This window comes from Uloborus diversus, chromosome 1 (assembly GCF_026930045.1).
Source record: "Uloborus diversus isolate 005 chromosome 1, Udiv.v.3.1, whole genome shotgun sequence".
NCBI lineage: Eukaryota > Metazoa > Arthropoda > Arachnida > Araneae > Uloboridae > Uloborus > Uloborus diversus.
This window is the reverse complement of record NC_072731.1, coordinates 24,903,916-25,008,784: the sequence shown is the minus strand read 5'-3', so window position 1 is coordinate 25,008,784 and position 104,869 is coordinate 24,903,916. Positions and strand designations below refer to the sequence as shown.

The window sequence follows — 104,869 nt, the reverse complement described above, 5'->3', positions numbered from 1 at the left end:
ATATTCATTTTGTGTGTCCAGTGTAAGGATCTGGCCTGGATCTAAATTTAGAGCTCCCTGCAAAGAAATCCATAGGACCCTTCCCCAGAGGCCAGCAATGTGTATTTGCAACGTTAATAAGCCTGAGTGCTAGCTTCCCCCCCCCTTTTTTTTAATTTCTTGGGCCGTTAGGCCCTTTAAGGACAAGCCCCCCCCCCCCCCCCCCCCCCCGCACTGAGGGATCTATAAGAACTCGGATCTGGGTCTGAAACTGGAACGATGGTATCTACAATATGAGAGGCCCGTGCAAGGGTGCAAGCAAGTGGTATGCATGATTTTCAAAAGAAAATTGTTTGGTACTTTACATTGATTGTTACACTCATATGGTCTTCAATAGTTAAAACCATAAAGCATTTCTCAATAATTTCAAAGCAGTGATTTGACGACTGGCAGAATTATTGCAAAACAATTCTTTTAATGGTGAGAAATTTCTAATGTTGAGTCCTTTAGCATGAATGGCTCCGTTTAAATTTTTTTGAATTTGTTTACATTGTGGAAAGTTTTTGAACTGTGTTTTACTCTCAAAACATCTTAAATCCGTTACCTTTATTTTTAGACTATTCAAGTTTCAGTTCAGTTTATAGTTGAAATTGTTAATGGTTTTAACTTGAATGTCTATTTCAACCAAGCATGCAACTTTCCACAAAAAAAAAAAAAAAAAAAAAAAAAAAAAAAAAAAAAAAATCAATTTAGAATATGTGACAGAAATTCACATGATGATGAAAAGTCAAACATTCATTTCATATTTTGTATAAAATAATAGATTTAGTTTCCAATGAAATTAACCCAAGATTTGATGATGAATATTTTTCTGTATTGCTGGCTTTATATTATTTGGATTGGATGTTGAAAACGAAAAATAAAATATTTAAATGAGATAGGAAGCATTGTTTTTTAGATAGACTAGATAATTCAATGATGAAAAATGAAGCTACTCACAATTTTTAAAGTTGCCTGGGTGATTTTCAAGAGCAAGATCTGAAAAGTGTGTTTTTGTGCATAACTTCGTTACCTCAATTATTTTTTTGACTATTTCAATCAGTTCAGATAGTCAAGAAAGATCATTTTTACGTCTCAGGAGGTTAGGGAATTATTTTCGAGGCAAATGGGTCAAGCAATTTTTGTTTAATCTTTAACTGTACTTGCAAAAGAGCAAGGCCCTGGGCATTGATAGATCAGTGCATAATTTCCTGTTGTTCTGAATTCCGAAAAGCATGCATAAAAAATTCACTAAAAGGTAAAAACTATCATCAAGGTGTTTTATATAAAATGAATTAAAATTTTGTCATAAATTTTAATTCATTTTACAATAAGTTATCATGTTTTTAAACATTTTTTGTTAATATTAGACCCGTTTTATGACCACCTCTTGTTAGCCAGTGTGTGTTCTGTACCATACTGAGATAACTCATATTTAAGAAACTCCACCCCCCCCCCCCCCAAATGAAATGATGAGATGCCGCCCCGGCTCCAACTATAGCATAAACATACTCATTGGTGCATAAACTGAGTGAAAAAAGCTATGAAAATATATATTCTTAACATTTAAATGTTTAATATGAAAGTGTTGAATTTTCTAAACTTCAGAAGAACACAACACACAAAGATATCAGAAACACACAAAGCTATTTGCACTTCAATCTTTACTAATAATAAAGCTGAAAGTCTAAGTGTCTGGATCTCTGGATAGCTGTTACACGCATAGCACCTTGAACGTTCAGCAGATTTTCATGAAATTTAGCTCAAAATTAGTATGTAGCATAGCAGTGATCACCTCAAAGTAATTTTGTTCTTTTCCTATTCCAATTTTAAGAATATTTTACCCAGCGAATTATCATAACATAGACGAGTAAATTAACATAACATGGGTGGGCAAATTAACATAGCAAATTGGCGAGAAGTTCATCATCCACTAATATACAGGCGAACCAAATGACCTTTTAATTTTCTACTACGGGCGAAGCCGTGTGGGTACTGCTAATTTCAAATAAAAATGATGTTGACAGTTGCTTTTAACACACTATTATAGCTGTCTACAAAATGATTCAAGTGTAATGAAACTTTGTACCACATTTGCAAAAGGTAATACAGTATAGTCTCGAAAATCTGAGGTAACTGGGGCTCGCACCACCTCAAATTACTGAAAACTCAGTTATCCAAAAAAATATTTGGATTACATAAGGACATGCAACATTTGCATCCTTATGCTATGAAAAGAAAATACTGTTTCCTTGAAAAGTTTATCATTCAAATTTCAACATAAATATGTGTTTTAATTAACCCTAAATGAGTTTGAATTAGTTTTTTTTTCTTGATGTCTACACATACTTGTGTGTAGATTTGCAGGCAACCAAAAAAAATGCCCTTTGATAGTCATAGAATAAATTTTGATGACATTTGTCTCTATGTGTGATCTGACATATGTACCTCACGTAATACAATAACGTTATTCATATGGAAAAAAAATTTGTACAGTTTTGCAGTCCCCTTTTAAATTGCAGTCGGGTATTCCAAAAGAGCTGTTTGTTCGTTCTTTGAGGTAAAACAATATGTTTTAGTTTCAAGTTATTGTTTGTATCAACCTGTTTCCTACTCTCTCCAAGGCACCTCTTAATCAATCTCTAACAGACAATGAACCTTTCAATGTCTTTTTAGTACCTTATTGTATGTTGTCAGGGAAGTTCTAAGCATGCCAAAATATTTCGATTTTTAGGTTAAAACATTTTTCGTCTGAAAAAAATATCTTTAAAATATCGATAAAGAACCTCGAATTAAGCGGAACCTCGGACTTTTGAGACTTGGATTTTAGAAACTCTACTATAAATAATAAATTGTGCAGAAACTTAAAATAAATAGTTTATTTACAAAACTGGCTTAAAATCCAGCTAACAATAAAAACAAGTTACAAAAAGGTCATAACAAAATTTTGAGTATACAATATGCACAATACAAAAATTAACATTGTAAGTATCAAAATCAAAGCCATTTATAAAAATCGCATTTTTATATTTAAAACCCTACCTGGTTGGAATTGATAAGATGAATATGGCCGTGTATTTGCAACTATTCAAACATCCAGCTTAATTAATGTGCATTAAACTAGGAAGGCCATTAAAAGCAATTTTTTTTTTTTAAATCAGAGTGGGAAAAAATAAAATATGAATAATATGTCAAATTTAAAAGTTTAATTACTCACAAATTATGAATAATAATGAAATAAATCAAAATATATGAAAATTGCAGATGTCAAAGAGTAAGATTTCTATAAGTTTTGCAAAAGATTGTCAAGTTGAGATTTTTTTTTTTGGTTGATTTTTTTCTCTTTTTTTTGACACAGACAGAGCTGGCCTTCCTTAGCATATGCAGAGCCCAATTGGAGAACTCTGGTGGGCCCATAACAAAATGTTTTCATTTAATTTGAGAATCAAAAGCAGAATTAGAGTTAACTCAAAAACTTTAAGACAAAGTTAACACAGAAATTCCTCATGAACAATTCAGGGCTTTGATGGAAACGTTCTAAAAAAGAATGCTACTAGATCTAAAGACGAAATTTTTGACTCTATGGTGACGTCCACCAGTTGTAGTACAGAAGTGGGAGGTTGGGTCAACGTAAAGCCCTGAAACGGGACTTTACGGCAACGTACCCCTCACCCCCTGGAAAATGTTAGAAATAGAAGTATTATAAACCTAGTTTTAGTTAGAAGAAGTTTTGGAAGGAGGGGGGACGGTCGAAGGCTTCTTCCGGAAGAATTTTCAAAACTGACGCCAAAATTGGAAGTTGAAGCTATTTTTCGTAAAATTAAGGGAAAGGAGAAAGGGACTCTCATTTTGATTATTTTCAAATTTGAAGTCAAATTTTAGCCAATATTGAAGTGTTGAAGACGCTTTTCGATTATGAGAAAGGAAAGAGTGGGTGATCCCCCCTAGAAATGTTTCCTAAACTGACATCAATTTTTATCTATCTTTAGGGAAGAAAAGGGTACTGTACCGCGGAATGTTCTGAAATCTTAACTTTTAGCTATCTGTTGATTTTAGAGAAAGGAGAGAAAGGTTTGGGGACCCTCCCCAGGAAAGTTATCAAAATAAGAATTTATTTAGCGCAATTTTATGCCATTTTTGGAAGAAAAAGGAGAGAAAGAAATTTTCCTATTTAGGAATCTCAGTCAGAATTTTTTTTTTAATTTTAAATTTTAAGACTAAATTTCAGGTAATCTTCGAAGAGCTCCCAACGATCGCGTTAAATGAAAGATCCAAGTTTTGAAGGCTGCCCCTAGCACTTTTTTGACACTGTGAAGCATTAGAAATCAAATTTTAGGCTAGATGTTTTAGTTCAAAATTAAAAAATTTACACCAGTAACTGTAGATAAGACAAGGTGAAAATGATCCTTAATACGACCCCCTTTTTCTTTTTCTAAAAAGAGTAAAAAAGAAAGTAGAGCTTCGAAATTGAATCAAAGGTTTAAACCTGCATGTGTCCATTTTAAGGTTCTGACTACATGCTGAATAGAACACAGAATTGTTGACTCGATTTTCACATGTAGCTCTTGGCAATTCGTTTTTTATGGAATTATTTTCAGGATGTTTTAAGCATCAATCACGCTGTAATGGAGGGGGGGGGGGAGTTTTACACATTTGCAGAATAAAGAGTACTGGCGATACTTAGGGCAAGTGGCATTCAGGATTAAATTCTGTGAATTGTGTGTTGCAGAAAATTTCACCGCTGTTGAGTTTTAGCATTCTTTATACCAAAATAAATAAAATAATTATGTAAGTAATTAGTAATAAATAACTGAAATAGATTTAGGGCCCCTAAAATTTACCTTGGTCAATTCCCATTTTTCCCATGCGATACTAAGGATGGGGCCCTTACATTATTTCTCACCGTACTAATTGATAAAAATGTCTTCTTTGAGGACCATTACCTACAGTTGGGGCAAACGAATAGTGGCCCCATTGTAAAGGCTACGCAGATCCCAAACACAGCATTGCAACACTGTCAGGTTAGGTAGTAGTTTTGGAAATATATTTCGCTAGCTTTAACTCCTGAAGCTTTTAGCAAATTTAAATTTAGCTTAAAGAAATTTAAAAACCTCCCGAACCTTATTATAATTGTACAAAAAATAACTCCACATTCCCAAATTGAACAACTGTTAAAGATTATTCTCTTACTGTTAATGTTTATTCTCTTACATTTTTCTTTCAAAATTTTTTTTTCTTCTGGAGCGGGGTCCCTGCAAGCGCGGGGCCCAATTGGACACTTTTGCTCTTATCGGCTGAAGGCCGGCTCTGGACGTGGAAAATTTTTGCTAATTTTATCATGAATTTTTAGTATTATTTGATCTTCTGAGGCTTTGTAGTAGTTTTTTAAAATAACTTTAGCTGTTATTTTTAAAAAGTGGAAAAAAATCATACTTAAGTGGAAAATCGGCAAAAATAGAAGTTTTGGCAGGTATGATAATGTATTCCAAATAATGTGTAAGCTGAAAATCTGCATAAGCTGAATGCTTGAAAAAGAAACATTTAAAATTCAAAGAAATTATTTTTGTATACATTTTACAGAATATTCTAAGTTTTGGTTTTGTTAAGTTCTGGCTCAGTATACAAAATCATTAATTAAAATCCTTGAGTTGTTCTAAAGATTTTAGGCACTTGGGGAAAAAAACATTCCATATCTATGTATGTTTGTTTCTTAGGATTAAGGCGCAAAAGTAGACAAAAAATAAGATACGTATAAGCTGTGTATGTTCATGAATTGTTTCCCAAATATGTGTAACATACTTTTTACAACGATTGGGCTATGGATATAAAATGATTAGGGTCTCCAACTTCAGAGTTGAAATTCCAAGTGCAAAAGTTTGATTTCTCTTGCAGATTTTGGAAGATTATTAGCTATACCATCTAAATTCCTTTATGTTTGCAAATATAATTTAAAGTATATGATTTACAGTAAAAACCCTCTAACGTGACAAATTTTTTTGTCTGCAATGGAGGGGTGTTCGCAGGACAGGGGTTTAATAATGTTATTCTCCTTGGAATCAGGGGAATTAAACGGTCTTCATAAGAGGGGTGTCCGTTAGGAGGGGTTTTACCGTATTTTATAACAATCTGATTTTAAAAGCCTCCCCTCACCCCCTCTGTTTCTGACAAAAATATATCGTACCTCATATATTGATCTGGGGAGAAGGGACAGGAATAAATTAAATGAAGATTAATAAAAGATATTTTTATAACTGAATGTACTCTTTCATGAGAACTGAAGGTAGTCTTACCAATGGCACAACACTGGAAAATTAATTCTTTTTGTTTTCATTGTTTTTACTGCTTACTTGTGTTTCAGCCTTCATGCATTGCACCAAAAAACTGCAAAGAAGTCAAACAATTACATCCTATACTCATTGAATAAATGCTTGATGTACATTTTAATTCTTACTCTCCTCACCATTTTAAAGTCAAAAACATTGTCCCTAAATTTTTGTAAAGCAAATAATCTACTTAATTGAAATTCCAAGTTTTCAATTTACAGAAACAATTACTTGTGACATTTTAAATACGAAGTCTTGCTCCTCAGTTTACAAACATTTTTATAAATGCTAATGAATAGCCAATATCATAACAAATGTAAAAGATTCGTTATAAATGGGTTTGATTGAAATATAAACTCCTTTAACAAGTGTAAAAGTGAATCGAAAAATCTATTCACATTTATAAAATCACACAACAAGAAAATAACAAAATGTACAAAATTCATTAACATGTGGATGGATTAGAACTGAGAGTTTCAGGAACTTTACAGCGGGGAGATAACACATGTTTGGGATTCCTTTTCACAGTTGATACATTCTTGGATGAATTGTCTATGTCACTACCTTCAGTATCCGAAGTAGTTGAACTGTTGAAGAAATTCTGATTTGTGTCCATAGTCCAACCATCTTTCTGTAAATCTGAAGGATTATTGATAGAAATAGTTGCATCATCACGTTCTAATCCTGCTTTGTGCATGAAGTTTTCATTATTTTCAGCTTTATTGATATTTTCTTCGATTGTCGGAGAAGATTCGAGTGAGCTAATGTTAGCAGTAAATGCTGACAAGTTCTCCGTGAGCACATTGTCCGACTTTGACTTTTTTGAATTTGATTTTGAAGTGTGGTTTTCTTCCATGCTATTGAGAAATGATGAGAAAACCTTCAACGATGGCGGGAAGATGTCTTGATTTTGACTGGGGCAACTCAGGTCAGTGAAAGAGCCACCATCCCCTTGGTCTCGAACCCCGTGATTAAGCAGAGCATCAAGATTGTTGTTGCCCAAACCATCTTTAGCTGAAGTCCTGTGACTGTGGGTGTAAGGAAGAGGTGGATGTTTCGGGGGAAGTGGTGGCTTTTGACGATGTTTCTGATTGATATTTGTTATTCTACTGGTAAGTTGAATGATATTTTCAGGTACATCTTCAGTCAATGCTTGGATGTTATCAGTGGCTAATATCTTAGAAAGGGATGGAGCCAAACCCAACCCCACATTACGATCATGATACACATCGGTTATGGGCAGTTCTTGGCTTAAATGTCTTAATTGGGTATTCATAATGTATTTCCCACCATGATCTTTCTTACTCAGCAAGCTATTGTGAAATGCTTGTGGTACATATAGAGATTTTCCCCTGCCAACATTAGATGGCACACGAATTTCAAGGATATCAACATTTTCTTGAGTTTTCCCTTCAAGACAAGGTGCATAAATTCCAGTTTCGCCACCAGGATATGTTTTGTTGTGGAAAGTGTCAGTTTGATGTATCTGAGCTTTAGTTTCTACCATGTGGCTCAAAGTATTTGCTTTTCTATAATAATGTCTATCAGGTATACCTTTTCTGCAGAAATCCCTATTCATGGTTTTATTTACAACAGTGGAAAACATGCATGATTTTCTTTTCAAATCACTCTTGCTACTCGAGCTGGATAAGTTGAAATTAGGCACCTGAGATGACAGATTTCCAACATCAGAACTACTGCTGGGAAAATCAAATTCTGAATTGCTGTTTGAAAGAATAATGTCATTATCATCGTTCAAAGAATTTATAGATGGATGCTTGCTGTGAGGCCCGCTCAGAGAATTGCATATATTTTGCTTACAAGTGTGCCCAATGGAAAGATCTTTCATAGAGGCAGAATCTATATCTCTGGATGTAAACTGTCTCCTAACAGTAGACTGCCCCGAATCCCATTCTGCAGCAGAGCTCGCCGAAGAAGAGCTGTCGGGTCGAACATTGTTATCACTTGGTGGGCTGTTGTTATACATGCACCGAATTTTACTTTGATGTGAAAGATTAATGGCAAGATGTGGACTTGGTTGTGGTGAAGGCTTTTGAGCATTTGCTCCACCATATGGCTTCATGGTATCAACAGGACTTGGAGTGAAAGTATCACTTTCTCTTCCTTTTTGGTCACTTCCCATGGTTGCTGTTCGACCATCAGGTTCACCCCTTGTCCTTGCATAAGTACTAAAAGCACCAGTACTGCTCCTGCCCAATATTTGGTTTCCCACTACTGGACGCCAAGTAGGATATGCAAGAGTAGGCGTAACTGCAGGGGGTGGTGATACTGTTCTTGCATCACTGGGTACACTTTCTAGGCTCTCTAATGAACTAGAATCTTCTAATGTAAGACTCTTCGCAGCTTCTTGAGTATCTAGTTCAGGAAGATATTCATAGTGAATATTAGGAATGCATACTTGTCAATAACAAAACAGAAACTACTTAAGACTTTATCTTATAAACTTCATAATATCAAGTCCAGGAAGAATAATAAAAGTAAACCCAGAAAGTTGTTTTTAATTTTTAATTGTTAGAAATTCTGCTCTCAACTTATTTCCATTCCTATAAAAAATATACCTCACTTATTTTTTCCAAGAATCTTTTTAAATTCCTAGAAAGTTAATCTCCTGACCTGTCCAAATCTTCTGAAATGAATGGAAATTATTTAAAGGTGTTACATGTAAGGTAGCTTATTTGGTGCTAAATGAATTTCATACTTTTGAGATTTTTGAAAATATGAAGTTTATGATTTTAATGACAAAATTCATCATTGAACAAAATTCTTTTGATTTGAGCTTGTCCTATGTGAGCTAAACATTTTATTTAAGTTAATTTACTCTTTTTATCTGAAAGGTAATCTGAGGTATCAAAAACATGTATTCATCAGACAAAGGTGTGTTTTAAGTTAAGATATCAATAGTCAAATCAATGTGACAAGTTGACAGTATCAATGTGTCAAATTAAAACAATAAAAAAAAGATAAAAGATTGTCAGCAAAGAAATTAAGTTTTATACTGATTGTTTATCACATTGAAGTTGTCACTATTATTTATAAATAAGGATTTCCTCATTAATTATAGCTTTAGGTATAAAATACTTGTTGCAGTTACTAATTACTTCCTTTTATAGAAAAGGAAGTATTGTATTCGTGAAAAAATTTTCACTCAAAAATTGACCTTAATTTCCATTTTGCTCACCCCCGAATGAATGTTGAGTATTTTTTCCAACTCGACCACACGTGGATCAGTGCCCAAGAACGTATAGACACGCGAAATATCCATTTTGACGAGTCCCGAGTTAGTTATGAGTTTTCTCTTTGAAGTCTGTATGTACGTATGTATGTGCGAATGTGCGTATGTATGTCTCATAACTCAAGAACGGTATGTCCTAGAAAGTTGAAATTTGGTACGTAGACTCCTAGTGAGGGGGGGGGGAATCATTGTTAATTTCGATGTAAACTCAAGTGGTGTTACAATTTGGCAATATATCGCTAGTCTTTTGGACGCCAAGTTTTGTCGCCAACTTGGCAATTTTTTTTAAAAATCTGGTTTTAATCTGACCACTATTGGTGATATTTAGAGAGTAAACAATTGAAAAACATTAAAATTACCAATAATGCGAAAATGACATTAAATTGGAATAAAAGGAAGTCATGTGATGTACACATCAGTTCGTTTCACTAATGTTTCTTACTAATGATTTCCTCATTAGTTATAGCTTTAGGCCTAAAATACTTGTGGAAATAATGACTTGCCTTAATCTAAATAGATAAAATGGATGTATGTGTGTATGCTCCTCATGAAAATCCAGTTTACGCGGGATCTTTGCTAAATTTGGCACAGAGGTCCTTTGATTTCCAGGAATTCACACGGGGTTTTTTGGCAGAAAATCCATGAAACAGAATGTTTATGCCAATCAATAGCAATAACTGAATATTTGGAATTTAAAAAAAAAATCCAAAGAGTTCTAAATTTAAAAGTTGACTCGTAAAATAGCACTTTTCTACACTTTGACAGGAAATTTTACTTTTTTCTTTCTCTGTGTAGAGAATTAAAGCAGTCTGTAGTGAATACTTTATGTACAAAATAGCCGGTATTATTGGTAGAGTTATATATAAATAGGAATTACTGAATTATAGTAGGTACCGCTTAATGTGGTCACAGTTAACGTTATCATTCCTTTAATTGTATCAGAATCATGAAGTCCCGAAACACTTGTATATTAACGTTCAATAAAAACAGACGGATATTGTAATCAGTGTCTTCGTTTTTTGTTATCACTTTTTCATAAACTTTCAATTTCCCCCCTTTTTTATTCCTCAATCAACAGAAATACAAAGGCAAACCCTGACAAGTAGCTTCTGGGATAACAAGTTCCCTTTTTATCAGTAAATCAGAAGAATTTTTCTTTCTGCTCTGTAATACTAAAAACTCTGTTACTCTAAACAGTCAAACCTTTTAGCCATTGAGAAAAGCGCAATGATTAAACTGTCAAGGAAAAAATTGACATTTTGAAATTTAACGGTGATGAGTCAAAGAAATACTGCGGAACAACTAAAAATTTTTTAGTCATTACTTTGTAAGTTACTAAAACATCGTGACGAGATTGAAAACAAGTGAAGCAAAATGAAAATATAAACAAGCAAAACCCTGCTGGAAAAGATGATAAAGTTGAATTTGCTTTGAAACTATGGTTTGTGAATGTTAGGAAAATGATGCGAGAGTAAACATCCGTTAATGCAACAAAAAGCAGAACATCTTGCTTTTCAAATGGGCAAAGAGGACTGTGGCATCAGACGGATGGTTTATTAGATGGAAAAAAAGAGCTATTCCATTCTGCTTATTTAGTAATTTAAAATTCAAAACTGCCTTTAATTGAGTCATTGTAATTTAATTTGCAGTTGTATAAATAAATGCTTCTTAATTGAAAAACTAATCATTTTGTGTGGCCTGGAATCTTTTTGATAATTGTTATCAAATGTATTTGTCCCAGAGTGATCACATTAAACGGCGCCTATTGTATTTATTACAATTTATACTTACTGGCATGATTTAAAAGAACAAGACCATAAATTGTTTTATACATATATAACTGCCTAACTGAAAATTATCCAATCATGACATACCAATTTCAGTATGTGTGACGAATCTAATAATATTTTCCCTTTGGCAAAACTATATTCTCAATGATTGGTCCAAAAAGTTGTTTTTGCTTGTTCTAATACAAATATAGTAAAACCTGAAGTTGACCACCTGTCTAAGTTGAGTGCTATTGTCAGGTACAGAATTGTATAGTTCTGGATCATATATATCAAATTCCATAAGATTGACCACTTGTCGAAGTTGACCGCAAATTTATGACACCGCAGGTGGTCAACTTATACAGGTTTCACTGAATTTAGCAATTTTTTTAGTTTTGATTAGTTACTAAGATAATATCAATGAAAATGAAATAAATATTTTAAGTAAGACATTGAAAGGAAATGATGAGATGTGCCATTTCTTAGAACTATTGTAAATATTTTGTAAATAAATGTTATGATGAGAATGGTGTAGGGTTCTGTCATTTAGGGACTTGGTGAACCAGGTGGTCAGCTTACATAGGTTTCAATGTATCATGAAAAAAAAAAAAAAAAAAAATCTTAAACAGTCACCAAGTTTTCTCTATCAAGTTTTATTCTGATTCATCATTTTTTTTTTTTTTTTTTTGTAGTTTTGATGCTCATATTAAAAAAAAAAAAAAAAATCCAAGAAAAGGGATAAAAAGTACAAGAAATTATGGAGATATTTAAAACATATAGCAGCAACATACCAAATACAGCCAGTAAGGCCTGCAAGGCGAATTGAATGGTCCTTCTGTTAGCTTGCTTGCCCATACGAAGCATGACTTCATCACGGCCTACTTCCATCAGATCAAAGCCTAAATGGAGAGGGAGGAACAAACATTGAAACATTCTTTATAGTTTATGTTGAAAATTCAATTATTTTGTTATTTGGGCATACAACTATTTTTTAAGCATTCAATTTTACTGTTAACTGTTTTCTACTTCTTTTAAGACTTCAAATTAAAATTTTCCAAACAATTAATAATATTATTTAGAAATTGCATGAATAAAATACAGTTTCTAATAATTTTGAGATACAAAAATATGTTTTACCTAGTGAAGCAAGTAATTCATGGCATCCAGGTATGCTCCAAAGACGGACACTGACTGAGCATTCAATGTTTTCATCTTCTTGATCTTTGTGCAGAAACTGCGACATTACTTGACGGATCTGGATTTCAAAAAATCCATTTAACAAAAATATAATATTAATATGTTTCAACACAGTTTACAATACAAAAGGAAATCTGAAAACTAAGATCTCTTAAAAATATTTTTCCTAACAAATTCACATCATTAACAAAAAGCTGAAAACTTTTGCCAATCTACACAAGAAAACATTTACTAAGAAACCTTTTTTAAATTCAAACATTTCATCATGTTCATGGATAAATGAACTGAATAAAAAACAACTCAAGTGAAATAAAATTGATCAGATCTTTTACTTTATATAGTGAAGTTTATTTAAACTTATGGCTAAGTTTTAATGAAGGTAATTCTTAGGATTGAAATACAATATTTTTAATTTTGAGACACACTGTGTACATTCAAAATAATCTTAACTGCAAAACCTTTTGGCAGCATTATTTAGAGTGCATTAGTTTGAAGTTACTTTTAAGAGGAGTAAATTATGAAATAATTTAATAAAAACATAAGCTGATAAATTTTATGTCAACTACAGTATCTTGCAATTAATTTACAAACAAATTTGAAAGTTTAATACTTTATAAAATTAACTAGTTGATGGTCTGTTTCAATAATGAAGACCAAAGAAAAAATAGATTTACATTTACTTTACAATTTACTAAAGAAAAAACTGTTAAGTCATCCTAAAAATATTATTACTTTTCTTTGTATATTAATTTTACACTGCAGATAAGTTTTAAATTCTATGGATGAACTATTTGCAAATGCAATAATCATAATTTTTATTTTTATGTGTTTTTCAAGAGAAGGGTTGTTATCAGTCATAATAGGACAATTAATAGTTTAAAAACATACCAGTTGAATAATATCATCAGCATATTCAGGACTAGAGAGCAACTTGGTAATTGCACTTAGAGATACAGATGATAGACCTATAAAATAATCTTCAATCAGATGAAATATATATAGACATATGCATGAAAAGCTATAAACACAATAAAAAGCAAAACTTAAGCAAAAAAGAAGAAGAAGAATGAAAAGAAAAAGAAAAGGTGCAGTATGATTGCATGTGATAAATGCTTGCAGCAGTTAAACAAATAAGAAAACTGTTATCATTGTTGAACTTTAAAAACTTCTTATCTCAGTTCGTTTTTTCGTTGGATGAAAAATTGTTTTACTTTGCAACACAGCTAAGTTTATTTAAATACCAAAGACTTTGAGGGAAAAAAAATCAGTTCATCTCTCCTGTAAAATACAGCCATTTGTAGTTACGAGATTTTATAATTCAAGCAACAATACAGATTATACATAAACTTTTTTTTTTATACCCAACAAAGTTAGCAGATATTCAAAAAAAGATAATTTAATCAGTTCCATTGGTTTGGCTTTGATCATAATCTGCCGATGTAGAACAGTTAATTGGGATGGAGATCATTTGCACAGTAGCACCAATCTTAAAGATATGCCTGTTAACATTACTGCATGCCGCTGGGATTCTCAGTATCCACTGGCTGAACAGCCACCAAGCGAAGAATAAAATAAATGGTTTAGTCAAGCATTTGAAACTTTTGTTATGATCAACATTTTGTTCAACCATGAGAAATACGTAGGAGAATTTTCATGAGGCTCTAATTACAAACATTTAGGTTCATAGTTAAAGTATTTCAGAAAAAAAAATCATAAGAAGTTATTCAGTACCCAAGAGAGCTTGCAAGCTGGCACTGCACTGAGTCAATCTTTCTCCAGGATCTGACTGGGGAAAAAATACAGATGCGGGCAGACCATTTGAAGCTGGTTCGAACCGGAACCCAACAGATATCAGAAGTTCTTTCCAGCCATTGACAGGGCCCACTTTGTTTTCAATACTTTTTTGAGTAGTATACATAGCATTTTTATGCCCTCTGTGAATTCTCTGTAGCGATTTTTCAACCTATTAAAAAATTATTCACATTAAAGTATAGTTATAATCATGAAATAAATATTTTCAAATCAAGGTTTTAGATAATGATCAGAAAATGGAAATGTTTTTTGTTAACATTTTTATATACTCAACTGAATGTATCAATCCAAATAGTTAGCCATTTAAAAATCTGAACTGATATTCTTGTATTTATTTTTGCAGTTTTGATTTTTAAAAGCAAGTAAGAACAAATAGCATGAAGTGAACAATGAAATCAGAAAACAATTACGTATTTGCACTAAAACAACGTCTCATAGCCAAAAAAAAAATAATTACATTTTTATTGTATTGTTATTCAGTGATTTCAAGTTAATAATTTACTACTGATTTTAGACACTGCAAAGAGCATACCTGCCAACCTTCTAAGGAAAAAAATCCAGTAGACTTTTTACTATTCCTTTAAATATAATCACATGGAAGTTCTTTACTTTATGTACGCATAAAATAACTAACTGGAACATGAAACGAAAAAATTAAATTTAAATTGATGCTTACTTTAGAGTTAAAACTTATTTTAGATCTAACTTAATAAGCATAGATAATGTTGTTAGATTTTGATGCACTAAAGTTTGAATTTTAGGAGGAAGCTTTCAAACCATAGAGTTCATATGGCTAGATAATCTTTACAAATGTAATTTTACAGGGTTTTTTTCAAAACAAAGGGATTTTCCCAAACTTTATAAATATTCAGTAGATGTTTAGTAAAAATCGGGCGACAAGGAGAAATACGAGAAATACACCGCCAGCTCAGTCATTTTCAGCCGAGGACTGCAGTTTCGTGCTTATTAACACTCATCAGCCCGGCACAGGAAAGTGACTGAGCTGGAGATGGAAAACCTCTTAAGGAAGCCAAGAGTGCGAAACAAACTGGTAGCTAATATAGAATTAGCAGACCAGACGAGTGACAAAATTCAGTAAACTACTGGAAAAACCAGTATAGTTGGCATACATGTAAGAGTCGACTGTATAACTATTATTCATGTAGGAAAAATAAAGCATATTATCTACTTTAGAATGGAAAAATCTGTTCAAGTAAAGATCAATTACCAAATGCAGAACTACACGCAGAGCAGCAGTGCACTTGTCTGGGGTCTTCAAGAGATCTGAGAGGGCTTGTCCCATGAGGGCTACTTGATTGCTCAAATGTACATCACTTCCAACTAAGACAAAACTGGCCCAGTTGGCTGGATGGGCAAAATGTTTGGTAGTCTGAATGGTCCTCATTGCTTCTGCAAGAGCTAAACTTACCTTGCTTCCCTGTAAATAAAGTTAAAACTTGTTTTAAATACAAAGCTGAATGTCAGTTAGTTTGTTTCAACACCAAGCCAATGACAAGAATCTCACCTTTTCTTAGTCAACTATAGATATGCAAGTGTTCCATAAATAAATGTTTAGATTCACAAGTCTATCTAAAGTTTACTTTTAGTGATATTGAAATAAATTGCTGGTTTTCCCTGCCTTCTATAGATTTTTATTGACTAATGTAAAAAATAATTATTTCAGTTTGGGTAAAAATAATTTTAAAAAAAAGTATGGAGGACAAGCCAAAGAGAAGATGATGACACAAGGGGAAAGGCACGACGTGCCTTGGGACAACTGTCCACCTCACAACAAATTCATCATGTAATAGGGTAGATTTATTTCTGTATATTATTGTGAATAAAGTTTCTTATTGTAATTAAAAACAAAAATGCTTAACTTCATAGTCATCAAATAGGAAGTACAGCTTCATTTGTGTCCATAAATTAGGTGTAAGAATCTACAATATAAATATAACTAAATAGATTATTTGAGGCAGTGAGAAGCAAAGGGATGTAAGTAGCAAAATTAAAAATTTGGAGATAACCAGTACAAATAGTAGGGGAACCTCTCCTCTGTCTTAGGGCAAGATATAGTACAAGTAGTCTTGGTAGGTGGTGCTGTACAGCATGACTTAGAAAAATAAAAATCAATGAAAGCCTACCTAGGATGTTATCTTTCAATGAATTTTACTCAAAACTTGAAAATGTCTTCTTACATCTTTTTGCTTCTCACTGTCTCATTTGCTGACTGAAAAATTGTTTAAGTGAGCATTTTCCACATCATAACTTGCTAATTTTTGCATGTGTGACTCCTTTCTAATAAAAGTTCTACTTTAGCAAACACTATATTTTTAAAAAATAATTGTAGATTATTAAATGCCTATTTTTCTGTTTTGAGATAAAGGATTTAATTTGTTTTCCAAACTATTTTATGTTTAAGTTACGGGAATGATTTGGGGGCTGCCTTTAAGGGGCAGCTGCCCTGTTTGCACTGGCATTAATCTGGCACTGCTGAAGCTCTGAGCTATAAATTAAGCACAGATCTTTGTTATTGATTTAATACATATTACTATGTAACTGTAGCAAATATTTGAGCTTGCCTAAGGAACGAGAAATGGAAAAATAATCATACCTGTAAAAGAGAAGAATAAAATGTTCTCAACAAGATCTTCACAGCAGAATCAGGAACAGGCCATAAGGAAACCAGAACACATTGAGCTCCAGCAGCCAAAAGCGCTCGTGTCAGTCCAACAACACCATCAGAATGAGCACGGCCATGGTGGTTTCTTGTGTGGCATGAGCTGATGACAACCAGACGGGCAGACAAGCGAAGGTTCAAAATATCGGCAGCCGTGAGCAGGAATTCCGACAGAGGAGGGAGATCTGTCGAAGACAATTCCGAAGTGGGTTCCTCAGAATAATCATTGTTCTCATGGCTGGTTTCTGACTGTGATCCATGAGAGAAATGTCTAGATGATTCCATAAACTCTCCTGGTGAAAGAACAACAGCAGACAATTTCCAAGAAATGTGTGTTGCAAAATGAATGCACTCTGCTTGTGATAATTGATTCAAAATATTTTCTTTAGTAGCATTTGCACCTATTACTGATTTGGTGGACAATATTTCAGCAACGAGGTTAGCTTCTTGTTCAGTTTGTGGGATATCGTTCCATCCCCAATGCTCAGACACAATGGCTGGAATTTTTGGGTTCCCAACAACCAAGGCAGTTGCTATGTCTTTGCTATTATTTTGCCGAACTATTTTAGATCGCTGGCTGGCTTTCAAGGCACTTATAGAAGGCAACACGGTTAAACTGAACCTTTCACATAGATATTCATCACAGCTGCTGTTTTTCAAAATGGAAAAAGGAACTAAGTAAAGATCACCATCAAGCACTAACAAGAGTTCTTGAAGTTCAGGGTCTCTAGGTAGATGCTCTTCAACGGGTGCAATCAATAGATCATACAAGGCATGCAGAGGTGCTGGACCTTGCCACTGAGACCTACGAGATCGAATACTGCCAGGTCTACTTGTGAGTCCACTTGCAATGCTGCCTCCTAGGCTACCGACACTGAAGAGACTGCTCAAACTGTAATTGCTACTGTTGAAAAGGTGATTTCTATTCACCATTCTTAAGAATCCTGTACGGTCATTTTCCTGCAAACAGATCTTTTTTTTTATTTAAAGAACAACAATAAAATAAATACATAACTGTATAAATTTTAAAAGAAGAAGGTAAGATACAAATAAAAAAAAGCATGCAGTCACAGAAGCAAAATATTCTGCGACAATTCAAGTGAAGTATCTAGATAAAATTTTTCGGCTCAAAATCCTTTTACAAAAGAAATGAAATAGATGCAGATTTAATAAAAAAACAATCTAACGGGTCAATCCATACAGGTTCAACGGATGGGTGTGCTCAACCATTTCTAATTTTTTTGAAACTCATATCCCTAAAGGTTGCATATGAAAGATGTTTAAAACCACTTTTGTTTTTTCTCTAAACTGCACCTTTGATTTTTTAGAGTTCATCAAAAGTGGTTTTCGTTGTCAAAAATCGGACTTTTAGACCTTTGCATTTTGGACAAAATCTATTTGAAATACATTTATCGCAGTTAATTTTATGCTTTTATGTTAAAGTGCATAAGATGATAGTCTTACATGCTGAATTAAGTGGCTGTAACTTAATAATTAAAGCAATGGCAACAAGTTAAAGTTCAAGTTCAAATGCAAAAATTTTACTCATTTCAAAGGGGGTTAATTCGCATAGGGGACGGACACACAAAATGAAATATGGCAAAAACTAACTACTGGAACAGAGCTAATAAGAATATTTAACTGTTGCTGTGTGTTTGTTTGCCCTTTATTGATTACAGCCCCTCAAAAATTGGAAAAATGACAAAAATGACATTTTTAGACCCTTGTAAACTGAAAGGGGATGGAATTAAAAATAAAATTTCTTGACCAATTGAATGTTCCTATATTATGAAATAGTATGGGATGAATAGTTCATACTTAAATTGAATGTTCCATTCAAACACTATATATGTTACATATATTGTTTTGAGTATTTAGTTTGTAAAAAAGGTACAAGTCTTTTAAATTGAGCAATTTTGCTGGTTAATTCACACACTAAAACAGAGATAAAAAATGTGAAAACTTCATTGCACCTTCTTAAATTACATATATTGTGCTCTATATAATATATTATACTGAAAAAACATGTTGTAAGTATAAAAATAATTGTTTTAATTTGATAACTCATAAATATTTGGACATGGATGAATAGTTCATACTTGATTGGCAATTTAAGCAGTTAACTTATAGAACATACTGATAATCTACACACATAAATTTTCAATACATACAAACATGCGCTATGTATATTAACTTATCTAAATTGCCTTAAACATATGCAAAAACATTTTACATACAAAATTTTAAAAAGTGTGTTTTTTATTTCTTGTTTGAGTGTAGTTTTAAAAAAATGAACTCACACAGAAGTACTATAGTTCTGGTGGTGATACCATATGTGTCGTACAGAAATACTTTACTCAAATACACTATAAAAATAGAAAGAACTTTGCTAATTTATGCAGGGGTCTGTCCAGGATTTTTCACAAAGTTCGTTTTTTGTAAAAAATTAATTTTGTAAAAAATCAAATAATTTTGCAAAAAAAAAAAAAAAACTTTTTTTTTGCAAAAACAAAAAATAAAAATTTTGTAAAAACGAAATTTTAGAATTTTGAGATGGCGCAAACTGCATTATTGACACTTAAAGTTGAGTGTTTTCCCACTTTTCTGTTGAGAATATCATTCTTGAGTGTTTTTCGACTATTCAGGAAGGGGCAGCATCACTTTCTGGGAGATGGGCACCCCTCAAGTATCAATATTTATTCACCATTCTACATTATGTTAAATTATACTAGAAATGTTATATGCATAGTATTTAAAATAATTGTAATAAAGAAATTCAGGCAGGGGTTCAGCATTCAACTTTTTGAACCAAGACACTGTTAACGAGTGCAGAATTTTATTGGAAACTTATAAACTCTGTGATTTTTACAAAAATATAAAAATATTTTATTTGTTTACCTCTTAAAAAAGCGTACTAAACATCGAAAATTCGAAAAATCACATTCCCATAGCGGATGCAAAGAGATCGCAATCCTCAAAGTGAAGGCATCAAAAACGGCTTGTAAAATAAATATTTTTAGATAAAATTATTTTATAATTGCATTTTAGAGTCCTATGATAAACATATCATTAATATGTGAACACAGCTGAAGAAAAAAATAAAAAAAATAAAAATGAATAAATAAATAAAATAAAAAATAAACCATCAATAACTTTTTTGACTCATAAAAAAATGGAATTTCGATTTAAAAACTTGAAATAAGCGGTCTTACAAAAATAAAAAGACTTTCAGTTATTTTCATCCTAATAAAGCAAAGTTAGCTTGAAAAAATAATAAAATATGATTCTCATATCTCATATCGGATGTAAAAAGATTGCGTTTTTCAAAATGTAGGAAAATCATCTAAAGAAAAAAAAACGGTAAATAAAAGACTTTATTTAAAGTTAATTATCCTTTTTAGCATCGAAAAATCAAACCCATATAATTTTCTCACAAAATAACAGTTAAACATCCCACCACCAGACCCTAAGTGGCGATAATTTTAAAGTTTGTAACCCTATCCCTATTTGGAGCTATCACATTTTCTCCCCACCTCTACTATTCTTTGCAAGTTCTAAGTTCATTTTCTGTATATTATTGTTTATTAAATCATGAGCGGGGAGAAAAGTGCTTACAGCTGCCGCAACACTTTTTCAGAGAAGTTTACAACAATACTGCTGCATAAAACAAACTTTGAGATTTGCTCTTTCAATAAACGATTTGTGAAACATCTGTTTTTTGTTTATCAGAATTTTGTGAAGGGCCTGTTTTGGTTTATCGGGATTTTGTGAAAGGTCCGTTTTGGTTCATCGGATTTTTGTGAAGGGTCCGTTAACAGACCCAAATTTTCTCTGGCAAGATCCCTGTTATGTAATCGTGGAATGGATGTCAACTTGAAAGCTGAATGGCACTTCTATGCAATATTACATGATAATGGACAATGTAACGGAATCAGAGGAACCGTAAAAAGAATTGATACTAAGACTAGCTCGCAAAGAACAACTAGAAGTCACATTTCAATTCCTAGAGAAATGTATACCTTCTGCATTTTTGCTCCTAAGCACTGCAAGTATAATTGTGAGCACTCAGTATATTAAACTAGCTGAAGAAATTCTACAAGAAAGGTTTGACTCTGCAAATAAAATTCCCAATACAACATCTAATTACTGCTTAATGCCACCATATTTAAATATTATCACAGTAAAATTATTGTTCACTAGCAATAGGTATGAAGAATAGTGTGTTACTAAAATGCCCATCAAAAGAAAATGCCCATTATTGTCAAAAAGGTTATTACATAGCTTGTGTTGATAACTAAATATAGAACCCCTGTCATTGTCTTGGTCCTGGTACAGTTTCAAAGTATCAAATTATGAGTGTGCATTAGTAGAGCATTCCAAAACGTCATATACTTGAGTCACTTTTAGAACTATAAGACTAGTAAGCCAGTTCATTTTCTCAAAACTACACTCAAACAAGAAATAAAAAACGCACTTTTTAAAATTTTGTATGTATAATGTTTTTGCACATGTTTAAAGCAAATTTAGATAAATTAATGTACAGAGCATATGTGAAATTGAAAATTTATGTGTGCAGATTATCAGTGTAGTCTATAAACTACTCAAGCTGCCAATCAAGTATGAACTACTCATCCATGTCCAAACATTTCTAAGTTATCAAATTAAAATAATTATTTTTATACTTACAATATGCTTTTTCAGTATATTATATTATTTAGAGCATAATATATGTAAGTTAAGTTACAGCCATGTAACTCAGCATGTAAGACTATCATCTTATGCATTTTAACATCAAAATGTAAAATTAACTGCCATAAATGTAATTCAAATAGATTTTGTCCAAAATGCAAAGGTCTAAAAAAGTCCCATTTTTGACTACGAAAACCACTTTTGATGACTTCTAAAAAATCAAAGGTCCAGTTTAGCGAAAAAAATAAAAGTGGTTTAAAACATCTTTCATGTGTAGCTTTTACGGATATGAGTTTTTAAAAAATCAAAAATGATCAAGCTCACTCGTCCATTGAACCTGTATGGATTGACCCTAACGTCAAATAAAAACAACAGAAACAAATTTTTAATAAAACTAAAACCCGTCCAGCCGAAACCCCTCTTTTATGGACAAAAATATTTCTCTAGGAATTCTGCCTGGAGCTCCAGAGGGTTTTACTGCATTTTATTGAAATAGAAAAACAATTTATATTTGATAAACTTTCTTACTTTTGTTCATTTTATAATTACATAACTCATATGAACCAGTTCAATACAGCAGAACTCTTAATTTATCCAAACCAGATCCTATTCAAATAATTAAAAATTTGGATAATTGGAATTTTTTTCAGAAAATAGGGTGTTTTAATTAATTACTGTATGTGTGCTGAAAATAGGAAAGAAAAATCTATTTTCTAAGAAAAAAGCTTTTGATTCATCAAGTGAAAAGGCAATAATACTTTTACATGCTAAACACACAAGCAAGAGCTGTACATTAGTACAGTATACATGTACTGTACTTTAAATGAGAGTTACTGTTTGCTCAATATCTCAATCTAAGTAAACAGTTTAAATAGCTTCACAGAGGGAATAGTGTGTAGACAGAGTCACTATTTTGCGAATCTCAGTACATTTCCGTCTTAATTTTTCTTCTTGAAATTCTGAAAGTGATTCGAAAAGGCAGCGATTCGGATAGTAGGAGTTTGGATAATTGAAGTTCTACTGTGCTCACTTCTTTCTTATTTACTACAATAAATTATCAGAATCGTTTTTGTAATTTCTACAACTTGCCTGCTTTCGTCTGTCATTTTTTGTACTGCAATGTTTAAAACAGTACTTTTTATTAAAAATTTAACCAGAGGTTTCTCTCCCAAAAATTTTGTCTTTTTTAATTTTACTTTTTCTGATTCAAAACAATCAAAATAGGAAAAGCAATTTAAAAAATCAAAAAAATAAAATATATTAATAAACAACATAAAATAAAACTCAAGCAGAGAAAGACTGTTGGGGGACATCCATTAATCATGTGAGGCTTGAAAGGGGGGGAGGGGTCCAGAAAAAATCACGAAACATCACATGGGGGAGGGAGGGTTGTAGTAATATATCATGAGTATTTATTTTTTCGATAAACGCGCAACACTCAACCGAAAATCGGCGTGTAGTGTGTGATTTTGATTCGCCGCTGCACTGTTGCCAAACGAGCAAAGTAAAGTTCTCGATCGCAAGCCGTGACAACCGCCTGCCTGACTTTATTATTTCTTTTGTTTTGGCACTGAATACACGCGCAAATTGTTTAACCTCGTACGTTTGCATTAGAACAATGTCTAAACTAGGTGATGTGTATAAAGACCTATTTGCAGAATATAAGATAGGAAAAAAACCTGGTGTAGCTCAAAAAGAATTTAATGAATTGTTGGCTAATGCAAAAAAAAAAAAAATTCTACAAAAGAAGAATTTATGAAGTGGGCGAATGATCTTTTACTAGATTACCGCCGAAAGCACCAAGCAAAGAAGTCTTCTAATATTCTCTTTTATTGTTCTAATACTAAAAAGGTACGTTAAAATGTGTATGTATTAACTATATCTTTTTATGAACATTGTTCTAATAATAAGAATTCACTTATAGTTTTATTTGCAGTAGATGTTATTGTTAAATGGAACAGTTTTTCATAACATTGAGAAAATGAATATACTAATTCCATAAATAAAATATGCATAGCGTACCTACCTACCTTCAGTATTTAAATCCAAACATATTCTATTTATTTTTAGGTATAAAAAGGTTGTTAAAATAATCTCCTAGGTTTTTAGGTCTTTAGGAATAACATTTTAAATTCCGTTAAAAAGTGCTAAAAAGCAGAATGTGATTAAGTGAACGTACCCATTGGCTACTTATACCTGTATTTTAACAATATTTAAAAAGAAAAATAAGATTTTTCGTAGGTACTAAAAAAACACGTGATATAGTAGGGGGGGGAGCTTAGTCTTCAACCTCACCATGTATCACCAAGGCGGAGGGGGTTAAAAAATGCCCCCCCCCCCCCCAAAAAAAAGTCACATGATTAATGGATGGCCCCTTACCTGCATTAATGATAAAAACTAAGCTACTCTGATACATCATGAGAAAGAAAAGAAAAAGGTGATGAATTTCAATGATGAACTTAATTTTTTTCTCATTAACCATAAAAATTGATTTCTCATTTTAAGTTACATAATTTTTATTAAAAAATAACAAATCAAAGTATGACTCCTTTTCACTGTGAGTTTTATCATTCTTAGTAGCAATGTACATTTATTATCATTACAGAGATAGATCATGTTGAAAACGGATTACATTTTAAATTTTGTTATTATTTATTTATTTTTATCGATTTGTAAATAACGCTCCAAACATACCTGATTCAATCGATCCCCGATTTCTTCCAGTTGCTGGTTCCACAAATCTCCAGCTTCACTTTCTGTTTCAGACAGGGTTCCGTTGTTTTGAGATGGGATGTCAACTCCCAGAGCTTCACGTACATGAGCAATATATTGCTCCAACAAAGAACTAGCAGATGGAAGTGCTGCATTGGTGTCATCATTAGTCTCATTCTCTACATCACTGATGTTATTTTCATGGAACTTTACTATACCTGAGAGGAGGAAAAATTAATTTTAGTTACACGTAGTTTGTATTCATAGTCTAATTCACTTCTGATTAGCAAAAATAGGGTGGAATAAACGATGAAGCCCCAGGTTGAATTGAAGATACAAGATAATAAATTCATAAATTGTACATGAAATGCCTAGTCTTTTTTAAGATAGTAGTCACTCAAGTGATATTGATCAAAAAATGTAAAAAAAGAAATACAACTAAAATGTTACAATATTTTAACTGACATGCCTGCTAACTGGCAATCTATCATTATGGGACCTTCTCTTGTTCATAGAAAAGTGCAATAATTACCACCATTTAAAAACTCAGAGAACCAAATTGTAAGCAGGCTAGCTATTGTCGATTCTAACTCCTTTTCCATTTTTATATCTGCAGAAGCTTGATTCCATAACTCGATTTTTCACTAGTGCCGACTCCGTGGGGGGAATTCATTTTATATGTCTTTTTTTAGGGGTAGTGACAAGTGTTTTATTTGAGCAGTGTCAATGACAATTGTGGAGTTTTTGTGGAATTTATACGCCTATTTTAATCTCCAGATGTCAAGGTAAAGACTCTATTTAATATACTGAAAGATACTAACATACACCTATACTTGCCTTTTCAGAATTTAAGAGGACTGTTATGACGGTACAATGAATGGTCGCACAGTTTCCAACAAGATGGAGCACCCCTCTCTTACCTGACAGAAGTTTGAATTTCCTCAATAATGAGCTTTCTGGCTTAATGACATTGTGCATGAGAAAAGCTGTTATTGTAAGAAAAGAGAAAATTTTTTCTAGATTGTGATACTTAACAGTAATGGTTAATAAGGTATAGCTTGATTATGAGCTAGTGTAATAATTTTGTGCCATAATGAAAAAAAAAAAAAAAAAAAAAAAAAAACAGGGCACCCAACAGATTTTTAGTATGTCCCTAGGGAGAAAAGGAACCTAGGGGGGGGGCCTTTATCTAAACTTTTAAAGATTAAAATAATGGATGCACTGGTTACTGATAAATTGCTTGGAATTGTTTGGACTTAGGGGGAGGGGGGGAGGCTCATTTTGCAAAAGAATCGGCAAAAATGATATCAGAAGTGTTTTGAGAGGTTTTTATAGAGCAGTGTTATTGTGGTAGGGATGTAGGGGGTGGGGAGTAAATGGATGTAAGAGGTTACAAGGAAAATGTAAAAGGAAACTGAAATTTTAAAAGAACAAGGGGAAGCAGAGACATGATTTTGAAAAATCGGACCATTAAGGACTTGAACCTAAAAAAGATATTTTGAAGGAGAAAAAGTAAGCAGTTGAAAACTTTGTAGTTTGTTCAAAATATGAACGTTTGAAGGTTAAATATGGTGTCGAGATAACTGATTTTTTGGTCAAAAGCAGATATACTTCAGCCAATAATTGGTTTATTTTCTGGTGATGAAAAACTTAACATTCATCTTTAGTTCAAAAACTAAAGAATTTTCCTATTTCAAGCATAAGGAATATGCAATAGCGATAATTGTTATATCAAGCAAATGTAGAAAACATAAGGACAAGACAATTTATTAAAAAGTTACAGGAAAAACATTCTTAAAGTGCCAATAAGAAAAAAATCAATTAAAAGCAATACATTAAATATTTTAAAATAAAAAATTCTGTTTATAGGTCTAGAATATTTTGTACCTTTATTAGGCACAACCAGCCATGTATAAAGATAACCAGCTGCAATACTATAGTAGAGAACCGTTGCTTTCTGACGACTGACGATATCATAGATCTGTTCTACATTTGCAGGATTGAAATTGAGGATGCTTTGAGCTGAACTTGTCTGTCGTTCTAACAGCAGATCCACAAAAGCTCGTGTACGACCTCTTTCTGCCACAACTAATGCTTCTTGGTATCTTCCAAGACCAACCAAAACACGCTGTAAAATATTTAAATAAAAGTAAATTACTCATGATTTTTTTTTCTTTCCAATTTACCAAAGAAAATGAAGAGCCCTGAAACATAGAGAAATTAAATTCAACAAAAACATAATACAGCGCTGTCACTCAACTTGGGGGTGGAAGGGGGGGGGATCCCTGTGTGGTGGAGAACTAGAACAACGTTAACTATTTTGGTAAAATTTTACGAACTATAAGGATTTGTTGCTTTCAAGACAAGTATTAACTTTCTTATGTTTTAAAGTTTCTGGGGTGAGGGTCAACCTAAAACATATACATTAACAAATAAAATTAAAAAAAAAAAATCTTGTATTTTGATACAAACAAGCTTTGTAATTTAGCTTGTGTAACAATCAAGGAAAAGACAAGCAACAAAGTTGATAATAAAAGTTGCACATATGCATAAATAACATAATCAAACTAATTGAGTTACCATATGGGAACAAAAAACAGATAAATACAATGAAGTGTTCTAACTTACAAAACTATTGTGTTCATTAGTTCAACAAACTGGATTTTTTCTTTAGGCAGAGTAATAATTTTCCAATTTAATATCATAAAATTTTGGGAAAATAAAGATTTTTTAAAATTATTTTCCTGCATGTATTAAATTTTAAAAAAATATATAATGGTTATTTTTGTGAAGGTGATGATTTTATTAGTAAGATTTTTGTGAAGGTACCTATAAATGGCAGTGAAAAAAACCTACATAAAAACAAAAACTTTAAATATTCAACTACATATATAACCCGTTTCCTTTGATTGTAAACTAATCTAGGGCAAAAGTAACTAATTAACTAAAGAATAATAATGGTACACATATATATCTATTGCTAATTATGGCTATAGAGATTCGCTCTTTGGGAAAATAACTGTAATTTAAATGAATATATATATATATATATATATATATATATATATATATATACACATGTATAAGTGCATCTGTAAGCCAAATTAAATATAAAAATTAACACTTACTCATGTCTTGAGAGCAAAAAAGAAAAAAATGAAAATTAATAGAGTAAAAAGAAATCAAAATGTTAAAGAGAAAAAAAAGTGTTACACACACACACCTGTAAAGCTTGGTAGGAAGCAGTCTGCAGGTCAAAGAGAGATAACTTGTAGTCACTAGTACCCCTGGCCTCTCTTCTGATACTCTCAAACAAATCAGTAGCACGATATAGTTGCTGCTGGGCTCCTTCCAAATCATCATTACCCCAGAGTGCCAGCCCCAGTCGGTGACGAATCCTTGCTTCATCTTCTCGTCTTCCAAGTTGCTCGGCAATGAGAAGACCTTGTTGTAAATAGGCAACAGCCTGAGGAGTGTTGCCAATGGCATGGTGAACTCTTCCTGCAAAATAAATTTATAATTAGCCATAAAATTGTAACACTAAAAGCAGCAAACAAAGGTAACATACCAATAAAGATTTTACTTTTACAACACACAAAGTCAGTAAAAGGATTTGAAAATATCATTTCACATGCAATTAAGTAAACAAGGATTTGAGCTGTAAATACAAAGGTCATTATGAAAGTAAGTTTCTTATTGTCCACAAAAACATAATTACCTTCAAAAATTTACAAGCAAAAGACACAAAGACAAAAAAGAAAAAAAACACACACACACACTTAGATATTTACAGAGAGATAGACAATAAATGTAACAAGAATTTTGTGGAAAAAAGGCAAAAGGTTTAAAAAAAAAAAAAAAAAAACAGAATTGTATCATTTATATATACTTTTAAAAAAACTCAAACTTAACACATTTTTATATGACTAAGTTAGGCATATGATTCAGTAAATCATATGCCTGATCCACAACAATCTTGTTCAAAGATATCACATTTCCTTAGTAAGATCTTTAGAAAAAGAGATCAAGCATAAAATGTAGAATACAGTTGCAAAGAATTCCCAATAATTAAAAATATTATTGTGCACTTCAAGCGAGATATCTTCATTCCCTTTTCCAGCACCCAAGAGTTGATTAAGGAGGAAGGGATTCATGTCCCTCTCAAATTAATTGAAACTTAATTATATTAGTGAATAAGTATTGCATAATATTAGGCTTCGGCCACTCCTAAAATAAAACTCCTATATACTCTCCTGTTAGCACCCAACAAAACCTTTATCCTAATCTTGTCTACTCTTGATAAACATAAGTAAAAAAAATATATAAAAAAAAAAAAAAATTGAGAGGAAAAATAAGTTTAAAATAAAGGAAGATTATACAAAAAAGGATGCAACATTTTACGAACCTCAAAAACAAATTTACAATAAAAAATTTCCTGACCCCATAAGAATAATACAAAAATGTATTTTAAGGCAATTTTTAAAGCCTGCCCTCCAATTGAAAGTAGTCTTATTCCCAATGTAGTAAGCATTAACTAATTCTTATTACTATTATATGTAATAGTTAGTCTGAAAATGTTTTAAATCACTTTAAGAAGGAAGAAAAATCATCCCTAGGATATAAACCAGTATAACTTATTAAGTAAATAAAAACATAACTATAATAAAGCAAGTAATTTCAGAAAAAAAGAAAAAATTCTAACCTAAACTGCTATATGCAAGTGTCTTGGCAACTTTATCATTTATTTGAGCAGCTATGCTCAAGTGCTGTTCTTGAAATACAATGGCTTGTTCGAAATTACCAAGAGATTCATGTGCCACACCCAGATTTCCATAGGCACGCCCTTGGGCAGCCATGTTGTTCATTTCCACAGCAATATCCAAATCCATCTGGTGGTACTTCAAAGCTCGCTGGTGATCTGCCATTTGCTGGTACACAGTACCAAGACCACATGCAGCATCAGCTTCTGCATTTCTGTCCATCATTTCTCTTGCTAAATTCAGTTGATGTTCAAGACAGGCTATGGCTTGCTCAAAGTTGCCTAACTGACTGTGAATGCCTCCCAGCTCTCCATAGGCTGCAGCTTTGGCACTTGTGTTGCCTAACTCATGGGATACTACAAGCCGCTTCTCAAAACAAACCTGAAGCAAAAATTGAAATTGAATACACTGAAGATAACGTAACAAATAATCTACCATGCAGTTGGTTCTCTGTTTAACAACGCTTTATTTGACAACTTTCTCTATTTAAAAACGACTTTTCACAGTCCCAAATGCTCCAATGTAGTTTTAGGAGCATTCTATATGAGGACGCATTCTACTTAAGGACATTTTTTGTGATCCCTTGAAAGTCATAAAAAAGAGAACCAACTGTATTTGAAACACAAAATCAATAATGGTTTTAAATCAGTGGAAAACTGTCCCTGAAATAAGTCTCGGTACAGCCTTAGTATATTTCAAATTCTCAGTTTTATAATGAGTTTAAAGAAGAACATGAATAAAAATAACAATGCTCAAATTCTGCATGAAAAAGTATGACTTCAAGATAAAATAAGGTACGGTTTGAAAGAATTAGATGAAAAATATATCATGTACAAGCGAAAGAAATAATAACTAACTATTTGAAAAAGGAAAAAAACCTTTAAATTTTGACTTTGAACTCTGCACTTAAAACAATAAATTTTTGACATTATTTTAAAAGCTTTAACGCATTTATACCCAATGAGAGGCTATGTCAGACTAGAAAGAAACTAGGGGCCCAGTTCAGACTCGTAATAGCACTCGTTTAATAAGTTTTATGGGAGGAAGCAGCTTAGCAGTCAAACTGACAAGGAGCTCATTTTGACTCTTCGCAGCTTTGTACACATTACTGTATCAAAACCCAACCTTTATGGTCAGAATGTCTGGATACCATTCCCAGTAGCAGAATTTTAAAACTAAGATGCTACAAAAAGTGAAATATAAATAGGGAGTAAATAAGGGTAAAATAATGTTGGTTATTAAAAAAAGAAAAAGAAAAGTTGTCATGTAATTTGAACAACAATTTATTACAGCAATTTATATTTTTATTTTTCAAAGGTCATCTTTAGCAACGAGTCTATCACTTCAGAGGGAGGGCTAAAGAGGCATTTTCAACAATTTTACTGATAATTTTTAATAAAAGAATATTAGTCAGCATTACCAAAGCTTGTTGAAGGTTTCCAATGCAGCGATGGGAATTCCCAAGTCCTCTGTAAGCTCTCTCTTGGTCTCGAGGTGACTGGCTTTTTAAAGCAATAGCTAGATACTGTTCATGGCACTTGACAGCTTCTTCAAAGTCACCAAGAGCATCATAACAATCTCCTAGATTTTCATACGCTCGGCCTTTGTCGATAAGTGCACTGGCATTTCCCAACTGCATACAAATTTTTATCAGTCACAAGATACACAATTATTGATCACAAAGTAATGCAAAATATGAGGCAAATATGCAGAGAAATTTTTTATTAAATAATTTGCACCTTCAGTGCATCTTATGCCCTTGCTGTGAATTAATTTTAAAAGTTTTGGTATAAACAAGTTGTTCATACTTGTAGCCCAAATCAAACCTATATTCTCTTATTGTATTTAAATTATTTTTTTTAAATTTTGCAGCTTTCGACAGATTTTGTAGAAAACTTATGTTAAGAGAATTTAAGTCAGGTTTCATGCACATCAGAGTCTCGAAAATCTGAGGCAATTGGGGATCACACCACCTTGGACTACTGAAAACTTCGATTATCAAGAAAATTCTTTTAAATTAAATTTTTACACTATTCAGAGGACATAAAGACGTGCACCTTTACTTCTTTGTACAATAAAATAACTCAATATTCACTTTTGGTTCAAGTCAGTCTTTGCATCAAGTTATTGGCACCAAGGCTATTGCCACCAAGGCTAAATTTATCTCTTGTAGTCAATGAATATTTCATTCCACCTGGCGAGCATTGTTTGATACCAATATTTTAATACCAATTTTTACTTTATTGTATGTTGCTAAGAAATTTTTATAATAACAAAAAATTTCAATTTCAAGGCTTTAACCAAATTTTTTTAGCTATTAAAAAGTACTTTAAGTATAAATAAAGCACCTCAAATGTATAAATGGAACCTTGGACTTTCGAGACTCTACTCTATTCATTTCTCATTCAAGAATTTTAAATAGTATTCTAATAAACTTTAAATTTCAATACGGTTTGAAGCCCTAAACTTTCTATCTAACAAAGCTTTCAATTTATAATACAATTATTTATGTCTGTCCTATTTGAAATAAAATGAAGAGTTTTTGCTCAAGACATGAAACATTGTGAATGGCAAATATACAATCTTACATAATATATATATTTTATGCTCTTTTAACTTCTTTATCGCCAATAAATAAATAAAGAAAGAAAGAAAGAAATAAATTAAATAAAACTGCATTTAATAGCTAAGTTCATTTCTGCTTACCTGTTCTAAAAGGGCAAGCTGTTGTTCAAAGTAGCCAATTGCATCCTCAAAATGACCCATGTTTAATCTGGAAATACCCAAATTTCCCAAAGCTTGCGTCTCTAAGGCACAGTCACGTAATTCTTTGGCACGTTCTAACTGTTCTTCATAACACTTCATTGCGTTGGTATAATTTCCCAGCGATATGTGTACAGCACCCAAATGTCCGTGGGCTTTACATTCTCCACGAACATCGCCAAGCTCTTGTCGCAGGGTTAACTCCTATAAAAATAAGATGCAATATTAAATTAAATCAGTTAATCATCTTGCTAAATACTATTTTAACATGCAGAGGAGCATACCACTTTATCCTTCTATTTATGAAAATATATAATGAAAATATTACCTTCAAGTCTCTAGGAACTAAAGGCCGTAGCCGGTTTCTATGTTAAATCTGCCCTTGTGGCTTTTTTGGCTTGCACTTGGGGGATCATTTTGGTGTCAAATGAAAATAATTTAGCCAAATTTCCAGCTCTTTATCTCATTCATCCTTCAAGTTTTTCAAAAAAAGAAAACCTGTTTTTTCGATTTTAATATTTTTCATGGTAAAATTCAAAATGAATGAATGGTAATTTTGTCCCTTATTCTTAGGAATAAAATGCATGAAAAATTATTATAGTCATAATTTTTTAATGAAAAGCCGATTTTTGGCAACAGAAATAAAATTTAAATATTTTTTAAAAATGTCTTTCTGAAAAGTGTCACTCACCAAATTTTGTCATAAAATGTCTTATATACTCCTCTACACTCAGGAATTTTTTCGAATTTTTTGAAGTGGTGGAACAATACAAAAAAGAAAATAATAATAATAAAAATAGATTTTTTTTTTTCATCATTTTGTGTTTAAACAAATTTAAATATTTTTGATTGTCGAAAAAATTCATTAGAGCTAAGTCAGTAAAAAATCATCTGCTAGGTGAAAAAGAAAATAAAAAAAAAAAAAAAAAGAAACACTTTGAAAATACTATCTTACCAGAGAAAATACACCATAAAAAACTAAGACATATCCTTCATGAAGTGAAGTTAAAATTTTGTCATATTTTAATTCATTTTATAAGTTATCATGTTTTTAAACATTATTTTTTTGTTAATATTAGACCCGTTTTAAGACCATCTGTTGTTAGTCACTGTGTATTTTATACCATACTGAGGTAACTCATATTTAAGAAACTTGACTCCTCAAATAAAATGCTGAAATGTCGCCCCTGACAATTATTGTACAAAAGCTACCGATTTAAATTTCCGCCTTAGCATATTCATAATCTATGCAAAAAAACTGAAGAAAATGACACCTCACCCAGCTTTATCTGAGAAATGATGCTATTTGTTGAAAATTTTGGGTGCTAGCTAATAGACTAAATGCGGCAAAGGCATCCCATATTTCATCCTTGCTAGAAGAAATTAAAATTAACTAACTCATTCTTTCTTTCATGCATTTTTTTGTGTATAAAACATGCATTTAAATGTATGAGTATGTTTGTCAAAATGGCTAAAAACAAAATTCTTACTCCCACACACTTAAGTAAATACTAATGCAAATAATTAAAAATGAATAAAACACAAAGTTTATACTTTTCATTCTTAAATATCGCAATTAAACTTGCAAGTTTTAATTTTTTTAATGCTTAAGATCATGATCATTTGGCTTTTAGGAACAAAACATGTAATAATTAAGTTCATATCGGGCACTATTTTAGTACTTTGCATTACTAAACCTTTGTAACTACTACAGTTAAAACATGGGGGGGGGGGGGGGAGACATTCAGTTAACTACTAATCATGCAGTACAACTACCAAGAGTCAATTTCTTCAGTTAAAAGTTTAACCAATTTATTTTAGCTTTGATTATGTCATTAAACAATATGAGTGTAAAATTCTAAAAGTTTTGAGTCCTTTATTTATTTTAAATTGTGGAGCAAATAGATCGACTTTGATCATTTATTTCAGGGTTAGCGTAGTTTGAGGCTTAATTGAAATTTTGAGGAAATGTATTGCATTCCTTCATGAGGCTTTTCTCCAATGATCCTGTCCCTATCTTTTAACAAGAATATTTAGATCACTGTATAAAATGGGAGAAGTGAAAGATACATTCCTTGATGATGATCGAGTCTAGGGCATTGTAATTAAAGACAGTGGCCCTAACCACTAGATCATATGGAACTGATACAATATGCTTTGTTGAACATTTATTTCATAACCTCTATTTTAACAAAAAAAAAAAAAAAAAAATCAAGGGACTTTTATAACATTTTTTCTCTCTCACTGAAATCTTGATCTCATTTGTTTGAGAATGTAAGAGAAAAGTTTGTTTTCCATTTGAGTTGAACCCCTGATAAATATTAAAACCAAAAAAGGTATGAAACAAGATTTGCATTTCTTTATAATTTTATAAATTCAATACCTGAGTATGATAACCCAATGCTTTGTCAAAACATTGCATTTGTCTATGGCAAAGGCCAAGGGCACCATAGGCAACAGCTTCCAGTGCTCTGTCACCACTTTGCTTTGCAAGTATCAACTGCTTCTGGTACACTTTAACAGCTTGGTTTGGATCTTTCATTTTCATCAGCACATCACCCAGATTTCCTAGAGCTCGAAACTTTCCCTAAAACAAATAGTAAAAGAAATATTTTTCAAAACAAACATTCAAAATACAATCACCTTTAATAAGGTAGTTCAAACCATCAAATGAACACACCCTAGTGCATGGACACTTCCTATACATATCTTTTCATAAGGTTTAAAAGATTTTTCTTAGATGAATTGGTAACTTCCTTCTATGCATTTCCATAATGAAAAGAAGGGAAGGAAAGAAAAAGAATAAATGAAATAATAAGTAATTTTGAAATAGTGAAGAGAGAGTGGGAGAAACTAAGAAATCAGTGTGAAAGCAAGTACAGTGCAATATGAAGCATCAAATTTCCTTAAAAAAGAAAAAAAAGTTCAGTATTTGTTGTGGGTGGGAGGGACAGTACAATCATACTTGCAACAGGTAAAAAAAAAATTAAGCATACATAAATTTGTTCAGAAAGTTGATACTTTATTTAAAATACATAATGGTTCCTTATATTTAAATATATGAAAATTAAGGGCCTAAGTTTAAAATTACAGGAGCAAAGGGGGGAGAGGGGAAGATATGTACGTAACAGGAGCAAATATGTACGTAAAAATCTCATACTTGTGCAAATGGATTGAACAATATATTTATATATACATATATAAAGATAGAGAGAGAGAGAGATTAAGAATCAAAAACCATCTCACACGAAAAAAAATATTTCCAATCAATGCAAACAACTAATTAACCTGAATAAATAAATAATTTCATATTAAGTCATTACGAATTTGCACAAGCTCGGTATCAGAATTATTTTCAGTAGTCTACGACCGAAATTAAAAAAACTCAAAAGTAATCTGCAAGGCAGATCAGCATTACGTAAATTGTAACAGTTACAATGACTCAGCAAAAAAAAAAAAAAAAAGCTTGAAAATAAAAATCTAAACTAAAAAAGTATAGCAAAACAAAAGCTAAAAAGCTTCAAAATAAAGTAGAAAAATGAGGCACAGGTAGTTTCGGGAACAAGGGCTCTTGACCTCTTAGCCACTGAGGACTCTTTCATAGATTTAGGCGCCTCCTTTCTATTTCACTTTGAACTGTATATTTCTGTTTTGAATTTGAGAAATTTGTGCAGAAAGGGAAACAAAAAAAAAAAAAAAAAAATCTTTTCAATTCAGAAATCCTCTGCAGACTTTTTTCAATAATCTGAGATGGACATTGTGCTGTTTCTGCTATTGGGTTTGCAAGTAAAGCAGCTGGTCTTAATTAAATCTGAGATTGACAACACATACACGTACACACACACACACACAAAAAAGAAGAAATTCTACATTTTGTCTAAAAAGAAAAATAAATGAATAAATAAAAAGTTATAGCATACTTTAGTGATCATGCTTTTAAAAAAATGTATTTTACCTGAAGATGTTTCATCATTTGAGCAACAGCTAAGAAGTACCGTTGACATTCCAGAGCAGCCTGAAAATTTCCTAGGGCAAGATGAGATAATCCGAGATTGCAATATGCCCTTCCCATGCTAAGGCGATCTTGTAAATCTTTTGCCAACTCTAAGTCTTGTTCATAGTAATGAATTGCCTCCTGTAATTTTCAGACATATTCAAATGATTTCCCAACATAAAATTTTGACAAAAAAAAAAAAAAAAAAAAAAGAATAAATAAATAAATGAATATTTTATCCAAAAAAAATTTGAATTTTTGTTTAATTTTTTAGTTTTTTACTTTGAAAACATTTTTGCTGCTTTTAGACATTATTTTGAAAAAGAATAAATAAGTAATACTAACAAGCCATTTTTCACCAACTTAATATAACATGCAAATGAGTTATTTCAGTTCAAGGTTTCCATTGAGGCTGAGGCATATTTAAACTTAAAAAATCAAAGGAAATTGCTAATTTTATTAGGAGTTTAACGCAGGGGTTCTCAAAGTGGTTGCTATGATGACCTGAGGTACCGTAGGGAGAAGTGAGAGGTGGCGCAAAGAGTGCACAGTATTAATATATGTATGTGTTTTTCAGATAGACAAGGGTGCCATCAAAAATTCTAATTCTTCAAAGAGTGCCGCAAATCGGAAAAGTTTGGAAATCTATGAGTTAACCAATTACGACAACATGCATTACAATTTGTCAGGGCTGGTCTCAAGGTAATAGAAGAAAAAAATAGAAGCGTAAACATGTTCATAAATGATTATCAGAGTGACAACAACAATATTGAATTGCATCACTATGAGGATCCAAAATAGAAGAGTAACATGTGAGGGTAGCACAAGAGGCAATTGTTGCTAGATCATCAATAATTTCCACCAAAATTAAATTTGTCACATGATTGCAGGATTTATAGTTATGGACTAGTGGAGGTCATTTATGTATATTTGCATGACATATATGGGTCATTATCCTGCAATGTGGAATTTTGCAATCCTGAATTTTTAATTTTTGAACTTTTCAGGAAGGATGCAGTATGGTATTTTTTGAAAGACAAAATATGTGTCTTGGTAAGACTACAATAGTTCATTAAACATGTACATTTATTTTGCAGATAATGATGCTTTAGTTTGTAAAAAAAAAAATCATGTGGAAATTCCAAAAAAAATTTTTTTTAGTGGTTTTAAGGTTTATAATAAAGTACCAGCAATAGCCTGACAGAAAATAAAGAACAAATATATCATTTTAAGTCTTTTAATAAATGTAAAAAAAAAATGAGATTCTTTTTTTTTATAAAAATAAATATACTGAATGCATTACATCATTCATTTTCATTCGTTCAAATTAAGTCTTATAACCTAAAGTAAATATGTTTTTGAACATACTAATAGAACTAACTATTTAAAATCCATTTTTTAAAAAAAATTGAACATTAATAATTTGAGGGAAAAGTAAGTTTAAGAAAATTATGCATCTAAAATATTAAAAACAATGCAATGTACTGAATTTGAAGGTATAAATGTATATAATTAACAGGGACGAGAGTGGTCAGAGAGCAAAAAGGAGGAAATCCCCCCCCCCGCCCCCCAAAATCGTAAAACGGATGATATCCAAAAAAAAAAAAAAAAAATTCGTGGAATGGATGATATCCAAAACCGCATCAAAATAGAACCTGAAAGCCATGATATTCAAAAAATCAACAAAAAATGTATAATTTACTGGTTTTAAAGGTAATACGTATTTAATTAGGTATGAGTAAGAATTTTGTATAATTTCTGCATTGCACCATTTCTTTGCAAGGGTGTTTATTCCTAAATAAATCTAAATTTTGAAAAAGAGGCAACAATTTCTAACTCCTGAGTCCTTGAACAAAGGGTTGGGGAAGCCAGAGGTCAATCTTGGCTGCATCACACAATAGTGTCAACTTATCATATTTTTTAGAGAAAAATACATTTTTTCATTAAAAACATTTGAGTTTATAGTGTTAAACGAGTGAGAACATAAATTTTAAAATTAGATCTGTTTGTAAAGTAAAACTTTACAACAGAGAAAAATCTGAAATTTCTTTGTGACAGAACATACTTTTCATAGTAAGAATTGAAAATAAATAAATATATATGTATATAAACGATTGGTTATCTTTTTGCTTGCATTGGAACCCAAAATTTGTTTTTGAGAGCTTTCTAATATTGGAATAAAAAGAACAACTTGCTACTGCCTCATTTAATCATGAAATTTCTAAACTTTTAACAGGTTGTAAAGCTAAACCATTTGAGATTCACCATAAATATATTTTACCCTTTCTTAAATACACAAAAAAAAAAAAAAAAAACCATGCCAAGTTACAAAAAAATTCGAGACTGTGGGTGCTAAGCCACATTTTTTGATTGAGTTTTGCATTTTTTCTAAAATAAATTAAAGAAATAAAAATATTATTGAAATGATGAATAAAATAAGAAGATATAAGGTAGTACATAGTAAAAAACCACCCAACAACAAAAATAATTGAAATACTTTCAGGATGCAAAAATATTGAAATCTCAAACAAGGCATGCAACTTTCGGTGCAGCACGTGTTTGACGTCGTTGGCTTGATTCCAAAACGTACGTTTTTGGCAGATATCGAGGAGGATTAAGATTCAAGGGGAAAAAATAGAACAAGTAAGAAATCGAGGACCGAAAATTTCAAAAAATCGTATTTTTTTTCCGATTTTTGAGGAAAATAAGGACTAAAAGAGGCAAAAAAAGGAGGAAAGGGAGGAAAGGTCTTAAAAACTATCAGAAAAAGCCGGAATTCCGGCAAAAGCCGGAAAACTCTCATCCCTGAATTAAAAAAACAAAGCCAATAATTTTTATTCTATCCTCAGTCTGTCATTACCATCCAAATCTTGATACTTTGTGCTGGATGGTAATGAAATTTCACTTTAATACATAATAATGCTTAAACTAACTATCAATAGAAAGGATGGCAATGACAGCAATCAAAATTTTTCTACTTAATTTAATAGCTACACGCATGCCGCATGAAGATTTCCACACAGTAAATTTTTGCTTTTCAAACAAACTTAAGGTGGCTGCTACTAAAACTGAATACTGTTTGGGGTAATAGTACCACCAAGTGGTTATGAAAGAGTGCAAAAACTGTTGGATGGTAATGATGCAAAATGTCAGGAACAAATTAAAACTGTTTCACTAAAATTTCAAAATTGCAATCAAACGAAAAGGAAACTTTATTTTGAATTTAATTATGTGAGGCAATTATGAAAAAAATTTTCAAGATATTTTTTAGTTTTATTTGAAGTTACAGTTAGATCACAAAAGACAAACATTGAGTCGAGGGGCAGTGGATGGTAATGACTTTTTAGTATATCTTTTTAGTCCCATCAAAAATAGGTATTGTCTATCACTGTTAAATTCATGTTATTTTGTTTGGTAGAAGGTGACAAATAAATAGTATTAAAAAAATAGTTTAAAAAAGATTTATGAGGTTGCAGCGAACATGGGACAGAAAACTCCACATTTTTAGAGAATGACCCATGGGCAGTTCTCAAAAGGTGGGAACAAAAAAGTTAACTTTGAGCAATTTCAAAAATTTTCGAATTTGATATCAATTTTGCTTTTATTCTATAGTATGCATACCTAGAACACAATATATGAACATGGAAAGACAGCAGGTATTTGTAAAAATTGTTAATTAGCAAATTAAATCAGCAATCTGTAGGTAACAGATTTTGGACATTGTTGTCCTGTAGGTAACGGATTTTGGACATCATCATAATGTAAGTTTCACCATTTTTGAAACTGATAATCTGATTTTTAACTTTTCCAATGAAAATTTTATTTACTACCTTTTGAATTTTGCAATTTAATGATAAAGAGGATAGTAATGAAGCACTTGAATGGCTATACATACTGCTCTTTACATATAATAAAGTTTTGGAATGATTTTGAAGAAGTTGATGAAAGGTAGAAAAAAGCTTCATGGAAATAATTATACAAACTTGTAGTTTGATTTTTTGGGACAAATAAGGAATAAAAATAGAGACAAATAAATACGACATATATATTTTTAAAGGAAAAATAAACAAAATATGCTTTAAGAAAGAATGTAAAAAGTGACATCAGTTTTAATAATGAATATATTTTCTAATGTCATAAGAATTAAAACGATGTCTAAAAAAAATTATTGAAAAAAGAAATCCGTATTTCTATTTGGAGATCGTTAAATTATGTTTCCAAAAGAAAGAAGAGAAAAAAAAATTCTAAAATAATAAAAGCGGCGGGAAAAAAAAAATTTGCTAGTGCAGGTGATAAAGTCGCCAAAACTGGTGCAGCTGACGATTAACTACATTTGTCAAACTGGAATCCCCCTCTGGTAACCTTTAGCTTATCGTATACTGTGTTGTCGCCAACGGAGGTTTGCTTGGCGATTTTCGCGCAAAATGGCTTTCGTTCGATCATAAACAGCCATGTTTCTACTGTAATTTATGTATTGTTCAATGTGTAACGTATTAATTATGCAAAATACCTATGGATTAAAGAAGATAACATCATAATAATCTATTTTATTGATGGTAGAAGACAGTGGATTATAAAAAAATTATAAATAAACGGACAGAATTATCGGCGTCAAGATCGTAACGCCATTTGGACATCTCACATGTATGTTTAAGAAAAATCATTTTTCTTCTAAGATACTGCATAAAAGCTTATGAAAACACTTTTAAACAATTAAAAATTGATTCTGAGGATCGATAAATACCTTTAAAACGAAAACATCATATACTTAGTTCTCAAATAATAGCATTTTAAAGATCGCAACTTTTGGACATACATCAAATTTCAAAGTTACGTTTTTTTTAAATCGTTTAAAAAAGTAAATAATCTATCTTTACTTTTGTTATCTGTGTAAAATATTAACAAAAAGTTATTCAGTGTAAGATTCATACCTTTAATTTTTATTTGAAACGTATGGAAATAATTAAAAAAAATTTTTTTTTAATGGTACATTTGCTCAGTTAACGTTTTGGTATGTCCAAAATTGTGCCTTTTAGCAAAGAAAATATTTTTTTAAGGGCATTTGAAGAGCATTTTTTCCATAATTTATGTCAATTCTTGTCTCTATACAGTATTATAGTTTAACTCAAAAATTTTTGAGTTAATTAAAATGAAAGTTATTTGGTGTTGAAGCTTCAAAGTTGAGGTCTGTGTTTGTTCCCACCTTTTGAGAACTGCCCCCATATGAATAAGTTAGAGTTCAAAAAATCCAAGTAACCAAAAAAAAAAAGAAAGAAAGAAGCAATAATACAATTTTGACATTATATTTTAGATTGAGTCATTACCAATCTTTTCTCATTGCTATAAATTGCAATGTGCTCTTTTAGTCTTTTACAAAGTAATTTAATTTTTAATATATATTTTGGTCAAGATTCATAAAAGATGTTAGTACATTTTATCCTTGCAACAACGAAAAAAACTTCTATTTTTCATACTTTTCAACACTGAACTGATGTGAAGACTGAACAACTGAACTGAAGTTGTTTAAGTAGACAAATATTTAAAAAATATTTGTCTACTTAAAACAAAGATTCTCTTTATGCCAGGTGCCCCCTTTCCCACGGTTTTAATTGCTTTTTACTAAATCTACTAAATTTCTTTCAGCCTCATTTCATTTTACCTCAAACATATACCAAGTAGGAAGGGGGGGGGGGCAAATCACATGATATAATCAGCTGTTTATGAAAAAAATCATTAACAAAGCAGCATCAATTAAAATTGTATTTTTGTTTCTTTTCAGTAAGCTGTTCCAGCATTGAATATACAACTAACACCTCTTTATTAGAGCACAGACAAACTAAGAACAGACAGAGACTAAGAGTTGCAACTACTAAGTACTTTTAAACCACAAAGAGTCACACTTACTTTATAATTTCCAAGGCAATAATGAGCATAGCCCAAAAAGTGACAAGCTTTGGCTTCACCTTCAACATCACTGATCTCTTGACACAGCCTCAAAAAACTCTCGTAGTATGGGACAGCTTGAGAGAATTCACCTCGAGAACTGTGGCAATTACCCAGATTGCACAAAGCACAGGCTTCTCCAGCAGTATCTTTCAGCTCTTGAGCAATATTCAGATGGCTATGGTAGTGCAGAAGAGCCATTTCATGCATACCTAAAGCTTGGTACGCAACGGCAAGATTTCCATGGGTAGAGGCTTCGGCACTACGATCGTTTACTTCTTTGGATATTGTAAGCTCTTGCTTATGAAACTTGATGGCCTGCTCATATCGACCCATGGCACTGTAGGCGTTCCCAATGTTGCCATAGGCTCGACCCATGCCAGCCTTATCTCCGAGTGTGCGAGCAATATTGAGATGAGCTTGGTGGAGTTTGTGAGCAGCATCAAAGTCTCCCAGAAGTTGATACACAATGCCCAAGTTGGAACAAGCTCTGCCTTCAGACACTTTATCCTAAAAAATTTGAAAATGACAAATGAAACAAAATCATGAGGTTTTGATTTATTTTGTTAGTGCATTGGTGAGTTTTAAAATTCTCATGAAAGAATGAAACTCTTACAAAAACTAATTTATATATTTAAATAAATAATAATATTATTATTATTTATAAAACATTTTTATAAATAATGTAATGAAAAATGTATTGAATCATTACATGTAACCTCTATAACCTATACATGTCTTCAATTTGAACGTGTGTCATAATTGAAAACAGGAGCACACACAGATATCAATGCAAATCAAACACTTGAATTGTGGCAGTTTTTTCAGCACAGAGTAATTGATTTTCTTGCACAGGCAACTTGGTGAATACCATTCTTTTAAGGTTTTTCATTGTTTCCTAAGTATGTTAAAAAAACCCTCTGTGGTTAAATTTGGAATTTATTCGTTACAGTAATGGATGACTAAAAGAATAAGTGATGACAAAATGCATATAAATACAGAACGGAAAAAAAGTGCACCACTTACTTTGGTACTCAAAGCCATATCAAGCTGCTTTTCATGCCATTTCTTTGCTTGTGGATAGTCTCCCATGCATCGAGCAGCATGACCCAATCCAGCATAGGCCCTGGCTTCTATTGTTTTATCCCCCAATTCCTGCGCTATCCGTAGCACATGGTTATGAAAGGTGATAGCTTGTTCGAAATTCCTCCTGTAGTGGTGAGATGAGCCGAGATTACTGTACGCACGAGCTTCTTCAACTTTATTGCCAAGTTGCTTTGCCAAGCGCAAATGCTCTAAGTGACATTCAACGGCTTGATCGAAGTCGCCCATGGCTAAATATACAGCACCGACGTTGCCAATCTCTCTAGCTTCTTGGAGCCGGTCCCCAACTTGACGAACCAGCTGCACACACTGTTTATGGCTGGCCAATGCATTTGGATAGTCACCTACTGCAGTATATACATGACCTACAAAAGATAAAAATGGTATAAGTATTTTTTAAAGTAGAAAATATATGATTTACTAAACCAAATATGAGAGTAGTGTCAATCAATAACATAATTTTAAAAATATTTAAATCAACAGTTTTGCTTATATCTAACTGAATTTAAGACAATAGAGCATTAATAAAGAAACAAATAAAATCTTTAGAAATTTGTGCACAAGGGCTTTTGTTATAGGTTGTCCTTTAAACAAATATTTCAAAACTAATTAGTTCCTTACTGAGTTCAAAAAAAAAGGTTGAAACAAGATTTAATTTTAATTCAAAAAAAGCAGAAAATTAAAGACATTCTGCAAAACAAATTGACAAGTAACCCTTACTATGGAATACATGCTATTACACAAGTTATTAATAAACATAAAACCTTTCAGTACAAAATTTGAATGCTTAAAACATTTGTCATAATTGGATTACAAGAGAATGGAATTATGATATTATAGCTGTATACTCTATTTATTACATACTGTCACTGAGAAAAATGCTTAAACAACTGGATCACATGGAATTGAATATCAACAGTTTATTAGAATTGTTACATACAGTCGGACCTCCATATATCGAAGTAGCAAATTGCCGGAAAAAAATTTGATATATAGAAATTTCGATATATAGAAACGATCTTATTTTATCCTATAAATCTCCTAAAACATTAAAATTAAAGCTAATTTTCGTGCATGAAACCTATTTTCTAATTTATACGAGCATCAGATTAAATGAAAGTTAATAATTAAAAAAGTAACAGAAATTACATTTTTGCGCCTTCATACATCTTCATTCTTCGGCAATTCAACTTGATCCGCAACATGAGGAGATTTTCGTTTTGACAAATCGAGAGAAAAGTAAAAAATTAATCTACGTAACTTGAATGATTTTTACTGCAGCTAAAACGACTAGGAACGATAATCAATAGACAAAAAGGATGAATTGAAACTGATTTTACAATGTTACTGGTTACAACTAAGATATTTTAAACAAACTTGAAGGAGTTTAAGAAATCTAGAACGAAACAACAACCTATCTATACACCCCTCAACCCCAGATTCCTTTTGAGTTTCGTAGCAACGTTTAGTGAACATAATTTTCTCCCCTAACCTTTATTTTTCATGAGACAGTCTAAAGAGGAAAAAAATCTACAAATGTCTCGAAAAAAAAAATTCGATATATAGAGATTTTTTCGATATATAGAAAATTTCGATCTTTAGAAGTTCGATATATGGAGGTTCGACTGTACTAGCCATAAGCAGCTGGAAGTTCTCTTTTTAGGCCATTCAACTTTTTACGCCAAGATTGCCACCTAGGGCTGTTTTTGGCGGTGGTATTTATTGAATTATATCTAGCAATGTACATATTAATTTCAATAAAACATTTTCTATATCTATCTCTGTCCATCTATGTATATCTATCTCTATATTTACCTATGTATCTGTAGAATTTTTACATATATATATCTCTATATTTATACTTATCCATCTTTATTTGTTTAGAACTTACCACCAATCCTATTTCCTACCAAATATATATATATATATATATATATATATATATATATATATACAAAAATTCGGTGTTTTATTTTTTAAATTAAAACAGCACAAAAAAAAAAGTGTGGGTTCCCGGTAGAATGTAAGAAAATAGTGTTTGCAAAAGAAACTAGAATCAGGGTTCATACCCTATTCGGATGAAAAAATTCCATGACTTTTCCAAGACTTTTTCATGACTTTATAAAAAAATTTCATGACCTTGTTACATGATGAGAATAGTACTATTTAATTTCAAACTGGAAATTTTTTGGAAATGAACATTAAGGAAACTTCTACGTGAATGCTTCTACCTCATCGAAACACTTACTTGAGTTTGAAAAAATATTAGTGTACACTTAAAAACTAAACTCTATTCTTATTTGTCTTCATCATATAACTTTTAGTAAAGTTAGTAAAACTACAGTGAATGAAATATAACGGTGCTTAAATGTCTAATAATCTTTATAAACAGGTAAAATGATAATGAATGGGACAAAGGTTGAATGAGTCATTAAAACTAAGTTTCAATAAATTTGCTTCAAAGGTTGCCTTTTAGCATCAGCAGTGCATTTAAGCATACACATAGCTTGACAGTACTTTGGTTCATTAAAGAAAAGCCATTCTTCAGTAAATTTATGTTTCTAAACCAAATATTCATATTTAAAAAAAAGAAAGAAAAACATTCAGTAGCGAATAAAGCTTCTGATTCAAATGTACTTGTTTACTTATTTGCACATTTTCAAATGCATATAAATTAATAGGTTCAGAAATTCCTGAACATAGGGTTTGATTCCTGACAATGAACGTAGCAGTGGGTCGCATGGATTAGTTCTGTGGGCCGTATGTTGGGCAGTACTGTTTTAGAGTATTAGAATTCCCCTATTTCTGTGTTTTATCACCTGACTAAAGATCTTCATTTTCTAAAACTTTCAACAAATTGAGATAATCTCTGATAAATCTAGAAATAAAGTTTTTACAAACTCGGATGCAATTGAATTGCATTTTTTAAGTGGGCGTGGCAAAATCAAGAATGTGCAAGTTCGCTACTACAGAATATAAAAAGCCTTGAAAATAATGGTAAATGCAAAACGAGTGATGTCCAAGCAGTAAAATCACATTTCAAAAAAAGACGAGCGGCTGCTACAGAAGTGGATGTAATGAGATTTCAAAATTCAGAATTGTTTTTGCGATCATTCAATTTTCCAGTTTTAATATGTAAGACTGTTAAATCACTCAATATTTCTGATGCTCTTTTAGCAACTGTTACTTTCTCTTTGCCCAGGACATTTTTTCATGACTTTAAATAATTTTCCATGACTTTTCCAGGTCTGAAATTCACTAAATTTTTTTCCATGACTTTCCAGGATTTCCATGACCCGTACGAACCCTGTAGAATCAACTTCTTTTATTGGATTAAAATGTGCAAATATTTAACACTAAGTAAATATGGCAAACTACCTGAGCAGGGAGGGAGAAGTTGGAGAAAGAAAGAAATGAAATCCCTAAATGTAAAAAACAAGTACATAAAAAGCAAGCAAATGCAGTTAGATCAAGTGGGAGTGGCGTTATTAACACGTCAATGAAGAAAGATTGCAATTTTTTTCCGCAATATGTGGAGCTTGCGTCCTGTTTTGCGTTTAAAAAATGAACTATCACATAATTTTGAAACTTTTTTTTGTCTGAAAATTGCAAAATGTTTCCATAATTTTGTACTTAGAAGTCAGAATAGAGACTTTTATATAGTTTTTATGGAATGAGTTTAGAAAACATTAAATCCAGGACAAAATGGGTAATTGCAGATTTTTCAAATATTCATTACAAATACAACTAGTATGTTGTGGCCATCATGAAACTTTCTTCTATATTTTTCTTTTTTTTTTTTCCTGATCCCTCCCCATGCTTGACGAGGAAGCAATATTCCCAACGAAAACAAAATTAAACATGCAAAAACTTGACGACCATCCTAATGTCTGAATTATTGCAAAAGTAAAGCAAAGAGCTAAAATTGAAAGTTATTTTAAAAGCCTTGCTTGAATTAATTACAAATATTTTATTTGTTAACAAACATACGATGGCAACAGTTAAAAATTTTAAATCATTGAGGTAATATTTCCGACCATTTCCATACAATTAAAATCACAAGAAATACGCAGACAATAATCTATTACGATTTATCTTTCTTATTGTTGCATTAATAAAGCTATTTTTTTTCGCTAAAAAATAATGATAATAAAAATAAATCAGCACCTCTTGGTGCGATTGGCGCCAAAATTGAACCAAAGCCTGTTTACATATGGATTCACCTATATTCCAAATTTCAACCAGAATGTAGCATTACTTTTTGGGATAGGTCACTCACAATGGAAAAAAAGAACGGGCGATTGCGCTACCCCCCTTTTTAGCTGTTGACACCAAAATAAAATCAGCTCTTATACCTACTAAGGGCTACTTGCCGATAAATTTTTCTTTCATTCCGTTCATTATTTCTTGAGATACAGCAGTCACAATTTAAGACAAAAAACGTTCTATAGCTCAACCCCCGTTTCAGTTATTGACACCAAAATTGAATCAGCACCTGTTCCTGTTACTGGCAACATATGGACCAAATTTTGTTTGATTATGCCAGTTACTTCCTGAGGGATAGCAAGCACGCGTAACTCAAAAAACGTCCCATTGCTCCACCCCCCTTAGAGGAATTCGCGCCAAAAACCAATGGGCACAAGTTCACATAGGGGCACATATGTTTACCAAATTTCGTTCGATTTCATGCGGTAGTTTTTGCTGTAGAGCGGTCACAAAAAACTGGTCACACACAGACATGACACACACACACACATACACACACACACAGACAGACATTTTTCAAAAATAGTCGAAATGGACTCAGCACACCTCAAAACGTTCGAATCCGTCAAAATTCGAAATTCGAAAATTTGCACAAATCCAATACTTTCTTCTATATATTAGATATAGGAGAAAGTAAAAATCGCTCAACCTTAGAAGTTAATTTTTCTATCATAATTGAAAGTAAATTTTTTACACTCATATATAAGAAGTGCTTTTCTAGCTTAATTGGTCCAAGATCTGAGGGGTAAAAGGAGCTAAAATTTGCTAAAAATCAAAGAACAGACAGTGAAACCTGTGTATAACAATACTGCCTATAACAATAAACGTGTCTATAATGATATTTTCCTTGGTCCCAGTAAAATGTCAGCATAAATAATCAAACTGTCTATAACGCTAACCTGTCTATAACAATATTTCTTTAGGTCCCAACAGTATCATTGTAGACAGGTTTTACTGTATTAAGCAACTTTTTTCTAATTAAAACATCAAAACTTGAGCTTTGAGGTGCACAACAACAGCAAAAATTGCCCCTGTGTACCAAATTTCATATTTCTAGCCCTTACTATTTTCTGGAAAGCGTGCCACAAATACACACAAACAAACATTTTATTATGTGATGTAGACAACAAGATACAAGCTTCAATAATCAGATTACTTGAGTTTGATTACATTTTTAGACACTGCAAACAAGAAAACAGATTTCAATCAAACCTTACCAAGACTAGTGAGAGCTGAAGCAGCAGCATATGTATCTTTGCACTTCATGGCCAGAACCAGCTGGTATCGGTGACTCGTAAGCGCTTCTTTGTAATTTCCTTTTGAAAAATAGGCAGACCCTAGATTTCCATGAGCTCGGCATTCTCCAGCTTGATCTCCTGAAATGCAGAATGTATCAGACACACGACCCAAATAGGACCCAAGAAACTGCATGGTTCTGTGAATAAACATAGCACTGTACAGTACCTAAAAGCTCATTCAGCCACTTGGATGCATGAAATTAACTGGTAGATGTTGAATTTAGCCTGTCCTTCCTTTTTTCCTGCATACAGTATTGTGCTCTCACAAAAATTATAAAATTCTTTAAAAGCACTTAAAATCACATCTGTAATATGTCCCAAAATATGGATGATGAGGCAGTTTTTGATAAATATTACAACTGATTTTTTTTTTTTCAAGAATGACTATGAACTTTTAAAAATGTTTGTCAAAGGCGAAAATGTATGTGTTCCATTGCATTAGTTTTATAGACATAGAAAGGAGTATCTGGTTGCATCACTCATCATACCGCAGTATAATTCAAAATAGCATGATACATTCTATGCATTACTGGTCATTGCGAATCATCTACCAATATTTTTTTAAATACAAATTGGGGTTGTTGTGGATTACATACCAGGAGTTTATAACCTGCAAATACAGCATAAAATAATTAACATTTCCTACAAATTATAAATATTAAATTCATTAAAAGTACAAGATTTAGCAGTACCAATAATACTAAGAACCATTCATTGAAATGCCCCAACCAATTCCTAAAAAAAAAGAAAAAAAAAAAAACAGACAATTTACATATCTGCAGGTGGAATTAGTGAGCTGGATTTAATTTTCCTAAACATATGATGCATACTGTAAATAATTTTTAAATGATAAAAACTTGCGATAAAATAATTTTACAAAATATCAAACTACTAATAGAAAAACTTGGCACACACACTCTAAACAGCTCCTTATTTCACTATTTTCATGAGCTATTTTACTATTCTATTAAGAATATATAGTGATGTGGGTTTCTTTACTCAGGGGCGGCTCTAGCACCGGACAAACCGGACCCCTGTCCGGGGCGGCAAATTTGAGGGGCGGCATTTTGGTTCGAATGTCTAAAATACATTTTACATTAGGAGCAAATTTGTATGAGAGTATTTTGCGAGCACAATAGCTTGGGAGTCTGAAAAATACGTGAAGGTTTTCTTTCCTCTTCGTTTATTGTACCTTAATTGCTGTCGCCGACAGCAAATGGTCAACAGTTGCCTGTTTTGGTTGGGAAATGAGACTGAATGGGTGGGGGGTCAGGGTCTGATTACCAGAACTCTCGCCTGATTCTGGGATCTGCTGGGCCCTAGGCTATGTGCTTTACTGCCCTATTATTCATCCCTGATTATTCCATGCTCTCTTCCTCTCTTCCTGTCAATTGCTTCGCCGACTCGGGGGTTGTATTTTACCAGGGTTAGGTACTTCACGCTTTTACTTCTCTTTTATAACAGTTATTGTGCGGCGCCGTATCTTCCATGGTATTTTTTCTTTCCGTTGATTGTAGTCCACGTGTCCCCGACAATTTACCGTACACTTGAAGCAGGGAACATTCAAACAAATAAGAAGTTTTGCAATAGCAGGAACCGTAGCCTTTTTTTTTTCTGCTTGGAGATTTAGGTAGATATTTCAATGATGTTTTAGTATTAAATAACGTATCACCCTAATACTAGTTACATTATAACAATTTAAAGTATATTATATATATATATATTTATTTATTATGTAAAATACTTTTGATTGAACTTTCACTTAAAATGGTATATATTATTGCCAGTATTAGTTTTTATTTCATTATAAACACAACTACTATTTTAACTTTTGAATTCTTATAGCTAAGATAGAGTAACATTCATACATGTCCCGTGCATGACACAAATTAAATAAATTTGTAATTTTTCTAATTAATGTATTTGACCAAAAGGCAAGAGAATTGGATAGAAGCACTATAGCATTTGAAATTTCAGAATGAATCTTGATTTATGATCCAATTGCAAAAAAATATGAATTAACATCCTTTTTAACTGTTTTTTGCACTTTAAATGTCTGCAAATATCCCGTGTATAACAGGAGAATGACCCTTCTACATTTGCAATTTAATAGTCAAAGTGGCATTAAAACCGGATAAATCCACTAAAGTAAGGGGAAAAATAAAAAGAACGCCCTAAAAAAGACTAAATAGGGGAGGGGGAATTATAATACAGGCCATATTTCTGAACAAAAATCATGTTATGTGACAATTATTTTTTACTAATTTTTTTATTATGATAGAAATGCGTAGAATTTTTATTCGAAATTAAAACATAAAATATTTAGTAGCCCCCCCCTCCCCCCTTAGCTGTTTTCGGTCTCTAATATTGGTCATTTGTCGTTCAATAAGAAATTTCTTATGATATTTTTTTAAATTCTTGCCATCCTAGAAAATAAACGTTACAGTTACGTGTTTAAAATTAAAATAGTTACCAAAGTATTCGAAAAAAGTTTCACATGAAAAAAAGTTGCTTTCATTTCGAATGCTTCTTTTTTACATGGTATTTTATGACTATTATTTTCTTTATCGATAATTTTTTATAACTATTCAGATTATCCGTTAAAGTATATTTAACCGAAATGGAGGATAAAATATTTGAAATTAAACGTTTTCTATTCTTTTTCTTGATTTTTAAGGCTGTTTCTTTCGAGTTTTTTTTTTCCTTATAGAAAAAAAAATCTTATTCTTCTGTAACAAATTATTCAGCTGTTAAAAATTACTCTTGTAGGAAATGGTAATCCTAAATTTCTTACGGAAAGGCACCGCAAGGTACCTTTCTATGTTTAAATTTTTCGCGTGGTGCACTTATTTTACGAACATGAGTAGTAAATATATATTTAGAAAAGAATTGCTTTCTTTTTATATTAAATCCTAACCCACCTTCACCCCCCTATTAACTTTTTATTCATGCATGGAATGGTCTAAATCTTAATAACGCCTTTATATTTCTGAAGCAAATAAATAAACAAATAAAATAAAATAAAATATTACAAAATAAACAAACAAACTACGTATAATTTGTCTGGAGGCAGTCCATAAAAATGCTACTTTTTCTTTTTCAGTATTTGCGAGCTCTCCCCTCTCATTCCCCTTTTATCAAAGTGTCACACCTGATTCCCCTTCCACCCTGTCGTCATGTGTCACGCTACATTACATAAATATGTACTCCCCCCCCCCCCCCCAGCTGTGAAAACCAACATTAAATAATTCGTGCATCAAATTCCAAATTTTATTTCCCAACTTTAGCTATGTTTTATTGTTACACACATATTTGTGAACATAACAATTACGCTGATGATATGCAGGGTCCAACAAATGCTAAAATCTCATTAACCAGAAGAAATTTTTACACACCAGCCAAATTACTTCCCACGTAATCTTGATTTCAAAATAACAAAATATTCATAAACAGGTTTTTTTTTTTTTTTTTCAATTTAAGCATGTAGCTATTAATTTTTAAATCCTAATCTGCATTGTTATTGTTTTCGCCGTTTTCGCTACAAAATAAGATCAACGAGAAAACAAAACAAAAATATAAAAATACTTAACCTGACATTTTAAATGTTCTTATTTTTGTTTCACAAGCCAAAGAATTTGATGTCATATTTTCTGTTAACATTTCACTTCTCCTTGTCACAAACCCACAATTTAATAAGCCAACCTCCCCCTCAAAGCGTGACATCATTTGTGAAAGAACCACTACCTAGTTAAAATAATTTTTCTCCTTGAATTTCTAGAATGTCTACAGGAGGTCGCAAAAAGCTATCTGGAGCGCAGTACAAGAGAAAGAGACTTGAAAAAGAAGTCAGCATTCAAAAACAGGCTGGAAGTTTGCTGAACTATCTGCAAGGAGCAAGAAAAAATTATAACGATTTAGCAATAGAATCCGAATCAGACATTCAAGATGAGAATGTTGCTGATCACATAATTTTAATGGATAATGGCACTGCTGCTGATCACACAATCGTAATGGATAGTGACACTGATGCTGCTAATCACACTATCTTAACGGATAGTGACACTACTGCTAATCACACAATTTTAACGAATTGTGACACTGCTGCAGATCACACCTTAATGGATTGCTCTAGTCCATTAGAAGTTGATGCTCCAGTAAAAGTTACACCAGATCCAGTAACATCCAATGATACAGATACGCTGATGATAATCAATAATTCAGATCCAGGATCATGGCCAGCAATTTTATCAGACGCTGATAGATGCTTTTTGGTAAAAGAAGGTCCACCCGAACCGTTAACAAATTATGATTTTCCTTATAATGACTCTGGTCGAAGATTTAGCACACATTACTATGTCAGAGCTCTAAACAATGGTGGAAAAGTTATGCGTAAATGGTTAGTTTATTCCATTGAAAAAGACTGTGTATATTGTTTCTGTTGCAAGCTTTTTAGTTATTCTTGTAGCTCTCTCTCCAAAGAATCTCTCTCCTGTAATCATGAAAGTTTGTCGGTAACTGCCTTTTGGAACTTCAGTGTCAAAAAATTGGGGTGAAAAGTTTACGTCATCTCAAATCTATTTAAAAAAAAAAAAATCATCGAAGACCCAACCCTTACTTTGAAGTCAACACATTTCGCCTATAATCGTGTTTTTAAGACTTCAGTTTCTTAAAATTCCCCCCTCAAAAGACCCCCTGAAACTTTCCACCGTCTAAACCGCCACAGAGCGTCTAAAACTGCGTTCTTAAGACTATAATTTCAAAAAATTCTCCGAGGGAGAACCCCCAGACCCCTCTAGCAGATACGGGTATTTTTTAAGCGTACCCCCCCCCCCTATAAATATTTTCTGGTGGCACAGCCCAAGTGCAGGAAAGCCATGGTCGTACTTAGGATTGATGAATTGATGAATACGTGAAGACAACGCGAAACTGCTTTCAAGCATGACCATTTTAGGGGGTGGGGGCGGGGGCTTATCGTTTTTTTTTGAAAGAATGTTTTATATTTAAAAAAAAAGAGGAATTACCAAAAAGAAGGGACTATATTTGTAATGCAAAAATTGTAATGTTTGATTTTTTTTTACCGTGGAGAGGGGCGGCACTTTGGAAATTTGTCCGGGGCGGCAAAACTGCTAGAGCCGCCCATGCTTTACTAATAATAAAGCTGAATGTCTCTCTGTCCGGAGGATGTCTGTAGGATATCTGTAGGATGTCTGTGATGCGCATAGCGCCTAAACCGTTCGGGCCCGATTTTCATGAAATTTGGCACGAAGTTAGTATGTAGCATGGGGGTGTGCACCTCGAAGCGATTTTTTGAAAATTCCATGTGGTTCTTTTTTTATTCCAATTTTAAGAAAAAAAACTATCATAAATTACGAAATTATCATAACGTGTAACCGTAACATGGGCACAAGCCAATTGGCGAGATACGAAATTATCATAACGTGTAACCGTAACGTGAGTACAAGCCAATTGACGAGAAAATTCACAATACATTATTTGTAAATACAGGCGAATCAAAAGACCTTTTAATTTTTCTATTACGGGCGAAGCCGTGCGGGTACCACTAGTAACAAATAAATCTCAACTCTTTCTTGTCTGATCTGATTGATGTACCTAAACAAAACAATGTCAGTTGCCAAAATTTGTACATTAAAAAAAGTTCAATGCATAAAAATTCAAAGGCTTAGCTAATTAAAAAAAAAGTTTTTAAACTCAGCCCTGCATGACAGTAAACTAATTTTAAAGCAACACCCCCCCCCCTCCTCCCCCCAACACAAATTTTTCCTTAACTTAGTTTGGTTATTCGGACATATTATGTACTGCTTGTTTTACATTTTTGTACAACTCCAAAATTTATTACAAATCTACTTATAGTTTAAACTTTTCAAACCCCTCAACTAATTCATTTCATTAGCGATTTAATTTTAAAACCTCTAAAGGTTTGGAAAGGGCACTGAAGAGTTCTTTTTTGAGCATTAAAAATTAGCTCAGCGTTTACTGTATTTCCTATGCGGACCATTCCGCCGTCTATTCTAGTACTTTGCAATAAATTATTGTTCACAGAAATTTTGAATCCATAAACATTCTAGATCTTTACCTAAAGATTTGGCAACAGCAAGGTCTTGCTGCATGTAAGCTATGGCTCGATCCAAAGTGTTCAGAGCCCAATACGCAGAACTGAGGGCTGAAAACACGGAGCCCCTCAACTTGAGACTGCATGTGCCAATTCTTAAAGCAGACTCCAGCACAACAACGGCAGCAGCATGATGCCCAGTTGCTAGAAGTTCTTGCCCCACCACAGATGTTATAACAAAGGGCGACTTGTCCAAGCGCATGGCTTGGAGTTGCCGATAGGTAGGTTCAAGAGTTGCTGGAAGAGAATGAAATTAAGAAATTAACTGCTGTAGCAAGATTTTTTTAAGATAAAAAATTTACAGTGATACATTGCATCAGCTAGTTTCTAAGTCCAGTAAAGAAAAACATGCCTGTTTATTTAACATTGAAACCTTGGTTAAGTTTGTGTTGAAATATTGATTTTTGACTCTTTTTTTTTCTTAGCTTAACACTGATGACTCTCTAAATGTTATTTTTCATTTTTATCTGAACTTCAAATGGTAAATAGGATTCTATCCAACACAAAATTAAAACAATTTGGAATGCAAGTTTTTCTTCACCAAAATCTTGAATTTGTACTTTGAACCTACATACTTTTATTTATTACAAATAAGAATAATAAAAACAGAGAAAGAGTATAACATTTAACCAATATAAAAATAACGAATGTTGGAAAAAATTACAACCATTTGATCAAATTTTACATCAAAAATTTTTAAACTATGTTACTTAAAAGGCAACACATACTGCTGAGTATGTCATTGCCAATGGCTTTAAACTGTAAAAAATGAAACATAAACAACCATAAAATCATTTTTTAATGAATACTCAACCACAACTGTTATAATAATATCATATAGTTTTTAGCTAGCCTCAGATCTCCTCCTTGAAAATGGTGCCACTCTTAGAATGCTCAGAAGTGGGACGTCACTTTCTCAGCAACACTAAATGCTTGGCTATTTACATCACCCAAATTATTCAATTTTAAAAGATTTGTGTAATTTTCAGGAACTAAAACAATTGTTAAGAGTTTTGGCAAAGTTGTGGGGGGAGGGGGGAACACGGCCTATTGAATGGAAATTTCTGAATGTAGGAATATATTCTGATATAATTTTACACAAAATAACAGTGAAATAAAGACTAAATAATTAAAGAAAAAGACTGACTCTTGAAAAGTGCGGGAAATGCTGGACTGGCAATTTTTCCCAATAGTTGGTAGCATAGTTTGTTCATTCTAGTTTATTCTCCTTCTTTTGAAAACATTTCTTTTTTCAAAAAATGAGACAAATCTTCACGATTTTTCCCAGAAAGTAGAGACTTGACTTATAAGCAGCTTTTCGATTTTTTGGGGGAATTCTGCCTTAAAGGGGTAGGGGGGATATCAACATTTATGCAAGTCAATACGGTAGTTTTTATGATTCAGTGTACTTTTTAGAAACTGAACCCACATACCTCTAAGAGGAGACTTCATGGCTGCTTCCACAAGCCCTGCAAGAAGGTGAAGATTCTTCGAGTCTTGAGCTAGCCCGGATGCAAAAGCCGCCAGAGAATCTGCATGACGTCCCAAGCACTGCAGTGCAACACCCTGTCGATAATATGCCTGAAATAAATGAAATGCTTTTAAATATCAAAGCAGAAAAAATTACTTTAATACCTAAAGCAACAAAATTTGTAACATTTGTAATATCTTTAGCTAAATCAAGCATTTTTGTATTGCTTTACATTGGCAATGTATTCCTCATTGTCTACCACCTTAGGCTGAAATTAAAAAAAAAAAAAAAAATAACACAGATTTCAAATCGTCAACAAACAGAGATCAACTTGATGACATTATTTACTGAAGATATCCATAAAAAATTGCATGATTAAATTTGTTCGAATTTTATATGAAAATGTGAATACCTGAAAAAGAAAATATTTCTAACAAAATAAAATCAGGGTTGAAAATAATTTAAAAATCACCAAAGAGGATCCAAGAATTTTGAAAGAAAGAAAAGATTTGGGAAGATGAATTAAATCAAAATAAAATAAAACCTCATTTAAGGGATACCTCTATTTATGGGATTATTTCTGGCCCTAGTCCCTTTATATAGGGATCTTCATATATTAGCCTCTGTTTGAGAGACAGTTACATATAAAAAAAATTACAAAAAATAATGTGTAAATGAATAAAAAGTGGTGAACTGGCTAGAAATTATTTCACTTTTCTCTGAAAATTAACTGCTGAAAATTTGAGATTACCATACCTGCAGTATAGCAAGTATGTTTGGTTCGATTCTTACTGAAATTTAAGTGCATGCCTTGCCTTCTCAGCAATTGTTTCAAGCGGGCTAAAGGCCAATGGATAGTGCACAGCAACTAATAAACTTTGTATAGAAAACTTGAAATCTGAACACTAATTGCAATTTTCACTGTAAATTAAATAACATCCATAAAATTCATAAAAAGAATTGTTTCAAAATAATTTTTATGTGCTACAAAACATTATCTTTAACAAATTTAATTAAGTTTTAATAGTTAAAATTATAAAATTTTAATAATTGTGAATTTTATTCCGTATTATTTTTAGCATTTAATCTTTCTTAGGTGTCACTAGTTTACACTTAATATATAATTATACTAAGTTAATACATCGCATACATCAATTCAAATACTTCTGATGAAGGGATACCTCTATTTAAGGGAGAAAATGTCCAGTCCCCTTAGAGTCATTTATTGAGAGGTTCTACTGTAGTTTCTAAACTTAATGGAGTCAGACTTAATACCTGGGCAGATACCAAATGCTTATAAAACCTATCATATTAACTAAACAAAATGTTTTCTGCTTTTGTTTTCATAATTTTAATGATATTATAGGCTCATTTAAAAAACTAGTATGTTGTGGCCATCACGAAACTTTCTTCTATATTTTTCTTTTTTTTTCTGATCCCTCCCCATGCTTGACGAGGAAGCAATATTCCCAACAAAAACAAAATTACACATGCAAAAACTTGACGACCATCCCAATGTCTGAATTATTGTAAAAACAAAACAAAGAGCGAAAATTGAAAGTTATTTTAAAAGCCTTGCTTGAATTAATTACAAATATTTTATTTGTTTACAAACATAAGATGGCAACAGTTAAAAATTTTAAATCATTGAGATAATATTTCCGATCATTTCCATACAATTAAAATCACGAGAAATACGCAGACGACAATCTATTACGATTTATCTTTCTTATTGTTGCATTAATAAAGCTATTTTTATTCGCAAAAAAAAAAAAAAAATCAACACCTCTTGGAGCGATTGGCGTCAAAATTGAACCAAAGCCTGTTTACGTATGGATTCACATATATTCCAAATTTCAACCAGAACGTAGCATTACTTCTTGAGATAGGGTACTCACAATGGAAAAAAAGAACGGGCGATTGCGCTACCCCCTTTTTAGCTGTTGACACCAAAATAAAATCAGCTCTTATACCCACTAAGGGCTACTTGCCGATAAATTTTTCTTTCATTCCGTTCATTATTTCTTGAGATACAGCAGTCACAATTGACGACAAAAAAACGTTCTATAGCTCAACCCCCGTTTGAGTTATTGACACCAAAATTGAATCAGCACCTGTTCCTGTTAATGACAACATATGGACCAAATTTTGTTTGATTACGCCAGTTACTTCCTGAGGGATAGCAAGCACGCGTAACTCAAAAAACGTCCCATTGCTCCACCCCCCTTAGAGGAATTCGCGCCAAAAACCAATGGGCACAAGTTCACATAGGGGCACATATGTTTACCAAATTTCGTTCGATTTCATGCGGTAGTTTTTGCTGTAGAGCGGTCACAAAAAACTGGTCACACACAGACATGACACACACACACACAGACAGACATTTTTCAAAAATAGTCGAAATGGACTCAGCACACCTCAAAACGTTCGAATCCGTCAAAATTCGAAATTTGAAAATTTGCACGAATCCAATACTTTCTTCTATATATTAGATATAGAAGAAAGTAATAAAATAAAATATTAAAGTGGTTGAATGATTTGTGCAATTTTGCATTAAGCTTTGAAATAAATTGCATGCAATACTTATTTGTGTGATGGATCTTTACTGCAATGATATGCAACTTATCAAATGAGTCATGAACCGAATTTGCCATGGGAACGTAAAAGACAGTATCTGCAAATTTTTCTTTTTTTTTTTTTTTGGCCATCTATTTTACAAAAAAAATTTTCTCTCAGACATTACAACATTTCTCTAATGTAAGCATGGAATCCAAAATCAGGGGTCGATCCAGGTTTTATTTTTTGGGTCCCCATTTTGTGAAAAGGCAAAATATTTTTGTGAAAAAGCAAAATATTTTTGTGAATTTTCTTTGTTTTTGTAAAAAAGACCTTCTCGTGATTTTTTTCTTGGAAAAGATTATATTTAAGCATTTTTAGCTGTCGTATCGTTATAGAAAAGCCCTAGACAGGTTTCAGGGGTGATTGCAAGTTCTTGAAGAATACATGAAAGCAGTCAAGAGAAAATGCGCTGGGGGAGGGGGGAAGTAAGACCCTTAACATTTTATTCGTAATTTGACACATACATTACATTTATTGCTTTTTACAAATATACATATACAAGGCACACTTTCTTAAGGTGAAAGTCTCACAACAGATTTCCTGTTTGCCCCTCTCAAATACTTTAAGAGCAATGAAAATTGCACATGCTGCTGAACGTAATGATAACTCCTAATAAATACAATATGAACAGACTCAAAGATATCACATATTTCTTAACACAGAAGTGAAATACTCATTAAAGATTCCATGTATGTGTTTGAAAAACTTAAAAGTAATTAAAACCCAAAATAATACTGCACCAGCATTCAGCGTTTAATTTTTTGACTTTTGACGTTCTTACAGAGTAGGTATTTCGTTTCAAACTTTGCAATTTAATGATGTTAATAAATATATAAGAAATTTTATTTGTTTGCCTCTTAACAAGGTACAGTAAACATCAAAAATGCGAAAAATTCGTTTACCATGGCCGATGTAAGGAAATTAAGATCTTCAAAACAAATAAAAATATAAAAACAGCATGTAAATATGTTTATTTTAAGTAAAGTTATTTTAGAATTGGATTTTGAAACTCAACACAAATTAATACTAAATATATATTGCGTAATCAAAGTAAAATTTAAGATTTTCCTGAAAACAAGCTACCAATCACAAGTGTCCCTCTCCCGTCCCCCTTCTGACGCTCTCAAGCAAAAACACCTCACGCAGCAAGTAAAAAGATAAGATGGGGGAAGGTGGAAGAGGCTCCCGCGTAGATGCGTACACATTTGCGGTTAAAAAATATTGTGAAAAGGTTGCCTTTTTATAAATTTTTGTGAAGGGGCTGCTTTTACGACGCGGAATATTGTGAATGGGGCCGCTTTTGCGATGGGGAATTTTGTGAATGGGGCCGCTTCTGCGGCGCGGAATTTTGTGAATGGGACCGCTTTTGCCATGCGGAATTTTGTGAAGGGGCCGATTTGGCGCTGGATCGACCCCTGAAAATGATTTCAATTTCTTCAATTATCTGAAAAATTCTTTTTTGCAGATACTACTCTTTACCTTCCACTGCGGAAATATTTTCCTAAAAACTGAAATAAGAAGGAAAAAAACCTTGGGCCACTTAGGATGAAGTTCTCGAGCTTTAATGGCATCTTGAAGAGCTTTTCCAAACTTTCCGAGCTTGATGTAGGCTGCTGAGCGGTTGCTATACAAAACATGATTGCCAGGATCGAGAACAATAGCCTCAGTGTATAGCTTGATGGCAGAAGCAAAGTCTCCACTTTGGCAAGCAGCATTGGATTGCCTGACTTTCTCCAAAAATAAGGATTTGTTAGAAGGCTCAGACTCAAAATTCACTTCCACCTAAAAAACATGAAATAAAATTTAAAAATATCTAAAACAAAGTACAGCACATTATATGGAATTCATTAACATAAAGAAAACAAATACACATTTGAGGCAGTGAGAAGCAAAGAGATGTAAGTGGACATCTTCAAGTTTTGTGTAAAATACGTTTAAAGATAACGTCCTAAGTAGAATTTCATTGATTTTTTTTTTTATAAATCATGCTGTACAGCAGCCCCTACCAGGGGCTACTAATTCTATTTCTTGCCACAAGACAGAGGAGAGGTTCCCCTACTATTTGTACTCGTTATCTCCAATTTTTTAATTTTGCCACTTACATCCCTTTGCTTCTCACTGCCTCTGATAAAACTACTACACACTGAATGCCTCAAAAGGTAGTAGCAAAGGGTTAGCAATTACAGCTTGATACAACAATAGTGTGTTGTATGCTATTACTGTTGTTACTGTGCTACACAAAATTCATGCATTTGAATAGCTTGATTTGTTTGTTATTCAATATTTACATGATTTGTACACAAAATCTTCCACAACAATCAAGAACTCTAAAATGAGACACTTCACAAAACTCTGAAATTCAAAGACTGAATCACATGGTAAAATAGTGCTGTTCTGCTAGCATTTCAAATAAATTTAATAGTAATTATTTTTTATTGCAATATTAAGTAAACTTTTATTTAAACTAAATTTCAGAAAATTCAGTATGGCTGCCACAAAATTCACAAAAACGGCGCTTTAGCAAATAGATATAAGCAGTGATGTTCCCGTCTATCTTTCTGAGGGTATACATACTCCCAGTAACCCATTACGCACAATATGTGTCTGCTATCATATACGTAATGTGTCATTATACAAGGGTCTGTCCAGGACTTTTCACAAGGTCTGTTTTCGTTTGAAAATTCAAATAATTTTATGAAAAATGAATTAGTTTTGAGAAAAGTCAAATAATTTCGCAAAAAAAAAAAAAAAAAAAAAAGTTGTTAAAACGAAATTTTAGAATTTAGAGATGGCACAAAATGCATCATTCAAACTTAAAGTTGAGTGTTTTCCTCCTCTGTGTGGAGAACATTATTCTGGGGTGTTTTTCTAGTATTGTGTGGGGGGGGGGGGGCATCGCTCTCTCAAGTATCAATATTTATCTACCATTTCTGCTATATTATGTTAAATTATACTAGAAATATTTCTGTACAGTATTTAAAACAATTGTAACAAAAATAAAATAAAATTTAGACAAGGGTTCAGCATTTAACTTTTTGACCCAAGACACTCTTAAAAAGCACAGAACTTCTTAGAAAACTTATGAATTCCGTGATTTAAACAAAATTAAAAAGAGATTTTATTTGTTTACCTCTTAACAAATTGTACAAAACATCAAAAATTCGAAAAATCGGATTCCCATAGCAGATGCAAAGAGATTGCGATTCTCAAAGTAAAGGCATCAAAAGTATAAAAACGGCTTGGAAAAAGAAATAATTTTGATAAAATTATTTTCAAATTGCATTTTAGAGTCCTATGAAAACATATCATTAATATCTGTGGACACAGTTGAAGCAAAAAAAAACAACAATAAATTAAACCATCGATTCAGCATTTTTAATTTTTGACATAAAAGAAAATGGAATTTCGCTTTAAAAACTTGAAATGAAAGTTCTAACAAAAATAAAGAGACTTTCCATTTATTTGTATCCTAATAAAGCGAAGTTAGCTTGAAAAAAAATAAAGAGACTTTCCATTTATTTGTATCCTAATAAAGCGAAGTTAGCTTGAAAAAAGAACAAAATATGATTATCATATCGGATGTTAAAAGATTGCATTTTTAAAATGTAGACATCTAAAGAAAAAAAAGGCGGTTAGTAAAAGAGTTTATTTATAGTTAATCATCCTTGTTAGCATCGAAAAATCAAACCCATATAATTTTCTCCCAAAATAACAGTTACACATCATATGCACTGCACCGTAAAAACGCAAATATTGACAAGCTGGCAAAATGATGAGAATATTTTCTAATCAAGTCATTATAAAGGTTTAACTCCTGACGCTAAGTGGCAATGATTTTGAAGTTGGTAACCCTATCTGAAGCGATCCTATTTTTTCCCCGCCCTTACTATCCCTTTGCAGTTCTAAGTTCATTTCGCTGATATATATTATTATTATTGTTTATGATATCATGAGTGGGGGAGAAAAGTGCTTGACCCCTTTTCCGAAAAGTTTACACCAAAGTTTACACCGCTGCTAATTAGCTGTGATAAAACAAACAAACAAAATTATTTAAAACCAAACTTATTTTCAGCTGTTAATTTCTTTCTAAGAAAGAAACAACAAGTATTATAAAGTAAGAAAACCAACGTTAAAAAACGCACAAATTTGCCAATAACAGCAGACAGGTGTTTCGGCGTTACTTTTCATCCATAAGCTCATTACTTTTTGCATTGAAAAAGGCGTTCCCTGTAATGCTGAAACACGTGTCTGCTGTTATTGGCAAATTTGTGTGTTTTTTAACGTTGGTTTTCTTACTTTACTGTTCAGCACAAAGGTATTTATTTATCTAACAAGTATTATATTTATTTGGCAGCAGCAATTATTTATTGCTCTCGCAAGAGTGCCATTTTTTTTTTTTTTTGCAAAATTAGCAGATTTTGTATAAGCTGATCCCTCTAAATTGCCTTAAAAAAAGGTTCCAAAAATTATCAGTCTTATACACATGAAAATATGGAAATGTGCATTATTTTGCTTTCAGATTTGCTCTTTCGATAAACAATTCGTGAAAGATCCGATCTTTATCAGAATTTTGTGAAGGGTCCGTTTTGGTTGATCGGGATTTTGCGAAAGGTCCATTTTGGTTGATCGAATTTTTGTGAAGGGTCCATTAACGGACCAAAATATTCTCTGGCCAGACCCCTGCTTTACTAATAATAAAGCTCAAGTCTCTCTGTTTGGATATCGGGATTTCTGTTTGGATCTGTGTAACGCACACAGCGCCTAAACTGTTCGGCAGATTTTCTTGAAATTTGACACAAAATTATTTTGTATCATGGGGGTGTGCACCTTGAAGCGATTTTTCAAAAATTCAATTTTGTTCTTTTTATATTCTAGTTTTAAGAACATTTTACCCAGAAAATTATCATAACTTGGAAGAGTAAATTACCAAATTATCATAACATGGAACTATAACATGGGCGAGCAAATAGCCACATAGCAAATTGGCAAGAAATTCATCATCCATTATTTGTAAATATACAGGCGAACAAAATGACCTTTTAATATTCTACTACGGGAAAAGCCGTGCGTGTACCACTAGTTGACATAATAAAAATGATCTTCTTTGTTATTTAATATAACTTTTTTTATACTGAAAAGGTGCTTCTTGTAACCATCAAATCTGTGTCAGCAATGTTTTGTACTTTAATATTATTGACTTACTGATATTTTTTCAGTATAAGGAAAATCATTTTTATTGCTAATTAACTTTTATTAATCTTAAATGCTGCAATTCCTGATTTATAGTTCAATTCTCTCCCAGTTAGCTTTTCCATGGAATATTATATCACATTCCAGAGTCCCCCATAATTATCACTAGCACCATTCAAATAAAGCTTTTCCTACCCGGAAAAACTTGCTTTAAACCACATTTTGTTTATTTTTCCGGGTAAATATGGATTTCTCTTCTTCCTGCTTCCTTCCGGAGTAAATATGAGTTTTTTACTCAGAATTCACCTTGCGAAATGAGTTTGTTTACTGGTTGCTGATGATGCTGGGTAAACCGCTTTCTCAGATACAGGGTACAAGCTCTTTTCGTATGTGAAAGGTAATTTTCTCAAGAAGTTCTTTGTTTTGGAGCTGGAGCTGCGAGGTACAAAAATCTTATTTTTACGCGGCTAATCAGGGGTGATAATTGACTCAAGTAAAATTTTTTGTAACAATAAGGAAGCTTGACCTTGCAAAAATTCGTTAAATATGCATACAAAAAACATTGAAAAAAAAACATTTTAAAAGTTTTTTCTTTCTTTTTTAGATAACTTTTTAGTTTCAGAATGAATTGTCAGCCCAAAATTTTTAGCAAACACCAACCCAAAATTTTTGAATCCTAAACACCCTCGCTGTCACTATTTGTGGTTTAACCAGTTGGATGGGGCCCTGAAGACAGCGTTGCTTTTTGATTCAGACCAGAAGCCAGGCAATCCCTGGTCCAGCACTCCTAGAGGTATTGATTTATGAGAGTTTTGTGACCCTATGTGGTCTATATATTTAACACTAGTGGTACCCACACGGCTTCGCCCGTAATAGAAAAATTAAAAGGTCTTTTGGTTCGCCTGTATTTACAAATAATGTATTGTGAATTTTCTCGTCAATTGGCTTGTACTCATGTTACGGTTACACGTTATGATAATTTCGCATCTCGCCAATTGGCTTGTGCCCATGTTACGGTTACACGTTATGATAATTTCGTAATTTATGATAGTTTTTTTTCTTAAAATTGGAATAAAAAAAGAACCACATCGAATTTTCGAAAAATCGCTTCGAGGTGCACACCCCCATGCTACATACTAACTTCGTGCCAAATTTCATGAAAATCGGCCGAACGGTTTAGGCGCTATGCGCGTCACAGACATCCTACAGACATCCTCCGGACAGAGAGACATTCAGCTTTATTATTAGTAAAGATGCTCCCAGTCACTATTAAGGAAGTCAGAGGATTTTTGACCTGTTAGCATCAAACCCAGACCCCTTCGGTTACAAGTACGATGCCTTACCAATCAGGCCTCATCTATTTCTGTAATCTGCATATAAAACTGCCCGATGTTTATAAGTAGCCTCATCGCTTAGAGGAGTCAAGGGGAACAACTAACCCCTTCCCCCTGTCAGCTTTGAGAAATATATTTCTCATGTGGCAACTGGCCAATGTCAATAGTATAATTCATAAAACTATTATTCATAATATTTTATTAATATTTATTGATATTATTCATGTAAAAATATTATTCATAAAATATTTCTGGGAACATGAATTGTTTTGCTGATGATGTCAAAGTAATGGGGACTGAAGAAAATGAAGAACAAGCAAATCAGCTGCAAGAGGATCTAGATCATATTACGGAGTGGGCTGATAAATGGGGTATGGCTGTTAATATTGGGAAACGTCAAGTGCTACATTTAGGGCATGGAAATAAGCGTACAAGTTATTATTTGCAAGGTTCAGTCATTAGTCAGGCAGAAAAAGTTACTGATCTGGGCGTCTTAATAAGTCAGGATTTAAAGTTTAGTCAACAGTGCAGTATAGCTAGTAACAAAGCCAATAAGATGCTCGGGTTTATCAATAGATCTATTTCAAACAAATCTAAAGAAGCTCTTCTGCCCTCATATAGAAGTTTGGTAAGACCTCATTTGGAGTATGCTATTCAGTTTTGGTCTCCTTATCTTAAGAAAGCTATTAATGTATTGGAAAGGGTTCAAAGGCGGGCTACAAGGCTAACAAATGGACTTTCTCATTTAGACTACGATTCTGGGCTTAGAATGCTAAAAATGTAGTCTTGAGCAAAGAAGAAACCGAGGGGACATGATTCAGTTGTTTAAATGTATTAAAAAAGATGTTACGGGGCTAAAGTTTAGCACTGAAAACAGGACAAGGGGTCAATGTTTTAAGCTATTTAAATCTCAGGCTAACATGGGTGTTAGGAAAAATTATTATTTTAGCACGGTAGTGGAACCTTAGAACAGCTTACCAGAAGAGGTGGCAATGAGCAAGAGAGTAGATAGTTTTAAGAGGGCTATTGATCTTCACTGGGGATTGTAAATTGACTAGGACCAGCCTAGCTAGGCCCAAAGCCTGTTGCTGGTCGTCACTTTTGTATTTGTATAACCAGGGGTCCAATGAAATTTGAGTTTAAAATTTACGAACAGGAAAATATTTCTAAATGTTCTTACTCATTTCGAGGAGAGTCCAGATCCATTGACATTCCCTTTGGCTAACCCCCCCCCCCCCTCCACACACACACGCTAGGAGAGATTTATTTTTTTACATACATTTTAACCTTTGACCTCTTGGAAAATTTTGAAATGGCAGGTAGCCTATAGATGAGTGAATATTATTGGACATAACAACATGAACATCTACATGGAATACATATATTCGAACCAAATTGGAAAATGACAAAAAGAGTCCACTTATATGTAAAAACATTACTTTTTCAAAGACATGGGGGCAATTGACTCTTTGAAATCATGGGCCTGATATTCAGCAAAATCTGTATTTTTTTTAATCCAAAATATTTCATGTATCAGAAAAGATCAATAAGAATAAAAATAATTTTTAAATCAGAGTAAAAACTGCTTCATAACATATGATTTCCTTTTACCGTTTACATGTCGTTAATTTAAGAAAATGTCCGGCACCCTAAATATCGACACATCAAACAATTAATAACTGCAAAATTAACAAATAAACCAGTATACTTACATCTTCTGTATCTCTTTGATTTGGTGCTTCCATTTCTGGATTTACATAAAACTATAAATTTACGTTTCATTTCTTACTGTTAAAAAATCCCAACAAATAGGAAAATATTTACTTTTGATGTATAACATATGAAAACAGCTTGAAATAGCGATCACATTGCAAGAAGTTCAAACTAAGATCAGTAGTATGGTCACGAGGGAGAAAAAGAAAAATATTTTTTTCCCCTCATTAGCCATTCTTCATTTAGATATGAAGAAACAGTTAACATGATTATCAAAGACGGCAAAGGAATGTCAGGAATGACACCACACATGCATCTTCAAACATAGGCTTGACGAATGATATCACAATCGAACATTTTCAGCATTTTTTAAAAACAAAAAACACAACCTTTTTGAAGAAACAAAGCATGTAAACACAAAAATAAATACATTAAATGTATTCTATAATGGAAATAAAACTGATGATTACAGGTTATCACAGCCGCGGTTGTTGAAAGTTAACATTTTTTAATAACTTAACCTGCAGAAAAAACTGCAAGATTTTTGATTTTGACTTCAAAAATAAAACAAATCTTTTCTGAGGAAAACATAAGCTTACTTCAAACTTAACGTTGGATATTTCCTATCAGTATTCACTACAGTATTTTGCATTTATTATTTTCTCTATTGTTCATAATCAAAAATTTTGTTTTCAGTTAATGTATTTCTCTTAACTGTGAACCGTTGTAAATGTTGAAAAAAAAATATTTCGTCGTTTCGTTATAAGTGGAAAATGTTTGTGTTGAAAGGTTGGTAATTTTTCTGATCACTGCAATTGACTATAATTGCTTTAAGGAAAGTCAATTTGATTTTATTTCCTGTTTTTTTCTTGATTTTGCTACTTTTAACTTCTAAGATTCTTGGATTAGCACGTCGTGTTTGTAAACAAAAGAGGTGTGTCAATTTAATTAACCACAATTGCTTTTAATGACCGAATAATCTTGTATTTTACTATCATTGGTTGTAAAACAATTTTTTCCTAAGAATTAAAACTTCCCTTTTGACTATTTTTTAGCTAATAATACTTGTCATTCTGCCATCAAGTTGTATTTAATGTTTTTTTTACCGGCATTTAACGCGAAAATTTACTATGAAGCGTTTTTAATTCAATTATATATTTAATGTGTTTATCAGGATAGCTTTTTCGTTTTGAGTTGTTACTGCTTTAGGCAGGGTTCGCCGACAGTCGATATATGTCATGATATTTTTCACAATATGTATCCGATATTTATTTTGAAAATATGATATTTTCAATATTTATTTTTCAACTACGGTGTTTTTAATATGAAAAGACTAGTAATCATAGTAATATTGTTCATTTATCATTAAAAATAACCAAAAAGTTATGTACTATTAATACATAAGTAATATAATATTCCTGTTTTTAGTTTATTTTATATCTATAAGATTATTAGCAAAGTAAAATTTTTAATTCAGATTAAAAGTGCTTAGTTAAATATTAAATGTTGGTCAGAAAAAAGAAAATGTCTTATTACTATGCACCGACTAATGCATTTTTTTTTTTTCTGAATCAGGCTTGGAGTAATCGTAATCTGTCTGCGTAATCGATTACATTTTTGTCTAATCATAATCTGGCAATGAGACGCTTGCAATCTTCTAATCTTAATTTTAATCAACTGTTTCTTGCATAATGTTATCTAATCTAAATTTCAATAATCGTAATTTGGTTTTGTAATTGTGTAATCCTGACGTGCTGCAATACTTATTAGCTGAGATTCTACAATGGTAAAAGAAGATGGGATCCGGACAGAGGAGAAGATAAGATTTCAATAGAAACGTAAAAAGGAGGGCCTTTAGGCACTGCTGATGGTTGTCAAATGAAGATCATAAACGAGCCGTATCGTGAGTCGCCCTGTAGGTACCATTGATGGAGACCCTGCAGGAACGTTTCTGTCTTCCTGGGTTTTAAGGATTGGTCATCAGTTCTGCTTTTACCTAATGCGTTTTGCTCTTTTTTTTTTTTTTTTTTTTGCCCAATGACAGGCAAACAAGCGAAGCTACCGCCTCGGAAAGAGAACAATAAACAGTTTTAGCATTTGTTTTCAATTTGAGAAAGTTTTGAAAAACAGTTATTTATATGCCTTTTGGTGTTTATTTACTGTCATTTACAGAAGATGTGTTACCATAACTGGCTTCAAAAAAAAAAAAAAGAAAAGAAAGAAACTGTTTGCATTTTTGGAAAAACTTGCCTACACTTCCAAAAGTGATAATTCTTTCATAAAAGAGAAAATTGAAAGCGAATTAAAAGCTTACGAAACCAGCACACCAAATGGGCTTGATATTGATCCCCTAAAATGCAAGAGATCAAACATTCATGCAGAGGCGTAGCTAGACCCGACTTTCGGAGGGGGGGGGGGGGTTACTTCTTTTATTATATACTAGCCGCCTGCGGCGACCAGCTGGTCCGCCTTTTTACGCCATTCGCCATTTTGCGCCAGAGTTGCCGCCTTCGGCGGCTACTTAGACAATTTAGCGACGGTATTAATCAATGTTTTTCTCTTTTTACTTCCTTTTACAAAAAAGGAAGTATTGTATTCGCGAAAAAATTTTCACTCAAAAATCGCCCTTAATTTCCATTTTGCTCACCCCCAAATGAATGTTGAGTTTTTTTTTCGATTCGACCACATGCGGAAAAGTGCCTAAGAATGTATAGACACGCGAAATATCCATTTTGACCATCACCGAGGTAATTACAACGACTTTTCTCGTGACGTCTGTATGTATGTGTGTATGTGCGTATGTGCGTATGTATCTCGCATAACTCAAAAATGGTATGTCCTAGAAAGTTGAAATTTGGTACATAGACTCGTAGTGGGGTCTAGTTGTGCACCTCCTATTTTGGTTGCATTCGGGTGTTTCTAAAGGGGTCTTTTGCACCTTTTTGGGGGGAAATCATTGTTAATTTCGATGCAAACTCCAGTGGTGTTATAATTTGGCGGTCACTTGGCGATATATCGCCAGTCTTTTGGTTGCCAAGAATTGTCGCCAACTTGGCGAAAAATTTGGCGATTTTTTTTTTTTTTTAAATCTGCTTTCAATGTGGCCATTGCTAGTGATATTTAAAGAGTTAGAGAGAGAATCCCATTAAAATTGCAATAATAGGGAAATAGCATTAAATTGGTGTAAAAGGAAGTCATGTGATGCACACATCAGCTCGTTTCTCAATATTATCATTCGCCTTTTTACACCGATGTTGCCGCCTTCGGCGGCTGCTTAAACAAATTTCGTGGCGGTATCAATCAATCTATATCTATGTATATCATTAGTAGTTTGAATAAAATATTTTCTAGATCTATCTCCAGTTCCGTCGTTTTGAATATTTTTAAAGGAGGACTACGACGTACTCTTTATGCAAATTTTGTCGAAAAATAACAAAAAGCACTTCCATTTTTATGTGAAAGCATTGTTTTTTCAAAGTCATGGTGTGTGTGGGGAGGGGGGCACTGACACCCCGTTGAAATTCCTTAAATGACGGGCATGCCTCTTTCTTGCTGTCCATCTGCTATATCGAACTCTATATTTGTCTATCTATCAATCTATACGATCTGCGCATATCTACCTCCTAACAGTACAATCTTTTTTTATTTATATAAGTATTAATTCGAAAACAAAAACATTTTTTGTCCACTCAACCTCTATCTATCTCTGTATCTACCTAACCTAACCGCCAATTCGTAACAAAAACGAAGATCATGCAAAAAATCGCGGACTTTATTTATTTAATCAAAATAGCCCTCAAAAATAAAAGCTCTTTGTTCCCCCGTAGTGTTCAAAAAGTAGCGCTTGCAAAAAAAAAAAAAAAAAAAAGAAAGGTGAAGAGAAGGCAAACGATTTCAGTTGGATCACGTGATGAGGTAAACTCGGAACTCAGCCGGCAAGCGAACAGCGTGCGTTGTGTTCTGCCATTAAAAAAATTGTAAAAAAAAAACTATTGCGTATTTTTCAAAACTTTTTTCTTCTGAAGAGAGCGGAATGTTTTTACTATTACCAACTAAAATTTTAGAATTGAGGGTTCAATACTTGTCGCAGGATGAGTTTCGAAAAAAACTAAACCCAGAAAAAAATGTAAAATAAAGTTTTTTTCAAAAATCAATAAAAAATACAAAAATTGCTCTATCTTCAAAATTTTTTCAATCATCATATTTAAAACTAAATTTCCTACATTATAGTACAAAAAATATTTGTGTGGTGCGATTGGATCGGGGTCTGTGAGGTAAAAAGTACTAAAAAGTGCAAAAAAACGCATAAAACATTAAATAACTTGTTTTCTAATAAAAATATCAAAAATCGAAGCCCGAGGTGCACTTTTTCAGCAAAAACTGCACCTGTATACCAAATTTCATCTTTCTAGGCCTTACCGTTTTCCTGGGATGCGCGCCACAAACACACACACACACACACACACAAACATCTTATTTTATTATATGTATAGATATATATATACATATTATGTAAACTTTTTTAGTTTAAAAAAAAATAATAATAAGATGGAGGTGAATCTTACATACTTTGGAATGGGGTGCCCCAAGTTCGATACTTATGTCAAACAAAACAAAAGCAAAGAATTTTTTTATTTATTTATTATTTTTTTTTAATGTTTCGGAAAATTTAACTTTTTTTTTCCTCCATTTAATTTAAAGTGAAACTTTCTAGCAACGGGTCTAGTCAAAACCAGTCTATCCAAATCAAATATCTTGGGGGAAAATCAAATATCTGATGAGCGTGTTCCGTTCATTTTAGTGTGACTGCTTAATTTAGAGGCTAACACACATCTAAAAAAGCTGGCCTCCCTGAAAGCTAATAGATGCATCTATTTCCGCCTGTAAACTGGATGTTTGACTTTCAATCTCATCGGTGGTCAGACTATTTTTACTAACTTGGTTCGCACTAAAAGCATGAAATAAAATTTAAAAAAAAGACTTCTTGATTATAACCTGCAAAAAATGAAATGGCTTTCATATCATTATATTTATGCGTTGCTTTTTATATGTATTTACATTTATGCTTATTCTAAAGCAGTTAATAATAAAATTTGAATAAAAAAAAGGGAAGAAATATAGGTGAGATAGAAAGTTATTTGCACAAAGCTGCATACCATCTGTTTCTCCTCTCAAGTTTTTATTTTTAATTTTATTAGCTGCTTTAGAATTTACATAAATATCTATTTGAGAGAGCAACAGCAATTTTCAAGTGTTATAAACAGAAGTCTTGTTTATTTTCTACTTTTTAATGCCAACCAAGCTAACAGAAATAGTACAGAACAGTCTAGATTCATTTCATTTTTAAACATTTTATTCCTGTAATGCTATGCAGTTTTTCTTTTAAATTAAAATAAAATTTCCTTCAGATGGGTTCGATGGGATTAATGCTGCTTTAGCAGACTGTACTCTTGGCTTCCTTAAGAGGTTTTCCATCTCCAGCTCAGTCACTTTCCTATGCCGGGCTGATGAGTGCTAATAAGCACGAAACTGCAGTCCTCGGCTGGAAATGACTGAGCTGGCGGGGTATTTCATGTATTTCTGCTTTAGTCCTGGCTAATGGGCAGTAATTTACTGAAAAACCTTATGTCTCGAATTCTGGCTATGCTATCATTTTCGGATTCGAAGCCCAATGATCTTTAAAGTAGCAAGCAAAAGCATTTTCTTCAACTCAAAACAGAAAGTGCTGAGGGGGCAAAAAAAGGGAGAAATGCGTTCCACGAATAGGTTTTCTAGGAAGATTAACAAAAGGACAGACGTTTCGAGCACTTTCTTGGAACAAGAGTAAAGGAGTGAAATTCACAGGTTGAGTATTAGTTGCATTATGGATGAGTATTTCAAGTTAATGGTTAATGGTTAAAGGTCATTCAAATTAAAAGCCATTTTGCTCTGTTATCTGGTTAAGTACTGTTCTTTGGTTGCTCTCTTTCTTAAAATTATGATTCCTTATAGAAAATCGAGATGATAGAAGTGAAAAGAAAGTTTAAGATTTTTCAAGTGAAGAAAAAAGGAAAATCCTAGAATATTGGCCAGGTTAGATTTGCAGCAATTGCTAACCTCAAGAGGATAAATATAATTAAAAAAAAAAAAAAAATCAGGCACCAAAAAAGCATTAAAAGACTTTTTCTTGAAAAAGATATGCTTAAAGTTTCTTTTACTGTCAAAATGATTCCTTAAACTCGCAATGAAACACTTAATACTGTAATGATAGAATAGAGACCTAACAAAACTAATAAAGAGGAATTTTGATCAAAAACCCAGATTTTCTTTATAATATCGATTCCAAATTTTCACCATCATATTCCAAATTTCTATTAAGTTTCTTAAAGCCCTCGTATCTTAAAACCTCTTTATCTTGATTTTTTTCCTTCCTGTCAAATTCGAAAAATACAGATTCAACTGTATGTAATATTCCCACTGCACCGCTCATAAAATTAAACATGTTTAACAATTTGCAGAATCTATGACAAAAAAAGCTAAATATGCATGGATTTAACAAATCAATCTCATTTCTAAAGCAAAGTGTGAAATTTCACTCAATTATCAAAAAAATGTCGCAGCAGAGTGAGGAGTCTTTACGCTTGAGGGTCACTCATGGAGCTGATTTTCAATGACACTGGGGGAGGGGGGGGAGCGAAGTGAATTTTTCACCATAGTTATTCAGAAAAAAAGCTGTTTTGATTTTTTTTTCTTTTTCTTCTCTTTTTCTTTTCTCTTCTTTTTTTTCTCCTCTTTTCTTTCTCTTCTCTTTTCTTTCTTTCTCTCTCTCTCTCTCCCTTTTTTGAGACAAACATTTCGGGTGGGGTTTTGTCCCCAAACCCCCCCCCCCCTTAGCTACGCCCCTGCATTCATGTGTACCCATTGCTTAATAAAATTGCACATTTGCATATCATCTGCTCCAGTTATAGACCAAGAGCTGACCCCCCAAAACACGATTTATCTCTTTTATGGCTTGTGGCCGGTTAAAATAATAAAAAGATGCAATTTAAAACTTTGGCTCGAATCCCCCCCACTAATTTTGGGTCACATGGCTGCGTGGGTGGATGAAAGGTCAAAAAAAATGAAAAGTATTAAAGTGATGAGTTAAATGGCTAAAAATTATATAATAGCATTAAATTAATAAGAAAAAACACGTAGCGAAATATATTGGAAATAATAATGATTTGGAAATTTATATAGATTTATTTACCTTCAGCATATTGGTTGTGATAGTGTCTATCTAATTTGATAAAAATGTTCCTGCAATCTCGATGATATAAATCTGCTTCTGTTAAGAACTCGGCAAAATCTAAATCACGGAATTTCAGTTTTCAGTGTTTTCGAATCTTTGAAACTTTTATTCCTTCAAATAAAGTTTCTGTCAAAACATTATCTTTTATCTGGTCGCTGGCTACACTTAAAATTACCCTTTAAAACACTCATAATATAAAAACATCAAAATATATTTTTGAAAAAAGGATTTTTTTACGTTTTCAGTTTAAGGATGCGGTACAGCGTGCTCCGAAGAGAAAAATCAACAGCTATAACGACTTCACTGTGTTGGCTACAGTTGATCACTGACGAAACTGCCCTCGAAACAGCAAGAAGAAATCATCACATGCGTGTACTTTCCCCTTCCTTCTTTTCATGCTGAGCACACAATGGTAGAAGCAGATGTACGGACGCTGAATTGCTTCCTTTCATTTTGAAAAATATTTCAAAATTTCTAATTTAAATTAAAAACATTTTTTTTGGGGGGGGGGATTTTTTTTCCTGCTACAATGAAATGTAAACTCTGAGAAAATCCCCCCTCTCTACGAAAGTAATCTTTTTTTTTTATTTAATCAATCAATAATTCACTCCTGGGGGGGCAACAAGTTCGCCCTAACATAGCTGGGGGGGGGGATTTTCTACGTGTTTTTTTTTACCGAATAAATAATTGCCATTGTTTTTTACAATTTAAGAGGTCATGGGAAAGTTCGAATAGTACTGGACTCGTACCAAATAAAGAGAAACAAAAAACTTTTTTTTTGACAAATTTACCCATAGTTACTGGGGGGGGGGAGATTTTTTGGAAATCAAAATAATGAAATAAATACCCTGTAAAGTTCCCCAACCCCACGAAAGTGTTTTTTTTTTTAATTTGAACAATCGATATTCACTTCTGGGGGGGGGGGGGGCTCCCACATTCGCCCCAACATAGCTGGAGGGGAGATTTGCTACGTGGTTTTTTTTAATTAATTTAATGTTATATAATTTTTAGCCATTTCACTTATGTTAATATTTTTCTTTTATTTTGACCTTTCATCCACCCACGCAGCGTGTGACCCGAAAATAGTGGGCGGAGGGGGGGGGATTAGAGCCAAAATTTTTAATCACATTTTTTTATTATTTTAACCGGCCACCCGCCATAAAACAGATAAACCGTGTTTTGGGGGCTAAGCTCTTGGTCTACAAGGACGACGGGTTCGAGCTGAAAAATTCATTTTGTGTTGAATAGTCCATTTATTGAGAAGGCTATAGGCTATATAACATTGCGCTTTGACTAATAGGAGTGGAGCAGCAATAAGAAATGTAATGAACGCGGGAAAATTTATATAATTGTGCAAAATGCTTGGAACGCCGAATACACGTACATTTTTGAGGTAGACCGTGCAACGCCTGGCAATGCAGCTAGTAGACTCATAATTGCTGGGGAGGAGAGATGTTGTTTTGCAATTAAAACAATTAAATGTATACTCTGTAAAATTCCCTCCACGAAAGTGATCATTTTTTATTTAATCAATCGACAATTCACCCCTGGGGGGGGGGGCACCACGTTGTAAAACTGCGCACCGCGTAGCAACCCCCTCCATAGGTGTGGGGGGGGGGGGGTTGCTACAAGTTTTTTTTAACGAATAAACGTTCAAACTTTATGGGGGGGGGGGTTTACAACTTAAACAGTCATGCGTAAGTTCGAATAATACTCGACTTGGACCAAATAAAGAGGAACAAAAAAATTTTTTTTTGTCAAATTGACCCATAGTTACTGGGGGGGGATTTTTTTTTTGTCAATCAAAATAATGAAACTAATACCCTGTAAAATTCCCCCCCACGAAAGTGATCATTTTTTTTAAAGTTTAATAATCGATACTTTACCCCTGGGGGCCACCACGTTCGCCCCAACATAGCTGGGGGAGAAATTCGCTACGTGTTTTTTCTTATTAATTTAATGTTATTATATAGTTTTTAGTCATTTAACTCATCACTTTGATATTTTTCATTTTTTTGACCTTTTATCCACCCACGCAGCCGTGTGACCCAAAATTAGTGGGGGGGATTGGAGGCAAAGTTTTAAATTGCATCTTTTTATTATTTTAACCGGCCACAAGCCATAAAAGAGATAAATCGTGTTTTCGGGGGTCAGCTCTTGGTCTATTAAGAGTTTGTTTGGCATTGCTGGAAAATTTTATACTTCTCAGAGAATGAAACCTGACAGTTTTGAAGCATTGGTGCTATTGAAATGCAATAAAAGGTTATTTTAAATGCAGTATTTATTTTTGAACATTTACTTTTATAGCATTTTTTTTTTCTATCTGAATGTATTTTAATACTAATGCATGTTTTACAAATACTGCATTAAAAAAAACATAAGTTTTTTTTTCTCAATAATTCGGCTGAATTAAATAGTATTATATACGAATATTAAATTGTAGAGAATAAAATGTAGAAATATAGCACGTAAATTTAAAAAAAAAACAATAGCCTCTCAATTGTTGTATGCAAAATAACAATGAATATTTAAATCATGTGCAATATGCATTATGATGGGGCATTTAGATATGGGATATCTAATTACCTATGCAGGATATATTGTCAAAATAGTTATGTATATTCAAATGCACAATCAGAAATCATAATTTTTCAAATGTGACGTTGTAGTTACCGCAAACAAGCAAGGAGAATAATATACAGTTGGCTCTCTGTTTAACGACTTTTAAGGAACCACAAAAAATCGTCCTTAAGTAGAAATTGTCCTTAAATAGAATGCTTTTAAAACTAAAGTAGACCATCTGGGGCCGAGAAAAGGTGTTGTTAAACAGAGAGCCAACTATATATATGTGCATGAATTTTTCTTCCACGAGTCTGTAATCGTAATCAGCTCATCATAATTGTAATCAATTACATTTTTAAAATAATCTAATCATTGCTGTAATCGTTTTGGCAGTAAAAATTATAATATTTTAATAATCGAAATTATTGCACAAAATGTGAGATTAAGGTTTAAAGACATCCGACAAAAGTCGGATATTTTTACATTCATGAGCTCGCATTTTATGCACTGAAAATGACATTCCTTGTAAGGCAGAAACACGTGACTTCAGAGTTCCTGCTTTTCACGTTGGTTTATTTGCTTTAAAAATTATTTACATTTATTGACTAGAACCAGTGGTGTTCCCATAGGATATACTCCATATATGCTGTATACTCTTAAGCATTTTTTAGAGTAATAGCGTATGCCCTCAAGCTTTAAAAATTTTCATATTATGACATATGTGTAATCTCCTGTTTATCAAGCTTGTAATCGTAATCGACTACATTCTTTTGTAATTGATTCCAAGCCTGTATCTGAATCATTTAAGAACAGCTAATGCTAAATTAGAAATTTTAAAATTGATAAAAGTGTAAAATGGAATATTAGATATAAATAATAATGATGAAAGAAACCTTAATACCATAATAATAATGAAATACCATAATAATAATGAAAGAAACCTTAAATTTAAATGTAAATGTTATAATAATAAAAGAAAATAAAGAGTGATTTGAGTGTGCATTAACTATTTTGAAGACTTTAGTTTGTGCTTGGAGACATACCGAGTACTCGATAACTACTCGGTACTCGGCCAAATTTTGATCAGATACTCGGCCAATACCGAGTAGTTGTAAAAATTGAATATCGTTCAAGACAGATTTTACAATTGTTAAGAAGTGCAATCATATAATATACTGCAATAATTTGTAATTGCTATACTCATAAAATAAGACTGTATTCTATGTATAAGTTGAGGAGAAAAATACATTTATAAAATCTAATCAGATAAAAGTTAATTATGGATGTGTATTTGGGTCCAACTACTTTTTCTGTATCACATATTAGTGCAGGACAACTTACCTTTGGTCAGGAACATTCAAAGTGATCCATAAGATGAATATTTTCATAGACTCATAACAAAAAATCCTTTCAATCATATTGCAATGTATTCCTAATCACTTGAAAACTTAGATTGTGAATTTTTAAAATCTTGATTTTGCAGATTAAGATTTTTGCATAATGATAACAATACATAGAAGTAAAATTAAGTCATTTTTTAAGAGTAAGAAAAAGGTTGTGCCTTTGGGTAAAGAAATACTTAGAGGAGTAAAAAAATGCTATTACAATATTTTAATAATCGAAATTATTGCACAAAATATGAGATTAAGGATTTAAAGATATCCGACAAAAGTCGGATGTCTTTACATTCATGAGCTCGCATTTTATGCACTGAAAATGATGTTCCTTGTAAGGCAAAAACACTACAGTGTTCCTGCTTTTAACAGTGGTTTACTTGCTTTAAAAATTATTTACATTTATTGACTAAAACCAGTGGTGTTCCCATAGGATATACTCCATATACGCCTTATGCTCTCAAACATTTTTTAGATTAATAGCGTATGCCCTCAAGCTTCAAAAATTTTCATATTGTGAAATATGTATAATCGCATACACATATTGTGTGTAGTGGATTACTGGGAGTATACCCTAAGAAAAATTGATGGAAACACCGACTAGAACTATAATAGATTGGCACAATTTGTTTTAATTCCAACTTGATTTATCATACCTTTTATTCATTTGTTTATTGTTAATTTTTAAAATAATGTTTTTGTAAAATTTTTGACACAAACTTAAATTTTTTAAATAATGCATAATTAAATTTCACCTCAAAGTTTGTTTTAAAATCTATTGTATGGCCATGGAGGTCTATACTACTATTCCAATGAGTTCAAAATTCATCACGTGTATCTCTGGTTCTTCTTAAAACATAATTGGTACTCGGTCCTCGGCCAAGTACTCGGCCAAAGTGCTACTCAGTACGTCTCGATTTGTGCTGACTGAAAATATCGGATATATCTCAAATATCCGATATACAGTAAAACCTGTAAAGTTGACCACCTGTCTATGTTGACCGCTTTTGTCAGGAACGGAATTAGACCTATCTCATATAATGAAGGAAAACCTCTGTAAGTTGACCACCTCTCTATCTTGACCACCTGTCTATCTTGACCACTAATGTACGCCAAATTTGGTTTGGAGTATTGTAAAAAACCCTTTGTAAGTTGACCACTTGGTTTATTTTCTTAAACTTTTTTCAGCAAATTATTTTATTTTATTATCTATTTATTAGGACTCGACCGATGCATCGGCGCCGATGGTTCAACAATTTAGCCATCGGCATCGGCGGCCGATGCTAACTTGCAGGAAACATCGGCCCATCGGCCTTAAAAACATCGAAAAGCCGATGGAATTGGCTGATGTTTTTGAAAAAAAAGACTTTCGTTTTACTTTTTAATGCAAAGTAAAGGGAGTTATTGTTTTCAAACAAAATTGTTTACTTAAATTTCAGTCTGAATTTATATTTTAGTCACCCCTGAAAGAGAGAGTTTTTAATACTGCATTCAGATACCAAACACGTTAATTATTGCGTAGTTTCTTGCGGCTGGATGTACGTATGTATCTCTCATAAGTCATAACTAAAAAATGGTAAGCTGTAGAAGGCTAAATTTTCGCCTGTGGGAAGTGCGCACGTTCCAGTTGTGACTTTCCCTTTTTGTTTTCGATCGGGTGTTCTAAAAAGCCTATTAACTGATTTTTTGTGCCTATTAATTACTTATTTCAATGCAAAACTAATATAGCGTCTCAGACTGACGATCATTTGGTGATATATTGCAGATTTGGAGACTATGGAAACAAATATGAGATGGCGAAACCGGTTTTGTTTCATTTTGTGCGATTCCCGTTGAACCGACGGTAATTTTTAATTTTTCGACGTTTGTAATATGAATCACAGTAATGCAGTCTTTTCTGTATCGCTTCAGCGGAGCTACAAGTTTGGGGCCCATCGAAATACATTTTGGCACCGTATTTCTCTATCACAAAAGTTGTAAAACATTTATCGAAAGCATTTTTGCAATTCCTACGGTGCCCCTATGGTTATGGGGCCTTCTCGCGCAAATGCAACATTTGCTACATTTTAAATCCGCCACTGCATGTCAAAACAAACTCGGGTTCAAGTTTTAAAAGGGTTTTTTTGCTCAATGTTTATGATTATTTTGAACTCTATTTTGTACGACTATTTTTTGTATTTCCGAGAATACTTGCGTGCTCCTCCTCCCACTCCCTCAATTTCTGAAATTAAACTAAAGTTGTACTTCCGAGTTGTTTAAAACTAACACCATTCATAAAATTAGAGATTTTTTTTTTTTTTTTCAAGTTTTATCTATTGTTTAGGAAGAATTTAGAGCATTAATTAGAAATTGATTAAAGACGTTTTGAATGGTGACATAATTCGGAAAACAAAGGGATTTTGAATTTTTTCTTCGAAAGTGCTGAAGTAGATTCAGAAACTCTTCCGAGGCGTTGGTGGTAGCGGTTTTGAACTAAAAAAATTAAGCCGAAGTTGAGCCCGAAGTTTAACATTGTGATTACTCCAAAATCAGAGGGTGACCCCCTAATCCACCCTCGTCGTTTCAAGCATTTCTTAAATATTTAGCGATTATTTATTTTGGTCAAGAAATGTCATTTTGCGTATTTTTTATACTTGTTTCACATATATTTTGTAATGCGCCACCTTTTCTGCATCATTAATAGCGATCGATTTTTTTTTCTGTTGTAACTATTTTTATGCATTTATATAAAATCAATGAATAAGTTATTTTCGTTTTCATCATATGTTTAATAATATGTTATAGAAAAGTTTCAAGGATTTTCTACCATGCAATTTTTTAAATTTCAGAAAATAATTGTTAGATTGAAAAATTTAATTTGAACGTGATTGTAGTGCTTCATAAAAGATTAATCAATCAAATTGTTCAATATTACGTGTGCAAGCATCAAATCAAGTAGTATATATATGTATTCAGTTATTAACTTGGTGTAAATATTGAGTTTGTTTATTGTAGCTGCGTTTTAAGAACCTCGCTCATTTCATGGCTATTTCCATTTTCCGCAAAATTTATGTCACTGTTATACATTTTATGAAAAATGCCAACTTTTCTACTCATAAATTTTAAGTAAGTATAAAAATATTCCTATTATGATTTAATATTATAATTTATCTGTTACCTTTTTTGTTTAACTTGATGACTAAAAAATGTCTACGTGCAATCTTTCCACTTTAATAGCGTACTTTGTTGACGGTTTCATAGTTTTTTTTTTTTGAATGATTAAACAACATAATTTAATGCTTTTTAACTATGTTTAGTTTACCTAAATCCAAACATTATTACAGTAATACTGAAATCTAAGTTATATGTTCAATTTAAAAAAAAAATCAATTGGTTAAGACTGTCTCTTTGTTTCCCCTCCATTTTTTTTTTTTTTTTGGCTGTTGTTCTTTGTCTTCCATCATACAGCAGTCAAAAAAGGAGAAGCATAATTACACCCTATACAGATTGTACGTAGTACGATCCAAAAGTTCGAGGGACAAGCTGTATAAAACCTTACCTAGAATAGTTCACATTACCGAAGCACATCCACCTACAAAAGGTCATCTTGAGGGACTATGTACTTCTGCCAGTGTTCATATAACTTTTGGAAAAACTCCTGGAAGCCATTTTTCGCTACATTCTGTGATGCAGCTTTATCTTCTCCTGACGGAAGAAAGCGGCGTCCATGCAAATAATTTTTTTTTGCTGGGAACAGGTAAAAATCACACGGAGCTAAGTCCGACGAAACGTGATGTTATTGGTTTGTCATATCAGAGTATTGACCAATCGAACCGTGCATCCTCAACATGATAGTCGCCTTCTTCCCCACGATGAAGACAAAACAGCAGCGAAAGAGGCCTTACAGGAGGTTGCGATAAATGTTTCCAGGAGTCCTTCTAAAAGCTATACGAACAGTGTCAGAAGTGCGTAGTCGTTCAAGGTGACTATTTTGTAGATAGATTCACGGTAAATTTTTATACAACTTGTCCTCGAACTTTTAGATCATACTACCTACGTATGAGTTTTCAACTTACTATTTCATAACGTTTTTAAGTTTACTCGCATGAAAACATCACAAGAGAATTTGCGATAATTAACGAAGGAGACTTTCAAAATGGAAATTTCGATCATCTATATGTTCTTAGGTACATATGCATGTACATATGCGCAGAAAAAACTTCTGAAGTTTAAATTGGATGATCGTAAAATAAAAATTTAGGTCGAAATCTGATTTTTTTTTGGGGGGGGGGATTACAATTCCTTATTCGTAGAAAGGAAGTAAAGTGAAATGAATCAATAATCCTTTAAATCCCTGACAATCTTATCAATTGATTTCTGTTAGATTTTTTTTTTTTTTTGCCATCGGCCAAGAGCATCGGCAATCGGCCATTTGGAGGAAAACAATCGGCCATCTTTGAACAATCGGCCAACAATCGGCATCGGCCCATCGGCCAAAAAATGCCATCGGTCGAGCCCTACTATTTATTTATTTATTATAATTATTATTATTTTCTTTTTGATAGCTAAGAATGTTTTTAATGCTTTGATGATGGACTAGCATTTTACTAACTAAACTGCAGCATAAAGCTTATGCTGTATATTCTCCAAACTTGTTTTTCATTTGTTGTTCTTTTTGAGATAGCTTGTTGTTCTCTGTTCAATGAAAATAGGTATCAGTAGAAAAGTTCAAAGTCTTTTCTTTCAGTTGCAATATGTTATGCCAACACAGGAATTGTGCTACAAAGAGCAGGCCCGTATCTATACATTTTGGGCCCCCTACTACAAAATATGTAGAGGCCCTCCCTAGTGGCCAGCAGTGTCTATTTGTACAGTAAATAAGTCTTAGTGCTATTTTTTTTCTATTTTTTCTTCAATTTCTAGGGCCGGTTTAAGGACACGGGCCCCTCGCACTGTGGATACGCAGATCTGGGCCTGCTAATGAGTAAAGTTACATATTTCTGGTGCAAGGGATTAAGAGATAGGATATTTTAATTATGCCTTTATGAACTGGGAGAGTCGAGCTTGTTGCTCTTTGTGCTATAAGTTTTACATAAAAAGGCTTCAAGAAGAAAGTTAGTTGAACTTGAGATTAATAAAAAGTATGAAATATTAAAATTGATTTAAAATGTAGAAAGCCAGAGAAAATTAGCTACCACTTATGGAATTTCTAAAACTACAGTGTCTATTATAGTTAAAAACAAGGAAAAAGTAAAAAAAATATTTGGATAGTATTTTTAATAATTGTTCCACTTTCAATGATGTTAAACAATGAAAGTGAGTTGAACAGAAATAGTAAGGGTGAATTACTCAAAAAATGAATACATGGTGCAAGAAATGACAAAAAAAAAAAAAAAATCATTACCACCCTTTACAAGTTGACCACCTGTCCAAGTTGACCGCCAAAGTTCTGCACCGCGAGTGGTCAACTTACACAGGTTTCACTGTATTTTCGATGTTTTGGAAAATATGATATTTTTGAACCCTGGGTTTAGTTGATTGCTTGGGAAAACTGATGGTAATAAACGATACTAATGTGGAACTTACTTGAGTTATAAAGAGTTGGTACAGAATTTTGAGCTATAAAAATGGTAAACATGCTGCATGGAGTGAGCCAGTACAATATTCTCTTTAAAAAAAAGGAATGCATTGCAACATGGGAAAACTATTATAAAATCTGTAATTTTGCAAATGCAAACTCTTCGTTTCTTTGCAAATTTCGAAAAAAAAAAAAAAAAAAAACAATTTTCAAAAAGGGATAGTATGGTTTGTATCATTCGCATGTGGCAGCGAACTAAATTTCGTGCATTCCAGTACTGATTTCTTATCATGAGAACTCATTATGACTGACAGTGCAGGAACTAGGATTTATCCAAGCCGAAACAAAACTTAAAATTGCCGCCCTCATTTAACTTTCTTTATGTTTTTATATGGAGCTTCTACAAAAAAGAAAAACACAGAAATATGGTGACCCCCAGAAATTACTGCCCAGGGCGCTTGCTCCCTTTTAGATCCCGCTGTGATGACTGAGCTTATGTAGTAAATTTATTAGCAAATGTTTTTCCCTTGCAAAGGGAGATTGGCCTGGCCCACTTCAATTGCTCAGAAAAGGGAAATTCATTTATCCTTACTCATGGTTTGTACTCTTTTACCAAACCTTGAAAGCTGCTTGGGCTTGTCAATATTATTTTATAATTCAAAGGGGAAATTATATCTAGAGCAGCGGAGGGAATTAAATCCTCCACCCCCACTACCAAGTAAGGCATTCAAGCACACCCATTTTATATCAGAAGTCATTTTTCTTTCTTTTGTTGTTTATTATTTTTTTTATGGTGATCTGCTTAGGCACTTAATTTGTAAGTTTTAAAAAATGAAAGTTGTAATAATTGCTCAACATACTATACTCTATAACAAAAAAATCGACACACCAAAAAGCAATCATCCGATTGCTTTGAAATTTTGTATGCATGAGTGTTTTGTCCAGGTATGCAAATGATTAAAATTTGATGTCCAATGAATGAATAGTTTGCCCTCCAGTGCATCGAAATTGGCATCCAGCAGATGTATATAAAGAGCAGTTCTTCAACAGTTGTTAAAACTTTCGGTTTGATTGCGATTCAGATTACCTTTCAACAACTTAAAAATGTCTTGCCGCATGGTTCGTGCTCATTACGAGCAATTGTCACAGTTTAAAAGAGGTCGTATCATTGGATTGAAAGTGGCCGGTTGGTCTAATCAGAGAATCATTTGTCATTTGAGTCGAAGGGATGCGGAGATTCGAAGATGCTGGCAAGGATGGGTGGAAAATGGCCAAGTTCAGCGTCAGAATGGTAGCGTTCGACCTAGGGTCACAACAGATCGTGATGACAGAGTGATTTATTGATCAGCTGTCACATGCTTTCTTCATCTCTATGAACCATCAGACGTTCAACCCAAACACCAGTGTCCATCATGACCATTTACAGATGGTTGGGACGGTGAAATCTACACTCGCGTCGACCGTTACTCTACTTGCCACTGACGCCTACACACTGCTGAGCCAGATTACAGTGTTGCATGGCTCGATCAGGTTGAAATGATGCCGACTGGGGACGTATCGTCTTTAGCGACGAATCCCGCTTCCAACTGTGTCCTGATGATAATCAAAGACGCATTTGGTGACACCCAGGTCAGAGGGAGGATCCTGGTTTTACTTTTGTATGCCACGCTGGCCCTCAACAAGGCATTATGGTCTGAGGTGCCATTTCCTTTGGTAGCTGGACCCCTTTGGTCATAATTAGAGGTACACTTACTACACAGTGGTAGGTCAATGACATCTTAAGACCTGTTTTGCTGCCATTCCTTTTGCAGTACCCTAGATTGGTTTTCAGCAGGACAATGCCAGATAATGTACGGGACTTGTTGCTATGAACTGTCTGCAAGCTTGTCAAATTCTTCCGTGGCTAGCCAGATAGCTAGAACTCTCTCTCATCGAACATGTCTGGGATATGATGGGATGGTGATTGCATCTGACAAGGAATGTTGATAACTTCGTTCGCCAATTGGAGCAAATTTGGCAGGAAATACGGCAGGACACCCTCCAGGAGCTTTATCAATCTTTGCCATGCCTTGATTCAGCTTGTATCCAGGCTTGAGACAGGTCAACACCTTATTGAGCTTGTTAGTGTAACTCTGACATAAAATATTCAATTGTTCTAAGAATTTAATCATTTACTATTCTGTGCATTCTCTTCCTACCCACTAATTTTCGTCTCAATTGGACCACTCCTTGGCACGTCGATTTTTCTGTTATAGAGTAGAAGTTACAGTTTGAGACTGTATCGTTTTAATACAAATATGATAGATGTCTGTTTTTTTTTCAGGTTCATCTTGTAAAACATCCTTCATTATTGTGTAAATGGGCACAAGCTATGTGTTATGGCCAGTTCTTCTAATGTGTCTATAGATGAAAGTGATGGAGATATTACTAAGGAAAGTATTGTCACTCAAGAGAATGGCATTGAAGAGACTGACGGCGTGATAGATCGTTATGGATTCATTGGGAACAGGAATCCAAATCAGTGAGCTTTTGATTTTCACACTTATACCTAGCTATTGGCCTATTGCCGGTTGCCGATATTTATCTGATGATAAATATCATCTATGTTCTTGGGAATTTTTAAGAGCTTTGGCCCCTTTTGTGCAGGTGTCTTGCCAGAGGATAATTGGGTCTGTTAACGCAGTGCTTAATTTTTGCTGCACACTGAACCAAATTTCATATGTCAATATGTTTCCATCATTCACTAATCGAAGCAAGGAAGGGGGGAAAAAACAGCATTTCCATATGGATTTAACATTTAATCTTTTAAATATATCAGTTTCTTTAGAAATTGAATTGAAGTGCGGCACGAATTTCAATGATTATTATGACCAGCAAGTCCCAAACTTTCACATAACAAGTCTAAGAAAGTTATGCCTATCTTGAGGGAAAGTGGCGCTTTTTTTTCAGCTCTATGATGAGAAGAGCTACAGGAAGTTTTTAAATCGAGGAACTAGCCACAATATTTTTTTGTTCTTGAAAAGTCAATGCTAAGAACAATGGTAACAGTAACAGCTCATGAATGACATGATCAGAAATTTTTAGATATATTCTTTTTACTAACTGCCGTATCCGGCCAAAGGTGCGAAATCCCAGTTTTAAGGAGCATTTGCTCTTGAGATCAATAAATTTTTCTTATGAGGAAAGTTCTTTGCTGATAAGTCAACAGATCACGAACCCAGTCATATTGTTCTATGCGTTTCAACTTGAAGAAGTACTGTTTAAACTTTGTTCTGACGGGCAAATGTTCTACTACCATCTTTCTTTTAAGGTGTATATATATAGTTAGGGCAAACCTAACCTGACAGCATTGTAATGCTGTAGTTTGAATCTGCGTAGCCACTTAATGCTGCCGGGCTAGGTTTGTCCGAAATATATTTAGTCCGTTTAAATCATGGAGGTAGAAGTACAGGAGGGAACATACCGTATCTACTCCCATTGTCGCGTTTGAAGTAACTGTGAGAGAGCGGCGGCCATTATTGGTTGGTGAGAAGGGGGAAAAACACTCGTATTACTCGGGCGAAAATTTCGCGTCTTTTACGTTTCTCGCTCAAAAGAGAAAAGCTTGCTCTCTCATTGAAAGAGCTAAACTGATATCAAAATAACACATATTTCCGTGTTTAAGCTGATAATTTTAGCCTTTTTTGAAGTTAAGATTAGGGGGATCAGCTTATGCACAGATCTTCTTATTTTGCAAGAAAAAAATGTTGGCGCTCTTCTTTGGTGCTTGCACAAGCGATAAATCACTAATGCTGGCAAATATAGCTCTTGTTATGTTAATGTTAGTTTGCTTCTTTAAAAGAAATCAGCAACTTAAGTCGGTTATTGTGTTTATATAATTTTGCTTCTTTGTTTTATCATAACTGAATCAAAATGGATAGCAGCAATGTTGTTGTTATAAGTTTCTCTAAAAATGCAATCTCCTGCACTGCGAAATTGACACGAAAGACTTGACTTTTCTCTCAATTCATGATTTAAAGAAAAATAGAAAGAATATCATATCAGAGTTAATTGAAAAGTACAAACCATGGCTAGGGGTAGGTGTTAAATGCAATCACTTCAGGTATGGTTACCAGTTTTAAAATTATTGCTAATAAGCACATGACGTTAAACATTTTGGCGACCTGTTTTAACATTATTTTAAACAAAATTTCATGGCGTTTGAGTTTTTTTATGCTAACAGGGGTGATTTTGTTTCAGTTATGTTCAGCAATTGCCATATTTTTCCATGTGTTAAAACCGGAAGTCCCATATTATCCGTTACGCTTTTATCTCCCCATCCCCAATTTACTTTCTTTACTCCAAATTTTTCAGCAAGTAAGTTGCTGATTATTAATAATATTCATCATGTATACCTGTTAAAATGTCATTCTAAAGTTATTTTATTAGGCATTTTTATACTTTTGTTGCCTTCATTTTGAAAATACATGCGATCTCTTTGCATCCGGTATGAGAATCAAATTCTATTCATTTTTGAGGCTTACTATGCCTTGTTAGCTGGAAAATAAAGGAAATTTCTTTTATTTTTTATTAAAAATATGGTTCAGAAATTTGAAGCGAAATTGCGTGTTTTTGATAAGGATTAAAAAGTTAAACTCTCAATCGCTGGTTTAAATTTATGTTTGTTTTAACTCTGTCGATACATATTAACAATATGTTTATAGAAGACTTTTAAAATAATTTTTCGCAATTCTTTTATTTGCCGATTTTATACTTTTCATGCCTTCACTTTCAAAATTGCAATCTATTTGCATCTACTATGGGAATCAGATTTTTCTCATTTTTGATGTTTACTACGCTTTGTTAAGAGGCAAACAAATAAAAATTCATTTTGTTAAAATCATAACATTGAAAAGCTTTAAACGAAATTCCGTGCTCTTTACAAGTGTCATGTGTCAAAAAGTTAAATACTGAACTGCTGCCTGAATTTTATTTTTGTTTCAATTACTTTAAGTTTTTACCAGATATATAATGTCTCTAGGTAATATTTCTCGAATGATATATATATATATATATATATATATATATATATATATATAAGGAAAATTTGGAAGAGTAAATAGATAAGATATTGATACATCAGTGGGGTGCCCATCTCCAGAAGAGCGTTGACCGCCTTCTCCTACTCCCTGAAGAATGATATTCTCTCCAGAAAAGAGAAGACCCCAAAATAACCCACCTGAAAATTCCTATCCCACAATTTGCGCCATAACCCCCCTCCCCTCTCCCCCAATATATTACTACACTTATAAACTTGAAATAATTTCATTTTTCCCAAAATTACTTGAATTTTCGCAAAATGATCTGATTTTTCACAAAAAACGGACACTGAAAAATCCTGGACAAACCCCTGCTTTATGACAAAACTTCAACGTAATTGACTATTTTATTGAAAGTTTTCTTATGAGGTTGATTATTTGGAATGAAATTTAAATGATTGATCTTGAAATGCGAAAACAAAGATCAAATTGTAGAAGTTTTTCTAAAAAAGAAAGCATCTAAGTGGCATATGTTACATGCAATGAATTTTAGTTCAGTAGTTTTAATTTTCTTTTATAGCTCTGCAGCTTTACCCATTGAAATATTGAGACAAAGAGAATTGAAATGGCTGGAAATGTTAGAAAATTGGGACCTTTTCATGACAAAAAAATACAAGAAGGTGAGTATTCTGTGTCTGTTTATTACTGAAAAGAATTAATAATCTTGATTTGAATAAAGTATTTCCCACATAACACTGCTATTTGGTGGAAAGTTATCAGCTGCTGTATGGTGTCCACTCTCTGTCACACACAAAGGAATTTTGTTATTAGCACACTTCAGGGAAAAGTGCTGTTGGTGGTAGGGGGTGAAATAAATCATGGCTTTTCTCTGTCAGTGAAATGAAATACTGTGTTTTGAAAATAAATTATAAATGAAGTTAAAAATCTCTTGCCAATTGGGTATTTCAGTAGTGAATGGATAAGAAATTTTCCCAGTTGTCAAAGTATTCATTTTAATCACCATGTGGATTATTATTATACCAGGACCAGGGTTCGCTGATGTATATCAGTCGATATATATCTGATATTTATTTTGAAAATATGATATTTTCGATATTTATTTTACGGTATTTTCAATGTAAAAATAATATTAATCATAGTAACATTGTTCATTTATTATTAAAAATTAGCAAAAATTTATGTACTATATTTTTATGATGTGTTATTACATCATTAATATAACAAACTAATATAATATTCCTTTTTTATTTTACATTCACAAAATTATGTAATGTAACAGCTTTAATTCATATTAAAAGTGCCTAATTAAATATTAAACATTGGTCAGAGAAAAATAAAATGTCTTATGGCTGTGTACTGACCAATGTCTATTTTATTTCTGAATCATATAACTGTAAAAGTAGCTAACAGAAAACAAATGAGTCAAACAGCTAATGTTAAATTAACTCCATTAAAATTGATAGAAATATAAAATGAAATGTTAGAATTAAATAATAAAAGAAACCTTAATTTTAAGTCTACATATTGTAATTATAATATAAGAAAATAAAGAGTGATTTGAGGATGCATTTACTATTCTGAAGACTTTAGTTTGCTTATTGAAAATATCGGATAGATATCAAAATATCCAATATGTATCAAAATATCGGAAATTTTTGATATTTTACAAAAATATCATATTTTCAAACCCTGATCAGGACCCTAGTGATTATTTTTAGGACAACCTGTCTTGGTCCCAAACCTCTTGCTATTGGTGATGAGACAGTAAACAAACAAATATGTTTTTGCTTAAAGCAGTAAGTTACCGCCCCTAAGAAAGGGGCTAAGTGTAAGAACTACATGCTCAGCCGGGTTATCACATCCAGAGACTGCAGTTCCGTCCTTGTTTAGGACTCGTCAGTTTGGAATAGACTATAACCTAGCTGGAGGCAGATGTCATCTCATTGAAGCTGAGAGTGCCGACAAATAAGTAGATAAAGTAAATTAATTCCACCAACAAGTGTCCACAGACATGGTGTGGCTCAACTTGTAAATTGAAATCACAAGTTTGTGCCTTCGATTTGTATACTAGGCTATGTCAATTTAAACTTTTTTTGCAATCAAAAATGTTTTACGATGAAATTTCTTTTTGAACATGCAGCTTACTGGAGTGCATCTGATACTTTGGTTTTACTCTGAAAAATAAGGGAAAAAGTTGTAAAAAGATCCATGTAAAAAAGATCATGTTTGATGATTTCTTTAAGTATGTTAGGGAGAATTCCCCTATGAGTCTACCAACTTGCTCCAAATGTTCATGCTTTTAAACTTTTTACCACTCAGAAAAATGTTTGTCTAATATAATGCTCCTTTCCCCTCAAAATAAAAATAACAGCTATGAAACTATCAAATTGGGAAAAAAATGGTGGTACCTTTTCCGAAAACTGGAGGGTGATGAAATGGCAGTCATATTTGTATTCAGTGGGTTATTTTCATAGAAGAATCAGCACAAATGTTGTCAGTAGCATTTTGAAGGAAGTTTTTCATTGCTGGGCAGTGTTACTATTTGTTTTAACATTGTTTTCCGGTGATTTTTTAAAAACTTTTAAACAAATGAAAGCATGCATATTTGCTTTGGAAGCTCAGTATGGTTGTTTCGTGTATTGTAAGGTTGGTTTGTTTTGAAAAATGAATCATTAACAGATTTCCCTCCTCCCTCTTTATAGGTGAGAGAACGTTGCAGGAAAGGCATTCCTCCTGCCCTTAGAGCGAGAGCATGGCAGTATCTATGTGGGGCAAAATTTTACATGGAAAACTACCGCCATAAGTTTACAGTTATGTTTCATTCTTTGAACTTTTGTTTTACTGTTTTGAAATTTCCTTTTTGCAGATTTTGAAATGTTTTTTGAAGGTAATACATTAAAAAAATAATACTGTAACAAAGTATAATGAATCCTATGCATAATAAAATTAAAATAAAAGATTCATGTTTTATGTATGCATATCTAAAATGGCAGACAAAAAAACCCGCATCACTTGAAAAAATTCATATTTTGAAAAATTACTCGAGAAATAAGGAGACCATTGTTTTGTAACTTTTGTCACACAAATGGTATGCTTCAGCTGACATATTCCTATTAAAAGGTACCCATGCATTTAGAGGACCAGCAACAAATTGAACTACGAACTTTGTTTGATCATCCTAAATAGCACAAAATAAGCTTTGAATATCAGCTCAATATTTTTATAGATCTTCATGAAAGTATCCCTTGTAATCTCGAAGATTCTGATAATCATTTCTCTCAAAAATATTAAGCTTTGTTTGCATGTTGTTGGCCCAAAATATGCAGAGTTTTCTGTCCTGACTTACCAACTTTCAGAAAATTTGACAGCATTCAAGAGAGTCATTACACTAGCATTTGAAATAAAAATTTGGTAAAATTGTGAAAGATAGCAATTTGTAGTTTTCAAAATTTCATAGCCAAATAGATTTGGTATCAAATAAAAAAAGTTCATTTGAATATCATGAAAACTTTAAATAATATTTTTGACTTAATGAGCAAAGATTAATTGAAATGTGACTCATTAGGTTGCCAATGTCTTTCTATGTTTTTATAATATTAAACTCTGGATTTTTTTCATAAGATACCAAATCTGTTTTTCTTTGTGCATATGCAGTGAGAAATAAGTTGCTTCAAATGCTCATATTTTATCAAATTTTCTTAAATTATATCAAATTTTAGTATAATAGTGATTCTCTTGTATGCTGCCAAGTTTTCTGAAGGCTTGGTACACCAGTGCGGAAATCTCTGCTTATTATGAGCCAAAAACAAGCAAACAAAATTGATATTTTTGAAAATTATGTTTGTTTTTTGAGCATGAGTGATTCTTTTGCAAAAATCTGTAAAATAATCATAAATAATAAGTAAACTTATTACTAAAATTCATAGGTCCCTAGGTTTTTTTTTTTTTTTTTTGTCCCACACTGTCCTTAAAGTGACCAGCTATATTAAGTACTCATTTCCTTAAATGGCCAAAAGGTGATAAAAATAATTTATTCCCATTGATTTAAAGAGATTAGATGTAAATTTTCTTTTTTTATAGTAGAAATTATTTTTCTTTGCATCAGTTGTAAAGATAGCTCTTATTTCTATTGATCCTTTCACAAGTAATATTCTTTATTGTTAATGTTCTGAAATATATTTTCCTCAAAAACCTGAAGCATTTAGTGTTTTAACTTCTTTGCATGTATCAATCAAAGAAACACATTGCCCTCCTGTAACTCACCGATTTCTCAAAATTAGGTTTTAATATGTTTTCAATGACTCTGAAGTGCAATTGTTTTAAACTTTTACATTTCAGTTTAACCAGCATAGCACCCTTTTTCATTTTAAAGATATCATTCATTATCAGGGTTTTACTATTATTACTAACAGTGTCCCACCACCTGTGACCCTCAAAAAATGCTCGCAAGATCAAGGAATTTGTAAAATCAAATGATATTAAAAAACAATGCTATTTTCAGATGCATGTTTTCAAGATAAGTTATTGAAAATGATTTTGCATTGAATAAATTAACCTACAACAAAATCAATTTATGCAATTAAAATATTTTCCTACTGTTTCATTTAGGTTCCACAATATGTTAAAGTTGTCAATTTTAGCTTATTTCAATCAAGTGTGAATCCAGTGAGATGAGGACTCCCTCCCCTTAACACAACCAAATAGAGCCTTAAATTGCAGATTTCAATTTCAGGAAATAATATAGGCCCAGACCACATATTTCTACCCAAATATAACACTAAACCCTCTTGCAATTTATGTGCCCCAAATTTGCTAATAACACCTTCAAAACCAGTAACTGGATTTAACCTTAGTTTCAATGCAATATTTTGAAAGAAGCATACTTTATCGATTTTTATAGGCATTTCCTTTTTTGGCACATTGTAATTATAAAAGTATTCTTTATGTAAATACAGAGGGATCATGCCATAGCTGGCCCTATTAAACATTTTAAAGGAGTTGTTTAAAAGGATTTTAAACTTTTTTTTTTTGGAGGGAGAGGGGACTTGGTTTCTGCTTGAAATGGCCACCCCTGATATATTTACCAAGTAATATATATATTTACAAGGTATTTAAATGTTTGAATGCTATCAGATTTCTTTTTCTTTTCTTTTTTTTTGCTGTCCAAATCATATTTAAAAAATGATTTAAATGGAAAAAAAATTCTATTATGAATAAAATAAAATATTAAGAGTGCATTATGAATAATATACTGTTACTGTAACACTTCCAATATTTACAGGTCTTTATTTGCATTTAGTCTTTAAAATGTCCTAAACTATATGTTAGTTATTACAAACCCAGCAAGAGTAAAAGAAGTAAGAAAAATTTACTACAGTACATAAAAATCAATTTAAAATTAAGGAAAGCTAAAATAATTCATCATTAAAAGTTTTGAAAGTGTTGACAGTGGTTTTAATAAAATACCTGCATATTACCAATATTGTGTGCAATGTTGTTGATATGCTTAGGAGTTATTTTAAAGGGATTTTCAGGAACTGGATGGTGCTGTTGGTGATCCAAGATGTGTTGAAGATATTAAAAAAGATCTTCATCGCCAGTTTCCTTCTCATGAAATATTTGTCAAGAATCAAGGGCATGGGTATGTATGTCAACTTGATGATTTCAAAACTCATTTAATTTTATTGTAGGGGAAAAACACTTTTAGACAATAATTGTTTAATTTTAATTTCATTTTTTTGTTTTCTATTTTTTCCCCTAAAAAGGAATTATCTTTGAAGAAAACCATTTTGTGTTTCATAATAATTTGTTACATTTCTCAATTTCATCTAGAGTTTATTTTCATGAAATTGAGGAAAATGAGTGCACACCCTGGGTCAAGAGCTGAAAAATACCATTAAAAACATGTGCCAGAGAAACTATTGAAAAAATATTAAAGCGTTTTGTTAATGTCTGAGGATCATGTATTTCCATGGCTTGAAATTAAACTATCTGACATTTTAAACAAATTTTTGAAATTGAAGAGATAGGTAAATTTTGCTTTTTGTTGGTTGTTGGGAAAATGTTTGTTCTTGCGAATTAGCAAATTGGAGTATGAATAATGAACAGTTGAAGTAAATTATTTGAAAAGACAAATTCAACACATATATATTTCAATTTACATAGATGGATAAAGAAAGAGAAAAATAACTTTATAATGTACCACCTTAGTACTCTTTCATTTCAAAATCTATTTTGAATCAGGTTTTATTGGGGGTTTTTTCTTTGATTTTTATAAATGCTTAAATTCTATCTTTGGATTGTTGCTAATTGGGGTGTGTCACTCAGCATATGGTGGTTAGAGTGTTATGCTCAAGCATATTCGAGCCCATGTTCAAATCCCGGCAAGGGCGCAGCAAAGTTCAATGAACGCCCCTTGCCCATGATGGACACTCTATCAGTGTGAACTGGTAATGGCCCTTGACCCATGCCAGGACTTACCTGGTGGGGAAACCTGCTTGCCACTTTTTAACCAATCTTCCAATATGTTTAGTAACCATGCTGATTGAGGTTTTGTAAGAAATATTCCCAGCTGACATCCTGCTGTTACATTAGTTGAATTAATGCAACATCAGTGAAAAGAAAAAGAAAACCTGCAGGTGTAAACTAAATTTTTGTACAACTAAACTATGTTTACAAGAGAAAACTGCTTGGAGATATTTCATACTAAATAATACATGGTATTAGATAGTATTGTTTCTAATCAATTTTTGAGTATTTTATGCCAAAATTCTTCAGAAAATTAGCAAATGTTTCAATGATTTGAGATTTTAGTTTATAATTTGTATTTATTACTTTGATTTTGAAACAGCCAGGCAGATCTGTTTAGAATTTTGAAAGCATATTCTTTATTCAACCCATCTGTGGGTTACTGTCAAGCTCAAGCACCAATTGCTGCAGCCTTGTTGATGCATATGCCTGCTGAGCAGGCATTCTGGTGTTTGGTTGCCATTTGTGAAAAATATCTTCCTGGATATTATAGTCCCGGATTGGTGAGTATTGTTCTTTCATTTACTTTTTTTAATTTAAATTTTTTTAAAATAAGATATGTGTACTTTTAATGAGTTTCATGATAAATTCCCAGATTTGATAAACTCAATCTATAAATTTCAAAACTGTCTATGAGTATAGGGATTTAATTTTTTTTATATTTACAGGAAGCAATCCAAATTGATGGTGAAATCTTATTTGGTCTCATAAAAAAAGCTGCACCATCTATTCATAAACATTTAGTAAGTGCGTATCAGTTATTATCTGTATTAACATGTTGCTTTAGAATATTTCACGTTTAGTTTCGGTGGGTTTTACTGTCATTTTGTTCTCTAATAGTAGGAACTAACCGTTTTTTGTATGAACTTTCTTAGTTACAAATAAGTTTGGAAAAGTAGAGCTAAAATTAGATCCCATTGCAATGCTGTTTATTTCTAAAACGTATGAGTTTCAATTCTTGAAAATGAAACTTTAATGGAGAAAATGCACGTTTTTCTATATTGAGCAAAAAATCAACCAAGTAAAAATTTGAAATTGCAAAAAGTGTAATTTTGAGTGGAATATTGATAAGCATTTTCTCCAAGTCAAAGGTAATAATATTCAGAATATCAAACTTGTTCTAAATTTGATCATTTCAATATCTTTTTTAATTAATCTAATCTGTCTTTAATAATCTAATATCTAAGTATAGAAAACCAAATATTATTTGCTATACATTTAATAACCATATTTGGTTAACATTTTTCAGTAGTTTTTTTTTTTTTTTTAATTTATATTTTTGTGTTACATGTTAATTTATTTCATTGAATTGTTACATTTGATTTATCTATCTACATTACTTAGTTAACTTTTGCCTTTATTTTTAAGTGAATTTTCTTTTAAGAGGGAGAGGGGGTATTGTTTTATTGTATGTACATTTATATATTTATGCAAGGATTAATTTTAGTCTTGTTTAACTTTTCCATTGAGTAAATATTATCAAATGTGTAATACTGAAAGAAAGGTTTGTATCTCAAATTTTTATTGTGCTTTCATCATACTTATTCTTTTCAAATGATTTTTCTCGTTTGACAGAAAAAGCAAAAAGTTGAACCTATCTTATACATGACAGAATGGTTCATGTGTGCTTTCTCTCGAACTCTACCCTGGTCATCTGTTTTGCGAGTATGGGATATGTTCCTTTGTGAAGGTAAATATTCTTTTTTGTTGCTCTATAGTGATGTTTGTTGTGTTATTTGCATGCAAGTGTTTCAGCCTCATCATACAATGACATTAATAACTTATGAGCATAGGCAGCTCATATGGGGGGGGGGGGGGGCAATTGCTCCCTTACTTCCAAAAGTTATGGGGCCATTCCCCCTCACTTTTCAGAGTTAAAAATCAATTGAAAAAATAAATTTTGTATGGTAGATTGATTTCTTTCACAAAAGTTAAAACTTAAAATTCCAATTAAATGGACTTTTCCCATTTTATTTCATAAGAATGGAACTTTGAAATGGAAGGGGAAGTCTATGGTGGCTATCCATCTTGATTTTTGATGCCATATTTCACATTCTTAGAAGTTATTTAAACAATAATGTTAAAAGCCAGTAATATAGCCCAATTTTACAAAAAAAAAAAAAAAAAAAAAACAGCTTCAAGGTCCCCGCCCCCTAAACCTCATACCATATATACTCGCATATAAGTGGAGAAATTTAGCATAAAAATGAGGTTAAAAGTTTGGGGGTCAACTTATATGCGGGGCAGAATTTCCAAAAACTTTCCCAGAACATATTTTGGGAAAAACACTAATTTTTCCAATTTTATTCCAACCCCTTTAAACAGATGTTAAAGTATACTTATGCATTCTGCTATTTTACATGGCCTGAATGTGAAATAAAGGTGAAATAATTATAGTAAACGACCGACTACGCAAAAATTGTGGGAATAGCCATATTCGCAAATTTTCCTGGTAGTCCCGAATCAAAGCTCATTTTTTGAAAAGTAATATATGGGTAGAGTGCAGAATTTTATTGATATTAATTCAAAATAAAAGCAACAAGCAACAGAAATCGTAACAGCAAAGTCGAACCCTTATGAAAAATCGTGATCCCAGGAGTGAACAGTTTTTGTCAAAAGTATGAAAATCGGACATTTTTCAACATAAGAATGTTCATTACATTTAACTTCCTTCCTTTTCACAACGTTTATATTCAAAAATAGCGGCGAAATGTTCCCGATTTTTTTCAGAAAGTAGCGGGTCGACTTATATTCGGGTTTTCAATTTTTCCTGATTTTCTTCCTAAAAGTTGGGGGGGGGGGTCGACTTATGCATGAGTTTTCCGGTACTTCTTTTAATCCCCTAATTTTTTGGTGCACCAGCCGCCTATGAATAAAAGATATTTTGAGCCCCCATGACTTAACTGCCAGATTAATTTTAATATTGCTTAGAAGTTAGTACCCAATTGTAATCCTGTCCTGTTTTAGTGTGTGCATTAGCTTATATGGAGGGAGCTTGTAAAAGTCATTTGTGACGGGCTCCAAAATTTCTGTGCATGCCCCTTTGTATCATCTGTATTCCCTAACCTGGCAGCATTGTGAAGGCTATGCAGATCCTCATCACAGTATGTCACTGCCAGGTTAAATTTGCCCCAAGTGTAGTCAGAAGCAAGATATTATTTTGAGAAAAAGAATGATATGACTGAACTTTGGGCTAAATCGAGTTATCTTTAAGTAAGCAATGAAGTTTTTCAATCGGATTACTTCTATGTTGGTCTGGGATATAAAAATTAATTCATTTTTGAAACTTTGAGATTACTAGAAAAGTATCTATCTATTTCCTATCTTTTAATTCATTTTTTATTTTTATTTATTTTCTTCTTTCTTTAAAAATGGCTATATTTTGACTTTTGGTAGGTATTAAAGTACTTTTCAAAGTGGCTTTGGTGATCTTAAAATGTGTTTTGGGAAAACAAGAAACTTTGAAGAATTGTCCTACAATGTATGAAACATTGGAATGCTTGCGCCATATACCTGCTGAATATTTACAAGATGATTTCTTAATAATGCAGGTAATTGTTAAATTTTTAATTAGGTACTATTAAAGGTTTTTAAAATTATTTTTACAATGTCATTGTAAGAAATATGAATACAATATTATGTAATCTAAGAGAAATGAGCATTTGTTATGGGTCCTTAAAAGCTGGGTTGGAATCTAAATAAAGGTTATTTGCAACTTCAGAACAGTTATGAAAGTGAAATTTTTGATTTGACTCTATCTTCAAATGAATCATTTGTTAATCATTTTAATGCTGTTTCAAGCTTAGAACTTTGACATTAATTCTAAGTTTTTGGTATTGATTGCTATATTTATTGTACTTTATATTATAAGAAACACATTTGTTAGTTTTTAAAACTAGGTAAAGTGAGTTGGGGGAAGTGCAGCCTTTAAATTGTACAGTTCGACTTTATTAAGGCCTAGACATCACAAGACTCGATACAATTTTTTTAATTTTTATTTCGTATGTTACCTGTTTTAGTGTATTTCCCAAGACATGAGCCTGTTAAAATCATTGCAGGTAAAAAAGTTGAAAAGTTTTTAAAAACTATTGTTCTCTAGGGCGCACTTTCTCAATAAAAGTGGGGCACCTATCTGAATTTTTTTTTTTTTGAAACCGTTTGAGAAAATAAGGGGCAAGTGCAATCAATAGAGTATTTTTCCTGATTAAAAATGATTTTTTTATTTTTATTTTCACCTATTCATTGGGAAGTTATTACATTTTTCCTAACGAAACCTGTCAATGTAAAATGAAGAATGTTCAAGGAACAATGGGTTATTAAACAAAATTTTGAAGTTTTTATTTTAAATTAAATAAAGAGCATGAAAGATAACTTTTATTATGCTAATAAGCTTTAAAAAAAAAAAAAAAACTCGCATATCAAGGAATAATCTTTAAAACTTGAATATCAACGAACTTATAAAATATTAACTTAATAATACAAAATGTAACTATACAACTGACAAAAGATCTTTGACGAACTTGAACATATTTTTTTGTATAAGTACATTTAGTATAGTAATTAACAATTTAATTTATATTATGGAGCAGTACATATAAGCAGTTATATTAGAGCAATATAGACTAGTGACACTTATTGTTAGTTAGACAAAGATGAAGGGGTTAAAAATTAATTACATTGCTACATTAACTCGTTGCAAACAAATTATATCTGTCATAAAAGAACATTGCCAGATTAATGGGAAAGTGCAGCTCCAAGAAATGCGAGGCTGCACTTGCCCCTTTTTTTCGGGCCGCACTTTCCCACTCGTATAATTTTCTGGGGCAAGTGCAGCCCTAAAATTAATTGATTTTAGAGTAAAAAATAATAAATCTCAGCTTTAAAAATACGAAAAGTAGACATGAAATAGTTGTACTTACGTTTTGGAAGCACGAAAAAGTGAGAACAACAACAGAAGAAACGATGATTTCTCGAACCATAACAACATGGCACTGTAGTGGGAATGAGAAAAGTTAGGAAACAAGGGAGGGAGTAGAGTTACCATTCAAGTAGCGCGATCTAACGCACGCAGTGCAAAGTAATAACGTTTACCAAGCTACCCAGATGGCAAGCAGCCTTGCAGATATTCCCGGTTTCTGATTATTAACCTAAGCCGCACTTGCCCCAAAACCGCACTTACCCCAACTGACCTTACTTGAAATAACAAGCTTTAAATAAAGTAGTAATATGTGCTTAGAATTGTATGTTCTTACCTTTTTTAAATTCATCCAACTTCAGAATTTTTCTAAAATTTGTTAGGTATGTCTGACAAAAAATCATGTAATTTTGCATTTTTTTAAAAAAATTTAAATTTTACATGTAAAACTATTGTATGTTGAAGTAATTAGTATTATTTTAAAAATTTTAGACTTTTCTTAATGCTGATATTGTGTGGTAACTATAAAAACAACTCGAAATAATAAAATTTTGATCATCATGTTGTTTGAAAAATAATATTTTCAGGTTCTTAAACTAAACATAACAGAAAATGATATGGAAAAAGAACACCAAAAACAAATTGCTAAGAGACGCACTCTGAAAGAGCAGCAGATGATGCAAGAGCATGCCAACGGCACATCTAAAAGGACACCTAAATCTCACAGAGATTAGAATTGTTGAAAAATGCAATATTGAATGGTGCTAAAATGAATTTTTAAGTGTGTTAGTTATGGTGATCTTGTGGGCAGTTCATCTGCTTTTCATATTCAATTTGCTTCTCATCTTTTATATTGGATTAAAAATCCATGCATAACAAAATCATTTTCATTTTATGCTCATGAAAAACAATGTTTTAAAGATTTTCAGTTACTGAGGTCAGTAAGCAGCTTAACTTCTTAAGTTAATTTCTTAAACAATATTTTGATATTTATTGTTTCATTTTATTAGATATAAAAAAAGTTCACATATAAAATAGTCAAGTCAATCTTAGTACTTTCCCTTCATTTAAAAAAACGAAAGAAATCCTACACACGCACGCCATACGAGGATTGAACAAAAAAAGGTTTAGATTGATAACGTAGAATATTTAATATTACTAAGAATGATCTGCATTTTTTTTTCTTCCAAAATGTCCGTTATCATACTCTTAAATAACACTGTAATGCTCGTATTTATTTTAAGCTGGTCAGGGCATTTCAATATCATCCTCTTCTATAACATTTGTGTCTTTATTTGGTGAATACTGTAAAAGCTCTTATTTTCGCGAGACTTTAATGTTTTCGCGTGCTCGTTGTAATCACAAAAATTTAAGCCTCGTGAAATATGTTTGTTTTTTAACTTTTGGTCTTTTCATGTAAAATTCACGAAATTTTCTACTAGAGAAATAGCGGATATCTTCATTTTTTGCTAAAATAAGTGTTTTTGAAATATTGGAACCATAACCTCTTTGAAATCTAAAACGTTCATCCATGGGACATTCTTCGGCAGCCAGAAAAAATGAAGGATTTACTAAATTGATGGTTAATAGCTAACTCATATACTTTTCTTGTCAAGCTCTATTCTATACAAATATTGGTGAAATATGAAAATTACGACAGCAAATAAACTAATGGCGTCAAACAAAATTTAGGGCATTTTTTCTCATTCTCATTGCTTCCGCTGATGTACTTGTGTAAAATTTGAGCCAGTTAAATTCATTTAAACCTTTTTTTTTTTTTAAACTTTATTTGAAAGTAGTTTCCAAAAATTGCTACTAACTACTTTTTTTTTGTGTCAAACTACTCACCACACTACTTTTTTTCAAAAGTAGTGCGCTACACTACAAACTACTATAAAATGTAGTTACTACAGAAGCACGCTACTGCTAACCACTGACTCAAGTCAATTTAAAATCAAATTTTCCTGATAAAGTAATTAAAATCAAATTTTCAAAGTGAATAATTATGTATTCAATATTTTTCTAAAACCTTTTTATTTTGGGGCACATTTTACCAGAAAACGAAACATATGGAAATTGAAAACACTGATGGATTCCAAATCAGAACTTTCTGAAAGATAAAAAATGATTCAAATGAGAAATTTCTGGCTGTGAATTTTTACTATTAATTTTTCTCCTTTAGTATTATTGTTTCAACATTGACAACATGCAGTGTGTAAAATTGAGTTTCTCTCTTTGATATCATCAATCCAGAAATTTAGTATTCTCTCTAGAATTTAATGAAGTAGAATTTTTCCTAAAAACATTTTTCGGTGATGAGTTTAGAGTTAAGTAAATTCATTTTTATTTATTTATCAATTTTTTTTATCCACCTCATGACTTCAAGATCACAACTGCAAATGAGGTTGAAACCCAAAGATTAAATACCATTTTAAATGCAATTTTAACACTTTCCATTGTTATTTGAGGCAAAAAAAAAAAAAATAAATAAGTAAATAAATAATCCATGAAAGCTGGTAAAGTTGTAAAAACTTAAATTATCAAAAAATGTGATTTTTTTGTGCAACTTCTTGATTTTAAAAATAGGTTATGTTTTGTTTATAAACATAACGTAATTTTAAAACATTTAATTGCTTTGAAAACAATGTAGTACAAATTGTTTTGACGTGGAAAAGCATAAAACCTGCCCACAAATTTTCTTTAGCATTTCTTGTTAGTTTGGATATCAGCTGCTGTTAAAATTTTAAGAATGCTGTCTGAAATCCTGATCAGCTTTAGTAAGACCCCTTCCCCTATCTTTTTTAATTTAAAGTGTAAAGAGACCATTATTGTTTTAAAAATTGTATCTGAAATCTAAAAATGCTCTATATTTAATAGTCTTAAAATGAAATTTTATTTTAATATTTGTAACATTTGTGATGTTGACTGTGCCTTGACTGTAGCTTTTTAGATGCTCTTGAAATTTATCTATATTTGGGAAGATTCAGCATTTATTATGAAATTTCAATATTTCTTATCTTTTTAAAAAGATGGCAGTGTAAACTATTTTATGGGTATTGTTGAGATCATTAAAACAGGCTTCTTGTCATAAAGTAAAAACATAAAAAAGGAAAAAGATACTTTACTCTGCTATTGTGTAAGTATTTTTTTGAAGTATAAAAATAATTTAAATGATAATCTTTTGTATTGCAACTGCATTACATAGTTACTCTGTTTATTATGAGATGTCTAATAATTAGGAAATTGTTGATCACTTGAATTATATTTTAGAAAATTAAAGCTCTAGTGTTTCATTGTTTTTCTTGATTGGAAATGATTTGGAGTTGATTCCAACTCCTGCACTTCATATCAAACTTGTCCATGGGAGAAACTATTTATTCAATGTATATTGTATAAAGAAACAATGAAGTATATACACACGTATGAGGCCATGAGAAACAAAGGGATGTAAGTGCCAAAATTAGAAATTTGGAGATAACCAGTACCAATGGTTGTTGAACCTCTCTTCTGCATTGAGACAAGAGATAGTTCTAGTAACCCTGGTAGGTGCTAATCTGCAGCAAGATTTAGAAAAAAAAAATCAGTGGAAGCCTACCTTGGATTTTATCTTTAAACGTGCTTTACTCAAAACTTGAAAATGTCCATTTACATCCCTTTGCTTCTCACTGCCTCATGTGTATAATTATGTCATGTTTCTAAAAGCCGGGTGGATGGTAATTTCTCCTTCTTGAATCCCCCAAGTGACAGGGCTTTTTGACTGCTTTTATAATAAAAAGTTTGGGTTCCATCAGAAACTCATGAAATTTTTGGTCATTTTCTATTATTTTTGTTTAAACGTAAATATCGTCAGTTCATTCTGAAAGTATTTTGAAAGATTATTTTGTTTTTTGTTTATCTCTAGAAATTTGTGCCACTATTTGCACATAGGAATTGAGCCTTAAGTGAAATAATGGTGATAAGTGTCATTATAGCGGTACTTAAAAATGAGAAATTTGTGAATATGCATTTAGAAAAAGTTTATATGATAAACTATTTTTTTTAAACTAAAATTAATTCAACTCGGATATTTGGAACAAAATATTATGGCGTAACTTATAGTATGACCTTGAGCTTGAATATTTTCAATAAAAAAGGATATGAGATTGCCTGGAACACTGAAAAACATGATATTTTTAAGCTATTTTAAAGCACAATCTTTGTGATTGAATCAATGGAAGGAAAAAATATTGAGGCAAACTGAAAAGGAAAAAGCAATATAGCCTTTTTTGAATGAAAGAAAGCACTCCTTTTGTGAGGAAGCAGTCTAAAATGGTTGTAAAAGGGAAAACCTCTACTCAGTGCATTGTAACGATTGAGAAAAGTTCCATTTCATAGAATTGGGTCCATTTTTGGGATAATGCGGTTGCTTGAAAAAGTTTACTGCCCAAAATAAAATGTTTGTACAAATAATTTTAAAAACTGTTAAATTTTATCCAAAGCATTAATTATCGCAAAATGTTTCCTTGAAAAAGTTTCTTTTTATTCAAGTATGTGTTGATTCACGATTTTAATGCAAGTACAACAATC

The 104,869-nt window shown here is 32.4% G+C and overlaps 2 protein-coding genes across 2 annotated transcripts; one reads left to right on the top strand and one right to left on the bottom strand.

Annotated features, from left to right (window-relative positions):
* Positions 1-6,665: 6,665 nt before the first annotated feature.
* On the bottom strand, positions 6,666-67,070 carry LOC129228446 (tetratricopeptide repeat protein 28-like). Its single transcript, XM_054863130.1, has 22 exons — positions 67,038-67,070; positions 60,332-60,583; positions 56,145-56,292; positions 54,676-54,948; positions 48,501-48,659; positions 42,940-43,382; positions 41,875-42,423; positions 35,932-36,111; positions 34,360-34,563; positions 31,920-32,180; positions 30,634-30,846; positions 29,156-29,594; positions 27,677-27,954; positions 26,341-26,581; positions 24,436-24,671; positions 16,987-18,012; positions 15,601-15,810; positions 14,292-14,523; positions 13,449-13,525; positions 12,501-12,618; positions 12,155-12,262; positions 6,666-8,717 (listed from the first exon to the last, which is right to left on the bottom strand). Exons 1-22 carry the CDS (start codon positions 67,068-67,070, stop codon positions 6,787-6,789), a joined length of 7,611 nt encoding a protein of 2,536 aa, XP_054719105.1. The 3' UTR covers positions 6,666-6,786.
* Positions 67,071-67,807: 737 nt separating this feature from the next.
* On the top strand, positions 67,808-101,037 carry LOC129234321 (TBC1 domain family member 10A-like). Its single transcript, XM_054868314.1, has 10 exons — positions 67,808-67,827; positions 86,145-86,342; positions 89,420-89,519; positions 91,563-91,670; positions 94,395-94,501; positions 95,711-95,891; positions 96,057-96,131; positions 96,964-97,078; positions 98,785-98,939; positions 100,891-101,037. Exons 2-10 carry the CDS (start codon positions 86,200-86,202, stop codon positions 101,035-101,037), a joined length of 1,131 nt encoding a protein of 376 aa, XP_054724289.1. The 5' UTR covers positions 67,808-67,827; positions 86,145-86,199.
* Positions 101,038-104,869: the final 3,832 nt, after the last annotated feature.

What these genes read in the sequence shown, in the direction of transcription:
- LOC129228446 (XM_054863130.1), bottom strand. Translation starts at nt 67,070, where the DNA reads ATGGAAGCACCAAATCAAAGAGATACAGAAGAT. An exon ending in CTTCCTACCAAGCTTTACAG is followed by an intron (nt 26,582 to 27,676) that starts GTGTGTGTGTGT and finishes AATATTTTACAG; the next exon opens with CGTGTTTTGGTTGGTCTTGG. An exon ending in GCTGGTTGTGCCTAATAAAG is followed by an intron (nt 24,672 to 26,340) that starts GTACAAAATATT and finishes TCCTCCTCTCAG; the next exon opens with GTATAGTAAAGTTCCATGAA.
- LOC129234321 (XM_054868314.1), top strand. Translation starts at nt 86,200, where the DNA reads ATGGCCAGTTCTTCTAATGTGTCTATAGATGAAAGTGATGGAGATATT. An exon ending in TGACAAAAAAATACAAGAAG is followed by an intron (nt 89,520 to 91,562) that starts GTGAGTATTCTG and finishes CCCTCTTTATAG; the next exon opens with GTGAGAGAACGTTGCAGGAA. An exon ending in ATGATTTCTTAATAATGCAG is followed by an intron (nt 98,940 to 100,890) that starts GTAATTGTTAAA and finishes TAATATTTTCAG; the next exon opens with GTTCTTAAACTAAACATAAC.